At 38.4% G+C, this 144179-nt stretch overlaps 1 protein-coding gene across 7 annotated transcripts; it reads right to left on the bottom strand.

Moving 5' to 3' along the window:
• Nucleotides 1-44818: 44818 nt before the first annotated feature.
• Nucleotides 44819-127316, bottom strand: MSR1 (macrophage scavenger receptor 1). Of its 7 annotated transcripts, none has more exons than XM_044225517.1 (11): nucleotides 127167-127316; nucleotides 118068-118188; nucleotides 114526-114632; nucleotides 112124-112237; nucleotides 104675-105087; nucleotides 99231-99417; nucleotides 90490-90570; nucleotides 84839-84928; nucleotides 75710-75763; nucleotides 56037-56225; nucleotides 44819-45360 (listed from the first exon to the last, which is right to left on the bottom strand). In XM_044225517.1, exons 3-11 carry the CDS (start codon nucleotides 114626-114628, stop codon nucleotides 45227-45229), a joined length of 1365 nt encoding a protein of 454 aa, XP_044081452.1. In that variant the 5' UTR covers nucleotides 114629-114632; nucleotides 118068-118188; nucleotides 127167-127316; the 3' UTR covers nucleotides 44819-45226. The 7 variants fall into 7 exon arrangements, with proteins under 7 accessions (XP_044081452.1, XP_044081454.1, XP_044081451.1 ...); XM_044225519.1 differs by lacking the exon at nucleotides 127167-127316 and adding an exon at nucleotides 119845-119879; XM_044225516.1 differs by lacking the exon at nucleotides 118068-118188.
• Nucleotides 127317-144179: the final 16863 nt, after the last annotated feature.

Here is a 144179-nt window from a genome sequence, read left to right as displayed (position 1 = left end):
TCCTGTCCCTCTCTATAAAATAAATAAAATCTTAAAAATATAAATTACAACCCATGAACAGCCAACTAGAAGAAACACAGAGGGTGGCATCCAGACAGAGGGATGGACAGAGCTACTAAACCTTCTCAGTGTGGAATCCGGCCATGTCACCTGCCCAGCACAATGTGTTCACCAAAGTGGAAACTCCACTGAGCCTTGATGCCCAGTTTTATGTAGGGCTTTATTATATAAGCATGGGTGTCTAAGTCTTTGCTCATTGAAGATTAAATTAAATATACAGGTCCTCTCCCGTACATGGAGGTGGTAGTTGGGACCAATACTTTCAGCTCTCTAACCATGCTTTTTGTCTTTCTGGTGAGGACTCCCATCCTAAAGCTATCTTGCAACCCACCATGAGTTTCCTAATAAGTATAGACTCAGGTATGGGTTAAAAGAGGCTAGTTCTGAGTAACAAAAGATACATTTCTATCACTCAGGAAATTTCAAGGTTTTTTTTTTTTTTTAAAGATTTTATTTATTTTATTTGACAGACAGAGATCACAAGTAGGCAGAGGCAGGCACAGAGAGAGGAAAGGAAACAGGCTCCCTGCTGAGCAGAGCCTGATGTGGGGCTCGATCCCAGGACACTGGGATCATGACCTAAGCTGAAGGCGGAGGCTTTAACCCACTGGGCCACCCAGGTGCCCCAATTTCAAGGGTTTTTGAAGCTTGGTGTCAGGGACCAGAGACAAAGACCAAATACACTTTCTCTTATTATTACAATTAATCATCTCCTGGCTACAGAGCCTAGCCAGCTGATCTAGGTGAGCTCAGTTGGGCAGTTTCTCTCCTAGGAGGTTGCACAGGTCAAAAGGATCTATTTGGGATTTCATGTCTTTCCTTCAGAAGCTGCTTCACCCCTCCAGATACACACCAGGAAGGAAACTGAGTCTCACTCTGTCCTCAGTCTTTCTTTTGAGTACCTTATTGGATCCATGGAGAAGCACCTACAAACAGGTATGATTTCTGTTTCTGAGGCTGGTCCTCAGTTGGTCTCCTTGAGTATGTCCTGCCTTTCCTTAGATTTCAGGCAATTTGACGGTTATGCAATCTCAGCTCTCTTTAAGTTTCAAGAAAAGTTAGATTTTTGTGGTTTATACCTCTATGCTAATCTTTCAAGTTGTAATTTACAAAGTGTATTCCCACTTTTTTTTTTTTTTCATTTGATTCTAACAATGATACTGTAAGACTGGCAAAGAAAGGCTACTGGTGCAGAGTTGTTCTCTTTAATCTGAAAGTAGTGTTCTTTCTGCGTATTATGTTTCTCGAAGATCCTAAATGAATTGTGTATGCTTTATTCCTCATGTCTCAGGTTCCCTATGACCCAGGGTTCATTAGCAGAAAATAAAAAGACTCACTCAACAGGTTAAAAGAGAGAGCGAGAGAGCGAGCGAGCCCAGGAAGCACATGTTTCTTTACCCTACAAATAAGATACCTTACTTTCCTCCATGTCCAATATTAGTAATCATCCCATTCTAACCTGAGTATGCTTTATTCTGTTCAAGTACCAAGAAAGAAGTCATCAAACTTCCAAATACCTAATAAATACCCGAAGAATATTAAAAATGAAAATCCCAGGAAGCAACTACAGATTTTTTGATTCATTGGTGAGCCGAAGGAACTATAAGAAACACTTCCTTGAAGAAGTAATATTTGAGATGGGCCCTAAAAGAGAACTATACGTACTGACTACATAAAGGGAGTAGCATAAAAACAAAACAAAACAAAACTGCTAGTAAAGAAAAAGGATGTTCTAGGGCCCTATAATGGGATAAAGAATGTGATGTTTAAGAAACTGACAAAAGCTCATTTTGACTAGAAAGTAGTGAGCAGAGGAAAGAGAACAGTACCAGAAAATATCAAGGAAAGAATTAGGGTGGTGTTAGGCATAGTCTTTGGGACAAAATTAACACTACAATCTTTGGGGTGCCTGGGTGGCTCAGTCAGTTAAGCGTCCAACTCTTGGCTTCTGCTCAGGTCATGATCTCAGGTCATAAGCTCAAGGTCTCAAGATTGAGCCCCACTTTGGGCTCCATGGTCAACAGGGAGTCTGCTGGAGATTCTCTCTCTCCCTCTCCCACTGCCCTTCCCCTCCCTCACTCTCTCTCAAATAAAATAAAATGCTTAAAAAAAAAAAAAACCACAACACGGAAGTACAATCTTTAACTAGGAGGCAGAAATATTAAATTTTTAAGCAGAGAAAAAACACATAGTTTCATTTCAGAATCTCTCACAAATATACCCCACAATTATAAATATTCTAAATACTTTGTGTTGATAATTTGAGAATGTAAATAAGGTGGATAAACTCCTTGAAAACTACAAATTACAATTGGTCACAAAAGAAATCGAAAACTGAACATTTCTGTCTACTCAAGAAATTGAATATATTACTTAAAACACTTTTCACAGTGGAAACTCCAAACCTAATGGCTTTACTGATGAATTCTTCCAAACATATGAGAAAGTATTGAAGTAATATCACACAAACTTTCCTAGAGAACAGGAAAAAATAATAATTCCTAATTATTTTATATGAGATCCACATAACCTTAATTAAAGAATTTAGCAGGCTAACATTTAAAACATATAAAGAACTCATACAACTCAACAGCAAAAAAGTCCAATTATGAAAAATGGGCAGGAGATCAGAACAGACATTTTTTAAAAGAAGATAAATATATAACAAATAGGCATATATGAAAAGACAAAAAGGTGCTCAATATCACTAATCATCAGGGAAATGCAAATCAAAACACACCTGTGAGGCATATCTGCATCTGTATATTATATAATTTTCTCCATATAATAGAATATTACTCATTTATAAAACAACTGAAATACTGTAGCAGCAACAACAACATGGATGGCTCTGAGGGTATTCTGCTAAGTGAAATAAGTCAGACAAAGAAAAACAAAAACCATATGATTTCACTTATATGTGGCATCTAAAAAACAAAACAAATGATGGCCAACAAACTCATGAATATATGCTCAACATCACTCATCATCAAGGAAATCCAAATCAAAACTACAACGATACACCACCACACACCTGTCAGAATGGCTAAAATCAACAACACAAAAAACAAGTGCTGGCAAGGACATGGAGAAAAAGGAACACTCATGCACGGTTGATGGGAATGCAAACTGGTACAGCTCCTGTGGAAAACAGTATGGACATTCCACAAGAAGTTAAAATTAGAACTACCCAATGATCCAGTAATTGTACTACTGAGTATTTAGCCCCACAATACAAAAACTTTAATTCAGTGGGATATAGCCACCCTTATCTTTATTGCAGAATTATTTTTAATAGCCAAATTATGGAAGTAGCCCATGTCCATCGAAAGATGAATGAATAAAAAAGATACGATGTGTGTATATGTATACACAATGGGATATTATTCAGTCATACGAATGAAATCTTGCCATTTGCAACAACGTGGATTGAGCTAAAAAATATAAGGCTAAGTAAAATAAGTCAGAGAAAGACAAATACCATATGATTTCACTCATATGTGGAATTTAAGAAACAAAACAAATGAACAAAGTGATAAAAAAAAAAGTGGGGGAGGAGGAAAACCAAGGAACAGATTCCTAACTACACAGAACAAATTGATAGTTACAAGAGTGGAGCTGGGTGGGGGATGGATAAAATAGGTGAAGGGGATTAAGGGTACACTTATGATGAGCACTGTGTGTTGGTCAGAATGGTGAATCACTACATTGTACACCCAAAACTAACATAACACTGTATTTTTTTTAAAAGATTTTATTTATTTATTTGACAGAGAGAGATGACAAGTAGGCAGAGAGGGAGGCAGAGAGAGAGAGGAGGAAGCAGGCTCCCTGCTGAGCAGAGAGCCCGATGCGGGGCTGGATCCCAGGACCCTGAGATCATGGCCTGAGCTGAAGGCAGTGGCTTAACCCACTGAGCCACCCAGGCGCCCACATAACACTGTATTTTAAGAATACTGGAATTAGAATTTAAAACTTATTTTTAAAAAATGAAAATACGCCAAAAAAAAGAATAAACAAAACAAAAACCAGATTCATAGATACAGAGAACAGACTGATGGTTGCCAGCAGTGGGGGCAGGTTGGAAGGTGGGCTAAATGAGTGAAGGGTATCGAGAGGTACAGACTTTTAGTTTTAACATAAACAAGTCATGGGGATATGATTGACAGCAGGAGGACTTTAGACAATATTACTGTATTCACTTTTTGTGGTAAGAAATGTACAGTGATAATTTCATAGCTTAAATAACTGTCAAATCACTATGTCATATACCTGAAATTAACATAAAAATAATATTGTAGGTCAATTATACTTCGATTTTAAAAAGAATTTAATGTGGTACCTGGGTGGCTCAGTCATTTAAGACTTCAACTTTTTTTTTTTAAAGATCTTTTATTTATTTATTTGACAGAAAGAGAGAGTTCAAAGGTGGGGGGCAGGCAGAAGGAGAAGGAGAAGCAGACTCTCCACTGAGCAGGGAGACTGACATGGGACTCGATCCCTGGACCCTGAGATCATGATCCAAGCTGAAGACAGACACTTAACAGCCTGAGACACTTGGGCACTGTAAGCCTCCACCTTTTGACTTCAGGTCAGGTCATGATTTCAGGATTATGAGATTGAGCCACGTATAGGGTTGAGCCTCTCTAAAAACAAATAAATAATAATTAAAAAAAGAGTTTGGCAAAGGCACCTTATATCAAATCCATAAAAAAGTATTAGCCATCTGAATCTAGCAATATTGAAAGGATAGTAAATACATCAAGGGCAAGAGGGATTTATTTTGAATATGCAAGAGCCATGAAAGATTAAAAAATTAATCAATGTAATTAATCAAATTTACATAAGAAAAAATCAAATATCTTGATCAATATAGAAAATACATTCAATAAAATTCACAATCAATTCATGATAAAAACAAATTTGAAATAGAAAAGAAAATCTTTAATTTAATAATACTACAAAGTACTTCAGTGGGCAACGTAACTAGTGGTGAAACATTAAAAACTTTTCACTGAGATAAGGAATGAGAAAGAATGTCCTTGGTCACCACTTCTACTAAATGTTACACTGGAGATCTCAGTGCTATATGGCAAGAAAATGAAATAATAGGCATTAGAATTAGAAAAGAAGAAATTTGTCTGTCACTATTTACAGATGACATGACAGAGCACTTGAAAATGCCAAAAGAATATACAGACACAGTATTATAATAAATGAATTTAGCAAGGTTATAGCATATGTCAATACATTAAAAAATGTATTTCTATATGTCAGCTACAAAGAGAAAATTATAAAATAAAACTGTTAATGGTAACATTTTTATTTTTATTTTTTTAAAAGATTTTACTTATGTATTTGACAGAGAAATACAATGAGAGAGGGAACACAAGCAGAGGGAGTGGGAGGCGGAGAAGTAAGCTTTCCGTGGAGCAGGGAGTACAATGCGGGGCTTGATTCCAGGACCAAGACCAGAGCCGAAGACAGACACTTAACGACTGAGCCACCTAGGTGTCCCAATGTAACATTAAAAAAAATCATATACATAGGGATAAATTGAGCAGAGGATGTGCAACTCATTTTTACTTAACTCTACAAAACACTATGGAGAAAATTTAAAGTAGCAAAAATAAATGAAGGAATATACCATGTTTCTATGGGGGAAATTCAGTATTACTTCTCCAAAAAGTACTCGATGGAGTCAATGCAGTCCCAATAAAAATTCCAGGTCTTTGTCCTAAAGAAATTGATGGATCACTTCTAAAATTCATTTAAAAATACAAAGGACCAAAATTGAAGAATTAATAGCTGGAGTACATATAGTATCAAGTATCAAGAATCAAACCTATCATAAAGCATGATGATTAAGACAATGTAGTATTAGATCAAAGACAGATAAGCCAGCTGTGGAAAACAAACAGACCCACACATAGATGGTGATCTAATTTATAACAAAATATCTTTTCCTTCAGGGAAGGAAAGTCTGTCTTTTCAATAAATGGTGCTGAATAATTTGATATCCATATGGAAAATTTATCTTGACCCTTACCTCATACCAAATGCAAAAGCCAATTATAGATAATTCTGTAGATCTAAATATAACAGGTAACCTAGATCATCTGTAGATCTAAATGTACTAGGTAAAACAATGAAACATTCACAGGGGGAAAAAACGTGATTTTGGAGCAGATCAATATTTCTTTTAAAGGATACATAAAATACTTGGCATAAAAATGATACAATGGACTACATTAAAATTTTAAAAACATTTTTAAAAGAATCACACCTAAGAGATTGAAAAGGCAATGGATAGAGTGAGTGCAGACATTTTCAATACATATGCCTGACAAAGAATTCATATTCATAACATCACAAAAGTATTTGCTCTTTGGGGTAGGCTAGTGATGACTGGACGAGAGAACAAGTCAAGCTTCTGTGTGCCAACGACATTCTGTTTCTTGACTGGTAATGAATAATTACCTGGGAGTTTTCAGTGGGTGAAAATTTATGAAGTTGCACATTTATGATATGTGGACTTTTGTCCATGTATGTACTTTAATAAAGTTAAAAGAAAAACCCACAAAAACTAAAGCTTACTCTGGCTATTCATGGAGAGTTATTTGTGAAGAACAAGAGTCCCATTGGGAAGACAGGTTAGGAGGTCGTAGTCCTGGATGATGGTAGCCCAGTTGGAAAAGAAAATTATAGGAAGTTTTCTAAGTGTCATAGCAGGGAGCATGAAATTGAGTTAGCTAAAGAAATATAGTAAGCAGTTTTGAGAGCCAACAATTCTACATTTAGGATGGTATCCACTCATCTTGTATAATGTTCCTAGCTGTGTTTAGCTACCCAGGTATGGGGATGAAAAGATCAGTATGAATAAAGGACGAAGTATCAGGGGACTTTAGAGTAATGACAAGAAAGGACTCATATTTGTCAATAAAGATTTAATTCTGTGGAAATGATAAATTCCACCAGCAACTCTGTTAGCTGTTCATCTTCTCCAGCCTGGAGGTTTGCCACCAGATGCATGGGTGATAAGTAGTTAATATATATATTGCTATATATATATTTTATATATTAATATATACATTATATTTTCATATATAATGAAATATATGTGAAATAATAGGATGTGAAAGAAAAAGCAGAATCTAAGATAATTCCAAGGTTGGAATTATCTTAGATTGGAATTATCTTAGATTCTGCTTTTTCTTTCACATCCTATTTTTAATCTATTATCTTGGGTTGATATCTTGAAATTCCCCTTACTGGCTATTCTCAAAGGAAAAATATGATCGCAAAGTAACTGTGTCTTAAAACTTAGGATTTTAACACTAGACAATATTACCTCCTCTCTAAAAGCTGAGTTTATGACTTACATTTTCTGGGCTCAATGTGTGGTGAGGTTATGTTTTAGAACATAAAGAAAACAGAGTATAGCTCTCAAGCATTGCAGTGAAGGAGGCTCACACTACATTTCTTCTTTGGGCTTTTAAAACTAATGAAATAGAGATAATTCAAGGTATAATATCCATGGAAACATTTCATTCAGACACCACAGGATAGAGAGAATATCTTTCTCATATGCAAAATAATCTAGATGGCATGAATTTCCATAGTCCTGTCCTTATACAAAAGCTATCCTTCTGAATTTCAGTTACGCTGAAAAGGTCCATTAAATTAAACAACTTAGTTGGTACACTTACTAGGCTCAAAGCACTTTGGCATATATTTGGAAAAACATAATAATCAATTGTAAACGGTCTCCATTTTCAAGAATCCTATGTGTACAAATTATTTATAATAGAGAGATGCGATGAAGGCTAGAGGTTTTCAAATATATGTTCTACCATGATTCCAGGATAAACACTATGAAGTTCATCGTAAATGGTACAGAGTCATGGGAAGAGATGAAGGTCCACTATAGGATAAAATGGTCCACTATAGGATAAAATCTGCAGATATCACAGAACCAAGAGAATATTGGCTTGATCCCAGACCCTAACATTTAAACTGCAAGATAAAACTAAGCATCTAGATAGTGATTGAGTCCTGATGTAAGTTCAGGAAGTAATGGTCTGGGTAGAAAGGAATGGGTGCCAAGTAGAACCCATTGGCAGCTCTTTGGATGGTGCCCTGGTTGGATCATTTATTGTTCCAGCAATATTGGGAGGCAGAAGAACATCAGGAGCAGTTTGGTGCTGACTCGAGTCACTGGGGTGGCATCAAGGACATGTTGGCTAATGAGTGGGTTATAAGAGTTTTATATTGTGTTAATGGGCTGAACACCACGGATCCTTCCTCATCTACCACATCTGGATAAATAAACCCAGGGTAGTTCTTTGCAAAAAACAGTGCTTAAAATGGAAGTATTAAGAGATTTCCTCGAAAGATAGGATTGGTCAGTGGGAGGGAAGGTGTGATGGAGAAGCGACAGAACTCTACTGAGGGTCAGCAACTCTCTGCCCTCCAGCAAATGCTACCCTAACCTTTCAACAGGCAGAAAGGGTAGATGTTACCAGATGTAGTTTCACTGACCCCGTGTCCTCCTGCCCACTTCCAACAACACATCGTGAGCTTCTTCTAAGGGAACCTTAGTTCAAGGGGCTAAATATCTACATATCTGAGAAACATGAAGTACCATAAAACAAAGACCCCCATACCAAACTAATAAATGATTTAAAAGTAAATGTAAAAAGAAATATCACATCCCTACATTCCAACTGCCCGTCCTCTCACTGGGGAGCTCCTGGACACCCTGACACAGGGATGACACCCAGGACCCTGTCCTAGTACCCTGGATGATGTTTGTCCCAATTCCTTGGGGTCCCTATAAATATAAGTGGACATTTTTGTGAAAAGCAGATACACAAAAATAAGCTATGGTAGCTATTTTAATAGTCCTAAGGCAGACTGGAGGTGTGGAAAGGTAAAAGAACATAGAAGAAAGTTATACACAGATAGAAGTGATATTCCTTCATGGGGAAAAAAAAAAAAAGATCATAAACCTTTCTGCCAGGAAGATCGACTCTTTTAATATAAAACACCTGAGAGAATTCCAGAGGGAAATAAACAAATCAAAATGTATTTTGAGATTTTTAACTTGTGTTTTTCAGAAATTGCTAACTTTTTAGTTGTTTACACTTTTCAGTATTTCTATTCAAATACAGAAAAATATGAAGATATGCACACAAATGCTAATTTCCTTCACAGTCTTACATTAAAGTCATATACCATACAGTTCTTCCCTGTGAATTTTTACTCAGCAATATAGACTTATCAGTATAGGACTGGCAGTATGTAGATCTCTTTCAAAACTTTTTTCAAATATTTGCTTTATTAGGGGACAAGGTAAGATGGTAAGATTAAGACATAAAATTAGATTTTGTGTGTGTGTATTTTTTTTTAAGATGTTATTTATTTATTTGACAGACAGAGATCACAAGTAGGCAGAGAGGCAGGCAGAGAGAGAGGAGAAAGCCAACTCCCCGCTGAGCAGAGAGCCTGACGTGGGGCTTGATCCCAGGACCCTGGGATCATGACCTGAGCTGAAGGCAGAGGTTTTAACCTGCTGAGCCACCCAGGGGTCCCTGTGTGTGTATTTTTTAAAACACTTTTTACTTTGTAGATACCCATTCAAAAGTAGGTATTTTTTAAATAGATTTAATTAATTTATTTGAGAGAGAGAGAGAGGGCATGAGCAGAGGGAGGGGAAGAGGGAGAGGGAGAAACAGATTCCCCACTGAGCGGTGAGCCCAACATAGGGTTCCATCCCAGGACCCTGAGATCACAACCTGAGAAAGTCAGACACTTCACTGATTGAGCCACCTGTGCGCCCCAAAACTCAGTATTTTTTTAAATTAAAAAAGTCTGAGGCCTTCCAAATCATCCACCTCAGATGCAATGGGAAGTAGAGTCCAGATTTTGATGTTCTCTACTAAGAGGTTTAGCTTAGCTCTGAGACCCAGAGTCTGGAGGACCTACGTGTGAGCATTAATGCAGCAAGTGGAGGCTAGTTCATGATCATAGATGCGATAAGAGGTCTGAGACTTGAATCAGCTTTGAGGGTAAGGATAGAGAGAAGACCCATAGCTAGACTAGGTCCAGGGCAGGACCCAAAAATTACTTGTCAAGGATTTGCTGAGAGTTTAGAGCCCATTTAATGTTTGGCTTCAAAGACAAGAGAGGAGGAAAATGAGACACATGTCTCAGAACTGTGAGATATTGGTGCATCAGGCAATTTCTAAGAGACCTGTATGCAAATTAGGAGCAGGTGAGTATGTTCCAAAGCTGGTTTTACCAGGGCTTTAATACGGTTCCATTAAGTACCCAACCAATTGGGCACCTGGGTGGCTCAGTGGGTTAAAGCCTCTGTCATCAGCTTAGGTCATGATCTCAGGGTCCTGCGATCGAGTCCTGCATTGGGCTCTCTGCTCAGCAGGGAACCTGCTTCCTCCTCTGCCTGCTTCTCTGTCTACTTGTGATCCTTGTCTGTCAAATAAATAAATACAATCTTTGGGGGGAAAAAAGTACCCAACCAATCAGCTGGTCTAGTAGGCATAACATAAATGAAAGGACCATGAAGAGAAGAGTGTATATATATATATTCTTACACCAGCAGGTCTTGAGTCAAAAGGTACATTTGTTCTCATTCTAATAGTAATAAGTAAGTTTAAAAAGTGCTTTCACATTCATTAAGTCATGTGAAGCTCAGGATTAACTTGTTCATTAGCCAGAACTCATATTGCTGTTACCATTTCTTAGATGAGAAAACTGATACTCAATTAAATCACATGGAACACTCATATTCATATAACCAGTTAGAGGCTGTGCAAAGATTGAATACAATTCTGACTCTTGCTCACTGCTTCCCAGTCCTTAATTGATCCATTTATCACTAATTTTGAATACTGAATATGCCAGGCACTCACCAACAGTAAGTTTTTTTCCCTTGAGCAGCTCACCATGTTCTTTCCACTAATGCTGTAGGCAAATGGGATTTCCTTCTCCATGTCTTTAACTGTGTCACTGCCAAGAAGAAATATGCAATAAAAATGATTTTTTAAGATTTTATTCATTTGTCTACTTAAGAAAGAGCTAGGGTGAGACAACACAAGCAAGGAGGGAAGCAGAGGGAGAAGGAAAAGTAGACTCCGAGCTGAGCAGGGAGCCTGACACGGGGCTCAATCCCAGGATCACGACCTGAGCTAACGGCAGACGCTTAACCAACTGGGCCACCCAGGCACTGCAATGCAATAAAAGCTTTAAATTCAATTCCAGAAAGTTCCAAGACCTCAGTGGGAGGTCAGAAAACCCAATTATTCAGGGTCTCATTACCCAGTTCTGTGGCTTGAGAAGATTCCCTCACCTAGAGCACCATCTCTTACAGACCCTTTCACTGTGTATTAGCAGCAGCAACATGGAGACAATAGAGAAATAAAAATGAGAGAATTCCAGTCTATCATATTTTTTTATTTGTAAGTAGGCCATGAATGGGATTGGTAAAGGCAGTTGGGATTATTGACAAAATGAGGTGCTTAGATTATTTGAAGATATAAATTATTCAGCCTAACCCTTCCCTCCTTTCCCTCATTGGGATGGATTCTGAAGTTGGAGCTTTTCGTAGGCTCATGATAATCTGCCTTGGATCTTATGTTTTTATATTCTCTTCTGTTAAAATGGTAAAGGTTTTCTCAAATATATGAATTGTTTCCACGTTAAAATTATTTGCTTGTTTGTTTCCTTTAAAGTTGACGGGGGAGTGAGTGATACAGACAAGTACTTCAGATAGAATTAATTTATAGATGTGCATATATTCAGGTTAAGTATCTTTGCTTTTTTCTTCCTCTCTTTTTCATACCATATTATTATCACTGTTATCACTCTAATCTGCCAGTAAATTCTAAAAAATATCAAGCTTGGAAAAATGTCACTAGTCCTTTCATGATGGTCGTAGATAGAAGTTGTTCGGATGTTTCCAAAAATATTTATTTCAGGATCAGATAAACTGATGTTTTATCATCACCTCTAGGTGATGACAGCTGCCTGATTTTCATTTGTGATTCCATTAAAAGTAGGTCAGTGTTGACAAAGGCTTAACTAGTCAGTCCCTTTGACTACAGGACAATTTGGAATGAAATTTCATAGATTCCATTTCGTACTCATTGGTTAAGTTTCACCTATCAATCTTTCTTATAGATATCTACTACTTTCTGATTATCACACTTCATAAATGAACACATTTTGAATTTTATTTTTCATTAGTGACATAATTAGTTTACTCAGATGGTTGGAGACTTTTTTTTTTTTTTGAAAGTAGGCTTACTTACTTGCTTACTCCAATGAGGAGCCCATACACATCTTGAACCCACGACCCTGAGATCAAGACCCAAGCTGAGATCGAGTCAGATGTCCAACTGACTGAGCCACCCAGGTGCCCCAAGACTTATTTTCTAATTATGCAATTCCCCCATCCCCTCTTCTTTCACTTCCCTCTGTTTCTTTCTTCTTTCACCCCTTCTATCCTAATTTCTCTATCTGCTATTCTGTCTTCCATGACCCTTCTTTTGAATTATTTTTTCCTCTAATTATTTGATGACTTCCTCCTCTATGGAAGGTTCCAATGCTTGGTTCCAGTGATACAAGCACAGTCCCTGTCCTTGAGGAGATGAAACTAAAATAGTGTTGCTGTGATAATGCCACAGGGAACAAGTACAAGGTACTGCAGGAAAACCCAGAGAAAGAAAGGGGCAGTTCCTTGGGAGGGGAGGAATAGTAGGGGGCAGGACACACAAAAGGTAGAATGGGAGGGTTGGGGAAGTTTTCAATTCTTAAGTTTTTAGGAGTCCATCAGTGGAAGGAAGAAGACATTTTACGCAGAGGGAAAAATAAACAGATGTACAGAGCTATGGAAATGCTCACAGTACTAGTAGAATTGTGAGTAGCTAGCATAACCTCAAACCAGACAGGAAGTGGAATTGTTTAGGCAGGCGAAGCATTAGGTTTAGAGACAAGAGTTTAAAGGGCCATTTGAAGATACAAATTATTCCCAGTACGTACAGTGGATCTTGTAGACAGCACTATGGTCAATGGTGATGAAGACTTAACTAGTTAGTCCATTTGACTATAGGACAATTTGGAATGAAATTTCATAGACTCCATCTTAAGGGTTTTCAAGATAGTAAATGGAGTGACTTATTCTACTTTAAAAAATCATTTCACATGTAAGTGGATTAAAGACCTTGAGGGAAATTTTTATAAGCAAAACAAAACTCTCTTGTCTGTGATATGTTAGCAGATAATTTAGGAGCAAAGAGTCTGAAACTCTGAGCCCAAGAATATCTCCTTCAGTGGACCTTGACCTGTCAAGCTATTATGTCAGCACTGTTCAGGGGATGTGTGGTCTGCACAGTCACTCATTTTACCAAGGACTTTCTCAAAACTCAAGTGCACCCTTTTAGCATACATCCTGAGTACATCCAATTCGTGGCGTCAAAATCTAAAATGGTGGTGGGGGGTGGCGATCCACAAGAGTGTCAGAATAAAGGTGCTCTATCAGCGCATTCTCCCTTCACCCACGATGCCTAATGGTAGCATATTGCTTCTTGGGAAAAATTCCAGTTATTTTGTTGTGATTGTGATCTATTTTCAAGTGGATGTGGGGGCAGCTCAAAATATTTGCCATTGAGTTTTAATCAATGCCATGAGAAAATTGCAGAACATCTCATACACAATTGCAGTCATCTTTTTTGACAGCTTTAGCAGAAAAAGTGGAAAATTGCAGAAAATTGAAGCTAAAATGGTTTACACTTACTGACAACCTTTATCTTAAACTTTGCTATTTTATCATTTATTTAATATAATCTATGATTTTAGCTACTGGCTTAAATTTCATTTTCAGTTTTCTTGCTTGTGTTAAGACGGTCTTCCCTGTGCATCTGGTGTCCCAACAGTGAGCATTTATTCATTCCTTATTATCTGGCATCTGAACAGTTAGGTATTCTGTTCTGCAGCTCTAAATGGTGATGAATGCTTATTAAAGACTGCCATTTTATGCATATATTTCATGATTATTCTGTCTCTAATTAAATTGCAAACATTTCAAACATTTTATTGCAGACATTCCACACTCCTTTTTAAATACCACAGATGTTTGATTTCCAATAATCAATAAGAGCTACTGACTTCAAAATTTAGATACAAAAAAATATTTTTAAACTTACAGAAAAGTTTGCACTCTTGTTTATCAGAGAGTCTTAAAAAATAATGCAAAAGTATCAAGCTTTGATTTTTATAATAAAACCCTGTTCTCCTCTCTGGACTTAGAACTATGATGGTTTAATCCACTTACTTTCCTCAATTAAATATGAGACCTCGCTTTACCTCTTAGTCTCTTGTGCAATTATCTTTGTTGTAGGTTTTCTCATGAGTAAACCACAAACTACCAAAAAGCTTGGAAGGCATGCCCTTCTTTTCTAGCTCCCCAAGCCCTAACCCTCATGTACTACTCAGCATATGCTATATTAAAAATTTTCTGGGGCACCTGGGTGGCTCAGTCAGTAAAGCGAATGACTTCAGCTCAGGTCATGAATCTTGGGGTCCTGGAATCAGCCTACTTTGGGGCTCTTTGCTTAGTTGGGGGGTCTGCTTGTCCCTCTGCCCCTCCTCCTGCTCATCCTCTCAAATAAATAAATAAATAAATAATCTCTAAAAAAAGTTTCCATCACCATTAATTATTTTGATAAGAAATTTGCTTCTACACTTAATATACAACTCAGGAAAGTAGATTTGCTTATAGAGTTACCAGTTTATCTATTTCCTTTCTTTCTCCTGTAGTTTATATTTTCATTTGCTATAAGACTTTTCACCTCTGTATAATGGAAGAGGAGCCATATTGCTCCCCTGGATAATGGGAAAGTAGATGGGGAGATAAATTATATTTTCCAGTACTTAAATGGGGATGATCTGCCCCAGTGAAGTGGCTGTAACATATATCTTAATTAATCTCTATCAGGCCATAGGAAAATAGGCAGAAACATAGGCAAGTGAAAGATGACTTGAAGGATGATATTTAAAAAACTGAGCAGAAGAACCTAGAAAGAGAAAAGCCACTCATTCTGGCAAGAAATTTGAGAAAGTTCTGGATTGACTTTTAAAGGAAAGGAGTAAAGTTCAGAAACAAATTAGAGGAAATTTAAAAGTGAGCTTTGATTATTTAGAGATAATGAAAGGGTTCTTTCTAAAGGAACTGACCATAGTAAAACAAACAAACAAACAAGCAAAAAAACCCCTTTAACCCTAAAACTAAAACAAAGGAAAACAAAACAAAAAACAAAAAACTAGACTGTGTAAATTATACATAACACCTTATAAATCAGTCAAGGATACTAGGGTAATAAGAAAACCAATAAGAAAAGATATATATATATATATATATATATATATATATATATGAAAAGGAGCTGATGACTCATAAAAAAATCTAAGAAAACATTAAATAATGGCAAGATTTTTCAATTATAAGAGTTAAGGAAACATGTTTTCCAACTTATAGAGGGAGGAAAGTGATTCCATACCATTCAAACCAGTCAGGTAAACATCAGTGCTTTCAGTAGCCACTTTAAAGAAAAAGAAAGCATTTGGGCGCCTGGGTGGCTCAGTGGGTTAAGCTGCTGCCTTCGGCTCAGGTCATGGTCTCAGGGTCCTGGGATCGAGTCCCGCATTGGGCTCTCTGCTCAGCAGGGAGCCTGCTTCTCTCTCTCTTTCTGCCTGCCTCTCCATCTACTTGTGATTTTTCTCTGTCAAATAAATAAATAAAATCTTAAAAAAGAAAAAGATAGCATTCTCAAATCTCATAAAATTTGCAGGTTGTGGGCTGTTACTCTGAATCTTACCTCCAAGTAAAATATTAGCATAACTAAAGGGAAAAAAAATTAAGTTTTCAAGACTCAAACAGCATTTCAGGAAACAATAGGCTTCCCAAATTCCCATCCCACTTACTACCAGAGAGCTCTCTAGGCCCAACAGTCCCTTGGGAGCTGCTGTTGTATCAGAGGCTCAGTCCTGTTGGTGTCTGTGCCTTGCAAGGATCAGGATCAGCCAAGCCTCCCACCCCCACCTCCTCACTTCTTTGTTGTTGTGGTTGTGTTGGTTGGTCACCATACACTTCATCATTAGTTTCTGCTAGAGTGTTCCATGAGTCATCGTTTGCGTATAACACTCAGTGCTCCATGCAATCCGTGCCCCCCTTAATACCATCACCAGGCTCACCCATTCCACCACCCCCTTCCCTTCTAAAACCCTTGATTTGTTTCCTGGAGTCCATAGTCTCTCATGGTTCGTCACTTCTAACAGTCTAGACTAAACAAGTTTTACCTGAGCCCCTCTAGGTATAATATAAACAATACTTCCCCATTGCTTGGGAACAATATCAAACTTCACAGGTTCAGTGAAATCATTTTAGGGCATCCATCACCTCTCCACACTCTCCTGGTACCTAAGTTGATCAGTGACAGTATTGATTGTAACGGGGATGCCTGTCATACTCAAGTTTTTCTCCCATCAAACTCAGACGGGGTACCCAGAGATCAAATTCAAATCCTTTTTTTCTTTTTTCATTTTAGTTGTTTATACTCACTTATACCCTCTTTCATCCATTTAATTTTCTGCCATACTATCATGAATCCAAGCTAACATTCCCTTCAATGGTCAATTTGCTTTTAGTTCAGAGCAAAGGTTTCCCTATCCAGTGTCAGTGATGGATCTATCTACACTTTTTTTTCCCCATTAAAAAGCCTTGTCTAGGGTGGCTCAGTGGGTTAAGCCTCTGCCTTCGGCTCAGTAATGATCCCAGGGTCCTGGAATCGAGCCCCACATCGGACTCTCTGCTCAGCAGGGAGCCTCCTTCCCCCTCTCTCTCTCTTCCTGCCTCTCGGCCTACTTGTAATCTCTCTCTCTCTGTCAGATAAATAAATAAAATCTTAAAAAAAAAAAAAAGCCATGTCCACATATTTTTCTACTTTTGTCCAAATCTTGTAAGAGGCTAAATTTCTTGACAACCAGAGCTTTTAGGAGTTTTTTTTTCATCAATGTAGGAGTTGGGAATCAAACATTCAGGGTGATCTGTGGAAGATTATTGGAGTTTTAACGAATAACTCATTAACTCTATTCACACCCATCTTAAATGTGTATGGAAAGTAGGTGGAAAGGAAATGATCTTACTTATTCCGATCTCTGGGAAGGTCTTCCAGAATTTATTACACTGTTCCCTCATAATTTAGAATGATACTACATTTTTAAGATGTATTCCTCATAACATAACTTGGGGTTCCCCTTGTCAAAGGTGCAATTTTGGACATTATGAATGCTATTATAAAAATAAGAGAGAGATAAAAAATATCAATAAATGCTTAAGTGTCCTGGAAACAGGGGTTGCTAACAAGAAGATATTGAAAGTAAATCCAGCAAGAGCAGGGTTAGAACTAAACAAATTAGGGGCGCCTGGGTGGCTCAGTGGGTTAAGCCGCTGCCTTCGGCTCAGGTCATGATCTCAGGGTCCTGGGATCGAGTCCTGCATCGGGCTCTCTGCTCAGCAGGGAGCCTGCTTCCTCCTCTCTTTCTGCCTGCCTCTCTGCCTACTTGTAATCTCTCTCTGTCAAACAAATAAATAAAATCTTTAAAAAAAAAAAAGAACTAAACAAATTAATGAAAGCTTGGTGTAAAAGATATAATTCTGAAATTATATATATGCTTAAGAATATTTCAACATGTGGGAAGAGTATTTTAATGGTGTTCCTTTTTATAATTAGATGCATTTACATTCAGTTCTGCACAGGAATGAAATGAGAAGCCCCATAATTTTGTAGCATCTAAAGTTCACAAAACATTCAAGAGTACCATAAATAGAAACCTATTATTTTTGTCATACAAAAATGTTTATAGAAGAAAGGTACTCTGAAGTGAGGCAAAAAAAAAAAAAAAATACAGTGCCTGTGAAATTATTTTAGCTGAAATATTTATATGCTTTAATACAAAATCATTGAGAATCGATGATATTTTCTATCTAGCAAAATTTGCCCCCTGCTGAGAGAATAATTTAATTAGAAATAGGATCTACAGAGAAAGTCCATGGAAAGCTGGCCACCATTTCAAAGCTTTTTTTAACTATAAACTGCCTCTTGGAAGAAAACTGATGACAGTATTATAGAAAATAGCTATTGCTGTCTGCGGAGGCGGGTTGCTCTACGGAGTAAGGTTTGCTATGGCCGCTGAAGTCACCACGGTTGGCTACTCCTGTTCTCCTGTACCTTCTGTTAAACAATTGATGTGGTACAGCTCTCGCTAAAAGCTATGGATCCCACCTTTGCTCTGGGGAGCAGAGAATCCGAGCCTGTTTGTTAGTGTTCTCATGTCCATTCTACCCAGCAGAGTCCGGGAAATCCTCGAGTGGTCGAACCCACAGAAGCCATCTCACACAGCTTGCTGCCCCGCAGCTTGTTGGCGGCCAGGAGGCAATGTAAGGGGGAACCACACCGAAGATGGTGTCTGCAGAGAAGGACCCTCCTCCACCGCGTTCGCATTATCATATCTGTAATGTGACACAACCTATGCTTCATCCTGTGTCTTTATTTTTAGTCTAATTCTAGAACTCAAAAAATGTCCTTTTTTGGTCCATATTTGTTCTAAATTTTGAATTCTATTTAAATTTTAATTTTTTTTCTTTTCAGTGTTCCAGAATTCATTGTTTATGCACCACATCCAGTGCTCCATGCAATACGTGCCCTCCCTAATACTCACCACCAGGCTCACCCAACTTCGCCCCCCGTTCCCCGCTCCTCCAAAACCCTGTTAGGTTATTTTTCAGAGTCCACAGTCTCTTGTTAAGTTTTCTGACAACAAAACTTAATTTTGTGCTGTTTTCCTAAGAATGACCCTAAAGCAAAAACAGAAGCCTTCCACAAAGATGTTATTCTTCCCTCTTCTCTTTCCACCAACTTTTACCTGCAGAACAGAAAGGGGCTAGAAAGGGAAGAAGAAGAAAAAGGCTTTTTGATTGCTCTTGGGTGACAAAAGATGGGTTTCTCCATGGATTACAGCTGGGTCCAAGAATTTTTCTGACCAGTAGCAGATGAAAGATAGGAGATCTTAGGAAATATTGATGTGGAAGTGGTCTGAGAGGCTGATTTATCTCAGGGGACCTGATTAAAATTCCATCCATTCATTTGAAGGAGCAGTGATGAAAGAGATGATTGCTTGAAGCCTGCTCTATCAGTCCCAGCTGTCAGACCATCCTTGCCGCCAAATCTCTGGGAGGAATATTCATACCCATCTCCTCAGTATCCTATGCCCCATGCTGTGACAAATGACTCTACCACAGTATTAAGTGTAACTTTTTCTCCTGCCGCTATATAGCTTACCACAGCCTATCTTAGACTTTTACAGAGATGAACTGAAGCTATCAGTTCATAATATAATATCCTATCATATAATATCATATTAATATATATATTATATATATAATATCATAATATCAATGCAAGAATAGAAACTTAGAGGTTTACAGAATTTCTTAAAGGGGAGTAGAGGTATTGTAAGTTAAATTCTGGGTAGGAAAGGGGGTATTGCTGGGGTGGGAGTAAAGTTCCAGAGAGCATGAAGGTATTCCCTGTTTGGGACAAATGGGTGAGGAAAGAGGTCCTTAGAAGGGGATAAATGGAAAGAAGAAGATGCACCCATGCTAAAACAAGAGGATAAAGGCATTTTAACCTCAGGTTAGGATAGTTGGATAGTGACAGAGGAGAATGATCATTCTACTCAGAGAGGAAGGTGGGCTGAGAGTGTGGCTCTCCGTGGACATCAAAATCGTGTTCACAGAAATAGGGGAGTGAAATTCAGAGAAGTATGTACTGAAACTTCTTTGGCTTCTTCTGTGTTTTGATCCCAGATAACTTCAAATTGGTTTTAACGAATAGTCACATCACTGAGGTTAAGTATACTATAATAATTAAAAAAAAAAAAGAATAGATACAAGTAAGCTAATTTCCCAAATTTCATAATATCTTTGCCTAAGGTAGTAGCAACAGAGTGTCACTGTCATTAGAAACTTGTTTATACCATAAATGAAAACAAGGAAATGGATCAAACCCAGTGAAGAAGAGGAATAGATAAGAAGCTAGAGATAGAATGTTCTAAGACCCCCGCAGAAAGTGAAGACATAAGACACAGTAGCAACATTAAATGAGACTACATCAGCCTCCCACCAGGACCTGTCCCCCTTAATGTAGTGCACTGGCTACACAGCAATCCATCCACTCACTGTGTAGACACACACACAACCATGTCATGGGCTGAGTCGGTGAAGCAGTTATGCTTGCCTGAGGTCAGGGCTCTCCTTGAAACTTCAGATCTGGGAAAATTCTGCTATAGAGGTAGAAAGAGTATAGAAGAATAGGGGATCTGGGGTGTGCAATGTAGGGATATAAAGTAGCTCAACGTGCTTGCTTCACAGAGAGAGGAATTACAAGATCTCCTGAAGTTGAGCTTAGGATAAGCTCGTACAGGATTGCACTTTTACTTTGTAGATGCAAAAAAAAAAAAAAAAATCTACTTTTTGAAGTAAAAGGGTTAAATGCTGGTAAACATTGTAAAAAGCAGTGTGGTCTAAGACAGAATAACTTGGAGTCAGTTTTCCTGGATTCCAGTTTTAGTTTTTCTACATTTTATATTACTTAAACCCTCTGTTTACTTATTTTTCTTGCTAAATTAGAGATAACATGAGATTTTTACCAAATTACAAAATCGAAAGTCTCAGTTCAAATGTTTCCAAATATCCAATCCTTGGCACTTGTCATGCAAACTTTAAAAATTGCAATAAATAATTGTGATCTTTCTGAACTATTACAAGAAAAAAAATCTCATTTCTGAAATAAACAAAAGAACCACCTTTAGATTAGGAAGAGAAATAATCTCCCCCAAGTGTTGTATTGGGTAGCTCTTTCTTCTCCCTTCATCCCACTGTCTTTTTTATTATTATTATCAATTGATCAATTGATATGTTGCACAAATTTATAACAGTTGGTATCCAAAGAACTGGTCCTCGTTTAAAAGTCTTTTGTTTATTCATTTATTTGTTTGGCACACATGTTTCCAACTGACCCATCCACTGTTATCTGGATTTTGATGTTACCTTCCCAGTAATATGCCATGTGTTTTTAGAATTTAGAATAAAAGAAGTATAGGATCATTTTTTTTTTTTTCCTGGTAGCTTTGCATGTGAGATCATCCTGGATATTCCAGTTTGGGTCCCAATCCAATAACGAATGATGGTAAAGAATAACGCACAAAGGGAAAGGAGACACAGGAAGGAGCCAATGGCATCTTGGAGACAGAGACACAAGTGATGCACCTGCAAGTCCTGGAATGCTGACACACTGGTTGCTACTTGAAGCCCAAAGAATACCACTTTAGCACAAACTCAGTGGGTTACAACAACATGATTATTACTTCCCAGCACTGTAGTCAAAAGTCTATCATGAGTCTCACTGTGTTCAAATCAAGGTGTTGATAGGAGGCTTTCCTTTTTGCAAAGCTCTGCAGGAAAACCCATTTCTTTGCCTTTCCCAGCTTCCAGAGGCTGCCAGCATTCCTTAGTGAAGGGCTCCCTTCCCCCATCTTCAAAGGTAGCAATGGCAGACTGAGTTCCTACACTGCCTCCCTCTGACCTCCTCATCTGTGATAGTCACCCCACCCCTGTGATCTGCTGGGTCACATGGATAATCTCCTTTTTTAAGGTCAGCTGATCAGCAATCTTCTTTCCATCTGCAACGTTAATTCCCCTTTGCCGTGTAATACCACATAGTCACAGCTTTGGGGAATGAAGACAGGGACATCTTTGGCCATCTTTACTTATGTAACATTCTCAAATTGTTCCACATTTTTTAATGTTCTTTTTTAGGTTTTTTAGGTTCCACATTTCGGTTCTCAGTCACCCAGGTAGGCCTGAACACATCCTTTCCTACTCCCTAGTTTCGATAGATATTCTTCTCGTGTCATTCTGTAATAATCGCTGATGCCCTTAACCCCTGCACATATCAGACTACATTTAAGTCAGTTCTGTGTACTTTCCTATTACCTGGAAAATACCTCCCTTCTAACTCTTAAATATGAAACTCTTCCAGAAAGTCATCCTAGTGTGATTCCATTTGCCTATTTTCATTTCAATAACTCCAATAATTATTTTCTCTCTTCTTCTAATTTTCCATGACACTTCATTCTTTTATAAGATATTAGTTTTGTATTCCTAACATCTGAGTTGAGTTCACATATACTTATTGTCATTCACCTTGACTTACCTATTAGCTTTTAATCTTTAAGAAATAAGCAATTCTAGGGGCGCCTGGGTGGCTCAGTAGTTAAGCCGCTGCCTTTGGCTCAGGTCGTAATCTCAGAGTCCTGGGATCAAGTCCCGCATGGGGCTCTCTGCTCAGCAGGGAGCCTGCTTCCCTCTCTCTCTCTCTCTGCCTGCCTCTCTGTCTACTTGTAATTTCTCTCTGTCAAATAAATAAATAAAATCTTAAAAAAAAAAAAAGAAATAAACAATTCTAAATTCTTACTCTATAGAAGTGTATGAGAGATGCTCCTTACTTATTAGCCACCAAATGCAGAAGTGTGTCAGCATTGAAAGAGATCACATTTTACAAACAGAGTAAGGCCATTAATAGGCTAAAGACTTCTGAGAAGTCTTGAAAAAAATGGTTTCTGGACATGAACAGGAAAAAAATATATGGTGCCAGTGCATCATAAACAGACTTCACATGTACTGATTGGACAGTAAGAAAATAGGTTAGTACCTTTTCTGTACCCATCATTTTCAATGTTATCACTAAATTGCTATTCTTCACACTTATTTTTAATACATTTTTAACCAGATTGTTTATATAAGCAGACATCCAGGAAAAAACACCCTAGGGTGTCCCCGACTAATTAGGTCAGTTTCCTCTTACCTCACACACGTAATTATATTTGACACTCTTTGTTTTACTTTATTTATATAGATTTTGCTGCTCATGATGATTTTAATAAAGTATCCCTTTCAACTGTAGTCTTCCATCCTAAATCTAATGGGAGGAAGACACACTCTAGGAGACAGCAATTTATCCTTTCTCCTTCTAGTCAGCCAGTGTCTCCTCCTGATCCACCAACAACATACTGGCTTTCTGTCTTCACCCAAGATTATATGTTATATTCATGGTCATAGTGAAAATATAGAGGAGTATGTCAGCTGGATTGCTGTGGCACAGAAGAGAGAGTATGATTCTCACCTCTGCAGATTATATCTTCCAAATACAGAATGAAAGAGCCAATGAGACAACAGAAAAAAGGGATCATCTCAAAGTATTCCTCACCTCAAGATCCCATTGTTTTATTTCATATTTTCTATATGTCTCTTCTGGGTGGTTAGTTTAAAGCTCATGCTAGGGGCATCTGGGTGGCTCAGATGCTAAGCAGCCAACTCTTGGTTTCAGCTCAGTTCGTGCGTGATCTCAGGGTTGTGAGATCGAACCCCACTTCTGGCTCCATGCTCAGCGCAGAACCCGCTTCAGATTCTCTCTCCCAAATAAATTAATAAATCTTAAAAAAAAATAAAGCTCATGTTAAATGATTATATATATATATATATATATATATATATATATATATATTAAGGAAACACTAGTTGCCATAACAGAAAAACCGCAAAATATTGGTGGTTTAACACAATAAATTTTACTTCTCAGGGCGCCTGGGTGGCTCAGTCAGTTAAGCATCTGCCTTCAGCTCAGGTCATGACCCCGGAGACCTGGGATCGAGTCCTGCATTGGGCTCCTTGCTCAGCAGGGAGCCTCCCTTTCCTTGCTCATGTTCTCTCTCTCTCTCCAATAAATTAAATCTTTAAAAATTTTTTTTTACTTCTTGGAGCGCCTGAGTGGCTCAGTGGGTTAAGCTTCTGCCTTCAGCTCAGGTCATGATCCCAAGGTCCTGGGATCGAGCCCCACATCGGGCTCTCTGTTCAGCAGGGAGCATGCTCCCCCCCCCCGACCCCCTGCCTGCCTCTCTGCCTACTTGTGATTGCTCTCTCTCTCTCTCTCTGTCAAATAAATAAATCTTTAAAGGAATTTTTTTTTTTTTTTTTTTACTTCTCACCCACATAAGGGTCTCTGATATGGTGTTGTTGGTTGGTAGCTCTCCTATCATCCAGTAGGACTCAAGTTGGTAGAAGCTGTCGTTCCTATAATATGGCTTCTAAGGTTATCGTTAGTGGTATCTTCCAGATTGATAGTGGAAGAGGAAGAGGGGGGCACAGAGAAAGACGGCTGAGGACCAGGCCTGTGAATGATGTAGATCATTTCTTCTCATGTTCCTTTATAGTGAGAGCTTGGGAGTGTAGCCATACTCTCCACAACTTCATTCCCAGGAGGAAGACAGATAGGTTTGATAAAGGCTAATGTTCTTTGCCACAATGGGAAAGGTAAGAGAGATTTTATCTGATACTCACACTTGAGTTCTAAATAATGTATCATATAAAAGCTAACAGAGAGGTAGGGGTTGTAAGAAAGTAGGCCTGAAGATATAAGTGTGGTAGGATATTTGGAGAAGTGATATCTGCTTAGGAAGTTTCTATCCCTGTCCTCCTATGACACCTCTGATAGGGGACAACATAAAGGTACTGGGCAGCTGTGACAGGAAGAGGAGGGCAAACTGGACAAGGAAGATGGGAACAGGCACTGGGAGGTTTCTAAGAACATTCAGACCCTACTTTGCTAGGTACTCCCCCTCTACAGGAAAGGTGTGAGGAATTCCAAATGATTGCAATGTCCATATAACAGAAATCAGTGCTGCCTGAAACAGGACAGAAGGAATCAGCTTTGACTTCCCACTGATAAGAACTGTCATGAGTACTCAGAACGAGCAAGGTACTTTGCTAAATGCATTGCTTGCATTAGTACTTTTAGCTTTCACAAAAGCCTTATGAGGTAATTCTAATTAGATCACTGATGCAAAAATGAAAATTAAAATTCAGAATTCAGGTTTATAAGATCACCCAGCAGGAAGCAGTGGATCGAGGGCTAGTCCCGTGGTAGTTTTACTGCAAAGCCCTTTGCTTCATCTTCTGATGCTACTGAGAAGATCAAAGATATCCAATTTCAATATAATCAATAATGTGGGAATACACCTCACTTGGAAAAGAGTAGAATGCTGTTTCTCTTTTTTTTTTTTTTTTTTTTTTTATTTTTATTTTTTTTTAAAGATTTTATTTATTTATTTGAGAGAGAGAGACAGTGAGAGAGAGCATGAGCGAGGAGAAGGTCAGAGAGCGAAGCAGACTCCCCATGGAGCTGGGAGCCTGATGTGGGACTCGATCCCGGGACTCCAGGATCACGCCCTGAGCCGAAGGCAGTCGTCCAACCAACCGCGCCACCCAGGCGTCCCAGAATGCTGTTTCTCTTAAGAAAGATTATTTACCTGAAGAAAGAACCTTTAAAATGTATATAGGTTGTATTCAGTACAAATCAAGTTGCAAGTAGTTTATTTCATAGGAAATAGACTTGAGTACAATAATAAAATAAGGAAAGTTTTAAGAAAATCCAATATATTGAAACATCTTCATACAACAAAGAAAAACTTCACATATACTAAAAATTTACCAAGAGAAATTTATCACTCTGGAATAAATAATTTCTATCCTTATTTACATATATATCCTTAAGCCACAATATTAAGTGATGAAACCTATTTGGAGTGATGAGGTCCTTAAAAATGGGTATCTTGACTCTGTTTTACTGGACCTTAGCTTACAAAGAGGGATTGATGGAAATTGGTACATAAATTCATATGAGCTACTTTTGAAAAATTAATCTTTATTAATGTATTTAACCATGTCTACTTCCCAGAGCAGATTCAAAATAATTATTTTAATTTTAAAAATTGTTTGTTTTGGGTAAGATAACACTGCTTTCTTCTTAAATGAAAACAATGGTGGTATACTATACAGTATTTTTCTTAATTTAAAGCTTTTTCTTCTTTCTTTCCTCCCTCCCTCCTTCCCTCCTTTCTTTCTTTCTTTCTTTCTTTCTTTCTTTCTTCCAAGACAGAGAGAGAAATTCTCTGTCCTTAAAGCCTGGGTGGCTCAGTGGGTTAAAGCCTCTGCCTTCAGCTCAGGTCATGATCTCAGGGTCCTGGGATCGAGCCCTGCATCAGGCTCTCTGCTCAGCAGGGAGCCTGCTTCTCCCCCTCTCTCTTGCCTGCCTCTCTGCCTGCTTGTGATCTGTCTGTCAAATAAATAAATAAAATCTTAAAAAAAAAAATAAAGACAGAGAGAGAGAAAGGGAGAACAAGAACGAGCATAATCCTGAGCACAGGGGAATGGCAGAAGCCGGGGAATCCGATTCAGGGCTTGATCCTGGGACCCGGGGGTCACAACCCCAGCCGAAGGCAGTTCTCCAACCCACTGAGCCACCCAGGTGCCTCTTATATGGTGGTTTTCAACTGCATTTACTCAAAGGCCAAAATTTCAACAGCAACAGCAAACACTACTTCAAATAGGTCACTTTGGCATGAGGATTGTTTTAGACTGAAGGCAATTCAGAAGTAGATATAAGAACTTTGTGCCCTCCCCATATTTGCCTAAAAGCAGGGCATAGATTTGTGCCCCGCCCCGCCCCCGCCCCCGGCCACCAGCCCCCTACAGAAGACAGAAGTTAATCACCTAAAGACAACTGGAGACCTCGTCTGCCCACAGATGGCACCAGAGGAATCTATTGACCAACTTGACTAATCCATACCCTCCATTAATTTCCCCATATGTTTAGTTTTCAACAGTTTGTCACCCTCAAGAACAGTGAGTCCTTTTCTTTTGTCTTACCACTGCCTGCAGATGTACCGCTCCTTTAAAATGCTGGGTAAGTCCAGGGTCTAACCAGCCCTTTGAGGTAGTCATCACGGGGCACTCCTGTGTGTCTGGGCTGTGTGTGCATGAAAAAACTCCTGTTTGTTTTTCTGTTGTTAACTTTTCTTTTGTCTCTCATTTGTAGTGTCCCAGCCAGTGAACCTAAAGATTGGTAGAGGAAAAACATACTTGTTTTCCTCCCCTTCAATTCAAAGACATAAAATCCAGGACCAGGTCTTCTGAACAAAATTAATTTTGGAGGACTAGCATGCTAATGAACTTTATTACCAGATACATCAAATAAAGCACGACTAGATAATTCCGAGAAGGTCATGAGTAAAGCCATTAGTCTCAAGTAGAAGATCTTGGAGAAATGAAACCTTATTTAGTTTGTTACTTCACAGAAAGAAGTACAATGCAGGAAAACCAGAAAGATAGGACGGGGAAATTGGAAATGGAATCAAGGGTGAGAAAGAGAAAGAACATAAATGTTTAATTCAGATTAGAAAGCCAGTGGGAACATCTACAAACTAGGGCTGCCAGATAAAATATAGAAAGCTCAGTTAAACTGGAAGTTTATGGAATCCAGAAATTATGATTTTAATGTATGTCCTAAATATTGCATGGCACATACTTACACTTCAAAAATACATTGGTTGTTTATTTGAAATTCAAATTCAACTAGCCACTCTGTATTACTACTTGTTAAACCCAGCAACTCCAGTAAGAGTAAATCAACAACTGTATTTCACTTTATTACTATTAAATGCTTACTTGCCACCTTTATATTTTAGTATGATGTTGCAATTTAACCTTCATTTGTGATAATTTATTTCTGACTTCACTTGGTGTACAGAACTTTCCAGACATTGTTGTCCCAGGATTAACATTTTTGTAAGCGTTTGGTTAAATACTTCAGCTTGGCTGCTTCAAGAAGAGAGTGAATAGTTTTACAATGTGTTATGCACAGATAATGTGTTTTTAATTGTGAATGTATTTATTGAAGGCAAAGGAAGTATTAAATGTGCTCTCATGGGTCAGTAATTGCAAATTGAGGAAGGCTTTTCCTAATCCTCACTTCTCATACTATTTTATTTCTCCTGCTTTTCTCTCCTCTCTTCCTGATTCCTGGATCTATCCCTCTCTGGGCTCCCCTTGGCCTCCTATCCCCAAACAGCTAAGTCAACAACTGGAAATTCTTAAGTAAATTTACTCCACTGTAACCACCCTGTTGACCTTTTTTTGGCTCTTTCTCATTTATGTAAAGTGGCCTGTAGTCAAAGCAATTAAGGTCTCTAAAAATGCAAAACACTCGACTACAGATACTTGTGCTCTCAGTAGAGGGGCCGACTGACTACCTTGTCTGTTGGTTTGAAGTGTGGCAGTGTACACAGAGAAGAGCAGACATGATAAACCACTTCATGGTAGGTTTGCTTTTGAACTGTGCCCAGACCATCTTACAACAGAATAAAGTTGGAGTGAAATAGATCTTTCCTAAAAGTTGTCTCTATTGTTAAAAAGCAAACCAGAGGGGCACCTGGGTGGCTGAGTCAGTTGAACGTCTGCCTTCTGCTCAGGCCATGATCCTGGAGTCCCAGTAGAGTCCCTGCTCAGCAGGGAGTCTGCTTCCCGCTCTGCCCCTCACCCTGCTGGTGCTCTCTCTTGCTCTTTCTCAAATAAATAAACAAATAAAAATCTTTAAAAAAAAAAAAAAAAGAAAGAAAGAAAGAAAGAAGGAATTAATGAATGGCAAGGAAAGAAAACCGCCCAAAATGGAGTCACTCAGGTTCGGGTCCCATCGCAGTAAAGCAAGGTTTAATGCCTAATCTATCTTCAGTTTCCAACCACCCCTCCTACCCCCATAGGAATACAACTTTGAAAGGGCCAAACTGCGATTTCCCGGTCAAGGCCAGGAGATAATCCACCCCCTTCTGTTTCCCTTAGGAGGGCAACCTCGCCTAAAACGATACTGTTCTTTGCTAATAAATTCCTTTTTTTTTCTTCCAGCTCCCTTTCTGACTTTAAAAACCTCTCCTTTTCTACAGCGCGGTAGAGCTCCCCCTACTGGCCAGATGGGATGCTGCCTGATTTGTGAGTCACTCTAAAAGCCAGTTAGATCCTCAAATTTACTCAGTTGAATTTCGTTTTTTAAAGCCATTCCCTGTTTCTACTTCCACAGTTTTCAATCTCTTCTCACCCTCCATCTTTCCCACTCCCCTGCCAGCTTTTTAAAAAAAATTAATTTATTATGTATATTAGAGAGAGACAGAGAACAGATATTTGGGGGGGGGGAGTGGAGAGGGAGAAGGAGTGAATCTCCCATCCAAGTACTAACCAGGCCCGACCCTGCTTAGCTTCCGAGATCAGACGAGATCGGGCGCGTTCAGGGTGGTATGGCGGTAGACGAGAAGGAGTGAATCTTAGCAGGCTCCATACCCAGCATAGAGCCCAATGTGGGACTCCATCTCACAAACCTGTTCATGACCTGAGCCAAAATCAAGAGTCAGATGCTTAACCAACGGAGCCACCCAGGCACCCCAACCACTGTTATCATATTGACCAGAATTTACTGGATCTCCAAAGGATGCTTTTTACTTTTTTTTTTTTTTAAGATTTTATTTATTTACCGGACAGACAGAGATCACAAGTAGGCAGAGAGACAGGCAAAGAGAGAGGAGGAAGCAGGCTCCCTGCTGAGCAGAAAGCCTGATGCAGGGCTTGATCCCAGGACTCTGAGATCATGACCTGAGCAGAAGGCAGTGGCTTAACCCACTGAGCCACCCAGGTGCCCCGGATGCTTTTTACTTTTTATATAAATGATATACTATCGTTCCCTCTTTCTGCAATTACCTCCAAATATCATAACCTAACAATACCTTTCCTTTAAAAGTTATGAAAGAATTAAAATTGCAAAAGAGGCTTAAATAATAATGAGATGCAGTCCTAGGAGGCCACCACTTATCTTGGGAGTTCAAACATGCCGAATACAGTTAAAACTTTCTGTACATTTCCTGACTACAATCCCATCTCTCTCATTCCCCCAATCCCGACTTTGGTGTATAGTATCTGTATTTGGCCAACTTTGATCACATTTGTATGTATGCTTAAATAAATCTTCCTTTGGATTTACATTTATTTAAATTATATATATCTGGAGCTAAACTATTTCTCTATGGCAACTTCTGCTTTATTGAATTATTTTTAAGTCAATAGTATGTGACATTTATTCATATTGGTACATACATCTCTAAAAACTTTCTTTTTATAGCATATTCATTGTTTGAATATCCTACTGTTGACTGCCCCCAAAGCCCACCCCACAAATTTATTGATCAAGAAAAATTAAGTTTATTGGACTTATTTCAGTAAAGGAAGGTGCAAGATTGGCATCGTTTTAAAAGCGTTTCAGAAAGGCAAGGAAAGAAAAGTGTCTACAGTTTTGGTGGGCCTTGGAAGGCAGAGAAGTTTGAGACTGGACAGGGTTTATCATTATGTCTTTGGCCTTGGGGGTACAGAGTAAGGGTCTTAAAGAGAATCCTGATGAGTCTGATCCTGTTGAAATGATAGAATCCTAAGTTTTAAAAGCAGATTACTTTTGATGATTCACAGTCTTATTTCCAGGAGGAGTATTTCTCGGGGCAGGCTAACTTACTTTGTTTGTTCTCAATATCACTTAACAAGGCTATCGTTAATATAGCTCACTTTTATTTAACTGTAGGGCAGGAAAGTATTGTTTAACTCGCCATGATGGGATTCTAAATTCTCACCACAACTTTTTAAAAGTTTTAAGAACTTTAAAACTTTATCAGTTGATTTTTTTCCAACGCTAGTATGAACAATTCTGTGAAGCCATTGTCTACATGATTAAAACCTGTAAGTATAGTAGCTAGTTATAAGGAATGTGCATTTTAAAATTTACTAGATAATGAAAATTTGCTCAATAAATTGATTGTTATAATTTAAATTCCCATTGGAAATAGGAGAATTCTCTTTTCTCCACCCTTGCAACTGTTAGACTTTTTAAAATTTCCCCAAAGTGAACGGGTATCTTATTGTGATTTAGTTTGCTTTCTTAGTTACCACTTGGTTTGTTCCCTGTCATGTCTTTCATCCACTTTCCTCCTGAGTCATTTGTTCTCCCCAGACTGATTTTACATGCTCTGTAGTTTCCTGGAAACCAATTACTGTCTTATTATATGCACTCCAATATTTGACCTGCTTTTTCTTTCTTTTCTTAATATATTTAGATACCTATATTTTTTAATGCAGTAAAATTTATCAATCTTTTCATTATAATCTGTATTTTTTGGTTCCATTCAAGAAGTATTTACCTACAAGGAAGTTATAAAGATATCCTTCTGCATTATTTTTTCTTCTCTTTTTACAGGCTGGTTTTAATATTTCAATCTTTAATTGACCAGGAATTGATTTTTGTGTTCGGTATAAATCAGGAAGTGATTTCATTTTTTGTTCCCATATATAGATGACTGTTTTTTTTTTTAGCATAATAATCAAGAACATCCTTTATAACTTTCTATCATATATCAAACTTCTATATATGTGCTGCTCTACTTCAGGCTCTAAATTCTATCCCACTGTTCTGTTCATCTATTCCAGAACTGTTACTACCTTTTCTTCATTATTATAGTCCTATAATATTTTCATATTTGGAGAAGCAAATTTCCCACCCTTTCTTTCTTCTTCAAGGGTGTTTTTTGTTTTTCTTTTCCATATAATCCCAGAGTCAGCCTAAGTTCTACAAAAACAAAGACAAAAGCCAACAACACATGGATTTTAAAATCCCGTTGCCATTTTCGTTGGAATTATGGGATGCTAGATCAGTTTGAGAAGAATGGAGATTTTTTAAAAATAAAATCCAATCTCTATTCATGAAGATGAAATCTCTTCCTCCTTTATTGTGGCTGTATGTGGTAGGGACCATGAACATGCACTTCTCACTTTTTTACTGTAAAGAACTCAGTGGATTGATGAAGGCCCCAGTTGCTGTCTCTCTGAATCTACACAACCTTTAGGAAGATGATGTTGCCCTTGCCCCAGACTCACAGAGGCGTCCTAAAACAGGCCATTCTGGCTTAATTCAGGTCTCCTCTGACAGGGAACTTTGGTTCAGAGACTCCCCATTGGTCTGGAAGAAACTTCTTGGCATTGCTTTATTGTCCAAGACTATTCCTACCCAACCCTCCCTCTTTCCACTCTCCCTCCATGGTTACCAGTCCCGTGTCACAGTCTACCCCCTCCTACTTTCTTTCCTCTTTATCCCTTAGACATTCCCCTTATCTGTTCCACAGCAAGTGCATTTTGATATTTTGATGTCTGCCTCATAGAGCACCCAAACAAAACACACACAAAAACAATGCCTTTCAAAGAGGTTTGTAATTTTCTTCAGAAAGTTATCAGATTTTTATGAGATTTTTCATAAATACTTAAGGTTAAAAAAAATCATCATACTTCTGATTCTTATTGAGATAGAGAGGTTAAACATAGGGACCAGCATGTATCTTTGAGGACTTGCTTAAGTCATGCTATTTTCTCCCTAAAAAGTGTGAAAAGTAGCACAAAGAGTGACAGTCACAACCATGCTAGGCCAGAACCTTTGAGGATCTATCGAAGCAGAAGCATACTTCTGGTCTCCCACCACCTGCACTTGGTGCAGATTTAGGTTGTGGGGAAATTAAGGGAAAATAGCAGGATTCCAGAATCCTTCCGGCAGAGGGGGGCGGAGGAAGAAGTGGGGTAGAATCACACGGCAGCTGAGCTCAGGAATGGCGTACAGACCTGGTTGTGTAGAAATGCAATCGAAAATATACTTTTAGGCCTGTTCTCTTGGCTTTTCAACATATCAGCCTGTGTTTGGGGATGCTATTACAGTGCGGTACATCCCACGGAACCTTCTCTGAGATTCTGGAAATGTCACTTCAGCATACCAAGCTGCCTAGACAAGAAATTCTTGCAGGAAACACAACCTAGGAGAAACTGCCTAGCAACTGACCCTGAAGTAGTGAAGACCATTTTCTAAGGGCTCGGTGGAGAAATATTGGAGGAGTTTATTCATAAATCTATAAGGGAAGTCAAGAGGGAGTCATCTCTTTTTGCTGACAAAACGGCATTTGGTTTGAATACCAGTCTCACCTTGAAATAGGCTCTTCTGGAACAACCTCCAGGCAGAAGAATAGAAAATCTCTTAGAATGTAATTGCTGCCTTGGTTAGGTTAGGCTAGGACACAGCAACCGTGCCAACCCGTTGGCTCCCATGGGGAGCTGTGCTCACAATCCTTCCTGCAGAGCTCAGCAGCTCACCATGTCCGAAGGTGAATGTTAAAACCCCAATTGCTCACCATAGTTGGGGTCATCTAGCTCATCCCACTTGGGTTCTCCCCCAACTTTGCAGGCTCCGAGGTGGCCCAGAGTGATTTGTTTCATTGCCTTGTTAATATGAGTTTGAGTTTTCAGAGGCCTTGTTCCCTTGCTAGGGCCCTCCCTGCTCCATCTTTGGTCTAGAAGCCTCAATTCTAGTCCTTAGGACCAAACAGGCTGACATCTGGTTTGCTCTTCCAAGCCCTGAACCAGACTACAACACACCACTCTCAGTGAAGAGTCCAAGGAGGCAGAAGAATACCATCGTTCTCAAATATTATGACATTAATAGGAGTGATAAGACCAGTGAGTCTAAGGAAGGTTGAATGATTTGGCTCAGACTACCTGAGTTGTCAACTCGTGAAATGCCGAGTCTGGATTTGAAGCCAGGTTTCCTGTACTTTGGATGCTGTGTTCCTGCTGTTGTGCCTTTTCACCTCTCAGGGTAGGCACTTCAATTCCCCATTTCTGTGTTCCCCCTGCAGGCTGGGCCAGCCATTGCATCATTTCAGCTATCTAAGTGCGAAGCCTGTGCCTGAACCTTGGACAAAGCTGGCTCAGCAACCAAGCCCACCTTAGGGTCTCATTCTTTTCCAGCTGGAATGGGGGGGTCATCCTTCACCTCCTTCTGCAACTCTGCCTTCCTGACAAATGCTCAGAAATTGCAAATGCTGGGAAATCAACCGTTTTCTCTCTTTTGCATTTCTATTTATTTCCAGTGTCTTCTAGCCATTTCCATTCTGCGAAAGCTATTGATCGAGATGCCACTATTATTATTTGAGAGAACACTCAGCTAGAGCAAAAGTTTTATAACTAAGTTGTTATATTTATTTGTAGTCGTCTCATTTTTAAGTTGTAAATTGTTTTCCATTAGCTTTAATTTGTGCAAATGTGCTGTGAGAAGTCACCGAGTGTTCAGAGAGCCCAGTTAATAGGGTCTGGCACCCACACTCAGGAAAGGTTCTGGCTCCTCAGCTAAGCAGATGCTGGAGTCATTTAAAGACTTATCTTAAAGTTCAAAAATGAAATTATTACCGCATAGAGACATTAACACAGTGCTTAGATAAAGGGTATGATAGGAAAGCAATGAGTGATACTTTATATGAACAAATACCTTTTTATGGTCTATTAACAATTCTGTGCTTGAACTAGTAGTTACTCACATTATCTTGTAAATGGAGCATTGTTCAGAAGCACTGGGCTGTAATATTATGCATTACATTGCCAGTAGAACAAAGTGATAAAGGAGTTGAACTACTTTCCAATGATAGCTGGAGAGATACTGCAGGATCAAGGAGTTTGGGGTGGGTGACCAGAGCTCCGTCCCTTCAGAATGCTAAGATAAAGAGAACAGATGTTCCGCTGGGGTCCAGATAATAAGTTCCGATACCAGAGATGACGATAGAGGAGGTTGATTCAACAAGGGAACATTCAGGTTGACTGGCCCAGAAGCTCCCGCTGGACTGAAACAGAGATATTGCTGGCAGGAACTACCTGGGATCATATACCCCCACCAAGGTCCTGGGAAGCCTTCGGACCAGGATTATGGTAATTTGAAATCATACCTACTTGATGGAGATTGGGTTTCTAACAGGAGTTCAGCCTTCTTTCAACAACTACCCACACTGAGTCATAAGCAACAGAGCGTATCTATTTGCTAAAGCCTCTGCAGATTATGAACAATGAAGTCCTAGATCTAGAACAATGGTGACTCTTCCTGCCCATCTCTTGTTTTAAGAGTTTTATTTTACTCATTTTTGTTTTCCTCACAGAACCTAGATAAATGTTTGCTCATTTTGAGCTCTTAATAAATGTTTGGTGGTGGTGTCTCTTCAAAACTAACCCATATGATTAATAGCTCATAACAGATCTTCTCAGAGAATAACTCTATTGGGTCAATGCTTGTCAGATTTCAAGAAAAGGAAGACTCCTTGGCCAGGGATATAGTGAAAGAAAAATGACATAAAATGATCTGTGATGCACAAATGATTAATAGGCATCAGGCAACATGTCAGAGCCCGAGAGGAGAGAGCAAGACATAGGTATTTGAGAAGCAAAGGGGCAGTAAGGTCAACCAAGGAGACATTCCCAATGGTAGGAAACTTCAGCAGCAGGGAAGTCTATTATTTGGGTTTGAGTTGTTTGCCATCAGGAATCTTTCCTGTTTCTTTAAAATATCAGGCTCTGTGTTTGTGAGGTTTTGGGCATGATGACATTCAAATGGTGTCCATAATGAGTCAAGGAAGAAAAAGAAATGGACTCTTGGAACACAAAGATGAATCCTAAATTAATGAACTCAGAGAAAGTAGGACAGGGAACCCTGGGTTGAACAGGTAAAGCCTTAGTTCTGATTTTTCACTCCAGTAAAATTCCTGGAGAGACTGGGAGGGATGGACCTAGGTCTCCCTCTGCTGGTAGAGAGGGAAACCAATCCATTGTATGTAAATTTAAAGCATTTAATTTTAAAAAGACTTCCCAGTTCCAAGAACATTAGAGCAAAGAGAAATTGTCTACAAGCAGTATCTTCCCACTTTGTAATTCAGTATGGACCTTGGAATGAAAATAATATATATCCAGATCATAAAGAACTTCTGATAACCATAAAAACACATTTGTAATCCTTCAAAATAAGTTCCTTAAATTACCACCCTATTACATACTTTCCTGTCCTAAAAGTGTATTTTTTTAAGACTCTAGAGCAGGGAAGCCGAATTTCAAAACCTATGAATTAAAGTGGATATATAGTATAAAACTGTCCATCAGCCTAATCATTAAAGGTTTTAATAAAGTCCCCCTCACTATTTGATGTCGAGAAACCCTTCTAAGTGATTTCTTACCTAATATCAACCATTAAAGATTACTCTCAAGTGCTCTCACATTATTTTATGGATTTTAGCCAGAAGTCTGTAAGTACTTTTATTATCCACATATATACAGGTTAGAGAATTGATGTTCACGGATTGAAGTTTATAGAGTTGAAATCCCTATCTGGGGGCAACAGCCCCAAACTCACATCTGACCAGGAGACCTAGACAACAGAGGTACTGGTAAGTTGAGAGAGGAATCAGCAATCACGGTCTGTGCCAAAAATTCTTTCCCTAAAACTTCCCACACAGAACTGTGCCTATAATAGGCCAAGGTGGGTCTTACTTAAGCCTTTTAAGAAAAATATGGAAATTAAAGCAGTGTCTCTGTTACTAACGAGGCCAGCACCTGGTAATCTTGTAACATGAATTATACAATAAAGCAAGGTAATTATGCCACAGTGATTAATCAGAACCATGAAGAAACTTATATTATCATATATTAAGATTTTTTCCTATACGCATAATTCTATACTCAGAATTATACCAAGCTAGACTCATGCCTTGGGTATGAAATAGAGACCAGTTTTCTCTGCCTCTCACTTTCTGATCCTGGACAGCAATAATAATAATACTGCTAATTTAAATGTTAGCCTGTGGGACACCTGGGTGGCTCAGCCTGGTAATTGTCTGCCTTCAGCTCAGGTCATGACCCCAGGGTCCTGGAAGCCAGCCTGGCAATGGACTCCCTGCTCAGCGGGGAGTCTGCTTCTCCCTCTGCCTGCTGCCCCCCTGCTTGTTGCTGTCTCTCGCTCTATCAAATAAATAAATTCTTTAAAAAAAAAAAAATGTTAGGCTGCACAGCTTCCACAGATTTTCGTATCAGATTCTAATTTTATCGTCACAGTGACACCGAAGTCGGAATCAAGGTGTAAATGCATTGTTTTGGAGAAAAAAAAATGTTGAGCATAGAAAGTGCCATACGCTTAATTTCATGCTAATTAATCAACAAGGGCATTGAGAGGTTCCAATCCAGATTTAGTGACCTGCTTTAAATCTCTGGAGCAATAGAGAGGATTATCATTTTCAGCTTAAATAAACCCATAGCCGAGCTAACGGATGTCCGTTTTGTACCACCAGGCCCTCAAGTCTGCAGATAACCAGCTTTTCTTCTAGCCACGATGGTCATTAGATACCCCTTCCCTTTCCATGACTCTGCTGTGGTTCCCAGATGCCTCTTCAATGCAATTAAAATCTTCTGAGTTGGGGTTTTTGTTCTTGGAGCAATTGGTTTGTTTGTTTCAGCTCTTCCTGTTTCCTTTAGGTTGGTCAAATTGTATCCTTCTGTGGCCCTGCTGATAAAATCTCCTCTGTGGCAAACCACATTTTTCTCCGTCAGATCATAACCTCTTTCTTAAGCAGGGCTCAAGTTTCTTCCCTTCTGCTCTCTGGTTTGTTACTTCTCTGTAACTTTCCACAGCCCGCCCCTGGGGTGAGCTGTGTTTGTGGGATGCTGGCGGACCCACAGCGAGTAAGTGGTTTGGATTAAGACCTTGGCAGGCGATCAGGAGGACCGGCCGGTTTCAGTCTAACAGCTTTAAATTAAACCCCAAGCCTTTTCTGGAGTGAGAGGGGGAAAGTAAAGAAATGGGAGATGGGAAAGAACTACATAAAAAAAAAGGGATTACTCAGGAAAGGGCTTAAATCTTTGGAAGGCAGAGGAAGCAGATTCATCTGGGAGTATTTTGGCCAATGCTTCTTGATCTGGGATTTCTGCTAGGGCTCAGCTTAGGATCAGTCTCTGAAAATTCCTCTTTTTCTCCCCTTTCTTTTTCTTGGCCTATGGATGTCAAGAGCTGAGGGTCTCCACCAGGCAAGCCATGTACCCCCAGGAGGCCTCGGAAATATCCCCTTGTTGTTTTATAGGTTTTTCCCTTTATAAAATAATTCCTTCACTAAATTAAACTAAGCCGATTCACACAGCAATTCTTCCTTCCTAAATGTCTGAGTAAATGAAAAGTTCTAGATACATAGTGAACTATTTACAGAGTATTCTCATAGCTCTAATGCTAATGAAGCCCTCATGTGGAAGGGTCTCAGAGTTGCATCAAAATGTAAAGGAAACAGCCTTCAAAACAAAACCAACTTCAAGGTAACTCAATTTCTTTACTTTTTTTTTTTTTTTAAACACTACCGAACATGGGGAGGCTGAGGACTGCCTGAAAATGAGTCACTTCTGACCTGTCAGTAATTCTCGTTCACACCCGGTCCGTGCAAGCACATCCTGAGTTAGCAAAATCACAAGGAATCGTTCCCCCCTTCCTGTGCTCGCCTGCAAGGACTAGAGGCTCGGTGACTTCCCTAAAGAATGTGCTGGCAGCACAAGGCAGAGCCTGGACAGAAAAAGGGGTCATCACCCTCCTGCCCACTACATTGACCACATCCTAGGACTTCCTAATAAATATCAGCTTTTTTTCCCTGAAGATACCGCTCTCCTTATGCATGTAGAGGGCGTCTGGCAAACAATAACGGATTATTTAAGTTCATTGCTCTACAAGAAAAAGTAAAAAGGCACAGAGAGTGTCATGCCTTTGTGCTTTATCTTAATGTGACACAGTTTTTCTCAGTATCAAAGAAAATAATATTGTAATTCTATTTTAAAACAAAAACAACAATAAGAAATGCTTTTCTGGTGTCTCTAGGTAAGCATACATCAAGTTTATGGGTGGATATCTTTCCCCAAATATAATTTGAGTACACAGCCACTGGTAGGAAATTTTTATGATAAATTTGTTCCCTTAAAGTTCTTGATTCCCTCACGACGGCGATGTGGAATGAAGCTGTTTTGAGTAGGAATTCAGTTTAGAATTTGAATGCTAAGATAAAAATAATTATCCACTACTGCAGTTCCACACCTTTCCCCCCACAAATCATTTGTTACCTCATTTCTTTAGCGTAAGATGTTTAAAAATATCACAAACTGACCTACCTTCTCGTTCAAAAGTTTCAGCATAGAATGAAGAGATGATTAACAAATTTGTTGCTGTTCAGATCTCTCCTTTCCTCCTTCTCCCTGACCTTCCTTCTTTCCCTCTTTTCTTGTTTTGAACCTTCTCAGGTTATCCTTTTAATCCCCAATCACTCTGGCAGCTGACGTGGATAGAGGACATATTAAGTCTCCAAAAGATAGCAGGGGCTTACTCAGAATAGTGGCTGTTTTCAATTTATTCTGCCTTAGGATCCTTAGAATGGAACAATGCTATGCGATTTGATAAAAGAAAATAAATGAACAATTTATGTCAGTAATTCTATCAGCCTGTTTAGGGTAGTGTCGCAAGCATGAAGCATCAGAGATGTTTTCAAAAAAAAAAAAAACTGCGAAGTTTTACAGGTTTGAGTGAACTTGTTTGGCCCCAGGGAGATTCTTAATGGGCAATTAGCAAACGTATTTCAGTCTTGTTTTTCTCCCTCACCTAAAATTCCTCCAGGCATGGAAATCTAAGGTTTTGTATTCAAGGAACCCCAAAGAGCTTTGAGGGTCAGTTTCAATTTCACAGTTATTAAAGTAATATAGTAAATCCCGTTTTTAAAATTCTTGGTGCAGTTCACATTTTTGTAGAAAAACCTACAGCACAGAAGTTGGATACTTTATGCAACTGTTAAAACCTGCGTTACTGTGTTTGTCTCAAAGATGGTTGCCTTTAGAAAGCACTGTTCAGCAGCCAAAGTAATTAAAAATAATTCCAGTTTTCACTCGTATGCTTGGCAAAACAGAAGAGACTCTAAATAGCAAGCCCATGACTACGATTATTAGATACCCCTATTCTTCTGTCCATGTTTCTGACCAAAGCCACTGGCTCAAAATCTAGAGCTACAGTTCCTCGTCTCCCTATAAGGGGTTTGATCTGACACACAGTGGATGGGGGCCGCTGGCTGAGTAGTCTGTGTCCCGTGCTGTGTGCTCTGAAGTCAGCAGGGTCAGCCCGTGAGAAGGGCAGCTGGACGCAAACGGAGATCAAGGGCAAACTGAAACCCACGCGGATGAGCTGGAAACCTGCCTTTCTCCCTGCCTTCGACTTGATGGTGCAGGGGGCCTGCCGGGGAAGGTGACGAGTTCCTCAAGAAGCTAACCACGTATGGGCTCAAGATTGAGAGGAACCCAGGCAGGCTCCAGAGGGAACTCTAGCAGCTCCAGGTTCTGCTGTCCTGCAAAGCTGGTGAACCAGCAGAGCAGTGATGCGCAGGGTCGACATGCATCAGACCCTGCTGTCCCCGAAGTGACTTTCTGAATGTGAACCGTAACTGCGGCTAAACTCCCATGCAAAATGTCTTGTGTGGCCCACGATGAGCCAGAACAATGTAGGAAAGAGAATTCTGGAAAATGTAGTCCCATATAGATGCTTTTCCTCTTCCTCCTCTCTCTCTCTCTGTGTGTCTGTGAGTGTGTGTCTGTACACACAACAGACACACAGATACATATTTATTTATTTATTTCTGGGACTACACAATGCATGGTTCCGTCCAGTGGACAACGACCCACAGGTACCTTAGGTTCTTTTTACTTTTCCTCATTTTTTTTTCTTTCTGCTTCTCAGATTCAAGAGGTTCAATTGTCCTATCTTTAAATTAGCAGTTCTTTCCTTCTGCTTATTCATAACTGCTGCTAAACTCTTCTAGTGATTTTTTCACATTGCTAATTGTACATTTTAGATCCAAAATTTGTTTGACTTTTTTCTTGTTTTCTAATTTCTATCTTTTCATTGATATTCTCATTTTAATTCATTATTCCTGATTGCCTTTAGTTCTTTGTGTTTTTTAAAAAATCATATTTTAGCAGTTGTTTTACTTTGTTGAGTATGTCCAACCCTGGACTTCCTCAGGGGTCATTTTCTGTCAATCTGTTTTGTCCTTTTGGGGGGGCAGGTAACTTTCCTATTTCTTTGTATGACTTATTGAAAACTGAACCTTAGACTATCATGTGGTAACCCCAAAAGGCAAATTCACCCCCTTCCCTATGGTTTGTTCTGTTTTTCTTCCTTGAAGGCTGTAGTAGTCTACTTGCTTAGTTACTTCCCCAAACTGATTTTTGCAAAGACGGTGTTCCTTGTTGTGGGAGGTCACTGCAGTCTCTGTTGCTTGGCTTCTGTTCCACTAGTGTCTTTGAACACCAGGAACTAGAAACCAAAAACAAGGCTCCCTTCCCCCCAAGGAACCCATAACCAAACAAAAAACACTAACAACAGCAACAACAAAAGCCACCTGTCCCAGTCTTTGAGGTTGCGTGTGTATCTTGCCCTGGGCACGTGCAGTTTTCTGCAGTCCTCTGTACATGTGGCTTTTTTAAAAATGTCCTTAGAAGCTCTGCTGGGCTTTTGCTTGCATGTATTGTGCGATCTATCATATGTCTCAATTGTAACCTTTGGCCCCCGGCATGTAAGGGTTGTTATTGAAGTCTGTAGAGTTTTTGAGCAAGGCACGCTGCTTTTCCAGCTTGAGTTCCAAGTTGGGCACAACAGGGTTGAATGTAAGTTTGCACCCGTTCTTCAGGGAGCCCTCACGGGAGTTCACCCTGACACACACAAGCATTTGTGAAGAAGGCTTGCCCTGTGTCCTCTGGAATCATGGGCCAGGGTTCCAAATGAGGAACCTCTGCGGTGGCTGTCTCATGACCAAATTGGGAGTGGTTAGGACAAGGGTGAGTAAAAATGCCACAGAACTTCCCTGTTGTCTGGAAGTTGCCTTTCTCTTGACTCAGCATTTGCTTAGTTGCTGTAAAATTTTGACGGTTTTCCAGAGGACTGAGGAGGTTGGTTCTGACGGCTTGTACTTGTTTCTCAATGTTTCTGTGGGGGATGAGCACGTGGAGCTGCCCATTCCACCATTTTGCTGATGTCATGCTTCCTAATTTTCCTTTTTGTTTAGGTAAATATTCTAAATAATAACCCACACCTGAAACAAGTTTTTTGTTAACAAATAATACAAGTGTAAAAATAAGTTTACATGTTACAATAAAATTCAAAAACTAGAGTACTCTGTAGTAAACAAGAGCTAATAAATATCAGAAAGGAATAGTGTTCCATTTTGTGATGTGACAAGAATATTGATTCGATTAAAGAAAACCCTGTGAAAATCTGTCACCTAACATTCACTAAGGAAAAAGCAGAGTTAGAAAAAAGTCAGGCTACATTGCGGTTATATGCTTGATAAAAAGCTGTATCTAGTGCCAAACACATATTCCTAAAATCCCTGCATTCCATTCGAATGTATTGAAAAAGTATCTCAACAGAAGCATCTCCTAATGGTACTCTCTGTGGAAACAGTTAACTGTCACCTGACGGTCATTCACTTGTTCCCATTCTCTGCCAGAATCTTGATTTCATTTAGTGAACATGGTCCCTTGACCTTTCATGAACCTTGAGCTTTTCCAACACTGGAGAATGAATAATTGTTATTATTCTAATCTGGTGACAGTAAGTTTGTATCTCTTGCCAATGACTGGGTTAAGCATGAGCATCCTAGCAATCCTGATCACGTATACATTACTGAGGCCGCAAATATTCCATTTCCCTCTTAATCACAAGCATTACTATATGATTTGTAAGAGGTATGTGCCCCAAGTGCACATTTTGAGCACAGACTACCATAGTTCATAATTTATGGAAAAACTGAAAGTTTTTACTTGAAATTATTTGTTCAGCTAACTGAGGGGAAGTATGTTTGGTTCTTAAATATCAACTGATATTCTTATTTTCTACTTCCCTATTCTTTTAAAAAATTATTTTAATGCACACTGCATTTATGTTGATGCATGGTTAGATAAATGGAATGCAATGATTCTGGTCAGATGGTCTTTCCTTTTTTGCTTCCCTCTTTTCCTCCTTCCCTCCCTCTGTCCCACCCCCCTTCCACTCTCTCTACCATCCGTCCTCCCTCAAATCACCACTTCCTGAAGGAGGTAATGCAATTCACCATTCCAAAGGAAAGGTCCCAAATATAGTGGCAAAGTTAAGCTCTTTTCTAGACCAGATTGAGTTGAGTAACCCAATTACAAAAAGGGCTTTCTTGGTTTTAAGGACACAAATGTCTATATAGGTGGAAAGTCAGTATCCATATACCTTACATCAAGATAGCATGTGGTACCCATAAGCACTGATCCCAGACATCTCATATAGGCTGCTATGTAAAGGATTCTCTTTATTTATTTATTTTTAAGATTTTATTTATTTGGCAGAGAGAGAGGGAGAGATAGAGAGAGAGAGCACAAACACAAGCAGGGGGATAGCAGGCAAAGGGAGAAGCAGGCTCCCTACTGAGCAAGGAGCCCAATGCAGGACTCCATCCCATGACCCTGCGATCATGACCTGAGCTGAAAGCAGATGCTTAACCGACTGAGCCACCCAGGGGTCCCTGCAAAGGATTCCTTTTAATACTATCTTGTTTGCCGTCTGAAGGAAACACCCAGACAGTGCAGTTGAGCCCAAGGACCTAATAACCCGCGGAATGTAGAGCCAGGGTTTAGAGACAGTTTGTCTAGGTTGAGAGCCCATTCTCTTAGCCACAAAATTACATTGGAGAAAATAACTCGTGTTTAACAAGTAGAAGAATGTAACATGATAAAAGGGCATTTTCAGCAGGCCATTTCCAGTACTTCCAGTTCCATGAGAATTTTTGCCTTTGCAAGCGAGAAGCAGGGAATCTACTCTGGCTACTATTTGTGAAGTGAGACTTCAGGAGTGGAAAGAATGCATCAGCGCATGGTTTTGCTTATCACCGTTCAAGAGAGAAGAGTGGAGCCATTCCAGACTAGTACTACTTCCTCATCACACGTCCCTTGGGGTGGCACTTAGGAAACTTGAAAAGTATATTCTTCTCTGGGCTAGATTATACTCGATTGGGCTTCAAGAGCAATCCCTGGTCTTTCTTCCTATATACCTAGACAGCTGGGGACAGGCACTGGGTTCCAGGTGACCTTCCACATTCTAACATGTACCCTCGTGATGGGCTGACCATTGGTAAGGTACTGTTTGGCATGCGTAGGGTCACTGATCCTTGAGAGCCTCAGATATCTCTCTCTGTCTCTCTGTCTCTCTCTCTTTCTGGTTGCAATTGTTAACGGACTCCATGAAAGGCTTCAAAGAAGGATAGTTGAAACTAGGTTCTGTGCTCAAGACATTTGCATGCTGTTGTTTAAAGTGGAGCCACTTAGATTGGAAAGTGTGTTTATATTTTAAACACAGCATTCTGGAATGATAAAAACTATTCAACTTAATTTAAAATGCACATCAAATTGAGCTCCGTGTTGAAATGACATTTTTGATCCACCAATTATCGAGACACATATAGTGATGGGGAGCCTGTGCCTTTTCTCAGAAGCCCTTTTTCTAACACATGGGTCAGTAAAAACAAACAAAAACTGTCAATACATGATCATGTAAAATAATCATGTTGGTTTTCTTAATCATCATGTTATTATTGACCATGTGAAATCTGCTAAGTTTTTCATCATGCCCAGAATATATCATGAACAATGCTACCTAACAGCCAAGTTATTTACTGCACATGCAGAAATCATAATGGCCAGATAAAACGTTTCCTCAAAAAATGTGTAAGGTTAGAGATTTCACAAACTTGGCACAAAAGAACTCTTCCAATCTTCTCATTAAGAAACTGATTAAAGTCAATTAAATAGATTACAAAGAAGACAAAAATGACAAAAATTGTCATCCTGTGAAGAGATCAGTTAAAGTCAATGGCTGGAAGGTGTTTCCATTATCATTGGCATTTGTAATTGAGAAGCCTTAAACTTCAGTATATTCCATTCAATATATGTCATTATTAGAAATTCCATTTAGAAACCTAAAGAAATTGAAATGGTTCAAATGCAGATCTATAGCAAGCATGAAGGTGTCCAGTATGTTTATCCAGTGATTTTAAAATATTTCTTTTCTTTAGACAATATTCCTAATCTCTTAAATAGTCACTGAACTGATATTAATGGAGCAAGATAATAAAAGTATTTTTGCCACAATGATTTCACAAAGGTGAAAGAAAGTACGATACATTATAAAGTGCAAGTGACTCCAGCATCTTCAGCGTGTGAACAGCCTCTCACCCCCCACTGGCTAATTTTACAGTCTTCGATAGATGATTCTCTCCCAAAACAAAATACTTCATTCAGCCAAATTGGACCAGTACCTGCAAAAGTCAGATACAAATGCGTTGGTAAGTATGGTTTTCGGGTTTCTATCTAAGTAGGAAAAAACCATTATTTTATACACGAATTTAACAACAAAGGGTCAAATATCATCTATATACAAGTTCTCCGCTTTTTCTTAGGATTCAAAAATTAATATCCTGCCCCTGAAAACTTACATGTTCTGTCAGTGAATAAACTACTTAAGTACAAAGTAGTAAGAGCTGTAACAAAGGTACATACACAGCTCAGTGAAATCATAAATAAAACACTGAATGGTTTGAACAGACTGGTTTTGTTGTTAGAAATAAGAAAGGAAATAAGCTTTACAGATCATAGGCTTATGCCGTGACCTGATGGTCTGAGGGCATCTGTATGAGGCATTCTCTGAAATGTTACCATATACTAGAGTTCTTTTCTTGGTTTCCAGGGTTTTGCCATTTACATGCGTGGTTTACCAAATATATTATCTATTTTTATTTAAACTAAGACTAATAAAATGAGCAAAGGACTTACAAATTATCCTGAAAGAAGACCATAGATTATTAATTGCAGGCAAAGGTAGACAAAAACAAAATGGCAGAGCTAATGCTCTCTTTATCTTGAACTCTTCCACAGACACGTTAGAAGGGAAAATGGCTGTCAGCAGCAGGCTACCAGGGAGATACCAAGCTAACTAAATATGCAAACTTAACTGCCACTCTGAAGATAAGGACATTATTTTATCAATGAATACAAAAACAAGGGCATTTTGAAAGGCATCCAAGCATGCCCAAAAAAGTTCACTTTAAAAATAATGTTTGGAAGTATTTTTTCTGGTATTCTCTAATGATTTTCTGCATGTATCATATATAATAGTTCCCTTTTCTTTTACACTTAAGACAGTTAGAAATGGAACCTTTGAAAAACCTCTAAATGAAAGGGTGTATTGGGTTTTGTTAAATATATATCATGCAAACTTCCTGATGAGTTTTCGAGAATATTTCATGCCATCAAGAAACATGATTTAGCAGCTAAACTTCAAGAAACCCCTTAGCAAGACTGGTGGATGGTAAAGAAATATCTTAATCCTGTCAGCATAATCGATAATACATTTCTTCAATCTGGATCAATATGATGTTGAAAGGTTCTCTTTCGGTCACAGAGCTGTAGGAAACCTATTTAGAAATAACTTCAGCTCAGAAACAGACTTGTGTAGCTATGACACAATGCTAGATGAAGACTTTTTTTCCAAAGAGGCATGTATAACGGCACATATAATGACATTACTCTTGCTGAATTTTCAAGTATTCTGTGGATTCAGTAAGCAAGAATTTATGTACATGGCTGACAGTTGCATAATTATACAGTAGTATGTGCAGATATGAAAAAATTACAAATATTTTTATAACCACTATGTGGATAACATTTGGCCTAATCTTAAAAAAATGGACAGAGCTTTTCCATGTGTAAAAAAGAAGTTATTCCATATAGTGGGGGCAGCCTGAAAAGGCTTGATATATTACAAGAGTCAATGGTATCCTGGCATCTAGAACACAAAGTACATTCATGAGGGACAAGGACTCATAGGGAAGGCTGGCTAGAAAGCCAGGGCCGTGTTTTACAATATTCAGAATTTTATAATAAGTCACCAAAAGAAATTATGTCATCAGAGCTATATTTTAGAAATGTATGTCTGACAGAAATGTGGAAGTTGGATTAAAGAAAAAAAAATCTGTGAACTAGAAGGACATTTAACAGGATGCCTGTGGAGAGATTTCCTCTGAAGTCTCACGTTTTTATTTACTCTTAGAATTAGATAGGAAATTTGTAGTTCCACCTCTAAAATAAATTGTGCATTCACTTAATCTTTAGTAATTTGTTCCTTTACTAGAAAGATCCAAACATGGGACAAAATTATATTGAGGTTTATGCTACCAAAGTAATTAGGAACTTTGTATTGTTCATTTTATATAATGGTAATTAAATCACTCGTGTCCAAACAATGCTTCTACTAGAAAAGAAAGGTTTTCCCGGGCTTATTAATTATAAAAGTAGTAACCTGGACAGTGCAAGTATTTTTTGAAATGTTTATAATGGAGTGAGCCCTTTCTGGCTTGAAATTTTAAGGCAGATAAAAAGGAAAAGATCCGGGAAATATAATCTCAAAATCAGAAACCTTACAGGAATGCTGCTTTTATTAGGTATAGTAGCTTTTAGTAGGTATAACCCAGTCTCTTTTGTGTTTGTGTGTCTGTATGTGTTGAGTATATTTGTGCATGTGCTTCTCTTTAAATACATAAAGTCTATATAAAATTTTTGGGAGTCCCAAACAGTGACTCAAATTATAGCCAAATAATAATAATTGCACAAATGGTGACGCTCCTCCCACGTGGATGTAGAAGAGAGCACAGTGGGACATCTATAGACTGTACTTATTAGATGTACAAACATTTATAAATTGTACAAATAAACATAAGTAAAACTTTTGGTCAAAGAGGGGCTCGGTCATAACGGGGGACAAGAACAGTCAGGCTCTCTGGCAGGACACAGTGATGTTTTCACTCATTTTGTAGATCAAGTCATGGGATTTAGATCTCAGCAGCACAGAAGTCTTACAACTCAGGAACAGCGAATTAAGAACGAGAATCCTCCCAGGGGCCGTAGCACCAGCCGGGGCATCCCCATAGGGGCAGCAGAAGATAGATATTATTTAGTTGATCATTGTGCTGATGGGTGAACACAAATTTTTAGAAACAGCAGTAAAGGAATTTCTGAATGTCAGAATACCAAAGCTGTCGTCATAATAATGAGCATTTAAGCCCACTCTTTGAAGAATTAATGATGAGGCTGAAAACATTCAAAGTAACTTTTGATATGTTCTCTCATTGAATCCTCAAATCATCAAATCCTCAAATGACCTTCAAAACTTAAGGGCTTTCGGGGCGCCTGGGTGGCTCAGTGGGTTAAAGCCTCTGCCTTCGGCTCAGGTCATGATCTCACAGTCCTGGGATCGAGCCCCACATCGGGTTCTCTACTCAGCAGGGAGCCTGCTTCCTCCTCTCCCTCTCTCTGTGCCTGCCTCTCTGCCTACTTGTGATCTCTCTCTGTCAAATAAATAAATAAAATCTTAAAAAAAAAAAAAAAAATAAGGGCTTTCAAAGTGCCATTTTACTGTTGAGGAAAGGGAATCCCAGGGAGGATAAGTAATGGGCGGAGGGTCATGCAGCTAATACGGGATGGAGCCACCAGCCCCACCCCACGTCTGCCCTGAGCCAGTGCCTTTCATCAAGGATTCACACAATCCCCCTCCTTCTTAGATTCAATCATTCACCCAATCTGTTTTGGGCGAACAAAATCAAAATAAAAATCCATTCATCCTTGAACTGTGAAAGCTTCTGTTGGAGGTAGAGACAGCAACTGAGGTCACAGAGGTACTTAGCAGCAGAATTGCTACTTGGATCTAGAACCCCAGTGCCTTTTCCACCAAGAAACACCTGGATAAGATCAATACGCTGTGCGATTCTCCAAGTCTGGTCCTCAGCTGTGTGCAAAAGATTCCCAGGGAACACCCTAGGCCTTTTCACATATGATCTTTAAAATTTACATCTTCTAACGACCCTGTGAAATAATGGCAATTATCTCCACGTCACAGGTAAATAGTTAAACTGAGACTTGGGAAAAAAAAAATGTGTGCTTTTCTCCAAATAACAGAGAAAACAACCAAGAAACAGAACATGACGACATTTTAAAACTTGGTGCTATTCACTGACTACATAGAAGCCCGAACAGAGTTATAAAAATAATTTTCCAAGATTTGTTTTTATTTTTACATTAATACATTCAGGACTATTGAGCCTAAGGGAAAAATTTATTTAACATGCATTTTCCATCTCATTCCAAATTGTTTTCTGCGTTAAAAATTAATTCAAAGGTAGCCTAGTATTCATAAAATTTTACCTTCATGTAAACCTCAAAGATTAAAAAACAAGTTTGTTTTTATTTCTTTACATAATAACGATCTCTCAAGGATGTTAGGTATTGCTGCTTTCATTGTTATTTGCCTCTGAACTATCTTTCCAGTTTGTGGGAAACTATGCAAAATTGACGTGTACAGTTTAGATTTTTTTTTAAATTTTCTAATCCTATTTATGTATCATCCATGTGTTTATGTACCTGACCATGTACACATCTACAATTCTTTTTACAATTTGGAGGCTGGAGGGAGGGCACATTGACTGATTTTGTATTTCCAAAAGCACATAGCTATCAGTGTGTTGTCCACGACTCCTGGAATTTCACGAGGCTGGTTTGAGATGTCTGAGAATATGCTTGACCTGTGATACCATTTCCTCTTAATCTCTTTAAAAACAAACAAACAAACAAACAAAAGATACTGGTATCTATTTCAAGGATTTGAGTTTTTTTTTTTTTTTTTTTTAAGGATTTGAGATTTTTAAATCTGATCTTGAATAACACCACTTTTCTGGAGAAAAAAAAGTCATCATATTTTATACATTAGCCAGAAGGATGGTACAGTGATGAGATTTGAGATTAGCTGCTGAGTAGATAACATGAAGAGGCAGAAACCACTGTTGGTTAGAAGTCTGAATGAATTTTAATTAAATCTAGTCATGGCTTGGTGATTTGAATCTGTGTTACTTTTAAGATTTCTAGTTGGGAAGTGCTTTGTCATCAGCTTCCTCTTTGAGAGAAAAAAAGCTTTTTTTTTTTGTGAGTTTTTATTTTATTTTATTTTATTTTTTTTCAAAGATTTTATTTATTTATTTGACAGAGAGAGATCACAAGCAGGCAGAGAGGCAGGCAGAGAGAGAGGAGGAAGCAGGCTCCCTGCTGAGCAGAGAGCCCGATGCGGGCCTCGATCCCAGGACCCTGAGATCATGACCTGAGCCGAAGGCAGCGGCTTAACCCACTGAGCCACCTAGGCGCCCTTTTGTGAGTTTTTAAAACCAAAGGTAGAAACAATGGGAATCAGAATCGAGAATGGGTAAACTATAGTTCTATGTTCTAGTGTAGCAGTTCTTAGGAAGACATTGATTTTCCCTGTTTTAGCAATGAGGCAGAAGGAGGAGATGGGGTTGAAACAGCTATGAGATTTCATTTACCTTTAAAATTCTATAATTCTAAGATTTTAAAGAAGCAAGCTCTGTAGAAATCAAATTCTTAAGGATAAAGAACTTAGAAGGACATTCTGTTGAATGGAAAGACATAGGTTAAGGTGAGCATCTTGACCCCTCCCCCAAAACCACCATGATAGTTATCTAAATTTGGACAGGTCTTGGGACAGCTGTGTCAAGTTTACTTACAGAAATTTATCTGTGTAAATTGGGGCTATCATGTCTAGTTTCACAGGCACTGCGAACACAAAATGAGATCATATAGTATGCACTTGATTAACAATACTATTACATACTTAGTATTGTGTTTGTTACCATAAGTAACAAAACAGGTCCATAGAGTTTTTAAACATAAAACTTTTTAACCTAAAATTCACAAAAAAGTTAAAAACTCTATGGACTCCAAACCAGGTTCCTTAACACCCGACGCCTGAACATCTACATTTTAAATCTTTCGGTGTACAGGGAGCAGTCTGTAAGAATTTGAGTTCTGACCCATTCATATATTTTATATCTGACATTGCTTTTACTCCCATTCTCTGGAGGATAAGTTTGGAGGGACAGTTATATTTTTGATCTCCTTCTGTTTATTCTTGTATTTTTAAAACTTCCACTTTAGAAAATGGATTATGAAAGGGGTACCAATAGAAGGTGATGCTTGTGCTTAGAATTTTTTTTCTTTTTTTTCTTTTAAGATGTTATTTATTTATTTGACACAGATCACAAGTAGGCAGAGAGGCAGGCAGAGAGAGAGGAAGGGAAGCAGGCTGACTGCCAAGCAGAGAGCCCAATGTGGAGCTCGACCCCAGGACCCTGGGATCATAACCTTAGCCGAAGGCAGAGGCTTTAACCCACTGAGCCACCCAGGTGCCCTAGAATTTTCTTTTGTTTCTGCTTTCAAGTTTGGAGCTGCAGCACAACCTCCTGTAAACTCAGAAGATGAGCTCATCGCTCTGGGTCCAACTCCAACTTCCTGCCTCAGTGCGCAGTCTCTGACACAGCTGGAGGACACTGCTGTCCGATAGAGTTCACACAAGTTTGCTACCCAAGAGGTCACGGGGTCCAGAGACTAGAAAGCCTGCACAGGGAAAGAAACGACTCACTCTCCCTACCCTGACCCACCCCATGCCCTGACAAGCACCAGCAACCTCTCTGTGCTTCCTTAATTTTTAACCTTTTTTGTCTACTCAGGAAAAAGAAAGATTACATTCCACTGTATGCAAAAGGTGCATCCAAAGGAAAGAACCTATTTATAGGAGTGGGCTCTAAGCTTTATTCCTATAAATCATTTTGCTTGCAGCTGCAAAGTAATTGTTCTTAAAGCTCACAAGGATTATCTTTGGTAAGTCAGGTTTGCTATTTTAAAACCAGAAAGAGAAAGAGTAAGGGGGGGTTGGGGGAGGGATGGAGAAAACTATGTTCAGAAAATTGTGTTTTTTTCTTTAAGGGGAGAATAACACAAAGGGTATAAATTTAAACTTTTTCCCTCTTGTTTCAGTTCCAGTAATAACGTATATAATACAGTGTCAAACCGATTCTTCTTACTTTCCCAAGAGAACGACAAATAATTAAAACCTGAATGCAACTCTGTCATCCTTCCCCTACCCCTCCATTCATATTTCTAAGTTTCCTTTCTGGTCGCCATCCTGCGTTCAGAATTATCTTTTCTTTTCCTCCTGAGTGAAACTATAAATTAAGGTGGAGGAGTGAAAAAACAAGGAGGAGTTGAAACAGGTTCACATAAAAAGGTTGTTTGCCGTGACTAATCCCAAATCAGCTTGCAATAGAAGCCTGTTTCTGAAAATACAACATACAATGAAGCAGACAATGAAATTTATTTCTCAGGTTCTTTTACTTGTGAACAAATAGCCTCAGTTCTATTATGTCTCCCAGCTCATCTTGCCTTATTTATTATTTTAAAATTCTCATCATCATTCTTTAATTGTTTTGGGGTGGAACTCTACACAGAATTGACATCAGAGCAGGTCTGTCTTGAGTAGAGTAAGGACACTGTTGGGAGTCCCCATATGGGGCCCTTCTTCTGTTACACTTCTATAGAGTAGAAAATCACATTCACCTCTGTGACCATTGGAACATCACTGATGTCATAGACAACCTGACACTAATCTGACTATTTGACCTTTCAAAGAGGATGGCAAATACCCTTGGAGTTATATAGCAGGAGCTGTTGCCAGCAGTGATCTGTGCCCCATATCGAGCAGTGCTATGAGTCAGGCTTTGTGCTGGGTGCTTTCTATATGCCAACTCATTTAAGATTCAGAGTAAATCTTAGGTGGGTGTTATTATTCTTATTTTTTTGGGACCAAAATGGAACCTCTGAGACATAAATAGCAGAGCTAAGGTTTCATCTCATATCTCCTTAGTTTCAAAATTCTTAGGCTTTCCAATTCATTCCAGTAGGCACTTAAAAATGTGAAAGGAAAAACCAAATTCAGACATACCTGGTGGTTTCACTGTAATAAAACTCTAGTATAATGTATAGAATCACCAACTACCACAAATACCCAGTCTCACTAAAAATGGCCCCTCATCTTAGAGAAGCAGTCAGTTATCTAAAGAAAACTCGAGAGAACTGTCTTCACACAGCCAAATAAATAATTTCACATAAGATTAAACTCTACTGTTTCATTAATTATTTAAGTGGAAAACATTTTCTTCCAATAGTTCAGAATACTTTTTTTCCACCTCTTCTTATCAGTACTTGAGAACTGAAATCCCTAGAGATACAAACAGAAATGAATGAAGGCTGTGGGGAAAAAGATATTTTACTTCTGAGATGAGGCCTTAATGTTAATGCAAGCTTAAGCCAATCATCTCCATTTTGTGTACCACCTACGTTTGGAACTCAAGAGAAAACAGTTTGTGCACCCCCAATGTTTACAGCAGCATCATCAACAATAGCCAAATTATGGAAAGAGCTCAAATGTCCATCAACTGATGAATGGATAAAGAAGATGTGGGATATATATATATATATATATATATATATATATATATATATATATAGTGGAATATTATCAACCATCAGAAGGAATGAAATTTTGCCATTTGCAATGATGTGGATGGACTAGAGAGTATTATGCTAAGTGAAATAAGTCAGCCAGAGAAAGACATATACCATATAATTTCATTCATATGCAGAATGAAAGAAACCAAACAGATGAACACAGGAAAGGGGAAAAAAAAAGAGAGGGAGGCAAGCCATAAAAGACTCTTAACTATAGAGAAAAAACTGAGAATTGTTTGGAGGGAGGCATGTGGGGGATGGGCTAGATAAGTATGGGCATTAAGGAGGGCACTTTTTGGGATGAGCACTGGAGTGTTACATGTAAGTGATGAGTCACTAAATCCTACTCCTGAAACCAGTATCACACTATATGTTAACTAACTAGAATTTAAATAAAATTTTGAAACAACAGTAACAACAATGAAAAGAAAACAGCTTTGAAATCTAAGGCACTAAGCTTCATATTCAGTGAAGAAATGAAACTGGGGAACATCTTGTTTGCCATTCTTCCATAGATCATATTTTGCCAAACCTTATTAGTTTCCCCTTAATTAAGGTACATACGCTCTGATTTTGGTTTTTCCTTTTTAATAGATGAACGGTTTACTTCAAGATATAAGAGATTAATAAACAGCAATATGGGGCTTGTTTTGTAAAGATACAAAATTAAATGTCAACTCTTTGGATAAAGTAAGCTATAAAACTAGTCATCTTGATGAAAGTTTTTTTTAGGATAGTTTTCTTTTTTTGGATTGAGCTATTTAGCTCATGCTGATTACATTATCTGAACAAATGGCAAACAATATTTCACTTTGTCTACATAGGTACATCCTAATAACTCATCCACATGTTGTTATTCCTAAAACTGAAGAATTTTAGCCATCTACCAGGAGAGTAAGTCAGCATCGATGAAAATTGTATGTCATCTATTTGCAACATGGCTCTTCACTTCATAGATGCTAATAGTCATTTGAGACGTTTTAGATGATTAAGTATTTGAAATAAAAATTCCAAACATCTATTTAGTTGTAGCAAATAACAGATCTTTTCTATTTCCTTTGTTTCTTCTATTCAAACCTATAAGGGACAAATAAAAAACTGGGCCAGGGGCTGAAATTCTCACCATCACTACTCTCTTTTGTCTTATCTCACTTCTTCATAGGAGGCTAAATGATATTTCTGACTTCCAAAGACTTTGGAACCGGGATCTTTGCTTTAATTTACCTTTTAAATCTGATACAGTGAGTTCATTTAGGTAAAGGAACAAAGATATAACTGTGAACTTTCATTAGTACTATTCACCTGTTTAGCACAATGCTGACCCATAGTCATAGCTTAACATTACTTAATATCTTTTATGGGTTTAAGAAATCTGTCTTATACTGTTTCAGTTTTTTGATATGATTTGACACATTGCCCTATTTTATCACTATAGACAAAATAGCAGCAACACCAGATAATCTTATCTCTATAATTTTGCACACAATTTCTTCTTGCCCATATCTGTCTAAAACAACACTTATAAAATCAACAGGGCCAATTTTTTTTTTTTTTTTTGGTCAACATCAACTTCAGAGAAGCCAATTATTTATTTATCAGATTTGGACAGTGGAACAAATAAGTAAAAAATATTGACTTTAAAAGTCTAATTTATACGGTTACTTTTTCTAATCTCTTTGTCATTTAGGATTGAAGCACTTGTATGTTTAATTATGCATAAAGCCTATATTGTAAGGTACCTGTTTAGAAAAAAAAATTAGACAAAAAAATGTCACGAGTATACATTCAAATCTGTCCTCTGCAAATTTTCTTCCCAGCTCTCTAATACATTTATAGGTTATTGAGCCATCCAGGTAAAAATACACAAATGCATGCAACAAAAGGATTATTCAATGTTTTATCAACCTCAAATAGAGGGGAAAGTAACTTTTCTCTTCCCGTATTTCTCACCATGTCTTAAAGGATTTGGAGAAATCATAAATAGTAGGTATGCAGAACCATGTAATGGCTTCCTTCTCTTTCATGGTTCCTCACGGTCCTTTCAGAACACAGGTGCTCCACCAGGCACCAAGGATAGCTCTCATTGCTGTGAGATACAATCAGGAGATAAAAGAACAAGCTGATGCCCTCCTCTCCAGTCACACAGAAGAGAGAACGTGAGTGAGCACATGGGATTGCTCAGATGCCCACAAAACCCAGATGTGTCCAGTGAGATTCCCAGGATTGTCTGTGGTTCACTTGTCACTATTTCTCCTGTTCTACTTTACCAGTCTTTCTGTTTTCCTCATGTTAGTGTTCTCCACCTAACCAGATGAGTCTAAATAAAATTTAAACATTAAAGATTGCCTGATAGCATATGTCATTTAAAAAATATCTTTCTTTTCATTTCTGCCTTCTAGGAAAAGCCATTCAAAAAACTCCTATGTAGGATTTTTCTTCCTATTTTGTATGTTGCTGCTGCTACTTTATTCTATATATTAGAGAATGCCTACATTTCATTTAAATATGTGTGTGTGTGTGTCTTTTTAATTACCTTGTCCAAAGTGAGCTCCTTTATGCACAGTTTGAACACCTTGGTATCCCAAACTCCTACAGATGACCTGTCCACCTCGCAGTTCCCAGTGGTCGTCACAAACTGTGCCCCACTGGCCATTGTGGAAAATCTCCACTCTGCCCTCATGAGGGACTCTACCGTCAACCAGTCGTACTGTCTTAAATGGAGCTGTAACATAAACAAGTGGTGGTTAATTATATATAAATATTGTTTTATAATATTTTAAAAAATTAACATTTTTTCCAGTAAGTTGAACTATGGAAATAAATATTAAACTTTCTAGCACCACCTGTTGGTAAAGAGTTTAATTACAAGTATTGCATTAGTCAAAACTGAAGAATAAAATCTATTCTCTGTTTCAACATTTATGAGTTACATATAAAATTTATATAAGTTATAGATAGGAGAAAACATCAAATATTACATTCCAATGACTTTAAACTTCAATAGCTACACGTTTGTTAATATCCTGTAGACTTTTCATACTATTTTGGAAAATTTATATAACGAATTGATTTATTTTCTTCCACACTAACACACAAACTGGAACACGAAATCCAGGGACTTTTTGATATAGGAGGTTGAGGAGAAGATATTTTATAATACTATAAACACAAAAATAGATAACCAAACATCCTATCTTTTACCAAGAGAATCAAGATAACCATAGTGACGATATTTATTACTTTGGATATTTTGAGAAATCACTAAAGCAATAAATGCTGTGAAGAAATATACCAAGTTTGTAATTATAAAAATAATTTTGTTCTTCAATGTTTAGTCAATCTGCTGTATACAATAAACTTTTATACAATTTTGATCATGTGCAATTTTAAATATGAAATGACTCCTATTTTAAAAAATATATATGAACCTAGAGACAGAAGAATAAAAGTGTGTAATTAATATCAAAAAACTTGGAGAATCAAGCTTTCTTTCTTTTTTTAAAAAATATTTTATTTATTTATTTGACAGACAGAGATCCCAAGTAGTCAGAGAGGCAGGCAGAGAGAGGGAGGAAGCAAGCTCCCTGCTGAGCAGAGAGCCCAATGCCGGGCTAGATCCCAGAACCCTGAGATCATGACCTGAGCTGAAGGCAGAGGCTTACCCACTGAGCCACCCAGGCACCCCGAGAATCAAGCTTTCTTTAAAGAATTTTTTATTCTAGTAAGTATTTGTTTAAAAATCATTTGGCTGAAGAACAGAATGAAAGGTAGAAACAAAATGTTTTTTAAAAATTAAGATAGTGCCAAATAAAAATAACAGTATTCTCACATAATCATAAAAAGCCAATGAATAAGTGCAGTTCTATTTATATCTTTCCAAATAGAAGTTTGAGAAACACTGTAGTATAAAAAAACAAGCTATAACTATCAACAAAAATATCCCTCCAATGTGAAAATGGAGCATTAGAAAATGAGTTTACAAAGTTCAATTAATTCAAGACATATCCAGTAACTTTTTTTTTCTAACTGGAATAAATTTTGTTAAAACCGTAATCTAGTAACAAGAAAAGAAAATCAGCCATTTCCTATGACAAAACTGACTGAACCATACAGAAACATAAAAAGCTAACATGTTAATATGTAGTATTACAATTATAATTATTTTCTTGATTCTTCCAAAATAGAATTCAGTGCAAAATACTGAACTAATGTAATCATGCCTAAGTGCATAAGCCATTCCTTACTTAATAAAATGAGTATAAAACATTCTTAAAAGGAAAATAATTTGTTATTACAGTACTCAAACTTTCAATTACCAGGTAAAATACCCATGTGACCCAATCATTCACTATAATTGGCTAAGAAAGTAGGAAACAATTACCCAGGAGTGGATTGTTTGAAGTTTTAAAATATTATAGTCATGTAGTATTAACTAGTGCTACCCCCAAACGTTTGTTTCTACAAAAGTCAAATATAGCCAAGCATATGTTTATCATGACGCTGTGACAAAACACACATCATATTCAAACATTTGATTATATGAGATTGATGGTCTTATCAACCAAATAACTCAGTGAAAGCGTTCTCAGTGTGCATTCCTTATCTCTCAAAATGTTATTAAGAAGCCTGGCATCTCCTGGGACAGTAGGTCTCAAACTTTGTTATCTGTCTCAGTCTGTTTACGCTTTAACAGAATACCACAGGCTGGTTGGCTTGGCTTGAACAACAGACATTTATTTCTCACAGTTCTAGAGCCTGGAAGTCCAAAACCAAGATGGTGGCATATTTGGTGGCCAGCTTCTTGGACTGTAGACAGTTAACACATTTCTAGAGTAAGAGTGGGGAGTCATTTCCTTGTTGAAGGTGAATTTTGAGCAAAGACAGTAAGTCTAGACCATAAAAGATATTTTAGTAATCTTAGTGTATTTATGCAATACTAATTATAAATGTGTTTAGATCTTTGTTCTTTTCTAGATCTGTGACTTCAGAGAATATCAAAAGCAAAAAACCAAGAGTCGAATAATCTGGATTTTAGTTCAGATTTCTGTGACCTTATTAAACCATGTAACCACCCTAAGACCAAATTTTCAACTGTTAAAAAGAGAAAATGATTATTTGCCGTTAGTTATGTGTTCTTAGTTAATGCACAAAACTCTGTGCCAGGTATTTTCCTGGGTTCCAGGAATTATATGAATAAAACATGTATCCTGCCTTTAGGATTTTTGAGGTCATTGTGGAAATTAGAAGAAACAGTACATTTTAAATTTTTTATTTATTAATTTTAAAAGTTTATTTAAGGAATCTCTGCAACCAACATGGGACTTGAACTCACCACCCTGAGATCAAGATTACCTGCTTTTCTGACTAAGCCGCCAGGCACCCTGAAATAGTTCATTCTTTAAAATGGCTTATGAATATATGTTCTTAATTTTACAAGTTAAAAACATTTTGAGGTTTATGTTTTGTGATGAAAGCACTGGCATAAATATTATCTGTGATATTAATTACTTAATTCATGAAAAAAATTTGTTTTACTAATTTCCTTTCTAATGCTTATCCTTCTCAAAAAGTTCTCAACCAACTGGGATAATTTTCTGCAGATAGACAAAACATACTCTCTAATTTTAGATGTGCGTTTGAGCTTTATTTCTAAACATGAGTTTGTTTATTATTTTGAAGATACCCTCCTATACCAGTAATGAGTCAACTAGGGTCCAGGGGCCAATTACAGCCTTCTGTTTTGTAAATAAGGCTTCTGCACAGCAAAGGAAACAGTCAACAAAACAAAGAGGCCACCCACAGAATGGGAGAAGATATTTGCAAATGACAGTACAGACAAAAGCTTGATATCCAGGATCTATAAAGAACTTCTTAAACTCAACACGCACAAAACAGATAATCATGTCCAAAAATGGGCAGAAGACATGAACAGACACTTCTCCAATGAAGACATACAAATGGCTATCAGACACATGAAAAAATGTTCATCATCATTAGCCATCAGGGAAATTTAAATTAAAATCACATTGAGATACCACCTTACACCAGTTAGAATGGCCAAAATTAGCAAGACAGGAAACAACGTGTGTTGGAGAGGATGTGGAGAAAGGGGAACCCTCTTCCACTGTTGGTGGGAATGCAAGTTGGTGCAGCCACTTTGGAGAACAGTGTGGAGATTCCTCAAGAAATTAAAAATAGAGCTTCCCTATGACCCTGCAATTGCACTACTGGCTATTTACCCCAAAGATACGGATGGAGTGAAAAGAAGGGCCATCTGTACCCCAATGTTTATAGCAGCAATGGCCATGGTCGCCAAACTGTGGAAAGAACCAAGATGCCCTTCAACGGAGGAATGGATAAGGAAGATGTGGTCCATATACACTATGGAGTATTATGCCTCCATCAGAAAGTATGAATACCCAACTTTTGTAGCAGCATGGACGGTACTGGAAGAGATTATGCTGAGTCAAATAAGTCAAGCAGAGAGAGTTAATTATCATTATCAACTGGTTTCACTTATTTGTGGAGCATAACAAATAACATGGAGGACATGGGGAGATGGAGAGGAGAAGGGAGTTGGGGGAAAATGGAAGGGGAGATGAAGCATGAGAGACTATAGACTCTGAAAAACAATCTGAGGGTTTTGAAAGGGCAGGGGCTGGGAGGTTGGGGGAGCCTGGTGGTGGATATTATGATTGCATGGAGCACTGGGTGTGGTGCATAAACAATGAATTCTGTTACACCGAAAAGAAATAAATAATTTTTAAAAAAGATTTTATTGGAATGCAGCCATGCCCATTAGTTTACATAGTGCCTAATGCTGCTATTAGGCTACAAGAGGAGAGGTGAATAGTTGTGACTGAGACCTTCTGGCATGAACAACAGAAATATCTACTGTCTTGTATGCAGAAAAAGCTGGCCAACCCCTGTTATAGGGGAACATACAATATGCAGGCTAGAATGACAGAGGACTTTTTTTTTTTTTTTTAAAGATTTTTTATTTATCTGACAGACAGAGATCACAAGTAGGCAGAGAGGCAGACAGAGAGAGAGGGAGGAAGCAGGCTCCCTGCCAAGCAGAAAGCCCGATGTGGGGCTCCATCCCAGGACCCTGGGACCATGATCTGAGCCAAAGGCAGGGGCTTTAACCCACTGAGACACCCAGGCATCCCTGACAGAGGATTTCTGTAGGGATACTCCTGCCAGGGATCCTGGAGCAAAGTATATCATGACTCATCGCTGCTTTCCTCTCCAGTCTGACTGTGAACCCCTCCATCCCTGCACTTCTTGCTCCTTTTATTTCGGTTATATAACTGATTATATTTCCCAGATAACCCTATTCTCCCATATTTCTGGGGCTTTGATCCCCCTCTGGAATGCTCACCTACCTTCCCAGGGTTTGGATAGGGTTCCCTCTTCCAACTTCCATAGCACTCCTGACCCACCAGAGTGCTGTACACTTGTTAATTTCCTCCACAAAATTAAGATCTTTACAGTTAACATTTCAGCACCTGACAGAACACAGGTTTTCGCTTAGGAATCCATGAAGAGTTATGGTATGGTATGTATGTATGTATGAATGTATGAAAGAAAGAGAAAAAGAAAGAAAGAGAAAGAAAAGAAAGAAAAGGAAAAAAAGAAAGGAAGAAAGAAAGAAAGAAAGAAAGAATGAATGAATGAATGAATGAATCACTGTGAGCTCTTCCTGATATGTAAACTGCATTGCCTGAGTGGATTAAGTTGGTAAACATTTAAAATATCAAACAACAGAAAACAGAGAATCCAGTATTTCACAAGTCTCTACAAGGAATACTGTTTCTATGTAGAGAAGCAATAAGGGAGAATCATAAAGGAAAAACTGGTTTAACAGAGCTAAACATGAATCCCATTATGGGGGAAAAACCAATGTGACTACTGAGAGCACCCCCCAGGAGGAGGGATGATCAGAAGCCTTATACATTCTAAAATGGTTTTGCAGGTTCAGAGGATTTATTTCTTATTGGCAGACTAATGTTAAATAGAATCTTGGGACTAAATGTCAATTCAATTTACAATGAGAAATGTAATTGCCTCAAAAACTGAAATATTTGTATCTGTTTGACAAGGCCATTTTCTCCCCATGGGCAATCTGCATAGGAAGTCACATTTCAATCAGTGAATTATTGGCTTAATTAATTTATTAATTTACAGTGAGACACAGCAGTGAGGTTTTGCCTCTGGGACCGACCAACACTGTTTGGTTAACACATTTTTCCTTATATATGTTAATACATTCAATCAGGTGAGGTGATTTGACATATCTCTACTCTGATTCACTATAGTTTCATTTTCTACAAGCAATCTCACTCGTCTTATATCCCAGCTCTGAAGGGAAGATAGGTACTGATCATTGCTGTGTATTCTTAAAAGTCTGTATATAAAATGAAAACTATATAAAATATTTATTATAGTAATAGTTTATTCATATTTCTATGAATTTAAGATACCAAAAGAAAAATATGTAACAGAGCAGATAATTTACAAAAGGTTTTGTAATTTAATCTGAAGAAAAAATTCCAAATATAAAAGTTAACAATTTTGGAGGTTATTTTTGCTTTGTTTACTGTAAGCTTATTTTTTAAAATATTTATTTATTTATTTACTTGACAGAGGGAGAGAGAGAGAGAGAGAGAGAGAGCACAAGCTAGGGAAGCAGTAGGCAGAGGGAAAAGAGACTCCCCGCTGGGCAGGGCTCAGGACTTGATCCCAGGACCTTAGAATCACAATCTGAGACAAAGGCAGATGCTTAATTCACCAAGCCACCCAGGTGCCCCTAAAAATAACCCTTGAGGAGTTTAGTTATTTCAACTATTATCATATCATTTACCTCATGGTCATGGTTTCTTTTTTCTTATCATTTATTGGAATTAGGATTTAGGGTTAAAGTTATTACAGTGGTATTTATTATATTTGTGTTCCAACTGTTAATACATTATAAAAAAAATCTGATTGTGGTTTAACCTGGAAGTCCTCACAATGTGGCTAAATTCCTCTAGAAAGGGAGGTATTTAGGTATGAAAGAAAGGCACAACCCTGGGTATCAGATGTTTGGAGAAGTGGAGTTAAATTTCTCTGGAAAATTATCGTAACAGATTTTGAATCTTACTCCAGAAGTCAAAGGAGACAAATGTTTTGGAAATCCCTTGAGAGAGCAGAAAACAAGGTAGATGGAGAGAGTCTCAGTGGAGAGCCAGTAGGCAGTGGAGAGAATGAAAATGTCCAGTGAGGAAATTTGAGGTCTAAGCTGGCTGGGAATTTCAAGACAGTGAAGTCGGAGGTTGAACTTTACACTGTAGACTGTTCTGCTTACATTTTTCCATTACAACTAAACCTTCAGTAAAATCCTCTTAGATCCCCAGGTAGAGGGGCTAGGGTACTTCCTCAACTGAAGGGAGAGATGTGGAGCTCATTGTATAATGAGTGGTGTGGAAAGAAAGCAACCACCAAAGATCCTAGGTTATTAGGTTTCTAAGGCAACTGTAACAAATGATCACATTGTGTGACTGAAAGCAGCAAATTTAGGGGTGCATGGGTGGGCTCAGGTCATGATCTCAAGGTCCTGGGATAGAACCCTGCATCGGGCTCCCTGCTCACTAAGGATCTGCTTCTCCCTTTCCCTCTTCTTCCCCGCCTCTCAGGTGTATTTTCTTTCTCTTTCAAAAAAATAAAAAAAATATTAAAAACTAATGATAAAAATTCCCTCACAGTTCTGGAGGCCAGAAGTCTGAAATCAAGACATCCACTGGACCATGTTCCTTTTGAGGGACCAGGGAGAAATCCTTTCTACCATTTTCCTAGCTCCTCGTAGCTCCTGGCTTTTAGTGACATTTCTTGGCTTGTAACTACATCAGTCCAATCTCTGCCTCAGTCTTCTTCCTGTATCTGTGTGTCCTTCTCTTCTTGGAAGGACACTAGTCATTTGATTGAGGGCCCACCTGAATCCAATATGACCTCTTCTTAGCTTAATCGCACCTGCAAAGATGCTACTTCCAACTAAGGTCACATTCTGAGATTTCACATGGATATGAAATTTCCTGTATTTTCATCAGACTATTTTACACAGGAGGCACTTGAATTTGCCTTAGAACACGAGTTTGGCGCTCAGTTGTATTTCATTATTAAAGAATAAACTGAACCTCAAGATTTGGGGACTACAGAATAGCTGGGTAGTAAATATTTTGGCTAGACTGGAAACGAACAAAGTCCCTCATGATTACACTGAACACCCATAGTTGAACTGCTGAATAACTAAAATAAAGATTTAGAATCTGTTGCTTCAAAACACATGGTGCTAAACTCAGATGGTACTGGGTACATCTAACTTAATTATGAATATGAGTAAATTACTTCCATTGTATGAAAATTAGAAAGTAGCAGAAGGCTATTATTTCCTATATTTTATTTGTCAGTTCTTGAGGTGAATTATCAAATAAAACTTTAAGAGAATCTTGCTCAAAAAAAGTGGTAAATACTTAAGATGAACGAAGAACTTTGTGTTTAAAAGGAATACCTCCCTAGTTGTGCGGATCCCCACAAAGCAGTCATGGTGAAGGATAAGTTCATGTGGGGGAAAAAACAAACAAAAGGGAAAGGCTGAGTAAGCCAAGAGAAGCTGGCATGGTTGGGAGTGTAAGCTGTCCTCGGAGTATCCAGAGCCATAATGTTGCCTCTACTACTGGATTTCCAGACTGCCAATTAAACAGACATGTCTGCCTTTCAAAGACCAGACTGTGTTCTTCAAAGGACCGTGTGCATATATTAGGGTATTTATTATCATTTTAGAATAATTTTGTTATTAATACTTTATTTCTATGTAAGTCTTAGTTTTCAGAGTTACTTAGGAGAACTGTAAAAGCATTGACAAAGGGCAATTTTACTTACCTATTTTTAGACTGTTTACAGTTTTGTTCTTCACTTAAAACCATACAGCACAAAAATAAGCAATCCAGGAAGATACTGAACAGAGCTAATTTAGAACATGCACATCACTAATTGGCATAAATTACATTATCATTCTTTCTGAGTTCTGAAAAGGTAGGCCTCAGCCAGACCCTGGAAAGTTCCTGTGTCCCTCTTTATAATCTGTTATATCTGTTTTAATCTGACATTGATAGTAATTTATCCCACTTGATCCTTCACTTGCCTATTCATAAAATACTATAATAATACCTACCTCTGATGACTGACATTTCGAAAAATGTATTTTAGGCTAGAAAGTACTATAGAAAAATAGTGCCAGAATTATTAATTATATTTCATTCTGAATGTTATTCTCGGAAACCAAAATCATAGATTGTAGGGACTTTGAGGTGTGGATTTTGTAGAGAAAAATGTCTTAAATTCAGCCCAAGAAAAGTTAATCTGTCCAGTTGTTGGCAAGACTGACGACTCAGAACAGGTTCTTTGACTTTTCATGAGGAGAAAATTATTTTCTAAAATAATTTTGCCCCTTGAATTGGATCCGGAGGTAAATTAAAAGAAAATATACATTCTCCTTGGCCTTGGGTGCTGTATTTTGTTTACACTTGTAACTGTTCAGAGCTCTGAGATGTTATCAGGACAGCGTCACTGGGATCCATGGGAGACATTAGTGTATAAAGTCTCCACTCCACCGTCATTTGACAGGAAAGGCCTTAATTTCTGTCCAACAGCTGTGTCCACAGGTATTTAAACACAGACCACTTGATGCTTCAAAAAACCCAAAAATGGGTGGCTTCGCTCTCCTTCAGGAAACATTACTTCCATTTGCTTAGCTTATATTTTGGCTGTGTTAGTGTCATCAAAGTAGAAGAAGAAAAAATTATGGGATAGCAAATTTTATTTGGATAATAACAGAAAGAAAAGCAGAAAAAAAAAAAAACCCACTGTGAAGTGTGGGTTCTCAGGCTGAGGTACGAAGAGAGGGTCCCAGTGCTTATTCCCCAGAGAAGGGGCGTGGTCTGTACAGGAAACAGGATGCCAGGAGACCAGGGCCCTAGACTCAGTTGTGCTACAAACTTCCTTTATGACCTTAGACGATTTGTATTTCTTCATATGTTATGACATCTTTTGTAATCACCTTAGAACTTTTGTGTGAACTGTTTTGGTCCATGAATGTACTTTGAAGAGGTTTGAGAAAGAAAGTCAAGTTACAGGGCGTCTGGGTGGCTCAGCTGGTTGGGCGACTAGCTTCGGCTGAGGTCATGATCTTGGGAGTCCCAGGTTCTAGTCCCACATCAGGCTCCCTGCTCAGTGGGGAGTCTGCTTCTCCACCTGACCTTCCTCCGTTTTGTGCTCCCCCCCCCTCACTCTTGTCCTCTCAAATAAAAATCTTTTTATAAAAAAAGATGCAATATAATGTGATAGAGTTTAAAAATGAGATAAACCAAGATTCAGATTCCTCCCCATAAACACTAGCTGTGTGATTTTGCACAGATTACTTCATGTTCTAAATCCTCAGGGGGAAAAACAGCAGAGCGATGGGTTTCTTGTGAGGATGAAGTGAAGGAGACCACACAAAGTGCCCTGCAGAGCACCGGGCCCAAAAGGGTCACTCTTTGCACTGCAGACATTAGTGTTATTAGTGTTACTATTTCTTAAAAATTCAGATTTCTGGCCTACTGACTGGGAAAGGGTGATGGTAGCCCTAAAGTATCTCTCTAGTATTAAAGAAGAAATTTTCAACAACTTGTGCTTCGGAATTCCAAGGAGAGTTTTTGGAAATCACAACATACCGGTCCAAACCCAAGGCCCTGAAATAAGCATCTGTGTGTGTTGGGTCCAGCCATCGTATATGATAGAAGCCTTAGAGGTCGTTCTGATGCTCACCAGAGCCTGAGAACTACTGGGGGAATGATACAAGAACACAGTGCGGTTACTGAAGACAGTTCTAAACCTCTCGCATTATGGAGGAATTGACCTAATACGTTGCTGTCCGATAGGCACTCAGCACTTAACAAGAGTGCTATTGAACAGTATGTAATAGCAAAGTTAGGTTGGTCCACGTTTTCAGGACCTTTTCCCCTATACTCTGAGATTCTGAAGGGGGATCCTGTCCAAGCCATCACTTGCTATTGGCCCTACTTGGTTGGGTAGTGAGTGTGCCCCACTCTCTGAATACTTTGGCGTTTTCAAGGGAAAATTCAGTATCCAAACAGAGGCAACAAGAGTTCTTCTGAAGGAAAGAAGGTGGCATTCTTTCTTAGATGTGGCTAGATGTGAAGATTACACACTAGAGCAAAAGCCTAATCAACGATGAATTTATATATATATATATGTATATATATGTGTGTGTATATATGTATATATGTATATATGTATATATGTATATGTATACGTATATACATATATACACACACATACACACATATATACACAGAGGGAAAGAGAGAAAGAGAGAGAAAGGGAGAGAGATACTGAGTCTAAATGACTTAGTTTGAACTCCTGGATCCCACCATGCCTGAAGCAAAACCATCTCTTGGAATTCTTAATTACGTGAATCAATAGATTCTATGTCTTGACTAAGCAGGTTTTCATTTCTTTCTACTTAAAAAATTCTTACAGATACACAGATGGTAATTATTTGACAATAAATATTGAAGTGGGGCACCTGGGTGACTCAGTTAGTTGAGTGTCTGCCTTTGGGTCAGGTCATGATCCCAGGGTCCTGGGATAGAGCTCAGTGATGGGCTCTCTGCTCAGGGGGGAGCCTGCTTTTCCCTCTCCTACTCCCTAGCTTGTGCTCTGTCAAATAAATAAATGAAATCTTTAAATATAAATAAATAGGGGCGCCTGGGTGGCTCAGTGGGTTAAGCCTCTGTCTTCCGCTCAGGTCATGATCTCAGGGTCCTGAGATTGAGCCCTGCATCGGGCTCTCTGCTCAGCAAGGAGCCTGCTTCCTCCTCTCCCTCTGCCTGCTGCTCTGCCTACTTGTGATCTCTGTCTCTGTCAAATAAACAAATAAATAAAATCTTAAAAATATAAATAAATAAATGAATGAACATTAGAAGTAGCTTCCCAGGTCATTCGATTTCTCATTAATCTAATCACCATTGGTTAGTGTCTACTTAAACAGCATTAGCCTCACATTTTTTATAATTTTTTGGATTCCATAATGTAAAAGAACATCCCTGAAATGTGAAAACAAAATACTGACAACAAACAAACAAAAGTCAAATTGCTTTCATAACTACAAAAACAGCACAATGTCTCAAATTTATTTATGATACAATTTAGGCCTGGAGAACTGGTTGGCAGAAAGAGAGGCAGAGATGCCTGAAGCAGATCTTCCTCATTCTGAAAGTTCCAGGCCTGCGAAGCAAAGATTCCGACAGGACACTCCCCACAGACAGGGAGGCATAGCGGTTCTGGATCCTTCCTGTTACAGGCTGAATTATATCCCCCAAAATGCATCTGTGGAAGTCCTAATACCCAGGGCGACTGTATCTAGAGATAGCGCCTCTAAGGAAGTATGTTAAGGTTCCCTGAGGCCATTTGGGCGGGGCCCTAATCCAACAGGGCTAGTGTCCTGAGGGCACCTGGATCTTGGATTTCAACGTTCTGAACTCCTAGGGAATAGACTTGTGTTGTTTATGTCACCCAGTCTTTGGTCTGGCAGCCCCTAGCAGGCAAACACTCTTGTCTTTTTTTTTTAACTCTGTTTTGTATTTTTGACTAGTAGCAAACAAAATAAGAAATAGAGTACCTCAATGGGTATAAATTTGAAAGTACAGCTTTTTCTTTAATTCATAAATGAGAAACAAGCTTCCATCCCTGTTATGTCAGGATCTGAACATGGTAAAAAAAAAACAAAAAAAAAACAAAGAAAAACCAAAAAACCAAAAACAAAACCCAGAAAACTTCCTTTAACAAAAATATTCACTTTGTCACTGCAATGCCTACTTCAATGGCTTAGAAGTTCTAATTCTTATTTTTAAGATTTTATTTGACACAGAGAGAGAGAGAGAGAATGCACATTAGCAGGGGGGGAAGCAGACTCTCTGCTGAGAAGAGAGCCCGATGTGGAGTTCTGTCCCAGGACCCTGGGATCATGACCTGAGCAGAAGGCAGGGGCTTAACCAACTGAGCCACCCAGGCACCTTACAAGTTCTAATTCTTATTTTAAAAACTACAAAAGTGTTTACTGAGGACCTACTAGATGTCTCAATATAGTAATAATTATTCATTTGGCTACCTTTTGAGATTAATATAATACATTTTTTTGGTATAGAAAGTGTTTCTAGGTATAGGTGATAGAATAGGTAAGAGATTATAACAGGAGAACCTGTAACAACAGGACAGTTTGGTGTGGAAGATGTTTTGGAATAGAACAGACAATCATTTTATAGGGAACAAATGAATTATGCCCATAAGCCATGCAGAGTTTGGTAAACATATTGTGTACAGAAACTGAACACTGGTGTTCAGGTAAAAGAATTTATCTTTGACTATTTCTGGGAATGAGAAATCAGAATCACACAAAACTTCATTAGGTTGAGGGGTGTTTTCCATTTTGGTAAAGAATTAGCATTAGGATTCCTTTAACCAGTTCCCTTAAGAGCATCTGAAAGGCTGCTGGGAGTCAGATGTTCCACTTGGCAGTGAGTGGATCAAAGAGACATGACTAATTCAGGGGAAGTTGGGAAAGGAAGTAACTAGAGAGCCCCAGGAAAGGGGCAAGTTTGTAGGGTACGCCACAAAGGAAGATAGTTCTTGGACACTTCATGTGCGAGTAACTGGTTCTGGTGACTTTGGTGTTGAGATGCTCACTGCAGGACAATGAATTTCCAAAGAAGCAAGGGTAAGGGTGGGGCAGGGGCGAGTATTGGTTGTGAACCCCTACTGGGACAGTGCTTGTGTTGGTTAACACTACCTTGGCCGCAGAGTGGGAAGCCAGGACCCAGTTCTCTGAAGAGCAACAGGAAAGCCATTTCACCCTCTGAGGTTGTAGATGGTGGGAAGGGCCATGTCGGGTCTATTTCACCTGCATTCCAGCCTATAATGGGATGAATTTCAAATTCTGCTGGTGCAAAAGACCGGGCAGGAGCTGTACTGATTTTTTTTTTTTTTCTTTCCTTCTGATTGGTTCCGGTAGGAGTCGGGCTGTGTGAGTCAGCTGGGATAGGGACTCATCAGGGCAAAATGCTGACTGCGGGATCCATTCCTCATTTAAAGCTCTATTTCAGTTTATAAGACGTATGAGTTATTCCCATCTATTGCGCTGATGGAACGTGCTGTGTTCTAGCAACAATACGCGTGCTCACATAAAGCTTTAAACAGCGTGCACTGTCCAAAACCAGCAGCACTTAGCTAAGTCACTGGCAGCCAAGGGCTCTGGGATACTCTAGGACACTCCGCTCGGTCCTGACGTGGGCTGCCGAGAAGCACAGGGTGAGGAGTTAAAACAAGATGCAGTAACAGAAGAGGAACATCAAAGCAGCCAAACCTCATTCCCAATGGTTAAAATTGAACCAGGCTCTGAAAACCAGAACCAATGTGAAGGGGTAGCTCCTGCCCCTGGTGTCACGTGTAAATGACTCCTACTACTGATACCCCTGTTCTGTGAGTATTCTAGGGAGACTATGTTTCTGAATAATAGATCAGGGGCAGAGACTGGACACAAGAGCTGACGTAGCACGTGAAGGTGGAAACAGCAACAAATACGCACTGAGAACACTTTTTTCGGAATTTGAAATCCCAGAAGTCACACTGTAAGAATTTTCTTCTCCTTAGTGTCTTGAAATTATAGGCCCATTCTAGAAAATCAAATTGCTTATTATAAATCTCTTTCTCGGGGCACCTGGGTGGCTCAGTTGGTTAAGGGTCTGCCTTTGGCGGAGGTCATGATCCCAGGCTCCTGGGATCCAGTCCTGCATGGGACTCCCTGCTTCTCCCTCTGCCTGCTGCTCCCCCTGCTTGTGCTCTCTCTCAAACAAAATCTTTAAAAAAAACCAACTCTTTCTCTTCCTTCTTTTTGCACACGCTTCATGCTATGTATTTGTGGCATTTACATATAAAAAGACATAAAACTAGTGGGGGGGGTGTTCAATGGAGCCCGCGTTACAAACAGGGCCTTTGGAAATGCACGCATCTAGCTTTGAATTTCTGCTCTTCCATTTATCAACAAGGCTTCAGTTTCCAACCTATAAAATACGAATAAACATAGTACCTACCTCGAAGTCTCTTCTGAAGTTTAAATAAGAGAATACGTCAAAAGCCCCGGGTGCACGGCCAGTGTTCTCTAAGCCTCCACTCTTGTAATTATTTAGTGTTTGGAGGAGAAGGTATGACTTTGGCCAATTGAATGCTTTGAGGAAGACCAGAAATCACTTAAGATTGTGTGGAGTCCTCAGTAGAACTCAATTGGAAGACAAACTGATACTTCATATCACTGTATGAGTTTCAAAATAAGACACTTTAAATTCACACCCTCATTATCGGCATGAACACAGCACAGGAAGACATACTAACCAATGACACATTGCGAATTGGTATGTGTGGGACAGAGCCTCACACACAGTGTTGAACTGCACAGCAGGAATTGTTTCTGCTTGACTGAAACACCTTCCCTTCCAAGTTGGGTGACAACAGATGAACCCTTGTGACACGCATGTGAGCTTGGGGCACACTTCTCTCCACTGCACATTACTCACGTTGGTCTAACTTGTGCATTTGAACTGGGCATTCAGCATCTGTTTTTGTCTAGAGAGAGAAGAGAAGCCCTTCTCCTGTCTTCTGTGGTCTGGGGTATCAGACACCTTGTGAACCGAATCCCCTGGAATTGCCTCTCACGATCTCTGTGATTAGGGTCACGGTCAATGTCAACAAAGGCCTGCTGGCAAGAGAAAAGGCTCCCTGGGTTTAAGCTGTTCCCCCAGTGCAGAGCAGGGTGAGAAGTCACACCTGACTAAACCATGGACAAAGAGATTCAACTCTTCTCCACATGTTTGCATTCACAGGCCAGTCAACATTGCTGGTTTTCTAATAATGACCATCTGAAGACTGGCTGATTCTTCTACTTCCTTTTTTTTTTTTTTAATTAATTTATTTTTTTTTCTTGGAGACTCTGTTGTCTTGGAGATACAGACCCAGAGTACCCCTGAAACTAATTCATTTCAACCTTTGTTGGAGTTTTCTCAGCACAGTCTTGGGCTCCTGCTTCATTCTTCAGAGCCTGGACTCCTCTGTTTTATGAGGCTGACATTTTGTTCTGACCTCTGGTGACAGCTTCTGGCCTCTGGCACGCACTCTGTTGAGTCACTTCTTTATTTATAACTTACGTTCTCCGGCGCGGCTCCGACAAACTCACTGATTTGCGATCTGGTCACACTGGCGTTGCTCTATCTAAGGTAAAATCTTATCTTATTCTCTAGCATCTCTCTTTTTGTCCGTGACATTTATTTGGCTTCTCGCATTTTCATTTTGCTTTCCCTCCTGCTCTGATTACAGATTTTACATGTCTGCACGATGCCAGCAGGGAAGAGCGGTTCCAGTTCAGAGGGACCATTGTGAAAATTACCTTATGTGTTTAAAGCACTTTATAAATGGTTTTACAGAGCATCTCTGCCCACACAATACCTTCTGTGATCCTCACAACAACCCTGTGAGGTAGGTGTTACTATGTCCATTTTCCAGGAGAGGGGATGGAAGGGCTGAGAGACACACAGACACACGACTTAGAATTTACTAGTAACTCAAGACTGTGAAGCTCGGGACTGTTTGTAAACCTTGAGAGAAAGGAGAGGTGTGAAAATGTGATCTGTGAATTAATTATGCAGAGACCTACACACATAGCACACTACACTATATCTTCCCTGTTCTTTTTTGGCGGAGGGTGGGGGGGGCTGTCTTTTCTTACCTTTTCCCCTTTCTCATTTTTATCCCTTTCTTCACCCACACAAAATATCTCCAGGTCTACTGAAATATTTCTTCATCTTCAGGATCTATAATTAATATTTAAAGTGTAGTCGTACAAGAGGCTTTTCAGAACAAAACATTTCAGCATTATTTTTTCATGACCAAAATATTCTTGCTTGAGATAGCCAGGTCATTTAAGGAAACAAGTTCTGGGTTTGTGTTTTTGTTTTTTTTTTTTTGGTCTAAATGTGTTCAATAAACTGTCTAAGCTCCACTTTACTTCACTATAAACTCGAAAAAAAAAAAGCTGTAATTTGTAGAAGAAGAAGACAAGAAAGTAAACTAAGCTAATCAAAATCAATTTACTTTTTGATATTTTAAGGAATTAATAATCTCGATCTCCTCTGAACACCTGTAGAGCCCTATTCCTCCCCTCAAATAGTCCTGCTGTATTGTAGAATTGCCCGTTTACATGTCTAGGGCTTTCAGGGACACTTAGCTCTGTAAGATGAGAAGCTACGGTCATCTTATTAGCTCCTATGTCCAGCTCCAGGAAGTATGCGATGAACATACATGAATGAATGAGTGAATTAACAAATGCTTTTTCTTTTATGTATCCCTATCACTTACTGAGAGTACTGTTTTTGAATTTCAAAAGCCCACATACAATCAGTAGCCATGTCTCCTAGAACCCAATGGGTTAAATTGGGTTGAGAAACACATGAAGTGAGTGAATGGCAGAGGGCTTCTGGCCTGGCTCGGAGAACTAGCTTGAGCAGCCCGCCAGTCAGTACATGCGAGGCATCCCAGCTAAGGGCGCTACGAGATAGTGGTGATGGTGGCGTGCTGTAGTGGGGAGAGGTAGGAACATGGGAACAGAGACCCAAAGAGCACAAAGGACCAGAGAAAGCCATGTGGAAGTTGCACACCACACCGGAACCAGAGTCATTTGGAGGAGCCACAAAGGGATCTTGGATTCGGTTGTGCTGATGACTTGTCCGAAGGTGAAGGGTCTTTTAATGAGATGGTAGCAGAGGGTGTCTTGCCCAACCCACCTGATCTTAAAAGGGCCCTGCCCACATACGATCAGGGAGTTGTACCGGTCCTGACACAGATGTAAAAGAGGAAATCAGTGATTATTCTTTTTATATTTAAATCATGCCTGAAAAATAAATGTATATTAAAATAACTCCATATAAATCATTTATCAGAACTAACTGAAGATGGGGAGAGTCAGGCACTTTCATGCACAATGCATTGGTAGAGCCTTTCTGGAGCCATTCACAAGAAACCATCAACTTGTGAAATGCACATCGCCTTTGAACTATTGATTTGTTCTACTCCTAGCAAATTTTCTATTATAAAATGGTTCCACAAGGTCATGTATGAGACTGCTGAATGGAGCACTGCTTATTAAAGCCAAACCACGGCCAACAAAAATCAAGTGTTCATGACTAGGGAACAGAATGATGCATTACGGGATAGCGATATGATGGAGTCCTGCAGAGTCACTGAGGGGGAAGGGCTAGAGCCACATGTCCCGACATGGGCAAGTGACTGACACGTTAACCTCAGTGAGGTAAAAGCAGAACATACTGTACAGATGTTGGTACCTATGATTCTTTCTCTTTGAAACATAATGGAGTTATAGCTACTCTATGGGGGCAGTGCACAGAGGGAAATCTGGAGGCCATAAACACATTTATACACAGAAATATATTGTTGCTTTCACAAAGTGTGAGCTTAAAGTTCAAAAGAGCCATGAAAATAGCTATAACTGAAACCAATTCTGAACAGATTAAAAAAAAAAAAGTGTTCAAAGCATTTGATAACCTCAGGTACCAGAAGACTGGGTGGGTGTTTGGTTTTAAAGACTGTGAAACAGAGAAGTTCTTTACCTGCCAAACTTACCCAGAGTCAAGGTTAAGTAGCTCAGGAAAGTCTCAGCAAAAAGAGAAAAAGATAAAAACCGCTCCAAAGATAAAGATAAAGGCAGAGATAAAGACAGATAGACAGGAAGCTAGGGAAAAGAGTTACACAAGGAGCTCAAGTGAAAATAACTAGAGTGACAAGGAGAAAGGAGTCGAGGGAGGGCAGAAAGTATTACACTAGACAAAAGTGATCACAGTAAAGAAGAAATGGACACAGAGGATGAAAGGTCTACTAATGTTTCCATTATCTTACTATAATAGTAACAACACTAATAATCACGGAATGACGCTAAAGCATGGTGAGGAGGCACACAATATTCAATGTTGTCAATTCAGGGGGAAGCGACATCAACAATGTAACGATTGTGAAAAGCATCAGGTAGTTACATTATATACCTGAATGGCTGGGATTCACGGTGGTGATCCCAAGTTGTCTAAGGGCCCTACCCATACACAGCACAGGTAAAAATAATTCCTTCTGTTCTAAGAGAGAGAAATTGGTACTCTATTTTTAAAATAATAACTACAACTAAAAAATGCTAGAGTTTTGGTACATTAAAGATTTAGCTATAATCTATCTAAAGCAGACCCTGTTTGGGTAGAGATTATCATCACGGGGGGGGGGGGGTGTAGCGGCTGCTATCCCCACAGACACAGACACACACACACACACAGACACACACACACACACATCATACACAGCTCCTACTGGGAACACGGGAGGGGGGATTTCTCAGTTCCTTTTCATAATCCTTACCCTTGATCTGTGTGGATTCAGCCTAGACACACAACAACTGACTTAGAGTGTGGCATGGTGAAGTCATCTCATCTAATATTTTGTTGTTAAGGGCCAGTTTATGAGGTCAGCATCCGATCAACAGAGGTCCCTGTGTCAAATCTATTCTGTTGCAATTTTGAAGGTCTAGGATATAGAACACAACTTTTCAAGTTTTTAGTATAACAAAGCAAAACACAAAAACCCCAGGCATCAGAGAATTGGTTGGCCAGGGTTCTTCAGATCGTCCAAATTCCTAGTTGGAGCCTTTTAGTTCCTCAGTCAGTAGGTAAGGAGGATATAATTGTTTCTATTTAGAAACTTAATTTTCCTTCAGCAGACTGAAAGTAGTTTGAAAATTGAACAATTTTCTATGTGGAATTTTTAGAAAACTGTGCTCATCATGAAAACAAAATACAAATGGGTCATGAGACTCAGAGTTGTATAATTTAATCTATTTGTTTTACTCCAATTAGCATGCTTTTTTGGAGAAAACTGTGGCTGACTTCCACAGAAACTCTCTGGGTCGATGCTGAAGTTCCCCACATTCACCTTGAGCCCAGACCACTATGATGGCAAGCTTGTTGATGATAAGGCTCACATAAAAACAAGGACCCGTAAACTTACTTAGTATGCTTCCACTCCCTTTGTCCCCCTTCTGGCCTTTTGGTCCAGGATATCCTTGAAAACAAACAAACAAAAAAGCAACGATTTTGTTTTTTTTTTTGTAATTAGGACAATTTAATTATTTAAAAAATTAATTGCTGTAAAAAAATGAATTGCTTTAAATGTAGACAGAGCATCAATCACAAGTTAACCTAGAATCCACTTACCACACACAACCTATAAATATTCAAGTGTAATAATATTGATGTTGATCATAATGGCTATCACCTTATTTTCACTATTAAAAAAACTTTTTTAACTTATTTAAATTCACTTTAACAGTGAATTTTACAGATAGTGTATCCTTAGTTTCAGATGTGACAGCTATCAATTTAAAGTCCTATGAGAAACCTGTCGCTGTTCTGGGTAGGTCCCTTACATCCATTAGCTCAAATTATTTGTGAGGGCATTAGATATCCCATTTTCCTAAAGCAGACAAAACTGAGGTAGGCACTGTTTGGGCTTATTCATCCTGTTTTTCTTCTTCCTTTGACTTTGTTCTTCTCCCTCCTCCAGGAAGCTTCGTTTCCTGCATCTCATCTGAAACCTTGATTCCGTATTTCCCATTATACTTTATCTGGTTTTCCATTTCTTTAGAAGGGAGAATCCCAAAGATGGGCTGTGAATGAATTTCTGGAATGCTAAGATCTTGATAACCTCATCCTGGGGGAAGCTGGGAAGGTCTCAAGGGTACCTAAGCCTATAGGCTACATTCTTTGGCTTTGATAACCCCATCTGTTATCAAAAGGCTGTGGTACAAATGCGCTCCTTTATTTATTTATCTTTTTAAAAGACTTTATTTATTTGACAGAGAAACGGAGAGCACAAGCAGGGAGAGCAACAGGCAGAGGGAAAGGGAAAAGCAGGCTCCCCTCTGAGCAGGGGGAAACATGCGGGGCTGAATCCCAGACCCTGAGCCGAAAGCAGACGCTTAACCAACTGAGCCAACTCAGTTAACCAACTTAACCAACTGAGCCAGGTGCCCCCAAATGCTATCCTTTTATATGAGAGTCAGGACTTCAGATAGGTACTGGAAACACTGTAAAGACCTTGATCTTTGCTATTGGTGACGATTTATCCACAGCTCCACTTTCAAAGGTACACCCAGAAGATCATGTTTTAGTACCAACAAGAGATTTTAATGGTAAAGATGTCATCTCCTGAAAGTGGGGCTGTTCTTGTGTATTGATTCTTCTAACATTCCTCAAATATTTACCTTGCAAGTAATCACCTTCTTGGTATACACGTGGGGCTGATCCAAGTACCTCGTAAGCCAGAATCTTTGTTAATGTTTTTGACTTCCCCCAACCAAATTAAGACCCTCTGCCTTTTCATCCAAGAGCTAAGAGGACATAGTTTGAAACCCATGGCTTTGTAAAAGCATGATGACAGCAATTTTAGAAATCTCTATTTAAATTATTTTGCTCTGCTACTTATGAAGTATGTGGCTCAAAACAAGTTTTCAAACCTTTCTGAACTAAAAGCTTATTTTTCCATCAAATGAGAAAACAACACCCTCGATTGGAGAGTTCTCTTAAATTAGCAACAATATTTATAAAGCATCTTGCCCGTGAAGAGATGACTAGAAGAGATGGTAGCTCTTCCAGTTTTACATCTCCCAAAGCTTAGTTAGAATGGTCTCTCTGTGGTTTTAGTCTCGGTGAATGAGAGAGGACTTTGTCATCTCTGTTCACTTTATATGGCACAATTACTTTTAATTTTACTATAAAGTTTTAATCTTTATTTGGATTTTGTTTTTATTTCTTTCTCTAATTTAGTTTACTCTTTCTTTGGGAACATTTATTCTTATTTACTATTTAAAGATTTTTTGATCCCCAATTATCAAATTAAAAATATAAAATTAGGCTGATAAGTAACATGAGAACTGAGATTGAGCACTTAAAAATCGTGAGTTTTTTCCAATTAAAATTTTATTGTGAAGATTTCATGAAATGCCAACCATTCCTTATCAGAGTATGATGGAGAGAAAGCCTCTGATCGTTTTGCATATATGATTACACTGTACATCATTGTATTCACTTTTTAATTGTGGTTCAGTCGTTGCAGGTAATGCGAAATTGGCAAAAAAGTCATAAATTGACAAAAGTACTCAAAACCTTTCCTATTTTTTTGATGATATTCTTTTATGAAATATAGTACCTAAGTTTCAGATTCCCAAGAGGAAAGAGTCTAAACAAAAATTGGAAGGGGGTATTTAAAAGGGTGTAATGAGCAGTTCTAATTCTTCTCAGAAAAGATAAAATAATAAATGTGCTTATTTGAACATTTTTTAATCATTGAGTAAAAAGGAAGAAGTTGTACATTATTCTTGGGAGTCTTTTTGTACCACAACTGGTTTGGGATAGTTTCAGAATAGAAATGCTTGCTCAAGCCAGGGTACTGAGTGAATGACTCACTTAAATCCTGATAGCTCTAGGATCCTATGACAAATAAAAAAATTGTTTGTTTTTTTTTTTAAATTTTGCTCTTTTATCTTATACCACTTTTTAAAAAATAATAAAATGAAACTTTTCTTCTTATCAATAAATACAAATGTTTTATGTCACTCTAGCCAGATTCAGAGATCTCCTCACAGAGGACACTTGGAAATCTTTTCTTGCAGGTGAACACATCAAAAACATCCTTGCTAAAGAATAGCTTCCTTTAGAATGATACCTTTGGCTAAAAATGGAGCTCAAGGGCTTTGCCAAAACCTGGAGTTAATCCTCCCTTCATAAACGACACTCTTCAATCAAAAATAAGGAACGTGGGGACACCTGGGTGGCTCAGTTGGTTGGACCGGAGTCCTGGGATCAAGTCCCGCATCGGGCTCCCAGTTCCATGGGGAGTCTGCTTCGCTCTCTGACCTTCTCCTCGCTCATGCTCTCTCTCACTGTCTCTCTCTCAAATAAATAAATAAAATCTTTAAAAAAAAAAAAGGAATGTGTATTTCTGAAAGCCATTGAAAAATAAGAAGTAAATAGTATGCAATAAATTGACATTCTAACTTTAAATATAAGGGGAAGTGTTTTCAATAACATCATTATAATTTCAAGCCTTTTTAATGCCCCTTCTATGAGCTAGACGTGAGTTTAGTTATTTTTACAGACATGTCATAATTAGCCCAGCCGTTTGGCTATTTCAATTTTACGTGTGACCATCCTCCATCCTAAGCCTGCAACTGTTTCCTGTTTCCTGAAGTTTCTACCTTCAACCTTCTCACTAACCTTACCCTCTTTCCTCTATCTCTTCAACCATACATTTATCTTATCATCAGTATGTAAATAGTATTCAAATCTCTTTTCACAGAAAAAAAAAATCAAATGAGCGAACACACCAAACAAAAACCAGACTTCTTTCTTCTCTGAGAGTCTGATTACTTAAGACTTGGCTCCATGTCCTTGCCTGACCCTCATCCACAGTTCAGCTCTGAGTATTCCCCATCTGGTTTCCACTCACCCACTGAAACCTCTCTCAATAAGGCATGGTCCTCATAGCAACAATGCAAAGAGCTTTCTGTAGAGTTCACCTTACCTGACCACCTTTTATTTTATTTTATTTTTTTAAGATTTTGTTTATTTAACAGAGAGAGACAGCACAAGGAGAGGGAGCAGCAGACAGAAGGAGAAGCAGGCTCCCTCTGAGGTGGGATCCAGATGTGGGACTTGAACCCAGGATCCTGGCATCATGACCTGAGCTGAAGGGAGATGCTTAATGAATGGACTGAGCACCCAGGAGACACACTTGACCATCTTTTAAAACTTCCTCCTCGCCTTTGACTTTTTCATCACTCTTTCCCCAGATGTCTTTCCTCACTCTGGCTCCTTCTGTTCAATCTACTGCTTTATTTTTACTGCTCAGCCTGTACCTTCACTACTTAAGGCTTCATTCTTGGCTGCTTCTCTTCTATCTACTCACAAAATAGTTTTAAAACCAATGATGCCAGTAAACATTCATATAATCATAGCTACAACTTTGTCTTTCTATCTCTGGGCTCTCTTCTGAACTCCAAACCCATATATTCACTGATCTGAATATTTCCATGAAGGACACAGAGAAAATATTCAGTAATTATTTGTTAGATAAATAAATGAATCATTTTTGGTCTATAGTTTTAGATACTCCTAAACTTTTTGAAGTGGGTAGGTCAGATTGTCACTGCTCTACCCTATAGATCAAGACACCAGAAAGTCGTCCCCTTCGGTTAAGGAAAGTTAACCACTGGGTCTTATTTCCCTCTCATTTCCTGGTGCTAGCATTGCACCTTGTGTACACAGTAAGTGTGCATTATACGTAGAAGGGCAGGCGCAGAGTGGGGAGGAGGAGAGCAGAAAATAGGGTGCTCTTTCTCTAAGTTTTTCCTTTGAAATCTGCCAATGCTTTCAATATTATTCAGATGGTCCAGGCTGTGTCATTAGTTAGACTATGACAATTATTGGATTTTATTTCTAATTTTACTACCTTCTTTGGACTCTTTTGGAGGAGAGACTCTATTATTCATTGTTTTAATATACAGTATAACTAAAGTGGTACCAGACACTGTTGCTCGCATTTCTACCAAATTTGTGTTATTTTTAAAATTTTGTTTATTTATTTTTAAAGATTTTATTCATTCATTTGACAGAGAGAGACCTAGAGAGCACAAGCAGGGGCAGCAGCAGAGGGAGAAGCAGGGCTGGGAGCCTAATGTGGGGCTTGATTCCAGGACTCTGGGATCATGACCTAAGCCAAAGGCAGATGCTTAATGGACTGAGCCACCCAGGTGCCCCCAAATTTGAGTTTTTAAATAAGGCAGTGATGTCTTAAGACTATCTTCTGTCAAACAAATTCCTGCCTCTGCCCAGGCATGCATGCATTCATTTATTCATTCATTCATTCATTTTTGCAGTGTTCTCTTTCTCCACTCCTTTTTCTTTACCTGAAGATACGGTTCTCAAAGTGTGGTCCCTGGAACAGCATCATCACTATCACCTGGAAACTTGTGAGGACTGAACATTTGAGCCCTAGTCCCCAAACTACTGAATCAGAAACTCTGGGGGTAGAGCATAGTGCACTGTTTTAACAGGCCCTACAGGTGATTCTTTTTTTTTTTTTTTAATCTTTTTTAAAAGATTTTATTCACTTACTTGAGAGAGAGAGTACAGAACTAGATAGAGATAGAGAGAGAGAGAGAGAGAGAGAGAGAGCACATGCAGCAGGGAGGGGCAGAGGCAGAGGGAGAAGGAGAAGCAGGGACCCTCTCCACCCCCATAATGTAGGGCTGGATTCCAGGATACTGGGATCATGACCTGAGCTGAAGGCAAACACTTAACTTGCTAAGCTACCCAGATGGGCCTCCTACAGGTGCTTCTAATGCCTGGTCACGTTTGAGGACTAAAGAAATAGTACCTTTTTTAAAAAATTGAAGTCTAGTGGCTTAAAGCAGTTTCAGGTGCACTGCCTATTGTGTGTCTTCTAGGACAGCACTAACAGGACTTCCTCTGTAACACACGACCTTGCTGTGCCTCTACTTTCTGCTCCCAGAGTGTTTTGTCCTAATTCATGAATGTTTATTGCTTACCACGCTGCACTACAGCTAACTGCTTCTGCATTTTTCTGTCCCTGCTCCTTAAGGGCTGTGCTATATTCATGCAGGGCACCCAGTGAACTCTCATAAAATTGTGTTGGCTTGGTGAATGAATCAATAAATGCTCTCTCCAACACTTTGATTGGAGGACAAGTGTTGAACTGTAGGAATCTGACAGTAGAAAAAAAGTCCTGCTTGTGTAGGCAGTAGCTACATGTATACAGAACTTGCTTTGTGACAGAACTATCTGAAGCACTTTAAGACATCTATTTATTTAAATTTTGCAGAAATTCTAAAATATGGGTCCTCTTAATAGTCCTAGTTTTTTAGATAAGAAAACTGAGGCACAGGGGGCACCTGGGTGGCTCAGTAGGTTAAAGCCTCTGCCTTTGGCTCAGGTCATGATCCCAGGATCCTGGGATCGAGCCCCACATCAGGCTCTCTGCTCCGCAGGGAGCCTGCTTCCCCCTCTCTGCTGGCCTCTCTGCCTACTTGTGATCTCTGTCTGTCAAATAAATAAATAAATAAATAAATAAAATCTTAAAACAAAACAAAACTGAGGCATAGAGAGGGTGAATGGGTGGGGAGGTAGGATATACTATGCTATTTCTTTCAAGTACCAAACATACTCTCCTATTCCTGTGTGTCCTAGGAGGGTCAATAACAGACATGGAAGAACAATGTGCCGACGTGAAATTCAAAGTCAAACCACTGTGACAAACTTGACTCTTCCCAAATGAACCACCTAAGGTCAGAGAGTGCACAGAAGTGTTACCAAATGATCTTGTTGATTAAACTTGAGAAGAGGGGTCACTGTGAGAAATTTCTGGGAGAAAACTCTGGGATGGGGATCTGGCTCATCTTGTATCCTCCGCTCCAAGCACAATGTATGAGAAAACATAGACCTTCAAACAAAGGGAAGTTACTTCTCATCAAATCCGCTAGATAGTGCTATTTAGTCTCTTCTGTGGGTTATTCTTTTTTTTTTTTTTTTTTTTTTAGTTTTTTATTTTATTTTATTTTATTTGACAGAGAGAGATCCCAAGTAGTCAGAGAGACAGGCAAAGAGAGAGAGGGGGAGGAAGCAGGCTCCCTGCTGAACAGAGAGCCCAATTCGGGGCTTGATCCCAGGACCCTGGGATCATGACCTGAGCTGAAGGCAGAGGCTTCATCCACTGAGCCACCCAGCCACCCAGGTGCCCCTCTGTGGGTTATTCTTAACGTTGTCAGAGACCACGTAGGAAGGTTGTATTTAACAGACAGATGGTTGTGAGGAGTGAGGCCTTCTTAACATTCTTAAATTTTTTGCCATGTTTCCACTTCTTAGGTAGACTTTCCAGAAAGACAGACTAGTAACTCTGACTTACTCAGAGTGCCTCATGATATTCATTTATGAAGATACCCCTTATGATTTAATGTAAATAGAAAGTTACAAATAGACTGTACTAGAAAGAGTCCTGAACAAAATCTTACCATGATTTTGCAAGAGATAATAAATGACTACCTATATGAGAGAGATAGCAGACAGATATACCATTTTAGCTTTAAACTTAGAATACAGATAAAATATGTTTTCTCACTTCATGGAATTATTTTGAATTATCTTGGAAACTATAAATAGCTTTGCAATTTTGTCAAATTCAGGGTTTTTAAATATATTTATCTATTGCACACAAATTGCCCATTTAGGAAATTCAGCAATTCGTGAAGGATGTAGATAATTTCAAACAAATTAACAAATGAACGCTTCTTCCCATTTTGCCAAAAAAAAAAGCCTGATTAAAGCTAGTCAGTTTTAGAGATGGTTGGTTTATAAATTTACCATTCAGTTCAGGTAATTGGGTCTGATGGTAGCTTGCTTATTTGTGGCTAGCTGATTTTTCTCCAAGCCCAACTGCCATTGACAGAGTCCATAAACACAGATACTATCAAAAATACCTCAACACACCTATTGAAATTGCTAAAATCCAAAACACTGATGGATGTGTGACAATATGAACTTTCATTCACTGCTGGGGGGAATGCAAAATGGCACATGCACTTGGGAAGACGCTCTGATGGCTTCTTACAAAATTAAACACAGGTTTACCATGAGACCCAGCAATGAAACTTATAGGTCAACTCATGTCGCCAGCTTTATTCATGATTGCCCAAACCTGGAAGTACCAAGAGGTCCTTCAAATAGGTGAGTGGATAAACAAACTGTGGTATATCCATACATTACAATATATGGACCATTATAAATAAATGAGCTATCAGGCCACCAAAAGATATGAAGAAGCCTAAATGCATACTGCTCAATGGAATAAGCCAATCTGAAACCATTACATTCAGTAGGATTTCAACTACATGACATTCTAGAAAAGGCAAAACTATGGAGAGCATCAAAACATTAGTGGTTGGGCGCCTGGGTGGCTCAGTGGGTTAAGCCGCTGCCTTCGGCTCAGGTCATGATCTCAGGGTCCTGGGATCGAGTCCCGCATCGGGCTCTCTGCTCAGCAGGGAGCCTGCTTCCTCCTCTCTCTCTCTCTGCCTGCCTCTCTGCCTACTTGTAATCTCTCTCTGTCAAATAAATAAATAAAATCTTTAAAAAAAAAAAAACATTAGTGGTTGTGCCAAGTTGAGAAGGAGTGTGGTGGTGATGAGTAGGTAGACTACAGGGAATCTTTAGGGAAGTGAAAGTTCTCCGTATAGTACTCCACTGGTGGCTACATGTTGTTACACAGTTGTTAAAACCCACAGAATGTATAAAACCAAATGTGAATTCTACACTGGGGACTTAAATTACTTATAATGTATCAATACTGGTTCATCAATTATTACAAATATACCATGTTAATGACATTAACAGGGAAACTGGATGTGGGTTTATGAGAACACTGTATTTTCTGTACAATTTTTCTCTAAACCTAAAATTAGTCTAAAAAACAAAAACTATTTTTAAAAAACACCTCAACGTCATCATTTACTTTGAAATTAGGAAACTAAGCTTGTCTGTTTCTAAAATTTCTATGCAAATTTTACAGTTCAAGTGTAGGCTACTTCCTTTTCCTGAGGAGTAGAAAAAATGTCATCACATATAAATTTTAAAGAGCTTGAACAATGTAGTTTATTAAGAACTAATACGTAATAGCAGTTAGTTTATCTTGCACAGAATAGGATTTCTGACCTATCTGTAGATTGCTAACTATAACTTTTCCAGGGTTTGGCCAGTTAGGGTTAAAAGGGTATTTATGCTTTGCTTGTTTTTCTTTGCTAGGCTTTCCATTCTCTTTGTTCTAAGATAGACACCATTCTTCATGTGATTTATGGCTGGGTAGAGTTTATAAATCCTCTGTAGTCTTTTTTTTTTTTTTTCTTTCTTAAAGACTATTTTCCTTTAGGGCATAGAAACTTTCCTCAGGTAGAGAAAAATTAGTTTCAAAATGTTTCATACCACAAAATAAACTTCATGTGAGTCTACTGTTCCTACTAGGATGGCCATTGCTTTTGGTATACAAATTAAATATATGTTATTGCAATACCTGTCCTTCCAGTCTTCCCTGGTGGTCCTGGGAATCCTCGAGGTCCAGAAAAGCCAATTGCTCCCCGATCACCTTTAAGACCTGGAGGACCTACATGGTTAATGAAGAAAAACACAGCAGTGATAATTCATTTTTCATATAAATTTGTGAGTATAATGAAACAATTTAGCTTTGAATATGCAATAGGCAAGTCTCCAAATGAAGGGACAGTATTCCCTCCCAAAATTTCATGTGTGATATTGACAAATAATACAAGCAATTGTTAGAAACATTAGTGCACTTAATACAGAGTAGATATTTAATAATCAATATATTGCTCTTACAAATAAGTATGAGAAAAGAAAAATCTTGGGAGTTTTGTGTTTTGTTTTGTTTTGTTTTTTAAATCTTGGGAGTTTTGACTGGAAGGCTTATGCAGTCCAATTGGGAATCCTCAAATGGCAGGATTTCGCTGTAGCTGAAATGGTAACTTCAAAATGTACAAGGCAGAAACTGAACTCTTAAAATTTATTCCCAAGAAAGCAAAACTCAAGCAATGAGAAATACAAGAAATATATATGTATATGTGTGTGTGTGTATGTACATATATATACATACACACATACAAAAATAAAATTTGGGTCCAAATTCTGGAATATATTAATCTTTCTTCTATGCATGTGATTTTACGTATTCTCCTATAATCACAAACAATAATGTAACCATATATATATACATGTGTGTATATAGTACATATAGTATATAAAGACTCATTTATGGGTATATATTATATAAATATACAAACACAGGTTTTATGTGCTAAAACGAAAGCAGCCTTTCTCCCCCTCCCCCAATTACTGTGGTGACCATGAAAACTGCATATAAAAGTGTTATTTTCCCTAGAATAAAATATTTCATCCTGAAGCCCAGCAGTTTGAAATAAACTATTGTAAAAAAAAATCTCATTTTAGGTGTTACTGTCAGTTCACAGAGACCCCATTAATTCAATTTTCAGTTAATTCCTTGGGAGGCACTTTATGAAAAATTTAAAAATTATACATCTTTTTCTAATATCAATCTTTTAATATATTGTCATTAGTTTATAAGTTCCAGGAGGCAGGGCTTATACATATTAATTGAAAAAAAAAAAGAAAAAATCTTTTCTTGAGGTATATTCATATAGACAAGTAAAATTGTGCTAACTATTCTCTAAGAAATGTTAGGTATATTTTAAATTGTTAAGAAATATTATTCAACCCAGTCTAAATTTTGATTCCAACAGATATTAAGCAGAGATCCAAAGCAATAAAATGATAAATTATATTTAGAAATATTAGTAATATTAGGCTATCTCAATTGAATTTAATTTTTCAATGCATATTACTTTATATGTATATATATATATTCCTGAACCACATATATGTATTAAAATACAAATGTATATATCTACATATGTATAACAATGTATCTGTATATCATCCATAGATAGATTCATATACTGAACACACATACACACACGCACACACACACACATACACACACACTCCCCCTTGTTATATCTATTAGCTTGACTTCACAGCATACAACCTAAGAAAGAACCAACATCACTTCTCGAGACAGGCTGAATGATTGTAATAATTCTATCTTTCTTCATTATCCAAGCAAGATAGTCAGACCTCTATACTTGAAGTTATCAAGATCTGTCACTCAAATTTACATATAAAAACATCATTTTTACATTCTCTTATTTTTTTTAAAGATTTTATTTATTTATTTCACAGACAGAGATCACAAGTAGGTGGAGAGGCGGCAGAGAGAGAGGAAGAAGCAGGCTCTGCTAAGCAGAGAGCCTGATGCGGGGCTTGATCCCAGGACCCTGAGATCATGACCTGGGCAGAAGGCAGAGGCTTTAACCCACTGAGCCACCCAGGTGCCCCTCTCTTATTTTTTTTTTAATCTTTGAACAGTCCCCACTCTTTACAGAGTGTCACTCATGGTGACATCCATTTTAACCATTTGTTCCACTAATTCAACAAAAATGCACTGAGCACACCTATGCCAGTCCCTGTTCGTTCCTAGAATGACAAATGTCCTTATCTGAACAGATCTTCCAGTGTGGAGACACACAGCGAGAAAGTGAACAAATAAAGAAGGACGGTAATTTTGGAGATGATAATTTTAGAAAAAAGGAGAGAAATGCAATAGAGGATGCCTTGCTTAAGAGAGAGGGATCAGGAAGAACCCCTCCTGCCCCCCGCCAAAGATGGCTTCCTGAGTACATCACAGGGATACTCGGGATACAGCTGCTCAGCTAGGAATTATGTCACATCGTCAGTGGGCAAACAAATGAGTCTGTAAATGAGGTACATGTGACACTTTCACAGAAATCACTTGCTCTCTAGACATCTGTTATGGGAGATGTTTAGGCAGGCTCTGTATGGCTTACGGAGGTGTATGACCAGTTTAGTCATGTTGGAAAATATGACCCCTAAATGTTAAGTACCATGACTGAACTTTATTCCCAGAGACCAGATTCTCTGAACCTTTCCAGTGACAATTAGCTAATGTTCTACAATAACCTGTGGCAAGGGGAAAGGGTCTGACACCTGCTGCTAACCCAGAGGCAACCTGAGTACACAGAATCCCAGTCATGGAAGGTTAGTGTTTCCAGGAACCTGACACATCATCTGTCATTTTGTAGAGGTAGAAATAGAAGACCGGAGAGAGTCAACCATTTATGGAAAGCTGATCTGATAATCAGTTCCGTATCCTGGGTTTGTAGGCTTCTCTATTCAGGCTCCTTTCTGTGGTCCAGCAGACTGGGGAAGGGCAGGCACTCTGAAGTCATGCCTTCTGGGTTCAAAGACTTGCTCTGCCACTTACAGCTACTGATTATCTTGGGCAAGTCATTTAACTTCCCTGTGCTTCTCTAAAAAAAGGTGCATTGTGGGGTGCCTGGGTGGCTCAGTGGGTTAAGCCTCTGCCTTCAGCTGAGGTCATGACCTCAGGGTCCTGGGATTGAGCCCCACATCGGGCTCTCTGCTCAGCAGGAAGCCTGCTTCCCTCTCTCTCTGCCTCTCTGCCTTTTTGTGATCTTTGTCAAGTAAATAAATAAAATCTTAAAAAAAAAAAAGGTGTATTTTTTATCCCTAATCGTAAGTCTGATGTGACGGTGAAGAGAGTTAATAAGTATGAAACATTTGAAAAGTGCCTGCTGTACGGTAAGTGATTTCCTCCCCCTCTAATTATTCCCCTTCTCCTTATTCTTCATGATACAATCATTACTTTCACCAGCTTTTTGTCAAGGCTGCTAAATTTAATTTTATTTAATGATATGTACATAGTTTGTGGGCATTGTTGGATTCTTGGGCACAAAGGCAGAGGCTTTAACCCACTGAGCCACCCAGGCACCCCTCGATTATGTTATTTTTTATTTTATTTTATGTTTTTAAAAGATTTTATTTATTTATTTGACATACAGAGATCACAAGTAGGCAGAGAGGCAGGCAGAGAGAGAGGAGGAAGCAGATTCTCTGTTAAGCAGAGAGCCTGATGCAGAGCTCCATCCCAGGACTCTGGGATCATGACCCGAGCCAAAGGCAGAGGCTTTATCCCACTGAGCCACCCAGGCGCCCTGATTATGTTATTTTTGAGATAAAGCAAATTTTAACAGAATGTCTAGCCCAGTACCTGAGTAACTGCTATAGTATGTTTAATGCATTAATCATTTAGGATCACTAGAACTTTAAAAACTTTAAAAGTTTCTCAGGTTTACATAACATGGTTGTGAATCTAGGGGACTCTGAGTTGGTCAAACTGAGTTTAATGAGCTCAGCTAGAAGGACAGGTGGGATTTGAATGAACTCTCTGTAATCAGGAAGTAGAAATATGGCTGCCCATCGTATACTCTTGACTTCCTGATTCCGGTACTTCTAGTGGGCAATTAGGCAATCTGGCGGAGAACAAAAACAGAATGCAGCAATTAAGCAGGGAAGACTCCGCGAGGAGAGATGCCTGGTAACCTGGGTACTTCTGCTGCAGTGCCCGACTCCAAATGGCAACTTTGTCATCTAAGAGTCCATTTATTCCCCCAAAACGAAATCTAACACTTATATGAGAAACCGCATAACGCCGATTTGTGCCAACGAGCAGCACCAACGGCCAGAGACTAACCCCTCACTAAAAGGGATACAAGCAGCTTTGCAATGGGATCTCTTTAGGGTATTAACAAACACTGGAACTTTTAAATCCCTCTTTCTGTTTTACACATCCATAGTTCAGAAGCAGTTGCAAAAGCTGCTCCCAAGATGAAACTTTGTGCAGCAAATTGGCGCCTAGACTGAACTTCCGTGGTTGAGTTAGAAAGCTCTGACAACTGCGGTCGGTAATGGAGGAGTTGACAGACCTCTGACAGTATTAGCTCTGACAGCTGATGGAATGCGGGTTACTTCCCCTGCTATGACACGACTGCGCCTTGCAAGGATCTCCTGAGTGCTAGGCAAGTGGAAAGACTTTTCTGAATAAAGATTCTTCCCTGGCGATATTTTCAAAGGCATACCAATAACCCACCTGCTATACATATATATGCACACACACACACACACACGATTATATATGTCATCTATAATCATATAAATAGATAAATAGATATTATGTCAAATAATTTTAGAATCTTTTTAAATGTGAACTATGTATTGGGTTTTTAAGCATAATGTTGTCAAGGTCAGAGAGGTGTCAAATTTGAGCCTTTCATTTTTAAATACTATTTTTCTATATAAGCTGGGCTGGTCGATGTATTGACCAGAAAGAACATTTTATATAACCAAAAGACAGACTAATAGGGTGAAGTACATGGTATTTACACATAGTTCTGGCAGCACGAACCATTCTAGTTACACTTAAGGCACGCAGTATACTCCCCACTTTTAAAGTGCATGTGGGTATTTGATTTCTAGCCAAGAATAACATGACAACCATGTTGTTGCTATTGTCTCCTCTATTTTGGGGAGAGCAGGGAAAGTTCATGCTCCTTCTCCTTTTCTGTCTTCTATTATCTTCTCTCAAAATATTGCTTTCAAGATTACAACATCAACTGAGGAAAATAATTTAAGACAATTTTGCTCTAAATAAGATACAGAGAGTAGCTGACAGCAAAGGTAAAAGTCATCTGTATTCAGTCAATATTTACATTTAGATTTTGTGGGTTTAAGCAGGGAGAGTCCAGTTAAGGTCTATGTAAGGAATGCAATCCAATTTCCTTCGACACACGCGCACACACACATATGTGTGCATCTGTGTGTGTGTGTTATGCATATATATTCACTGTGAAAATGATCTTCATATTCTCCTTCTCATGTGACCTAAAGCTAGAGCTGCCATATACTGTCACAATCAGTAACACAGACAGCACTCCCCAGACATATGAAAAATCCCCATGTGGTGGCTTTGGCTAAAGCATTTAACTTTCTTCAAAAAGCAAAAGTCAGTTACATTCGGTACATGATAATGCTTAGGCCACTGGAAAACACTTACTATTCCCTTTGCACATGCACATACACAAACACACATGTACTCCACAGGAGACAAATCAGATAGGGATTCCCCTACATGCGTATGCACATGTATATTACCGGGTCCTGGAGGATATGATGAAGTAGTTATTATTTCCATACCTACTGGACCTGGAATGCCTCGTGGACCACTTTCTCCAGTGGGACCTCTGTCTCCTTTTTCACCGGGGGGTCCAGGAGGACCTTTAAAAGATAAATGACAATTTCCGATCACAGTTTTAAAACAATGGTAAAATGCATATGTCATGTTTCAAGATCGTTCTTTAAGTCTTCTGTTTGTTGTGCTGTAGCATAGAATGAGTAAGACTGACCCTCTTGACTGGAAGGTCACCAGAAATATACAACGTAGCTAACTAGTACATACTTACATGTGCCCAGTACTTTTTTAGGTTCTTGGAACCCAGGAGCAGAGAAAAGACCTGACATCAATGATGCCATAAACTCACCTTAGTATTGGGTACATACTAGGCAGATTCCACTGTATGGACGTAGACGCTCTGTGGAACATGTGTGAGGATGTATACACCATGTGTGATGCACACATAGTTGACAACCAAAAACCATGTTGTTGGTAATGACTAACTCACATCTCTGAGAGACACGCAGATCCGTGGGAGTAGCAATGGTTGAGATGCCTTTGAGAGACTAGGAACCATAATTTGAACGAGGAAGAGAATGAGATGAAAGAGAATTCTGAGGGGCACCTGGGTGGCTCAGTGGGTTAAAGCCTCTGTCTTCAGCTCAGGTCATGATCCCAGAGTCCTGGGATGGCGCCCCACATCCGGCTCTCTGCTCAGCAGGGAGACTGCTTCCCCCACCCCGCTGCCTGCCTCTCTGCCTACTTGTGATCTCTGTCTGTCAAATAAATAAATAAAATCTTAAAAGAAAGAAAGAAAGAAAGAAAAGAAAGAAAGAAAGAAAGAAAATTCGGAGTAAGAGGCAGAGACTTGGGGAAAGGTAGGAAGGTGAAAATGAGTAAAAGAACACTTTTCAAAAAAAAAACGAACAACATGGGTTTGGATGGTGGGTCCTCTCATATACAGATTTTTTTCCCCGATAAATACAATACAGTACTGCAAATATATTTTCTCTTGCTTATGATTTTCTTAATAATATTTCTTTTTTATAGCTTTATTTAAGAATATTTTGTATGTTAAATGTCCTACATACTGTATTCTTAACCGTGGTAACCAACTATTACAGTTAAGGCTTCCAGGCAACAGTAAGCTATTAGTGAGGTGTTGGGGGACTCAGAAGTTATACACTCATTTTCAAGGGCACAAGGGATCAGCACCCCAATGTCTGCATTGTTTATAACTAGAGTTGTATTAAGTAGTTGTATTAAGTAGAATCCCTAAATAGATATAGATATGGTAAAATCAGCTGGAGAGGTTGCAGGGACAATTTTGACTACCTGGCCCCACAATTTCCCGAGTGTCCCCTGAGTACTAAATTCAATCAATACTGATTTAGTCGTTTGAATTTTCTGTGCCCAGCAAAATGGAGATCAAGTGATCGCCTCTTGAGAATGATGGCGCTTTGGAATTTTTTTTTTAATTTTTATTTATTTATTTGAGAGAACAAACAAGAGAGAAAGCACGAGTGGGCTGAGGGGGAGAGGAAGAAGCAGACTTCTCACTGAGCAGGGAGCCCAACATGGGCCTCTATTCCAGGACCCTGAGAGCATGACCTGAGCCACCCAGGCACCCCTGGCAGTTTGGAACTTAAAAGTTACCCTGCTACTATTCCCTCTTCCACACGGAACTGCACAGGACAAGTATTAATCCCTTCCCTTCAAGCAGAACAATTTGCAATTTTCTTTTCAACTCCAAAAGGAAGAAATGAACTTGGCCATACCACGTAATAATAAACAGCAACGTATTAAAAGAGGTATTTTCAGTCGCTGTGGTTTGGCCAAATGCATAGCCCAAACATGACACACAACTCTCTTGAGCATCACGGGCTACAGAGCACTTCCTTACACATTTTAATTAGGTGCGGGAATAAAATATCTGAAGAATTTGAAGAGAGGGCCACGTGAATAGATAAAGATTATCTCATGAAAAAGTGTATTCTGTTCATGTTCTAAGTCCTGTCGCTGCTTCTCTCCATTTTTCTGATCGGTTCCATTTTTTCAAGGTCCAACTTGGATTGTAGAACCTTCCTTCCCTGGTTACTCAGTTTTTAACATATCATTGTTATTCTCAATGGCACATTTCCCCTTTCTCTTCATATGCATCGTGCGGCATTAATATTTTATTATACTTTCACTACAAAAGCAACTCTACTTATTACAGGAAATACAAAAGCCTAGAAAAATATAATTCATAATTTGATTTTAAGAGACTAACCATTAACATTTATTTCTTTTGTGTGTACTTTTTATTTTGTTTGACTGCCTTTTTTTTTTTTTTTTTTTTTTGGGTAACATAATCACGTGCAAACAAATTCCCCGAAGCTATAGCTTCATGTTGGAGACACATATTTAGATGTTGCCCAAGAAATGACAGGTTCTACATCAGGGAGGAGTTGCACCCCCACAACCATGAACATGGCTGCTGTTCATTCATCTCTACACAGTGACAAAGTTAAGGGCAAGCAGGACAGACAGACTCAATTTGCAGCCGGCATTTTGCTGAGCAAATTGAAAGGAAGCAAATCCACTCTTTCTTGGGGGGAAAGGAGAAAAGGTGTACTAGGAGAGATTTTGATTTAGTAATTAGAGCTCTAAAGCAAGACACAGACATTTCAGGAAAAAGTAGAATGTGTAAGATAAGAAACAAGTCCCTGATAGACTAGATTTCGGCTCTTAGCCTCTGTGGTTAAGAGTTTTCACCATTTATTCAGCCAGTAAGAGATGGAACTCTTTTAGAAACACTTCCATTTCAATTATTTTGCAGATAACTCTGTAGAGTAACTGCATACAGCTCTCACTTTGGAGAGTTAATCCAATCATAGCAGATACATGGGCTATTTTATATAACTCTGAGTCAAAGCTCCCTCTCTGTATTTTTTTTAAAAGACTTTATTTATTTAAAAAAAAAGACTTAAAAAAAAAGATTTTATTCATTTACTTGACAGATAGCAATCACAAGTAGGCAGAGAGGCAGGCAGAGAGAGAGGGGGAAGCAGGCTCCCTGCCGAGCAGAGAGCCTGATGTGGGGCTTGATCCCAGGACTCTGGGATCATGACCTGAGCCGAAGGCAGAAGCTTTCACCTACTGAGCCACTCAGGCGCCCCTGTGTCTAGAACTTTTGAGAACATAGTCAACACAACACTATCACGCAACCTTCCAAAAGTGGTCTCTCCATCCCTGCTGTAGCTCACATCCTAATCATCCTGCACTTGGACTAGTCTAGAGATTTTTATCTGGTCTGAATGTATTGTGTCTATTTTACCCTCATACTTCCTTCAGTTCCAGCTTAAAAAAAAAAAAAAAAGTACCTCTATCAACTATATATAGAAATACAGCTATCTATTCTGCCATGTTATGGAAGAAAGAAGGAAGAACTTAAAAGTCAGGAGACTTGGTGTCTTTGCAGTCACCTTTGTTCTGAATTACTATCAAGCCCTAAGAATTCACACTATTTTTCTTCAAATTTAATACCATCTAACTGCGGAGTTCCAGGGATAATTCGTAAATGCTGCAGCTGTAATTTGCCATGGACAACTTCCTCTATAAAACACACATACAAAATCTACTACTTAGCTCCCTATAATTTTTTTTTTTAAAGGAAAACTAAGATTTCTACATTGCCACAAAAAGAACTGATTCAGAATACTCAGTAACCATAAATATCAGAGATCAAAATTACACAGTTCACGAGAAAAGCAAACCCAGGCATATCCTAGCATTTAAAGTCCTCAGATGATACCAAAGAACTAATAATGTCTGCCTAAATTTCCAGAGCTATGTGTCTCTGTGTCCTATTCATTATGATTACACATTTTCTACTTTATTCTTAATCTTTCCTTGTCATCCTAGAAATCTACCACATCTTCTAGGCTATTGCTACTCATAGCTAGGCTATTATTACTTAAATGTGGCTCTTTCTTTCCTTTTAGTTTTCATGCATATTGACTTAGATATCTTTAATTTGGAAGAGGCCTTGAAGATTTCTTAGACAAACACACATATAGGGAGGTCAGAGAGAGTAAGACCCTAAAGTCCAAAAGTCCAAGGTCTTAAAGCTCATTGGATAAAACCGGAAATAGACCACTTCCTTCCTGATCTTCTAGGCTATCCTATTCCCAGCATAATGGACTCCATTCCTGGCATCTGTTTTTCCATTATTCCTGGGAAGAATTTTTCTATTACATAGTGGTTAAAGCCACAGCCATTTTTTATTTTTAAAATCATGGAAATTGGTTGCATAAATCTCCAAATTTAAATTCTATCGATTGTTTCTTCTTCCTTGACATGAATATGTTTATGTCTGAATATAAATATGCTTTTAGATCCTGGCAAGAAAATTAGTTCAAAATTTCTTTTCAAAAAACATCACATTATCTTTTCCCACACTGAACCATACTGTATTTTATTTCTCTTAACTCCTCTCCTCAAATGTTCACCAACTTTGTTTCTTTAAATCATGCTATGTCTCACCCCCTACCAAACTACTTCACTATTGCAGTAATGAAATTCCATTTAATCCTTTAGATTCTAATGACTATAATTACTTGAAAATGTGTTCAAATATTTTTGTCTCTTTTATCTTCATGATTACTTAGCAACTGTTAATATCAAAAAGGGGGACACAAAGATGCTAATCTGACAACCAACAAATGATAGGGCACTCATTAATTTGTACAATTTGGTTTTTTTGGGTTATAGTTTCATAAGTATTTATTAAAAATTTCTTTTATGCCTAGATGTGGTAGAGAATATAAAAAAAATAGCCCTTAATTTTAAGGAATGTATTAATTCCAAGAAGAGTCAACACTGCTCTAGAAGGCAATGCAAGGTACTTTTCTAGATGACTATCATGTGACGATTTCTCTGATGAAAAAATAACTATGCTTAGTATAAAGGAAGATACAGATGTCAGGAAGAGTGTTACTCTGATGGAACTAGAGAAAGCTTTACATATCAGATGGACATTGAATGAGAGATATGGTATTTTCAGATAGAAATAGAAGGTAAGGTATTAAAGGGAAGGCAAAGGCATAAAGCAGGATATAAAAAGTACTGGGTATGTTAGAATCACAGTTAAATCACTGGAAGTATTTGGTATCAAAAAGGGAGGTGGGTGGGAATCAGGTATTCAAAAGTGGTTAAAAGACACATTATAGAAGATCCTGAGTCTCTGAGTGCCACAGAGAGAAATGTATAAGGAGGAAGTGGTAGGCTTATAATCTAGGGTTTCTCTTCAGAAAGACTGCATTTTAACAGTAGTGTAGACAGGATTACAGTCTGAAAAGAAAGAAATGAGGAAGGAAATGCTTGGGAGACTATTTCAATAGTCTGGTAGAGTGGTGGTAAAAAAAAGTCTACACAAGAAAATAAAGAAGCAACCAGGGGATAGAGGATATAGAACCTAAGAACTGATGGCAGTTTCAGAAGAAAGAATAAAAACAAAATTGCTATGCTGGAAATCTGGAAAAATGACACTGTCATTACAAAGTGTGACTCAGTAAGAAGGAAGTGCTAGTTTCACTTATTTATTCAATACATATATATATACATTTGCTCATCCACTATACAGCAGGGCCCTCTCATGGGTGCTGGGTAGGGAGAGATTGACCAGAGACGCGAAATTCAACCTCACGGAACTCACATGCTATTAGGGGAAAATGAATGCGAAACAAATAAGCCAATGTGTATGTTCAACAACTTCATGAGTGGCAAGTACTGTGAGGAAGTTAAAGCAAGTGATGACACAGAGGGACGGGGGAGGAAAAAAATGACCTCCAAAAAGGTGTTTTTGAATAGATCCAAAAAGGAGTGGAGTTCTAAGAGAGGAACATTTTGAGAGAGTAGGAGTCTAGAGCACATTAAGGACAGCAAGAAGTGAAACTAATACTTCCTCCTTCGTTACTTACTTACACTTTTAAGTAGCACTTTCATTTTTCCAGATTTCCAAGCCAGACAGAAGGAGTGCCAGAGGGGAAGTGGGAAAATGAGGGCAGATAAGTAGATGAGTTCCAGACCAAGTAAGAATTTAGATTTATTCCAAGTCAATGGGAAGAATATGGAAGGGGCTCAAGCATGAGAGTTAAACATCTACTAACTTTTTAAAATACCACTCTCTTGCTCTACGTAATACAGAATGAATTAGAAGTTGAATCAGGAGGAACAACTGAGAAGTTGATGTAGTGCATCAGAGAAGCATAGTTGCTTGAATTAGTGTGGAAGCAGACGAGATAGCGAGAAGTAGTTTTATTTAAATGTGTGCAAGAAGAGTTAATAGGACTCCTTAATGGGGGGAAGTGGCAGAAAGACATCAATAACAGCTTCCGAGATCTTGGAGTGTATAACTAGCTGGATAATGGATAGGGCTGATAAGGCCTAGGAAGCAACAGATCTGGATGGGGTAGGATGCTCAAGAAACAAGGGTTTGGTTTTGGATTTCTAAAATTTTGGATATTTATTTGAAATCCGAAGTGGAGCTTGTCTAACTACTAAAGGGATTGCTGGTTAATTCAATTTTTTCTTCGTCATCTATGTTAATACAATAATTAAAGAATGCATGCAATGCATTCCATGTAAGTAAGCTATAAAGCACAATAAAACAGAGAATACCCCCATGATGTCACAAATCAAGAACTAGATCTCTATTTAGGTGCTCCCCAATCGCATTCATCTTCTTCTTTTTCAGAGTTAAACATAAACCTGAATCTTGTGTTTCTTCACTGGCTTTCCTGTACTTTATAAGCCAGCATTCTTATTAGATATGTATGCATCTATAAATCCACATTATTTGCTTTTGCTAAATTATAAGCATTTGAAACAAAACAGTACTATATATAGTTTTCTGGGACTTGCTTTACATTTTTAACAAACAATTGGTGTTACTTTACACTTCAGTAAACACTTGGGTATTAGATTTAAAGGATTTTTTCCCCTAAATTAGTGTTATATAACAAAAATCTCATAGATTTCTGTTTATTACTCATACAATAAGTATTTTAAAATTATAAATCAGAGTTTAACAGACTTGGAAGCTGGAATAAGAGGATCTAACATGAATTTAATTAGAATGACAAAAGAAAGGACAAAGAGGGCTGTGACAAGAAGCAATAGTCAGAGACTGAAGCTGGTAACTCTCCCGAATTTATGCTAGATTTAAATCCATAAATATAAGAACTAAAAATAAATGCAAAATGAATAAATTATCAGTATAAAAACACAACTAGTAAAATTGCTGGTAATAAAGACAAGGAGGATGACAAGCAGATTGGCAGTCATATTTAAAACAGCAAGGAAAGCCAAAAGCCAGAGAGATATCCTCAAAATATGAATCAAAATAACCAGAATAGGTGTCAACCTAAGAAATATGGATGCAAAAAAAAAAAGAAAAGAAAAGAAATATGGATGCAGTTGAACAATTTTAAAGATCAAGGACAAAATAGAGAAAATGGAATCAAAAGCTCTCACCTTTTAGACTTTCACTAAATGAACCTCCAAAAGATATACTTTAGGAAGAAGGAAAATGATCCCAGACGTGATGTTTGAGACACATTTAGAAGAAGGGAAAATTGGCAAACTCATGTGCAAATTTTAATGTTGTCTATATAATGTAAGAAAAAGAATACTGACTGAATTCCTGCTTTTTTAAAACAATACATAAAATAGGAATAAAGTATACTCAAAAACAGCAGAAAAGAAGAGAAAGGGGCCATCAGACAAAGTTTTTAAAGTTCCCTGTATATTTAGGATCAAGGTGAAGATATCGATCAATGTTAGACTTTGTTAAGATCAAGTTCAAGGACAACCACCAACCAAACAGAAATAGATTAGAAAGTCTCCAAAAATTTTGGTGCCTTTGGTGGAAAGAAAAATTCAATGAGAAAAATCTCAATCCATCTGAAAGTAGACAAGAAAGGAAAGCAAACAGAGCATAGAACTGGACAAAAACTGTACAAAATAAGATGGTAAAAATAAGTACAGTGAAAAAAAACGATTAGGTTGCACATTTTTAAAAAAGTGTTCTTGGGATGCCTGGCTGGCTCAGTTGGTAAAGCCTGCGACTCAAGATCTCAGGGTTGTGAGTTTGAGCCTCTGTTAGGTATAGAGACTACTTATGAATAAAATCTTTTAAAAAAGATTCTTTGTGTAAAAGAAACCCAAAGCAAAGTAAAATATGAGAAAAATATTTAAGATGTAAATAAAAGCTAGAGTAAAAATATATATGGTGTGTATATTAATTTAAAAGTGGGTAAGATTCAATTTACTATGGTTTACCAAAAGCAACCAAAGTAGAAATTGACAAACTTATTGTTATTTTGTTATTTTACAGAGTTCAAAGGCCTTTCTAATTTATAACACAGTCAGGTAAGAAGTAAAAAAGACTCTGGAGGTTTTGAAAAACAGAATTAACAAGATCAATTTGTGGACAGGTAGAGAATTTGGTGCCTTAAAGAAAACTCGTATTCATCTTCATTAATATGGTATAGTTTGAACAATGATTCATTAGAACTGAAAGACTTTTTTTATCACTTTCAATTAAAGAATATTAAGATACTATTATCTCACTGTGTCTTGATATTTACTTTCTCTGGACATCTGTAGTAAACATACGCTTAAAAACTATTTTGCACCATAGGATTTCAAACACCAAATCTCTGCATATAACAGTGTATTTTAACATAGTCTTTTCTGGAGAAATGAGAAAATATTTTACCTTGAATTAAAGTGATATTTTTCAATGTCTGAGAGTGTTCCCAATCTTTCAGTCTGAGATCATTAGTGATGTTATTCAGTACTTTCACTTCTCCTTTTATTTCCTCTTCCAAATTCACTTGTTTTTCTTTCATAGACATAATTTCTGCTGATGCATTGTACACACGCTCTTCTAATCTACTCATGTCCTGTGAAATACAAGCAAGCATCCACAAATCTGTAAGGTTAAGAAGCCCTGAAAGCCAGGTACTTTTTTCTTTTAAATTATTATAGAACATTATGGAATAAGAATATGGAAATTCGAGAACTGTCTTAAAGTACTGATTTTTGGTTTTCGAGCATGTCCTCTTTGAACTGAATGGCTGAATTATTGCACCTTCTGTCCCCATAAAATCAGTTGAATATACCCAAGGTACGCTTTGGTTCCCAAACACAGAGATGTCAAAATGCTAAAAATGACACAAAAATCTTGTATAATTTTTAATTTAGCAGAAGTGAAATTTCTTTGCACTGTACTTAGAATAGCTAACATATTCCAATTCTGTGAATTTGGTAGAATTTGCATATTAAAATATTTTATAGCAATAATAAACTTTAACATAATTCTCATAGTTTTTCCACATTCAGTAAAATCTCAATTAGAATTTTAATAATCTCTTACTTCCATTTTTTTTTTTTTTTTTAGATTTTATTTATCTATTTGAGAGAGAGAGAGAGAAAGCACAAGCAGGGGAAGAGGCAGAGGCACAGGGAGAAGCAGACTCCTCAATGAGCAGGGAGCCTGATGGGGGAGCAAATCCCAGGACCCTGGGATTATGTCCTGAGCTGAAGGCAGATGGTTAACTGACTGAACCACCCAGGTGTCCCTCTTACTTTTAATTTTTATTATATCTGTGAGGTTTCATTCCTATTTTATATTTTCAAATATATATATATTTTGTGTATATTTATATACTTACATGCATATACAGATTGTGAATAGGAGAGATCACATCTCATTCTAGAACCTGCTTTCATTTGTCACTCAATAATATACTAAGGATACTTACCTATGCAAGTATTTAGAGACTGTCTTATGTTCAATAATTTAGTAGAATTATATTAATGTATTTGTGCATAATTTAAGATTGCTAGAGAGCAAGTTTTGAGCTGCATATTTTTTTTATTTTTACATCTTTAAGCAATGCTGCAATAAACAACATTTTATATATATACATACTTACATACTTGTACAAGTGCTTCCATAGGACAGATTCTGGGAAGTAGAGCTGATCAGAGGAACTAAATGTTAAACTCTCTGTTCAGTACTGCCGTGGTGCCCCCAAATATATGGCACTATTTTTTCAATCTTACTAATCACGTAAGAGTGCCTACTTTTGCACCCAAATGCCAGGTACCTTCAACATCCTTCAGTTTGCAGAGTTAAGAGTAAATACATAATGAATCACTCTACATACTCTGCTTTTCAAATTATGATGAGGTTACATACACAGTCCTAATAAAGCTTTCAACAATATTTGTCTTTATTTTCCTTTCAAGATTTTGGCTTGGTTTTCCTCTGGGTGTTGGGCTGTTTCTGATGTAGCAAACCTTCTCATCCATTCTGGTGACATTTTCTGTCTCTCTATTCTACTTTTGTTGCATCCTCTGTCTTCGTGGTACACTCCATACATTTTCTAAGGACATCTCTGCTTACCTGCGGATGTATTCTCATTGCCCACTGGCACAGAGAAATAAGCAAGGGATATATTGCTCCCTAATCCAGGTACAAGGAGAAAATTATACTTGCCTTGACTGGACTAGACAAACTGAAGTGCGGGGTGGAGAATCAAGGCAGTCAGGGTGCAAAGCCTTTGAAAGGAAATGAAAGATAACCTAGATTGGTCTCTTTGGTAACCCTACACTGAAGTATAGAAGCTTATCGGTTTTCACTGCTCTAACTGTGCCCCCTGCCCAAACCCTATTCTTTGTCTCTACTCTCTTTCTCCTCCTTTCCTGACTATTTGGCATTTCCCATATCATATGGTGTAAGTCATGATCATGGAAAGTGCAGCACTGGGCATGTAGTCAATAATTCTGTGATAATGTATGGGCATGAATGGGGACTACACATTTTGTGGTACTGAGTAATGTATAGAACTGTCAAGTCACTACTGTATACCTGAAACTCATGTAACATTTAAAATAAATACAATTTTGGGATGCCTGAGGGGCTCAGCGGGTTAAGCATCTGCCTTCAGCTCAGGTCTAGTCCCGCATCGGGGCTCCTGGCTCAGCAGGGAGCCTGTTTCTCCCTCTGCCTGCCATTTCTAAATAAAACCTTTACTAAAAATAAGGGTGACTCAGTGGGTTAAAGCCTCTGCCTTCGGCTCGGGTCATGATCCCGGGGTCCTGGGATCGAGCCCCGCATCGGGCTCTCTGCTGAGCAGGGAGCCTGCTTCCTCCTCTCTCTCTGCCTGCCTCTCTGCCTACTTGTGATCTCTGCCAAATAAATAAATAAAATCTTTAAATAAATAAATAAATAAATACAATTTGGAAAAACACTTTTAAAGCGTGGATGTGAGCATGGATGCTTGGAAAGCAGAGCAACATGAAAAATACACTCACTTCACTTGGGGGGCTCCAGATAGTCACGGAGCAGAGGGTGGGGGCTGGCAGTTGATTTTGCTACCAAAAAACTGGGACTTGCCCATGTTTTTCATACATAAAGCTGAAGCTGCCTTTTTGTTCCCTTTTTTTGAAAACTGCCTATGGTGTTCGTATTAGCCAGATTTCACTTGAAATCATTTTTACTGGGAAGAGGGAAAGTGCATTTTATTATTTTTTTAAAAGCCTATTCAACAGCCATACACACCTTCCATACTGTACCATCAGTGGCCCCGCTGGAAACTGGCATTTAATTTTGCATTCTTGCAGTTCTTTCTATCAACAATGGACATGATGAATTCCCACCTCTCTCTTTTCTTTTGCGCTAGTGTACTTTTTTCCCTCAAGCTGATGTTTGGTCTGTCCTTGATAGGCACCATGCTGGTATCGCTCCTAAGTCTTTCCTTCAAGCAGCACTTACTGATTCAGGCATTCATTTAATTTACTTATTCCTGCATTGGGCTAAAGATTCGAAGATGAATACAATTGTTTAAGCAGTGGGGATGGGAGTCTGAAATTGTTTTCAGTGAACACATGTGTGCACACATACACACATCCATATACACACACTGGCCCTGACCCAGTTTCTAAATCTCTACAAGTGATCACTGCGTGAGGCGGGGGCAGGGGGCAGCTTTGGAAGTCCCTCCATCCCCTCCACCTTCATTTCTTTTCTTTCTTTGTTTCTTTTTTCAGTTGCACAAATTGATTTGTCGTAAGATTCTACCTTCATTTCTAATGCCAAGACCCCCTCAAAAACATAACTGTGATCTATCTATCTGAACTCAAAGAGTTCACTGATCACTACATTTTGATTGTTACCAGTAATTATCACTTCAAAATACATTCAAGAATTCTACTCTCTTCCAGTTTCTGATTTGGTTTCAACTCTTGATGTGAGTTCATAGATATCCTATAGTCTCTACTGAAATCTGGGGCATTAGCAATAGCAAATACTATCTTGTCTGTCCATGTGGTCCATTTTCTTTCTCTTCCCCCTGTTTCACTGCTCTTCTGCTTTTACATAAAGTAATATTTCTTCTTCTCTCCTCTTTCCCTCCAGCTTAATCAGTTATTACTCTCATAACTGAAATTTTATGTCTCCCATATTCTTCTGTCCTGTAGACAGTTAACTACCTTGTGACTCTCTCTACCCTTCCATAGCCTAAGTCCTTGATACTTTTTAGAAATTTTGTTTACTTACTTAATTTATTTATTTGAAAGAGAGAGAGAGAGAGAGAGAGCATGAGCACAAGCAGGGGAAGGAGCGGGCAGAAGGAGGGGGAGGAGGCTCCCCACTGAGCAGGGAGCCCAAAGTGGGGCTCAATCCCAGGACCCCAGGATCACGATCTGAGCCAAAGGCAGACACGCAACTGACTGAGCCACCCAGCTGCCTGGATGTCCTTGGTATTTCAACAGTAACTGATATACTTAGATGCTTATTAACAGTGTGAGAAACACAGTCAGATTTTGGAAGAGGTGACATGGACTATCAAGGCTGGTGTTGGCCATGCCCTTGTCTTCTGACATCTTAAAACCAGGATCACATGAAATTCAAAAGTCCTGAGTGATTGTAACTTATAAAGAAAGATGTAAACTATTCCTTTTGTAACCGGTTCTGTCTGTTCCCTAGGCCATAATTTAGTTGGTTTTCATCTGATGTTATGACTTTAGAGGTTTGCTGTTCCTCGATAAGTGACAGCCGTTTTTAAAAAACCACTACTGTTAATACTGTCTCTATACAGAAAACAACTTCATTAATAAAAAATGGGTCTATTCAAATAAAATCTTCTACCAAGAAGCCAACGTTGTTTAGCTAATGGTGGAAACTTTATAGGCTTCACATTAATTACAATCTTATCTCTTAGATATTTGATAATACAAAGATTTCTTTCTCAGAGCAGTAGTTCAATTTTAGTCATATGCTTATTTTTCATGGAATGGAACAATTATAATTATTTAGAAACCAAAAAACCCCATAATTTTGAAATAAGGGGCTTGCTTTTTAGTTTCTTTCTCATCAATACAAAGCAATTTGGTAGGTGGGCCACAGGACAGTCTATAACAGAGGTGAGAAAATTATGATCTATGGGCTGAAGTCTGTTTTTGTAAACAAAGATTAACTGGATCCCAACTCCCCTCCTGTGTCTACATACTGTTTCTGGCTGCTTGTGTACTACGATGGTACAGCTGAATAGTCACAGGGGAGACCTTACAGTCCCCAAAGACTAAACTTTCACATCTGGCCCTTTACAGTGAAAGTTTTGCTCACAAGCTGGTTTAAACATGGCTTACTCTCTTATCTTGTATATTTGGCCCTATTATAAAAATTAAATGTTGCAAGTATTATTCAAAATTTAACTCTTTAGTTATAGTTATCTTTACACATTAAAACTTATGTCTACTTCTTGGGAATGACAAACTACTTACGAATGTAGAGTATATGCTGTTCATGTAAATGAGGTTTCCATTTCTTTAATGATGAAGAAATTTAGGTCTAAGATAATCTAAAAATTATAATTGGCTTAGACAGTCTCAAGTATAACAAGATTTATAGAATTAAAATAGCTTAAGAGAGTCTATATCCAGTGTAAAAATAGCCCTCATTTTGTTGAGAACCTGGAGAAGACAGTAGGTAAATTCACGTACAACCTTCTGGTAAGATTGCCAGAGAAATCAGGGTAAGTCAGATGATGTTGAAATGGGGTTTGCAAATTTTGTTTGCTTGAAATATCTACGGAGATAGGATCTAGATGGATTCAATCCCAGCATGTGACGTTCTAATACAAAAGCTCTTACCTCTTGCTGTTTAAGTGTACTGTCTTGGACTTTGCCGTTCAGTGTTTCGATATTGAGCTGCAAATCAAGCAGTGTGGTATTCAGACTTATTAATGACTTGGAGATTTCATCTATCACGTTCCCGTGTCTCTGAACCGAGGAAACCAAGGTACTCAGCTGGAGAAGAACTTCATTAAATCTCTGATCAGTCACCAGACTAAAATTTTGGAAACGCTCTGAATCTATGAGATTGGCTTCTGTATCTGAAATATATTGGATTCTGTTCTCCATGTTGTTAATTTGTTCCGTAACAGCTTCTCGAAATCTCATCTCATCTTCACTGTTATTTCCTTTTCCTGTGAGACTTTGAGATATTTCGTTTGCATTCATTGAGCCAACTGTGCAATTCTGCATTTCCCTCTTCAGGAGCTGTGCTGTATATTTAAGTAAAAATAAACAGAGTCATGGCCTGTATCCTCTAATGCATACACCACTCCATTCTGTATCATTCCATTCCATTCTAACATTTTGAATGCTACCCTAAACTGGGTATTTACTTTAAATATACAATGCGTGAACCACACTACACATATTGTTGAAAGGAAGACAGCCAGCCTCCTTGTCCTACTTTACATCAGAATTTATTCCAGGATCAAGTCATTCTTTCTGAATTGCTGCTTATACGCATCTTCTGGGCCACTGCATTTGGCTTTGACAGTGAGATTATGAAGTGCATTGTATCCTACTCCTCAGGTCTCTTAGGATAAAATGAGATAATGCTTAACACAGTATCTGAAGCAAGCATGTTGAATACGTTAGCTGTTATGAAGATAAATGATGTGACAGAAACAATACGTAGTAAAAATAGAAGTATTAGTGTTATCCACTTACGAATAAACTGTTGTCTCATCTTCCTCATCCAGTCACTTAAGCTGGCAGAGAATTGTCATTTTCAGTTTATGTGGGACTATTTATTATTGGTGGGACAAGAAATTGAGCAAATAATTTTTTCACTTTAAAAAATATTATTTTAGGGGCGCCTGGGTGGCTCAGTGGGTTAAGCCTCTGCCTTCGGCTCAGGTCATGATCTCAGGGTCCTGGGATCGAGCCCCGCATCGGGCTCTCTGCTCAGCAGGGAGCCTGCTTCCTCCTCTCTCTCTCTGCCTGCCTCTCTGCCTACTTGTGATCTCTCACTGTCAAATAAATAAATAAAATCTTTAAAAATATATATATATATATATTATTTTATAAGATTCCCCCTTACCTATTGAATATTACCTATTCTGTTATGAAAATACATATTCATAACATAAAACTTTTTAAAGATAGGTAATAAAGAAAAATAAGTTATTCATAATCTTACCATTGTGAGTTAAATTCTAATATTTCAATGTATGTTTATCAAATTTTATCAAATCTGTCTCTTTTTTTCACTAGCATATTACTATTACAAAATTAATTTTAATACTACATTGTATTATCTGTATGGATCTACTAAATTTAACAAAACTCCTACACTTATTTGCTCTATTTTTACTAATATGTCCAATGCTTTGAGAAAAAAATCTTTTAAGTAATTATTTCCTAAACAAACAAACAAACAAAAATCTATTAAGTTGTATTTGGGGGATATACAGAGTTGCCAATATGTACGTTCAAATGGGCACATGTTCTCTAAACAAGGTAAATATCCTTCAGAAAAGATCTAGAGCGGTATGTCTGGAGTTTCGAATCATGAAAAGCATAAGCTCTGCAGATAAAAATAGGGAGACAAACCATAAGTGACTCTTAATCTCACGAAACAAACTGTGGGTTGCTGGGGGGAGGGGGGTTGGGAGAAGGTGGGTAGGGTTATGGACATTGGGGAGGGTATGTGCTTTTGGGTAAATTGGAAGGGGAGATGAACCATGAGAGACTATGGACTCTGAAAAACAATCTGAGGGGTTTAAAGTGGTGGTGGGGGGAGGTTGGGGTACCAGGTGGTGGGTATTATAGAGGGCACGGCTTGCATGGAGCACTGGGTGTGGTGAAAAAATAATGAATACTGTTTTTCTGAAAATAAATAAATTGGAAAAAAAAATAATACATAATTACAAACAACAAAAAAATGTTCAGTACCATTTTACCACTAATCAGGGATAAGATTGTTTTTCCTATTTCCCTCTATTTCTATCTATATTACTGTTTTATCTACATATATATTAGTTTTTTATTCATTTATTTTGAATGCATAAGATTTTTCACATTCACCATTACTGAGCAATAAAAAGAGTAACTATATATGCTTTAAAAATATATCTACATAAACAGCTATACCTGATACATCGGTTTTCTTAATAAAAATGATATGGCAATAGTATCAGCCTTATGGATTTTTAAGAATTAAGTGAAATAACACATAAAAGATAATTAGTTCCACCCCAAGCTCAAGATTACCTGTTATATAAATGAGAGGCTGGTATTTACTCAGGAATAAACTGCCTGATGCTATTTTTTTTTATTACTGCATAATGTATTTTTTGTTTCAGGGGTACAGGTCTGTGATTCATCATCCTACACAGCACCCAGCACTCACCACAACACACACCCTCCACAATGCCCATCCCCCCGCCACCGCATCCCACCCATCTTCTCCTCCAGCAGCCCTCAGTTTGTTTCCTAAGATTAAGAGCATCTTATGGTTTATCTCCATCTCTGGTTTCGTCTTGTTTCATTTTTCCCTCCCTTCCCCTATGATCCTCTGTCTTATTTCTCAAATTCCTCATATCAGTGAGATCATGTGATAATTGTCTTTCTCTGATTGACTTATTTTGCTTAGCATAATGCCCTCTAGTTCCATCCACATCATTGTAAATGGCAAGATTTGGGGGAGGGGTTGATGGCTGCATAGTATTCCATTATATATATAAAATAACATCTTTTTTATCCATTCATCTGTTGATGGGCATTTAGGCTCTTTCCATAGTTTGGCTATTGTGGACATTACTGCTATAAACACTGGGGTGCACGTGCCCCTTTGGATCATTACCTTTGTATCTTTAGGATAAATACCCAATAGCATGATTGCTGGGTCGTAGGGTGGCTCTATTTTCAACTTTTTGAAGAACCTCCGTGCTGTTTTCCAGAGTGACTGCACCAGACCAGCTGCCTAACTCCATTCCTCAATTACTAGCTAGGGTACTCTGGGAAAGTTCGCTTCTTAAATTCTTCAAAGATGGAAAAGTAGTAACTGTTTCCAACAGTGGTTTTGAGGATTCATGAGGTAAGGCATACAAATCCCATAGCACACACCTGACCCTTAGGACAATTATGTTCAAACTAAAGTGCTTTATCCATGAAAGATATCTTAGATAGGTTACAGTCTTCACCATCTTTACTTAAAGAAGCTGGTTGATGATGACTGCTATTACAGCTATTATTATATTAGGAACAAGTACAAAATGATATATGCAATTAAATCCTAATTTTAAAAAGCCAAATTATATCATGTTTTCCTAGTGAGATTCTTTAAAATTAATTTATTGGAGTAAAATGTTTGACAACATTTTTATATAATCCAGCGTGTGTAGTGTTTTACACTTCTTAATTTATTATGGAAGTAGACAAAAACAAGTTTTAGTTGGATCTCATCACATTTATTAAGTGTGGGGAGAAAGTTCTGGACTTATAGCCTCATTCAGGCACTTAATTCTATGATTTATTTATTAAGCACCTACCACGTATAGAGCACTGCTTGAGGAATTCTGGGGATGTAAAACTGGGAATGGATTTTGACTCTAATAGGAACCCAAACTAACAATTTTTACAAAACTATTTCAAAGATGTCCCTTAAAAATGTTCCTTTCATGATGATTATTGCCTTTTCTAAGTAGCAGTTAAAAAATCCAGGTTCTAAAGTGGAACTGCCTGGTTTAGCAACTCTTGTTCTTTCCTTTTTAATCTGTGATCTCAGGCAAATTATTCTGTCAGTGCTTCTATTTACTATATCATAGATACTAACAGTCAGTGTTCAAATAATTAAATGAGCGAATATATGTAAAGTGTTTATACTGTTTACTGGCATATGATAAGCATTTGATAGCTTTTAGCTTTTTTGTTACTAATATTTTAGATTCAAATTCTGTGACTTATGTGTCTGTATGCACAATATTTGAAAATACTGATGGGAAACTAATACTGTTTAATAAAAAAAAAATCTAGGGGGAGGTTGGGCATTGAGATGACCACCGTAGTTTCTGCACATTATTTTACTAAGCATAGTGATCTAATAATTGCTCAAACCATGTAATTTTTCTTTCCTTGGAAATGATTTCTATGTCACATGGATAAAGCAAATCTTTTTCATAGTATGGAAAGGGAAGACTTGAAATGACAAAATATCACATTGACCAAAGGTTTCTATCTGACATGGACTTCAGCATAAAGTTGACAAAAAGACTATATTTTTGCTTACAGATTTACAAACACAACACTGCTTGTTTTCCCAAATCCTATATAAAAACTAATCCTAACTTTTCAAAAAAACTGGTTAACACTGTATCATAAATCTAGATAAAGAATGAAAGACTTCAGACCTTCAAATGTTCATTTCTTTCATTAAGATGGCATTTTGTGACTTTTCTATTTCACATCTGAAGGAGACAAACTTTTATGGCTTGCGCAAACCCCCAGGGAGAGAGTGGTATTTGATTTCACAGATCTACATTTACTCCTTCATGTTGCTAATATCTTCTCCTGCTAAAAATTTGTATTATTTTGAGCTAAAGAATCTTCAGTATTTCAGCAACAATTACATATGCATTAATCTTAGATTGTATTTTATTGCCAGAGACGTTCTGTTGTAGTACGATAGGGATCTAGGAGTCTCATTAAGAAATGATGGCATATAAAGCAGCCTTCATCATTAAGAAGGATCTTCCATCGTATAAGACACTTGAACTTTAAATAGAGTCTTTGTGCACAAAATTTTATTTCATCTATCAATTCATATTTGCCAAAACAGAGTAATTTCTATCTTTTAGAGATACAGTTTGTCTTTATTTATAATTTTTATATCAAATAGAGATATGTATTGCATTTATTTTGTTTTGGTTTTGGAAAATATTCTGATCCGTAACTTCATTAAAGTTGAAAACGGATTGTCAATAGTTTATTCAAGTGTGGCAGAAACAGTGAGATCTATTCCAAGTTGTGGTGAATTTGAGTGCTAATGTGAACGTATAAGATTTGAACATTTTTAGCTTCTTGTCAGTCTTAGTAGGTGGCTGCTATAGTTTTAGGGAACCAAATTCTTTCTTTCTCTTTCTTTCATTCTCTCATTCTTTCATTCTTTTTTCTAACAAAACTACTTTGGATCAGTCATTTCAAACCAACAATGAATGTGGAAACTTGGTAGTATTTTCTAATAGCCCCCAAATTTTGAACTTGCTTCAAACCCTAAACTCTTTCCAGACTTCACTGGCCCATTCTGCCTATGACTATTTTTTTTTCCTCTCTTTTTTTCCAATTTATTTATTTTCAGAAAAACAGTATTCATTATTTTTTCACCACTCCCAGTGCTCCATGCAAGCTGTGCCCTCTATAATACCCACCACCTGGTACCCCAACCTCCCACCCCCCCGCCACTTCAAACCCCTCAGATTGTTTTTCAGAGTCCATAGTCTCTCATGGTTCATCTCCCCTTCCAATTTACCCAAAAGCACATACCCTCCCCAATGTCCATAACCCTACCCCCCCTTCTCCCAACCCCCCTCCCCCCAGCAACCCACAGTTTGTTTCGTGAGATTAAGAGTCACTTATGGTTTGTCTCCCTCCCTTCTGCCCATGACTATTAGATAGACGTTCGAACTCCCTGGCATTCACTCTGTAGGCCACGGTTTCTATAAAAGCGATGGAACGTACCTAGATTCTTACTAGCTTATACCTAATGATCCCAAGCAATGAAGTGTCTTTCAACTGAGCATTTCAAATCAACATAAGCATATACATAAGCAGCATATAGATGATCTCAATTCATCAGGAAGTCAGCTGTGTAACAATAGGTCCTTTTCCACAGATGGTTGTGGTTGGTTTGCTTGGTTGGTCAGTTTCATTTGTTGTGGTTGGTTTTTGTTTTTATTTATTTTTTAACTTATTTTTAATTTAATTTATTTATTTCTAAATTTTTATTTTTAATGGCCAAAACAGGAATTAATTTTTACCTGTGGAAACATTTTTTTGGCTAAAATTACGGAAATTGTTTTGCTGTGTGTGTGTGTGGGTTTAATTGGCCAATCCCATTTTTTTCTAAAAATTCAATTACATCGGGAGAGAGCAGACCATAGACTTTAAGGAATCAAGACTCATGGTGGCAACTGCAGCTCTACCACTGAGCAGTCTTAGTATCTTTTCGTGGATAATGAGAATGCGTATATGCCTGCTCGAGGGTAATTGTAAAGGAATCTTAAGATAATCTGTGGAATATTTATAAGGCCAGTGTCTGGACACAGCAAATACCCAAAAGGGACACTACTGTCAGAGATGTTGTGGTTTTATTATCATTTCTTAGCAAATTCTGGCTCTGTCTTCGAATATTCCTTTAGGTTGCCTTATCACAGAGGAGGTTTGGCCTCGTGTTTAGGGTTAGGCTGACTCGTATGCACATAAAAATGTATCCTACTCCCTGCCTGGGAGAGCCTACGTCCAGACATTTTGCCCGTCAGAAACAGGAGAGCCACAAGGCACATAAATTCAAACCCCAATCAAATCCATCAAAAAGACAAAATATTATTTACAGATCTGACTGCAAGCCACCCACCGCTGTGGAAACCCTCAAATTCATCCCTACCTCAGGTTAGACTTGCCAAAGATGTAGTGCCTTTAAAGTGTTCTAGTTTTTTTAGATTGAGGGGATGCCATCAGGCTATTTTTAGAAACGTTAAATACTAGCCTAAGATATTCTTGAAATAAAGGTCATTATTGTGCAAGATCTCCTCTCCGTGAGGACTTGCAGGAATCTTTCTCCTCTCAGGCCAGGAGCAGAAGAGCTTCTTCTTTTTTTTTTTTCCAAACAACTGGCTTGTTTTCTTGTTGCTGTCTTGCTTTGTTTTAGGCATTGTGCGTGTAAGTGGTCCTGCTCATATCTTCACATTGGCGGCTGGAATACTTATCATAAAATTCATCATCCACCACAAGAAGTACATAGGACTCCAGGGGATAACATATTTTTTGGAACTGTCTAATCCATTCCATCGCACCTCTACACAGCTGTATTTGTATCTCAATCTTCTATTCTCTATTCTATTTTTTTTAACCTATTAACTCTAAAGAACCTATTTTTTTTTTTAATTTATGAGTTTGAGTAACACTTTACGATAAGGATGTTTTCCTAGTGAACCTCCCCTGTACAAAAGACCGAATGCTTCTTTTTGTTTCTACAACAACGAATTCACAGGATGAGTTGCTGAGTTTCAAAACTCTAGAATATTGTACCTGCCATTATTCCGACGATGGGTGCGAGCACTACAAACACAAGAAGATAAAGGGCAATCAGTGCAGCTTTGAGGGACTTCAGTTTCTCTTGAAGGGTAGGGCCATTTTTAGGATCTGAAAAAATGAAAGCCCAACCTGCTGTTAGAAAACTTACTTTTCTTACTTAATTAACATTTTGGTAATATCCAATTCTATCATTATGACCAAGCCTATTGGAATAAAAGGGGAACAAAAAATTTGTCCCCGTTTATTCAGTAGGAAGCAAAAGGAACAATCACAAGAAAAGCCAATACAGGGATGATTATGAACATCTGATTTACTTTCCATTAACTAAACATCCACGACAAAGTTATTGTCTTCTACAACTTGTACTTGTCTCATTTGAGGGCATTTGTTAGTTGACAAATTTTAGTTGACAAATTTTAGAATTTAGTATTCATTAGTTGACAAATTTTAATTTTTCTGATACTTTTTAATATTGATACCAATATATTCAAACATAAATTTTATTCTGTTTCATGTGGGAATATATTCTGAGTAAAAACCACATTCCTCAAGTAACTCTATAATGATGATTTTTTTTTTCAGAGTCTAAATCAGATAAAAGAGACATCTGTTTTCAATGATAATTATGCAAATCTTCTTTTCTAATTTCATCTCAATAATTCTGTATTTGGATACCTCTTATGATTTGAATGCATTAAAAAATGAGAGAAAACTATTCACATTTTTACTAAGCTTCAGAATGGATCAATGAAACCCATCCTCTGGGTATTTCAGAAAATATTAATATTTTCATATTATCCACTTACTTGGAATAGTGATTCACATAATGGGATACTAACTGTGGAAAAGTTAACTCAATGTGGAGGGGAATCTTCGTAGAGGAAGAAGACATTTTCTCTGATTAGGTGAATAAAACATCCATTAAAAATGACTTTCCTATGGCCATTGCTTTCATTGCATAATAAAAAGGATTTTGTTTTCAGGTTTTAAGTTCCCACATTAAAAATAAAAGTCTAGATATTATTCACTAATGTTCTATGAGGCATTGAAAGGGAAAGGAGAGAAAATTCAGTAAAGATAAGACCAAAAAAAAAAGAGAAAGAACTAAAAAAATAAAAAGAACCACCCACAAAGCAAGCAAGATGGGCTACCCTTTGCCAGGCTGAATGTGCCTGAGACTCATGGGTGATCTCCCTTATCTTTAATTTGTAATCAAATCCTCTGCATTCTGCCTTTTAAGAAGCTCTTCAAAGTTCCTGCTGCTTTTTCTCTGTCCCCAGTGCTTCTGGGCTCCCTCCTCAATCTCTCAACATCTCTGCCTCACACAGATTTTACTAGGCTCTTGATCCCTTTTGTCTCATCATGCCACATTCTCCCACCCATGGATTGCGTAGTGCATAAAACCTATCATTCCTTGGGGTTATGGACTGTATTTCAGCTTTGTCTGTGTAGGAATGCGTCCTTCTTGTCCCTCACGTATGCTGCTTCCTCCAACTGAAATTTCTATGGGTCCTTCTTCACCCACCCTACTCTTTCGGTGGAATCTATTCAGCCTTTAAAGCTTGGCAGAATTGAACTCTGTCTTGTAGCCTTAATAGAACCTGTCTACACATAACCGAATACTGATTCTTTTGAGCTCTTGTGATCGTGCAAACCTCTGTTTCAGCACTGCTGAAAAGATAGTGTTGATGTCTTAACACCAACTGCCTGTGAATGTGACCTTACTTGGAAACAGGGGGTCTCTGCAGGTATAATCAAGTGAAAATGAGATCATACTGGATTCATGTGGGCCCTTGTCCCACGATGGCGTCCTTACAAGAATAGAGTAGAGCACACAGAAGCACAGGAAGAAGACCCTATGAAGACGGAAGCAGAGACAGGAGTGATGCAGTTACAAGCCAAGGAAAAATACGAATTGGCAGGAGCAACTAGAGCTGGGGAGAGGCCAGCAAGAGCCTTGAAAGGGAGCACAGGCTTGCTGACACTTTGACTTCAGATTTCTGGCCTTCAGAGCTGTGAGGGAACAAGTGTTGTTGGAAGCCACCCAATTTCTGGTGATATGTGACAGCAGCTCTAGGAGACTAATTCAAGTACATACCACCCATGATTTTCAAATATTAATTAATGGTGTCAGGGGTATAGTTATTTCCAGGACCTCGTCTAGTGGCTGAGAGGTCAGAGGAATCACTCAACACTGTGGACCAATTTAACCTATAACAAAGCTTCCTCCGTCCAACCTAAGCTGATTTTCTATTCTGTCTCAAAAGAGAAGAAGACCTACTCGTCCACTAAGTCTTAACATTCATACACAGGTAAGGTAAGTCCCACGACTGTAATTTTACATTGTGTCACTGACCATAAGGACACGCTCCACAGGCACCCCCTCTCATACTTACACAGAGGGAGCAGGGCTGTCATGGAGTGGGCATCAAACTTCACAGATTCTGAGCGGTTATCAGTGTCATCCTGCTGATCCACAGAGCTATTCCACAGTTCCATACTTCTGTCAGACACGTGGAAAAACACTTTAGTTACACACGAAGGGTCTAAGGCCTTTGGCATAATGTCTCAAGTGGCAATTTAAAATTAAAATTCAATTTTAGGGATGCCTGGGTGGCTCAGTCAGTTGAGCATCTGCCATTGGCTCAGATCATGATCCCAGAGTCCTGGGATAGAGTCCCTCATGGGGCACCCTGCTCAGCGGGAACTCGGCTTCTCCCTACGCCCCTCCCCCCTCTCACTGTCTCTCGCTGTCTCTCTCTCTCTCAAAGAAATAAATAACATCTTAAAAAACAAAACAAATTCAGTTTTAGCAAGGGAACAAGTACAATTAATTAAATTTACCTATCTGCCATATCTAGCAATATATCGTATCTACCCATAAGTTTTAATTTTCACACTGAAAGACCTGCATGAAATCTACTCATGTATCTTTCTATGGACAACTGCACATCTGTATTTACAGATCTGTATTTACATCTGTGTGTTTTTTGAGAGTGAGAGATAACATTTCTTCCTTATCTAAAAACAAAAACAAAAACAAACAAACAAACAAAAAACACAACCTTTTCCCAAGTGCCAGAAAACAACTGTTGAGCTGAAATGAAAAAGAATTTCCCTGAGAACAAATAGTTGGGCAAAATTTGGAGCAAATATTTCCTGTGATCTTTCATCAAAGGTTTTGGATAAAACAAACAGTTATGCAAAATTTGAAGCAAATATTTCCTGTGATCTTTTATCAGAGCTTCATGAGCCAGTTTTTCTTTTGCCAAGGCATCTGTTTATCGTGTGAGAAAGATAAAGTCTAGCCACTGGATTAAAACCACTGCAAAACTTCATTTCCCTGTTCCCTTCTTCTTTGTGTTGTTTACTTTCAGGACTTCCCTCATACAATGGTAGCATCACAGAGAAGTCTTTGTAGCTTTTTAAGCACAGTTTTATTCTATGACATCATCTATGCCTGTATCTCTTTAAGATGCATCAGAATCCTTTGAGAGGCCTGACTGATGGGGCTCACCCCAGAATTTCTGATATTTAAGGTTGGGGGCGTCAAGAATGCAATTCTAACAAGTTTTCTCTCTCTCTCTCTATTTTTTTTTTAAGATTATTTATTTATTTATATGAGAGAGAGAGCAGAATGAGCCAGAGCACAAAAATGGGGAAGGGCGGAGAAAGGGGAGAAGCAGACTCCTCACTGGGCACGGAGTCGGGCTTGGGGCTCCATCTCAGGTCCCTGGGATCATGACCTGTGCCAAAGGCAGAGGCTTAACTGACTGAGCCACCCAGGTGCACCTTCCCCCATTAAATTTTCTTAATGATGCAGACTGCCACCAGTCAAAATACCACATTTTATTTTTCAATGGAAAAAATTGTATGATTTTTTCTTGGAAACAGTTCAGTTCACTTGATTGATAAATTTAGCATAAAGTCAACATCTTCTGATCATTTCTTATTTTCTCTAATGCTGAGTTAGGGATTTAGTACAGCTGAGGTTTTAACTGAGTGCACAGGCAGCTCTGGGACACCAGACTCACATCCTGTCCAGGAAATGGAGGCCAATCGTTCAAATGCAAACATTCATCCTGCTTTGGAGAGAGGTATTGACGAGTAAGGATGTGACTAAACTCTCAATATATATATATATGTTTTTAAATATTACAAAGGCGATTCTTTATTTTGCGGTTTGCAATGACAATCTTTGTATATACATCATTCTGTGGACTGGCTGAAATTTCTATAAACCCACTGAGCCACCCAGGCACCCCAGGCCAAAGACTATCTTTAAATGATTTGGCTACTGTGGAGAAAGGAGACATAAGGGAAGGGACTTAGATCCTCTTTTCTTACGCAGAGACAAAGTGAAAGAAAGAAACATCTGGGAAAATTGATCATTATAGGAAACCAAATTGGATAATTCAGATGCAGACTCTCCTGCTATTTCCCCCTTTTAAATTTATTCTATTATTTGATTTGGATGATAGCTTTACTTGCCAAGCAAAACAAACAAATAATTTTAAAAACTGAAGTGACAAGAAAGCTTAGCTGAATTCATTTTAAAACTATAGTTCAAAGCAATTGGGACTATGAAGCAAAGCTGTTTATCTTTTAACTCAGTTTATAAAGAATGGGCTCACACCTATGTTGGGGGAAGGGGACAGAGGGGAGAACCTTAAGAGACTCTTAATGATAGAGAACAGACTAAGGGTTGATGGAGGGAGTTGGGTTGGGGATGGGCTAAGTGGGTGATGGGGATTAAGGAGGGCACTGGTGTTGAGCACTGGGTGTTGTATGTAAGTGATGGACCCCTGAATTCTACTCCAGAATCTAATATTGCACTGTATGTTAACTAACTAGAATTTAAATAAAAATGTTTAAAAATGGGCTCATAAAGTATACATTTATATACACCTGCTATTAACCAGCAGTCTTTTCCTTTTAGGCTGCTCACTGGCCCTTTCTCCTTGGGCAGGACCATGGCTTTTGTGTGATAGTGTAACTCCAGTCTCACTTAAATGCAAAGGAAAGATCTCATATGTTACTCAGTCTTCTAGATGGGAATATTTTCGTAAAAAAGATGAAACCTTTTGAATATGATAAATTTCTCTAGACCTTGAGTGACATTAAGAGGATGGCCCATGTCTGTTTTCATTTGACATTCAATTAGCAGACCCTAAAGCAACCTATAATATTCTTTATTACAGGTTATAATATAGAATATACTTAATACATATTTACTGAATGAAGGGACTAGATATTTTTTGGTAAGATATTAGTCATATATAAGTTTTGTTTTTGTTTTTTAAACAAGATGGATGTTTGGACATCCATGTGACCAAAATGATGTGTTTTTTTCTGATAAAGAACTTCCCGGCAAATGAGTGGTGTCCGTGATTCAGATCTATCCATCCTTCCTTCCTCCTTCCTTCCTTCTCCCCTCCCTTTCTCTCCCTCCTCCCTTCCCCCCCCTCCTCCTTCTTTCTATTCTATATTCTTACTTTTCTGGTAGATTCCTTGAGCTGAACCAAATCTTAGGGCTGGGTGACTATGTCATGCTGTTGAGACACTGCCACTCACTCTAGCTTTTTCCTCACTAGCCTCCATTTTCACTTTGCCAGGTCCATTCAGCAGCTAGCGATGGCCACCTCCCATTGTAGTTCTCAGAGGAGCATCAGTAGCATTGTGGTTCGGACAACTCTTTTTTGTGAAGGACTATCTTTATTGTGGTTGCCACCCTCTAAGTGTCAATAATGTTTCCTCGTCCTTCTGTTACTTATGTTACAGTTCCCTGACAAATATATAAATAAATAAATAAAACCCGAAAACTTTATCCCCACACGTTTCCAAATACCTATTTCTCCTTGAGAACCACTCTTCAACATAAATCCCGGATATGGATGGACAGTTGGGAGCTTTATCTCTCTCTCTCTGTCATACTTGCCTTGAGCAATCTGATTGTTAGCACGCTTTTCATAGTTGTTTTCATGAAAAAAAGATCTTCATGAATTTCAGCAACAATACAGGTTCCTCAAGTTGTCTTTGAAGATCTCTCGAATCACTGCCTGTGTGTTTATGTATACATATTTGACAACTGTTAGAGTCTATAGGGATGCTCCTTAGAGAAAACTTACATTTCGTTATTTTAAGGAGGAAAGAAAGTGGCAAATTCAGAATGATAATCTACGGATCTAATCTTGGCCTCAAGAAAGCAGGATGAATGTTATGTTTATCCATATTCTTGTTTAGAAGCTTCACATGTTCTTTCAACTAAATTTGTAATTTTTTTCTTTAAATTCAATTAACTAATGTGCTGGTTTCAGAGGCAGAGGTCAGTTCAGAGGTCAGAGGTAGAGAGCTATCAGTCGTTCCACGCTCGTTCCATCACTTTCCATCACGTGTCCTCCCTAATGTCCATCAGCCAGTTACCCCATCCCCTCATCCGTCTCCTCTCCAGCAACCCTCAGTTTGTTTCCTATAAGCCACAGAGTTAAAGGAGTTTTCTTGGGAGAAAGAAAGAATTCTACTTTTTTTTTTTTTTAAGTTGGCTCTAGAATGCTAGATGCCTTACCATGAAAACAAATAAAAAACTGATGGTATTAGGATATTTCCAATCAATGACTTTAAGATAGAAATACCTATCCCTTCCTGCAGACCCTTCCAACAAATTCTTATTATGTGTCATTATATCAAGTACAGAGCAAGTCACCAGGAGGCCAAGATCAAGGTGCATAGAATATTCACAACCCCCAATGATCTTATGCATTAATAGGGAGGAATAAAATCCTTATAATCATCTGACAGTGGACACCTGGGTGGCTCAGTCGGTGAAACATCTGCCTTCAGCCCAGGTCATGATCCCAGGGTCCTGGGATCAAGTCCTACATCAGGCTCCTTGCTCAGTGGGGACTCTGCCTCTCCCTCTGCCTGCTGCTCCCCCTGCTTGTGCTCTCTCTCTCTCTGACAAATATATAAATAAAATCTTTAAAAAAAAAATCACCTGACAGTGATCTCACTACTATTGTATGTATGTATGTATGTGTGTACACACACAAACACAAACACACACACAAATACACACATACACACACAGCACAGACATAGTCCAAAAGTGAGTGATTAATTCTTTGAGCGAGCAGGTGGTCAAGGCTGGAACACAGAACAGATAATACCTTTATCAAAGTTTTGAAGAGTGAGCAGGAATTAGGATGAGAAGACTACCCAAGGGATGGAAAACTCTATTAAAGGGCAGGAGGACATGGACAGCATGGGGACTAGAGTGGATCAGTATCACAGAAGCAGCAACTTGGGGCAGAAGGCCCAGCAGACGAGGTCAGACAAGCATGCAGCTGGGGGCATTCTATTCATCAATCTCTTCTTTTCTTTTTCTGATTGCATGAACTTACCTGGCTTTCACAACCTACCCAAAATACATTGAGGAAATAACCTATACAAATTACGTAAAAAAATTATCCTTTGCTTTGGCAGTAGTGACCTGGTCTATATTACTAGTGATAAAATATACACTGTTCATTAAATATTTTATTTATTTCCCTTTCAACCTGAACTAGAGACGAGGCTCAGTTTTGTTTTTGTTTTAGGCCTCTAAGCATTGATCTGTCTTCTATGGCCTTATGCAGATGATAAACATGGTGCAAGTTATTGGATTTCAAACTACAGTTTCTTTGGGTAGATTTATTAAAAATGAAAAAGAGGGGTACCTGGATGGCTCAGTGGGTTAAGCCTCTGCCTTCGGTTCAGGTCGTGGTCTCAGGGTCCTGGGATCCAGCCCCGCATCGGGCTGTCGGCTCAGCAGGGAGCCTGCTTCCTCCTCTCTCCCTGCCTGCCTCTCTGCCTACTTGTGATCTCTCTCTCTCTCTGTCAAATAAATAAATAAAATCGTTAAAACAACAACAACAACAAAAAACTTTGGAAAAAAAAAAACCCTCTAATAGATGTCTACAAATGGACTAGCCCAACTGACCATATCTGCACTATATAAAACCCAAGAGGTACAGAGGGCTGGAAGGGAGATGAACACTAAAATCTGTTGAGTGGAATGATGAGTGAAAAACATTCCAATCTGGCTACTCTGGTACATCAGGGGAAGTCTTGTTTGTTTTCCGGGCAGTGATTATAGAGGCTGATGAAGCATCAACTGTAAGAAACACTGATATATGCTTTTCCATAAAAATGTGTTTTTTTTGTTGTTGTTGTTTTTGGGGTTTTTTTTTTTTTTGGTGGCTCAGTCTTTTATTTATTTTTTTAATTTATTTTTTATTTATTTTCAGCATAACAGTATTCATTATTTTTGCACCACAGCCAGTGCTCCATGCAATCCGTGCCCGCTATAATACCCACCATCTGGTACCCCGACCTCCCACCCTCCTGCCACTTCAAACCCCTCAGATTGTTTTTCAGAGTCCATAGTCTCTCATGATTCACCTCCCCTTCCAATTTTCCCTCAACTCCCTTCTCCTCTCTAACTCCCCATGTCTTCCATGCTATTTGTTATGCTCCACAAATAAGTGAAACCATATGATAACTGACTCTCTCCTAGACTTATTTCACTCAGCATAATCTCTTCCAGTCCCGTCCATGTTGCTACAAAAGTTGAGTATTCATCCTTTCTGATGGAGGCATAATACTCCATAGTGTATATGGACCACATCTTCCTTATCCATTTGTCCATTGAAGGGCATCTTGGTTCTCTCCACAGTTTGGCGACCGTGGCCATTGCTGCTATAAACATTGGGGTACAGATGGCCCTTCTTTTCACGACATCTGTATCTTTGGGGTAAATACCCAGGAGTGCAATTGCAGGGTCATAGGGAAGTTCTATTTTTAATTTCTTTCTTTTTTTTTAAATTAAATTAATTTATTTATTTTCAGAAAAACAGTATTCATTATTTTTGCACTACACCCAGTGCTCCATGCAATCCGTGCCCTCTCTAATACCCACCACCTGGTACCCCAACCTCCCACACCCCCCCGCCACTTCAAACCCCTCAGATTGTTTTTCAGAGTCCACAGTCTCTCATGATTCACCTCCCCCTCCAATTTACCCCAACTCCCTTCTCCTCTCTAAAACCCCTTGTCCTCCATGATATTTTTTAAAAATGTTTTTAAAAAGCTGTTCAGGTTAATCACAGATGGTGCGTCCTAAGACTGCTGCTATTTTCTGTTATTATTTTCTTTTGTTCTTAGATGCCGTCCTCTTTCCAAGACTCTCATCTACTTCTATGGCTCAGGGTGTTAACTTCGTACTGACCAAGCCAGTGTTTCCAGCTCAGATCTCAAGTTGCACAATCAGACTTTTTAAATAATATCACTAGTTATAATGGCGTATTTTCCACACTGACCTAACTTTTCTTTTTCTAGAATTTGTGATGTTGGTGTATCATCCATTCATATTAACTGATTGTTATTATAATTATTTATTAGTACCTTCTATCTGTTGTGTATTTGGGCATACAGGATGCGGTCAGACAAACATAAGGCCATATATTGGTAAGACAGAGAGGCAATGCATCAGCAGCCAAACCTGAAGTCAGAGCTTTATTCTAGATTACTCTCACCCCACAAGGACCCATAGCTGACTGCAAAACAGCTCCTGACTTCCCGGAAGCCTTTCCTCCCTCTCTACACCTCGATTTTTGGATTTCAGCTCATTTTTTATCTACCCCGCATCTTGGTCAGTAGCATAAGGTTGGCAGTTAAGGGGAGAACCCATGGGCATTGGGAAAGAGGAAGAAATAAAAGAACTGATGAATCAGCTCAAAAATATAGCACTTTAACAAAGACTAGGACATGGGGCGCCTGGGTGGCTCAGTGAGTTAAGCCGCTGCCTTCGGCTCAGGTCATGATCTCAGGGTCCTGGAATCGAGTCCCGCATCGGGCTCTCTGCTCAGCAGGGAGCCTGCTTCTCTCTCTCTCTCTGCCTGCCTCTCCATCTACTTGTGATTTCTCTCTGTCAAATAAATACATAAAATCTTAAAAAAAAAAAAAACAAAAAAAAACCCCAAAAAACAAAGAGTAGGACAAAAAAATCAGAATAGAAAGTATTTAAAAAAAAAAAAAAAGAAATACGAGGACATAAACTTGATGGGCAAGTAGAGGAAGAAGAACTAGTACTAAAGGCAAGAAAGAACCTTTGAGATCATGATAGAAAAACAAGTCAGGGTCATAGAAAGGAAACAAGAAGTTCAATATGTACAAAAACATACATAACCTGCCACATGGAATTTGAGCTGTTTTGTTGTACGGTAGAGACAGAAGATGACTCAGAAGGCCCAGAAGTAGTAAAAGGATAAAGATGAAAGGCATTGAATGTATACCAGAAATGTGGTCCTGTTCATGATTTTCTGCTGAGATGGGACTGGAGATTGCACTAAGATAGTTCCTTCAGGGGAGTTTTACTTTCCCCTGCTAATTCCTCCTCTCCCAAACCATCCCATCTTTATCTCCTGCCCAGACCTCTCCTGCCTGTATATGCAACTCCTAATAACTTCACTACTTGGATGTCTAGTTTGGCCCCAACCTAGGGGTCTTCCTTTCCCCCACACCTTCTCTCATTCTTCTGTCATCATCTTGTTGGTTTGTTTTCAAATCCTCTGGAGAAACTGACTGCTTCTCATCACCTCTGCTATAACCATCTTTGCTTGAGCCGCATGATCTTGCTCACCTGGACTATTTTAATAGTTCTCTTACTGGTCATGTCACTCCTCTGGTCAAAACTCATGAACACATTCCCATCTCACTCAGGTCCCGCCTAAACCTCACCGTTTCAGACCTTTCTCGAGTAGCAGATTTAAAATGATAACCTATCTCTTTCACTTCCTCTTCTCATTCCTTGTTGGATTTATTCCCTCCATATTTATCACCAAGTAACATGAAATACTCTTTCCTTATTTATCTTGTCTGTTATCTGTCCCTTTTCACCCCAGTTAGATCCAGGATTCTGGAGCTTTTCTCTCTTTGGTTCAATAAGCAGAAAGTTCCTGGCACTTACCAGGTGTTTATCATATACACAAATGCATCATAAAAATTACATAAATAGGGGTGCCTGGGTGGCTCAGTGGGTTAAGCATCTACCTTCAGCTCAGGTCATGATCTCAGGGTCCTGGGATCGAGCCCCGCATCGGGCTCTCTGCTCAGCGGGAAGCCTGCTTCCTCCTACCCCTCTGCCTGCCTCTCTGCCTACTTGTGATCTCTCTCTCTCTGTCAAATAAATAAAATCTTAAAAAAAAGAAATCACATAAATAAATGAAAAGCAATTATGACTATTTTTCATATTGAAGTTTATGCCTCAAGAAAAGTATATATTTCTCTCATGTGAAATTTTCAAAAGTCCTTTGTTATACATCATGAAATAAAACGTTTTTCTCAAAAAAATGTTTTTCTTTGAATTGTGCATAACTAAATTGAAACAAAAAATTTCACCCCAAGTATTCTCACTTTACCTCAAAGTCCTTTATTAGACTTACCAGATTACTTCAGTTCTTTACAATGATTATTATTATTGTAATTTTTAGTCACGTTAGAGAACACACACATGCGAAGTTTTGTCAGCACCCAGTGAACAATTCAAACAATTCAAATGTGTCTGTAAATGTCATTTCCAAAGAGAAAAAGTAACCTCACATTTAGTTACAATTCCTACGAAGTGTCAATGCACGGGAAAAGGGTTGTGAAATCTTTTGAGTTGTATAATCTATTAAAAGCATGTTCTCATGAGAAGTGAAACACATTTCTGCAATATCAGCCTTTTACGAAGTGGGTGAAAAGTTTACAGAAGCTACAACAGGAAAACCATAATGAAAGCGTTGCAGTGTTAACCTGTTTGGAAATATACCCTTCAGTGTTTCCTGTTTTGATTATAAAAATATTGTAACAATATGAAAGATAAGTTGGGTCAGATGGGGGAAGATATTTGCAAATCATATTATCCAATAAGGCATTGATATTCAAAGTATATAAAGAACTCACACAACTCAACACCAAAAAACCCCCCAAAACACACAACACAACAAAACAACAACAAAAACCCCGCCCGCACAAACAAAAACCAGCTGGATTTAAAAAAGCAGGGGGCAGGGGAGCTGAATAAACATTTTCCCACAGAAGTCATTCAGATCAGCAACACCCACATGAAAACAATCTCAACATCACTAATTATTAGGAAAATGCAAATTAAAACCACAGTGAGATATCACTTCATACTTTGGGATGACTAGTTATTAAAAAGGTAAGAAAAGAAAGAACAAGTGTTGGCAAGGATGTGGAGTAAAAGGAACACTTCGTGGGAGTGTAAAGTGTTGCAAGCCCTGTGGAAAGCAGTATGGAGGTTCCTCAAAAAATTAAGAAAAGAAATATGATATATGCCAGCATTTCCACTTCCGGGTATTTATCTGAAGAAAATAAAAACACTAATTTGGAAAAATATACGCACCACTTTGCTCACTGTAATGTTATGTACAATAGCAGAGATATGGAAGCAACCTAAGTGTCTATCAATAGGTAAATGGATAAAGATGTACTTCATAAGATCTCTATATATTACTCAGCCATAAAAAATGAAATATTACCATTGGTGGCAGTACGTGATGGACCTAAAGGATATTATGCTAAGTGAAATACGTCAGACAGAGAAAGACAAATATCGTTAAGTTCACAAAACAAATAAACAAGCAGAACAAAAGACAAACAGACTCATCACTACAGAGAACAAGCCAGTGGTTGCCAGAGGCAAAGGGAATTGGGGGGTGGGCAAACTGGGCAAAGGGGATTCAGAGGTATAAACTTCCAGTGTCAAATAAGTAAGTCACTAGAGATGTGACGTTCAGCACAGTGAACACAGTCAATACTGAAATAATTTGTATGGTGACAGATGGTAACTAGACTTATCATGCTGATGATTTTGTAATGTATATAAATGTGGAATCATCATATTTTACACCTGAAACCAATGTAATGTTGTATGTCAGCTGTACCTATACTCCAATAAAAAAAAAAATTCTTTCGTCCCATCACTTTATATAAGAAAAAAATACCCTCATTTTTCAGATGAAATTTGAATCTTGTACATACATATCCACATTACACGGTTGATACCATGGGGATACAATTCCAGCTGGTCTTATGTATTTCCCTTAAAAGCTTATCAATATTTGCATACTTCAAATTATTTTTTTTTCAACTATAAACTGATGGGCCAAATAGTAATGCATCAAATGTATCTATCCTGTTTACGTAGTCTTGGCCATTTTAAGCCGAATTTACCATTATTCAGTAATAATATTTATTTTAGAATCATTTAGATTTTGATAGGAACTAAATGATATCTCAAAGTGGCTTTTATCTTATTTAGTATTAGTGTGGAAGAGATAGTTCATGCAATTATTATTTCTTATTATATATTTATTTGTCTTCTTATGTTTTTGTTTATTCATATCAATTGCTTGTCAAGCCCCAGTGGAATTTCCTTAATATAGATACGAATAAAGTCTTTACATATAATATATATTTAAGGTACATTCTTTCTTCTAAGACTGTTCCAAATCAGATTTACCAACAAACCCTTAATTTCACCTTTAAGATTTGGGGTAAATAAGAACTCTGTTACCTTTCTTATTATTTAAAAACAAAAACTCTGATTTTGTACAAACAGTCAAAAATATATATGAATGGGAATAGAATTAATGTATTTGTAAAACCAACAGCTTTATACCTAAGGAATATATCCATAAAAGGGATTAAGGTGAGAATGGAAATATCCTGATGCCACTGATGCTCATCCTTGGTAGTGAATTCATCCTTGAACTGGAAGTCTAGGTCTGAATCCTCGCTGTGCCATTTCCTAGCTCTGTGACCTTTATCAAATACTTTAATTGATTTGATTGCAACTTCCTTTATATATGTAAAATAAGATTATAATATCGGTTTAAGAATTATTATGAAACCTTAAAATAATTTTCATACATTGACTGGTACACAGGTACCATCAGTAAATAATGATTTTTAAGTACCTTTTTTTTTTTTTAAATATATGGACTTTTCTTCTTTTTACCCTCACAGACTCTCCATGAGGTATATAGCAGTATTTTCTCCATTTTACAAGCTTAGGAAACTAAGACCCAGAATGTTTAAGTAACTAGTTAATGTTCTACAACTAGGAAGTAGGGAGGATGGATTTAAATATAGGTACTGTACTTGCAGAATATTAGCTCCTAAATACTGCACAATACACAATCTCAGTTCTGTGACTTTTCTATCACTATTCTTACATGGCCAATGAGAATGCTAACCCCCATTTTATGCTGTGTAAATCTCATCCATTCCTCAAAATGAACCTAGATTTAAATATCTTCATGAAGACTTTCTCAAATCCTTCCCCCCAAGTAATGTTGGCCTCTCCTACATTCCCACAGTGGTTATCTATAGCACCCTTACAAATACTTAAGGTGTTCAGATTATAGTACGCTTATTTGCCTTAGTTCATGAACTTCTTGAAGACAGACTATGTTCTACTTTTTTGATCCTTTCTCTATGTCTAGTTCAGCAAAGTGCCTATAGTAAATATCTAACCAGTATTTGTTATATAAGCAAATACAGGTAATAATAGGTATTGTATGATAAGTAAGAAAATGAGACTAATTAAAAGAGCCTCAATCATATCTTGAATAAGGTCAATAATTTTTTTAAAATATGGATGATTATATGTCAAAAATTTCTTGCTAGTTTAACCTATGAAGTACTTAGCATGCTTCATATATATTTATGCACACACATACATTTTTCACTCACAGAAAACCTAGCAGAAATCTCTATTTTTTTAAATCATTGAAACAACCAGACCAGATTATTGGTGATAGATAAAAAATGCTACCAAAAGTTATTGATTATATATATAAACATATATGTATATATAGATCTTACCATCACACAAACACAAAACACACAGAGACAGAGACACAGAGACAGAGTAGACCCATATAACCAATGGAAGCAATTTTGGAAAAACATTAAAGTAAACTTCTTTTACCGTTTGTCCTAAAGACAGCAGCACTGATTTATCCACTTCCCTCTCTTTACAATTGAGTCCTAAAATCTTTATCACATAGTATTTCAGCATCTGGTTCATGAAGAAAGGAAATGACACATTTGTGCCCTGAAAATTTTTCTTAACAATGCATTTTAATAGTACTCTCATCAGTGCACAAGTTTGCAAAATCTAAATTTGTAAGATAACTCATTCCTCTTCCCATTTAGGATATTACAAAAGAGGAGAAGTAAAATGAAAAAGAAACAAAGGCTTATTGTAACAGGGTCAATGATGTGCAGCAGATTAATTTTTCCCTTTTTATAAAATCCGTATGCCTTCTATAACGTTCTCATTTTCTATTATTGTTTAATCTTTTTATCTTCTATTAATTCTAATTACCTTCTCTTTCATATTCTACACTGAGAGAAGACTCAGTGTATATCCCTCATATCTAGCTTCAAACACAAAACACATGAAGGAAGGAGATGGATCCCTACTAAAATAATCCAATAATGTTCACTTCTCCAGCTCTGTCTATACTGATGTTAACATTACTTAGATGTTAACATTACTTCTGAACACCTAACAATTCATTGATTTCCCCAGGAGTGTAGTGAAGGAAAGAGGTCCCAGGCATGGGGTTCGAGGAAAGAAAGTTCTTTCACTTTCTACCAGCTTGTCAGAATTTACACTTTGCATCTCATTTGATCACATTCAAATTCCAGTAGGACACATACACAAAACATACAACGTTATATTAATGAGCTCATTTTTAGATTTAATTGTTGTGAGGGAGAATGTTGACTGTTTCCTAGAAACTTCTTGGTGCTTCTAACAGGGAAGGATCATCCTTCCTACAAAGGGACCACCAGAACAGTCTTGCCATGATGCCCACAGACACCACAGAACTTGATCTCAGAAGACAACAGGTCTGGTAGAAAGACTGCAGATACAGGAACAATGCACCCAGTGATAATTAACAGTATCATACAGCCACTCTTAAAGGGTAACAGTAATAGTACCAGAAGCATTTAAGCAAGCAGAAGAGCCATTTAGGCAGGCAGCTCCAGACAAGAAGTTAGGATCATAGTCATGGGTGCAGACTGAATCAGCATGAGGGCCATTAGGCTATTCCTTAATCACATTAGTTTAAATTTATCACCAAATTCTTAGAGAAAAGGAACTGGAGACGCACTTCAGAACTCACTCTATTTCCTTTGTAATCCTTTGTAAATACATCGTATTATAGAATATGGTCCTTTTGGCATCCTCAAATATTGTCAGTTTAAGAACCCCTTCATATATTGTTAAATTTATGTGCCCCTGTCAACACTATGTGATTAGAAAAGTCAGACTCTGGGAAAAAGATGCAAAGACACCAACTTTCCAAAATTCTCTCCTAATGAGATTTATTTCTGTCCAAGTGGACTGTATTTCTAGGATGTCTCTGTAATATTGTATGTATATATTTTTACTTCCATAATGTGAACCACTTCTTTCTCTATTTGATTACTTCCACAATCCTCAACCACACGATCTCTGTGTATTTGTATACACACACACACACACACACACACACACACATTACAGATGACCCTTGAACAAAATGGGTTTGAACAATACGGGTCTCCTCACACACGGATTTTTCTCAGTAAATATAGTATAGTACCATAAGTGTATTTTTCTTCCTTATGACTTTAATAATACTTTCTTAGTTCTAGTGTACTTTGTTATAAGAATATAGTGTGTAATACACAAAACATAAAAAACATGTGTTAATCCACTGTTTACATTATTGTTAAGGCTTCCAGTCAATAGTAAGCTATTAGTAGTTAAATGTTAGGGGAGTCAAAACCTAATGTATATCTTAAGGTTTGTTGGGGGGGGTTGGAAAGTCAACACCCCTAACCCTCATGTGTTGTTCAAGAGTCAACTACATATATGTATATGTTACTATTATACTACATAACAATGATATTAGCTGTTACATCTTACTATATGGAGGATGCCTTACATAACTTACATAACTGGGTGGAAAATGTTCAGGTCAAACGGATGATTAACTGAAAGAACACAAGGAATGTCAAGAAGTTGCGGCTTTACATTCATCATTCCACTGGATTTCACAGCAACTTTGTTAGGTCATTTTCCCAATTAAGAAACTGAGCCTTAGAGGCATTAAGTATCTTGGTCAAGATCACAGAAGTATGAGTCATCAGAGCTGGTTCACAAATCTAATAAAGTCTGATTTCCAAACAAGGTGAAAGACATTTTTTTTTTCCTCAGTCTGTAATCAGGGTATGTATTCTCAGGGGTCTTGGAAAGCGAACCACAAACATGGGGACTTATCAGACCATCTACATAGTGACTTTACTATCAGTTACTGCCCTGCGATTCCAGTGGCTTCCTTTAGGTTCCTTGTGAACATATGTGTCTAGCATGAAGGCTATGTAACATTATGCCAATGTGCAAATAAAGTTTTACAGTAAAAAATTGACTTCAGGGGCACCTGGGTAGCTCAGTGTGTTAAAGCCTCTGCCTTTGGCTCATGTCATGATCTCAGGGTCCTGGGATCAAGCCCCGCATGGGGCTCTCTGCTCAGCAGGGAGCCTCCTTCCCCCTCTCTCTCTGCCTGCCTCTCTGCCTACTTGTGATTGCTCTATCTCTCTGGCAAATAAATAAATAAATAAATCAAAAAAAAATTAACTTCGGTTTCATGAGGCTCATTGTGGTAGAGATAGGTGCATGCTGAACTAAATATATATATATATATATATATACACACACACACATTTAAACTCATTAAGAGATACTTTTATGTATCTAAAATTGCAACAGGTCATTAGTGATAAGGTAAGCTATACTTATATTTATGCGATAAATTTGAAAGATAACATTTTTTATACTCTGAACCCAAAGCAGTGATTTAAATACAGTTTTTCATAATGTTGCAATGGACACATCTCTCCATGTGAATATAGTGCACTTAAAGAACCACCAAAATCTGCTTCATTAAAACTGATATTAAAAAATTCCATTCTAGGGCACCTGGGTGGCTCAGTCGGTTAAGCAGCTGCCTTTGGCTCAGTTCATAATCCTAGGGTCCTGGGATTGAACCCTGGCATCGGGCTACTTGCTTAGCGGGGAGCCTGCTTCTCCCTCTCCCTCTGCCTGTTCATGTTCTCTCTTGCTATTTCGCTTGCTCTCTCAAATAAATAAGTAAAATCTTAAAAAAAGAAAAGAAAAAGAAAAACTGCATTCTAGCAGAACTTTGTTTGATGATTATATGTAGGAAAAAAGCAAAGCTGTGATGCTATGAGTAACATTTTATATAACTTTACATAAACAAAAGTTTCCTACTGAAGTATTCACTGAAGTTAAGAGTCTGAAGTGTGGTATCAGAACCAAGCACAACCTTCTTTTTATAAAATCTAATAGAAATGCTTTGGCTTGGGACGCCTGTGTGGCTCAGTCAGTTAAGTGTCTGCCTTCTTCTCAGAGTATGAACTCATGGTCCTGGGACTGAGCATCCCCAGGTCAGGCTTCCTGCTCAGTGGGGAGTTTGCTTCTCCCTCTGCCCCCTCCCCCTTGTGTGCTCTCTCTGTCTCATTCTCTCAAATAAATACAAATAAAATCCTTAAACATTTTTTTTGCTTCAACCACACAATCTTAAAGTGATATTGTTGATTCAAGTTTCAGTATTTTTGTAGGATTTTTAATTTAATTTACAAATGCATCGTATTTCAAAGGTACTTAGAACTAAATTCTATGGAATTTAGATCTAAATTTCTGTTTCTGTTTTAACATAAAATAAGGAGGACACGTATTGCATGGAGCACTGGGTGTGGTGCAGAAACAATGAATACTGTTACGCTGAAAGGATATTAAAAAAAAAAAAAAAAGTTCATGGGGTGCCTGGGTAGCTCAGTGGATTAACGCCTCTGTCTTAGGTTCAGGTCGTGATCCCAGAGTCCTGGGATGGAGCCCTACATCTGCTTGGCAGGGAGGCTGCTTCTTCCTGTCTCTCTGCCTGCCTCCCTGCCTACTTGTGATCTTTGTCTGCCAAATAAATAAATTAAAATCTTTTAAAATAAATAAATAAATAAAAATAAAAGAAAGTGCAGTAAAGACTTCTAGGTCCCCCTCAACATGTGAAGAGCTTGAAAGTATGTCATCATGCCTGTCCCAGTGCCAAGAAAAAAGCTGAAAACAAAACAAAACAAACCCTAAAATTTGGAAAACAAAACAAGAAAAAAAACTGAACATACTGAAAACGAATGTCTTCTTTGAGGAGCCATCAGAGAAACTGAGCTCCTGGGGCCAAGGGCCACCCACATTTTAGACCCACATTTTTTTTTTTTAAAGATTTTTATTTATTTATTTGACAGAGATCACAGGTAGGCAGAGAGGCAGGCAGAGAGAGAGAGGGAAGCAGGCCCCCCGCTGAGCAGAGAGCCGGATGTGGGACTCGATCCCAGGACCCTGGGATCATGACCTGAGCTAAAGGCAGAGGTTTTAACCCACTGAGCCACTCAGGTGCCCCCTGAGACCCACATTTTAAGTACAAAGTCACATAGCTGAGATCAGCTTACCTGGAACAGAAGCTGCTGAAGCCACAAAGGAGTGAAAACACTGAACTGGCAATTTTGACAAACTGTTGGAGGACTAGCGGGGACTACCGTCAGAGACTTCTGGGGCCGCAGCCCTAGTGAACCCTCACACTTTTCTGGGCTTTACCTCCAGGGACCCCACCAAGTTTTCATAGGGAAGAGCCCAGGGAAATCACTGAGTGCCTCCGGCGGAGGGAGGGGTAAAGTAACCATTTTTAAACACACCCAGAGCATTGTCCACAACGAAGACTTCGCCAGAGCCTTATCTCACTTGGGCAGGGGGAGGGTAATCACCCAACTCCAGCTTCCAGAGGGGGAGGAGCTAAGGAACAGGTGTGAGGGGCACAGTCCTGGGGTAGGCGCAGGGATTAAGTCCCAGATTATGGAGCCCTTCCCTTCCCAAATATCTTACCACCCTGGTCATGGGGCTCCAGGGTAAGAACAGTGAATTAGGGCTCAAAGAACTTCAAGGTTCTTTTTTTTTTTTTTTTTTTAAGATTTTATTTATTTGACAGAAAGATCACAAGTAGGCAGAGAGGCAGGCAGGGGCGGGGGGAAGCAGGGGCTCCCTGCTGAGCAGAGAGCCAGATGATGCCCGGGGCTGGATCCCAGGACCCTGAGATCATGACCTGAGCCGGAAGCAGAGGCTTAACCCACTGAACCACTCAGGCGCACCTTCAAGGTTCTTTTTTAAGGGAAGTGTGTAGGGAAACCAAAGTTAGCAGAGGAGAAAAAAACTAGGAGAGCAGAGGGATTTTGCGCCCCAGACCAACTACAGATACAGCAAATACTAAGCACAACTGAATTCCTAGCCAGGTCATCATAAAAGCTCTCACGAACAGGCCTGTTAACCTCAGTTCCTATTACCTGATCTGTTGTCTCTAACTTCCAACACAAAATTAAAACACAGGCTAAAAATGCAAGAAAGTGCATGCCAGGCCCTAAAAGTCCCGCAATCCTTGGGCCCTTAGGGAAGTGGAGGGGGTACAGTGTGCACAATATACTAGTGACTAATTTCCTCGTAAGCTCAGCTGTCTCCCCAAAGCAACGTTAACGATTCGCCCTTTCCTCGTGATTCATGTCTTAATGACACGAAAATAACCAGTTAAAAAAAAAAAAAAGTAAATGTGAGCTCATTCTTAAGTGATATTTTAAAAACCCGAATGCACACTGCCCTGAATTTAGGGAAGTGTGGCTTCAGAGTTAAAAGTGGCAGACCCATGTGGTTTCAATAAGCTTCAAGTCGGTAAAAAGTGTCGATAAACTGACGCCTGAGCAAAATTCATTAAGCGGATTCTTACCCAGAAGTCTCCCAGATTTAGGAGACTGCAGCCTAGGTGCTCAAAAAGAAAATGGGATTTGTACCATAGCCAAGGGAACGGGAGCAAGGTGGAGATTTAGGTACAACAATTTCACCTGTTCCATATCCTCTTCTCAGCGTGAAACCTTCTCAATTTGAAATGACAGAAATATTATCAGAGAACAAAGAGCTCTTCACTTGTCTTTTGCCTTTCACATCTCTTGAGAGCACCACAGACTCTAACCAGGAGCCTTTTGGGGAAGGTGGTTTTGAGCCGTGCAGTTTCTGGCGTCTCCTCTGGGGCACAGAAAAGACTGAGAATGGGAGGTTGGTGATGGGTAGGGAGGCAAAGAGCAATACCGCGTATCCAGTGATTCGGAAACGCAGAGAAGAACACATCATTGGAGGAAGGAGTGGAAGCTGAATGGCTGAAGAGAAAGAAAGAACATCCCGGGTGGGAAAAGTGCATGCAAATGCCTGAGGGACACAAGAACATGAAGAACATCAAAGACCCCAAAACCAAAACAAGACCCATGTGGCGAGGATTAAAAAAAAGCAAAAGATGGTAAACAAGATGAGGCCGAGAAGTAGGATGCCAGTGGGTTGAGTTTTTCTTTAACTTAAGAGCAGTGGAAAGACATCGGTTTTGTAGTGGGTGAGTGAGACACATTGGGATTTGGAAAGTTGCCTTTGCAACGTGGAGAAAAAATTGGAGGTGGGAAGTTCAACTGAGTGCAAGTAAAGTTAGAAAGTTACTGCAAAAGTGCAGGGGAAGTTGGAAGCAGTGTGGATGTGACTGGTGTTGGGCATGGGGAGGAGGAGATTAAGAAATATCTGAAAAGGCAAATGTAATGGGACTTGATAATGGGCTTGATGTGAGTGATGGCGGGCTTGAATTTTTCTCGTTTACTACTGCAGACCCCCTTCTTACCTTGCCCCACACTTCTATTTTCCCCAAGAGACTGAACTTCCTGTACTAAAACCGATGGCTTCCTTGACCTTGGGCTTCTGATGAGGTTTGGCAGATGGGCAGCCCAGCTGGAGATTTGTGAAAAAGAGGAGCGTTCTCCCCTCATCTGAATTGTCTAGAAATGAAATAAATATTGATTGTCTAGGAAAGCTGGGTGGCCTTTTTAGGATTTACAATGCCTTATATAAGCAGAAACATCCTAGTCTGGAGGGCAGAAACCTAGCTCTTAATACTGTGGGGATTTTTTTTTTTTTTGAAGATTTTGTTTATTTGTCAGAAAGAGAGAGAAAGCACACATGCAGGGGGAGCGGCAGGCAGAGGCAAAAGGAAAAGCAGGCTTCCCGCTGAGCAAGGAGCCTGATGCAGGATCCTGAGGTCATGGAGCCAAAGACAGGTGCTTAACCTACCGAGCCACCCAGGGGTCCCTACTGTGGGGTTTTAATGTCTTAGCTAGTTCCTGAACTTTGAGAGTTAGCAAAAGTCTACTACTTTTTAAATGATGGACTCTTTGAGGGATAACCCAGAAACATGGTCATAGGAAAGTTATCCACATCCTAATTCCCAGGACAATGTTATATTATAGGGTAAAGGGGGAATGAAGGTTGCTGAAAAGCTGACATTCAAATAAGGAGATGATTCCGGATTATCCAAGTGGGTCTAGTGTGATAACCAGGATCCCTAAAAGTAGAGAAGGGAAGGACAAGAAGAAAATCAGAGCAAGTGGTGGGTCCACGGAAGAATGGTCAGGGATGCAGAGGGTTGAAGGCTTTGATAATGGAGGTAGAAGCTCTCAAGCTAAAGACAGGGGGTGCCCTCTAGCAGCTAAAAAAGGCAAGGACATAGATTTTCCCCTAGAGTCTCCAGAAAATAAGCAGCCTTGCTGATAATGTGGTTTTTAACCCAGTAAGATCCACGTTGAACGTCCAACCTATAGAACTGTAAGAAAATCAAATCAATTTGTGTTCTTTTAATCCACTAAGTTTGTGTCTGTTTTTCCAACAGGAGAAAATGAATACAGGACTGTGTTAGTTTGCTAGGGCAGCCATAACAAAGCACCACACTGGAGGGCTTAAACAGTAGAAATTTACTTCTCACCGTTCTGGAGGCTGAAGTCTGAGATCAAGGTGTTGATTATCCCACTGGGATAAGGTGATCAAGGTTTGATTTCTCCTGAGTCTCTCTCCTTTTGGTTCCTTTTCACATGGTCACCCCTCTGTGATCACACTCCCCTGACATCTCTTTGTGTGTTCAAATATCCTCTTCTTATAAGGATACTAGTCATATTGGATTAAGGCCTTATTTTACCTTAATCACCTCTTTCAAGACTCTATCTCCAAATAGAGTCTTGAAATAGAGTCTAAATCTAAATCCAAATAGAGTCCAACAGTCCCATTGTCAGGTACTAGGAGTGAGGCCTTCAATACTTGAATTTTTGGAGAACACAATTCAGTTAAGAACAACTATATCATGAGTTTCCCTTGACACCATCTTCAGAGCATTCTGAGGCAATATACCAAGGTGACTTAGAGAAACTTATTAAATACAGGCTCAACTCATGCCACTTTTTGTGTGCATGTGGACTGTTCTGGCCCAAGTCCATCTCATTGTTGACCCTACGGGACAACAGACCCATCCTGTGGTTATTTCCCCAGACACAAAATGTGTATTGAAAATATACTTAACAGTTGGCAGAATTCACATTTATTTCTTGATCTGTGGAGTAAAAACTCTCTTGGTGGAAGGGGTCAAATAGAAGCCACAGAAACTTCTCCCTTCCCACCAGGAATCTAAAAGCCATATTGCACCCCTGGGAGAACTAGTGAGATCAGGACACAATCAAATATTAATGTTGCAAAGTGGTTATTTCAGGGGGAAGGACTTGGAAATGAAATTTTCAGAATGGGCAAGGTCACGAAAATATTCATTTCCCATGTAAATGTCCACTAGAGGGCATCCACCATGGCCGTCCAATCATCTGGTTGCCAAGTTTCTCTGGTGAAAGTCAGGTTAATACTCTAGCCACTGCAGACACAAAGTAATGTCGCAACAAGGATGGAAGTGATTCATAGGCTGAACTACACGGGCTTTCTCTCACATGGCTGATTCAGATACTTCTGCCTCTGAGTTTTTGATTTGTCGACAGCAGATGCAAACACTGAAACATCCTGATATGGCCCAACCAGTGGCCTGATGGCACCTTGATCACACTGGATCTTTTCCAAGGAGGAATGTATGATATCATTGGGGTAAATACTTGTTTAGGATGGGAAGTTGCCTCTCCTGCTTTCAATACTTCTCCCAATTCCACAGTCAGCAAATACGCTGACACCGTCTTTCAACACTGATGTAGGGCCACCTGTATGGCTCAGTCGTTTAAGCATCTATCTTAACTTCAGGTCACGATCTCAGGGTCCTGGTATCCAGCCCCACACTGTTGGGCTCCCTGCTCCTGCTCCATAGGGAGTCTGCTTCTCCCTCTGCAACCCTACCTCCCCCTCCCCACTCCTGCTCTTGGTTTCAAATACATAAATAAAAAATCTTAAAACAAAAACAAAAATACCCCTAATGTATACCATGCAATACTCCCTCTGATCAAGGAGCATATTTTATAAATGGTTCTAGGTTTAAAGGCTTCAGGAATGAGCTCTGATTGGTTAGGCTTGGTGAGGGGTTTATTACTAGACCAGTCACTTTTGTCTACAGGTGAGGTTTATAAGACTGTCTTTCACTGATGTGGCAGAGGTGGGTTCTTGTCTCATGGACTTGAAGAATGAATCTCCCAGACAAACGAGAATAAGTAAAGTGAAAGAAGTTTATTAAGCAAGGATATAGAAAAAACACTCAGGCTGAGAGTGTCCTGATAGGGTTGCCACTGAGGGCTTTTAGGAATGGTGTTTTATAGAAAGGTACCCAGGGAACTTAAATCTTTTTGACATTTCTATTGATAGCATCATTGAGTAAGGGGTAGTGATAATACCTTCAATGCCTTGCTTCTTTTTTAGGGTCTGGTAATTCTTGGTTGGTCACAAGCAGCTGTTATAACAAGACCCCAGCCTCTGAAACATAGGACAGGGTGGTCTGGTTTGTTCCCTTATGTCTGGTTTCATCGCCCCCATTTTTGAATTTTTGTGAGCCTGATTCCATGGCCCCCTACTTATCTTTCCCCACCTAGCCCCACTTGTCCCTTATTCACCACAAAAACTGGATGGGGGATACTTCTGCATTACTTTTCTGTCCTAAATTTCATATTTATCCATCATTTAACTTTTCATCTGTTTGTCCTATTTTTTAAACAGAATGATAAATAAGGGCATGCATATTCTCAATATATTTTTAAATTAGAGTGTTGATAATAATATCTCACATTTATACATTGTTTAGGACATCAATTTTTACTACTCCTTTTTTTTTTTTTTCTTCATTTTTGTCTCACACATAATAGGCCCTTCATACATCTTTTTGTTGCTGTCGTTGGGGGGAGAGGGGAGCAGAGGAAAAGGGAGAGAGAGAATCTCAAGCACGTTCCGTGTCCAGCTCAGTGCTCAGAGCTCAGTGGCTCTGAGCACTGAGCTCAGATACAGAGGCTGAATCTCACAATCCTGGGATCATGATCTGAGTAGAAATCAAGAGTTGGATGCTTAACCAACTGGGCCACCCAGGCATCCCTCAATACTTTTGTAAATGGAAGAAAAAATGATGAAAGAATGTTTACACAGTTCATCTCATTTCCTTCTTTACAATGACTTTATGTTCTGGACAGAATATTATCCCAGTTTAGAACTCAGGAAACAAAGGCTAAGAGAAGGTAATTGTCTTAGCAGAAGGTAAAAGATTCAGTTTGAATCAGAACAACTTATCCTTCTTGGACATACTGTATTACCTGTAAAGCTGATAATGATGATCCTGTGGGCCTCTGTCTCCTGATTAAAATGGCACTAGAGACCTTTTCCATATTTGGTAAATTCCCCACTGTGACTGTCTTTTTGGGGGAGGCTAGGTTCCCCAACCATGCAAACTCCAGGGTCCCTCTCCCTGTTCCTTGATAACTGGGGTGCATGCTGTGAGTCAGACTAGGCCAAGACTAAGTCCTGCTTGGGTTTTGAGTTGTTATGACCAAGTAGTTAGGATAGGTTAAAACAAAACAAAACAAAACAAAACAATCCATGGCAATGGCAGGAATGAGGGTGTAGAGCAAGATTTTTTATCAAGAATCCTGTGTTGATGGTGGTACTTCCACCATCCTTTAAGTCAAGGAGGGTTTGGACCTGTGTGCTTTGTCTTTGATTCACACCTTTTTCTCAGGCTGAGTTCTCCAGCTTTCCTGCTGATTGTGGGAGGGACCAGATAATCTTTCAGGAAAGCTGTTTGCTGCTTACATTAAACAAACGTCTTACTATTGTAGTGTTGATGATACTTAATATAACCAAATAGAAGCTGATGTAGAGAAACCAGATAGTCTCCAGAATCCTGATTACTCTTCTCTGGCTAATCACCATTGTCCAGAAGTTTCTCTCCCTTCCCCCCCCCAACTTTCTCAATTCAATTGTTGAGAGTTAAAATGCTAATAGTTTACACTATTCCAATTGTAGCTTTCTAAATGGCATGTTCTCTCTCCTGAATCATAGGCAGTTTGAATAAATAGATTCTTACATGGAAACTGATCATATTCTATTTCTTCTCATTAGATAACATAGCACAGATATGAGATATGCTTTGTGATCTTTAATAACGATCCATTTAAAAATATTCACTCAATCCCTAACAACTTAGAGGTAAACACCTTAATTTACCAAATCTAGGATAAAAAGAATAGTTAGAATTTTGTTAATTAGTTCAGGTGCCTGAACAGATCTGATGCAGTCCTGCAGCTCTCTACAGGGCACAGATGTCATCCAAAAAGCACCCAACTAAGGCGAACCATGAATATGATAATAAGGATGAAAGGAAATAGCAATTTTTTATAGTCAGCCAAAGTGAAGGATACCCCACAAAGGACAAAAAGCACCACTATCTTTTGAATAATAGTTCAAAGAGGATGATTCAGAAAAATGAAGAAATAAAACTAATGTAAATTGCTCAAGATTGCATTTTTCTTTGTAACATAAATGGCAATTGCATGCTTAATCTTGAGCCTTCTATTATTTAGATGTGAATACAAATTACCTTAGGAAAATTCCTTTGTGAGGCAAAAGTTTTTGAAATTTAAATGAGCTCTTTCCCATCTGTCATAATGCTTACAACAAATTTACACAGACTTCACATGGCATTGATCCTCACCAAAGGGAACAATCTTCCCTGGCTGCTTTTACATCATATGGAAGAGATTTTGTCTGTTTATTTATTCTTTTTTTTTTTTTTTTTTTACTATGTTAGACACTGGCATTCTAAATATTCCAGCTTGTCTTTAAAACCTATACCAAAAACATTGCATTACTTACATTTAAAAATATCAACTAGCTGAGACAGATTAAAGAGAATTGTTAGGAAATTTGTTACTGACATTATTATATTTACATTTGAAATAAATTCCTTGCATTCAAATCACTTGCTATATTCAAACAACATAGGAGAAAAGGAGGAAGGTGGGACCACTAACGACAAAATTCTATAAATCAGCTAGTAAAAACTATTCAATAAGGAAACATGGTGTTATGTATTCAAGAGACACATTATGAAATCCTCACTGTTTTCCAGGGACTAAATATTTTTATTTTCTTATGATAATTTACTCATTGTCATGCACAAGAATCTTATTTAAATAGCATGCCAGATTAAGTATGGATTCTAACCTTGGGAGCCTGGAATCCTGCCTCTGGAATTAACTAAGTGTGACATCAGGCAAGTTATTTTACTTCTGTTTTTTACCAGTAAAATGAGGATTAAAAAAACAACAACAACTTAGAATTGAATAAATTCGTATCTGTAAAGAACATACGACAGCACCTGGCATCTAGAACCTTCTCTCAGTAATGTCCATTGTTCAACTGTTAATAGCAAATTAAAAAGTTAAAATTTGAAAATGAAAAACCATAATTGAATCCTCTTTATTAGCACTAAATTTTTTTCTAAAAGAGCAATTTCTTAGGAAATATTAACTAATTAACCATATTCTTTTATCTTTAGTAGCAGATTTTTAATATTGGCCAGCCATTTTACCAAGTAACCTTCACTGAGGAGTTGGTTTTGATTGTAAATGAAATGGGTGTTGCATTTTCTTTTTTCTTATTTACTTTTTATCCCCTGACAGAATTCTTTTTGTCCTTGATAATTCAGCAATTGAAATTAATGATTTAAATCTTACAGTGGTTGAAAGGGTTCTTGTTATGTAAATCATCACAGTTTCTTTGCTTATAAAGTCAAACATTAAAACATCAGGGGAAAAACTAAAGCCAAACTGTATGGCAGCAAATTCCAGAAACACCACTTATTAGTTATATAGAACTTTACTCAATGTATTTAATCTTACTGTGCCTCAGTTTCCCTCATCTCTAAAACAAGGATAAAAGAGAAAACTATCAGGATTGTTATGAAAATTAAATGAGCTTTATAGCTGTGCTTTTGAAGTAGGGAAACTGAAGGGGCTCCATTTTTTTTTTTTAATTTATTTTTACTTTTTTAATTTTTATTATTTCAGTTTTCCAAAATTCATTGTTTATGCACCACAGCCAGTGCTCCATGCAATACGTGCCCTCCTTAATACCCACCACCAGGCTCACCTAAACCCCCAACCCTCTCCCCTCCAAAACCCTCAGTTTGTTTCTCAGAGTCCACAGTCTCTCATGGTTGTCTCCCCCTCCGATTTCCCCCATCTCATTTCTCCTCTCCATCTCCCCATGTCCTTTGTGTTATTCCTTAGGCTCCACAAGTAAGTGAAACCATATGATGATTGACTTTCTCTGTTTGACTTATTTCACTCAGGGGCTCCATTTTTTTTTTTTTTTAAGATTTTATTTATTTATTTGACAGAGATCACAAATAGGCAGAGAGGCAGGCCGAGAGAAAGGAGGAAGCAGGCTCCCTGCGGAGAGGAGAACGGATGCGGGACTCCATCCCAGGACCCTGAGATCATGACCTGAGCCGAAGGCAGAGGCTTAACCTACTGAGCCACCCACGCGCCCCTTTATTTTATTTTATTTAAAAAAAAAATTTTTTTTTAAGATTTTATTTATTTATTTGACAGAGAGAGAGAGATCACAAGTAGGCAGAGAGGCAGGCAGAGAGAGAGGAGGAAGCAGGTTCCCTGCTGAGCAGAGAGCCCGATGTGGGGCTCGATCCCAGGACTCTGGGATCATGACCTGAGCCAAAGGCAGAGCCTTTAACCCACTGAGCCACCCAGGTGCCCCCATTTTTTTTTTTTTAATTTTGTTTATTTATTTGTCAGAGAGAGAGAACGAGAGAGAGCACAAGCAGGCAGGCAGAATGACAGAGAGACGGCAGAGGGAGAAGCAGGCTCCCTGCTGAGCAAGGACGGGGCTCCATTTTTAAAAAGGTTCCTTCTCTGCCATTCTTCCCATGCTCCATATTTTGCCTCTGAATAAGCCAAAGAAGCTATGTTCCCATTTCAGGGGAGAAGCAAAAAAAGTCATTCATTCTCTGAGTTTTGTCCTTGGCCCTAAACACCTGATAACACTTAAGAAGAACAGATCCCAAACATTCTCCAGAACACTAGCTTCAAACTCAAGTAGGACTCATGCTGCCTTTGGTATGGAACAATCCATCCTTCACCTGACACTCACCTTCGACTGGACCCTACCTGGGTCCCTGGAGGGACAGGTGCCCTAGATCTTTTCCTAATATAAACCCCTTCCCTTTCCTTTCCAAGTCTCCCAGATGTTTTGTCTGCTATTCTCTACCCATCACTTACACTATTTAACAAACTCTGTTTTCACTTTTTTGGCTCACATTTGATTTCTATCTTTCATGAAGCTAAGGACTGTCTTAGTGGGTCCCGTGGGACCCTTCCCTGGGTTCTCTCACTCAGTCTGTCTGCATCACTCTTACAGAGGGAATAATCATTCAGTGTTAATTAGCATTATTGGTATTATTACAATAATTCTTGTTGTGATGTCATTATAATTTAATTTTTGGTGTTGACTTTGGGGCCTTTGAAATGTATATTTGCTATACTTTTGGGTACATATCAACTTCTGTGACATCACCTGCATTTCAAAAATATGTTTACTGAGGCTCTATTATGAGTTAGATACTTTGAAAGACTTGGGGGTAAAATAAATATAACAATAAAACACTCCTGTCTTTACATTTAAAATCTGGAAGGGAAACTTATATGTGGAAGATCTTGTTAGTACTCACCAATAGGAGGTTCTCCTTGCTTTCCTGAGTATTTGGGAGATCACAGTTTCATCTGAGTCATTTTGGGGCTAAGGCAATGAAAAGTGGAAGTTCAGGTAGGAAGGCATACTAGAATCTTGTAATTGCAAAGCTTATTCAATAATGGATTACACATTGCAAAGAAAATGGCATGACATCGTGCCATAAATATGCAAAAAATACATTTATGTTAGTATTAAAAATACTATTTCTTAGAGTAGCAACTTTACCTCTTTTAAATAAAATAGAACACTAAATCTTCAGTTTCACAAAATGTCACTAAGAATATTTTCTAAAATTTAAAATAAAATGAATTTTATAGAACTCTCAAAAATATTTTATAATATCTTTAGAATGAAATCAATTTCATTATATTTACAGAATCTGTGAAAAAGAATATCATCTTGTTCATGAAACACAGGAACTCAAAATCACATTTTCTGTTATTTATTGAAACAAAAGGAAAATTACAGAAATATGTGTATTGGGATGCCTGGGTGGCTCAGTTGGTTAAGCGACTGCCTTTGGCTCAGGTCATGATCCCAGCATCCTGGGATCGAGTCCCACATCGGGCTCCTTGCTCAGCACGGAGCCTGCTTCTCCTTCTTTTTTTTTTTTTTTTTTTTTTTAGATTTTATTTATTTATGTATCAGAGAGAGAGGGCGAGAGAACAAGCACAGGCAGACAGAATGGCAGGCAGAGGCAGAGGGAGAAGCAGGCTCCCCGCAGAGCAAGGAGCCCGATGCGGGACTCGATCCCAGGATCCTGGGATCATGACCTGAGCCGAAGGCAGCTGCTTAACCAACTGAGCCACCCAGGCGTCCCCTGCTTCTCCTTCTGCCTCTGCCTGCCATTCTGTCTGCCTATGCTCACTCTCGCTCCTCTCTCTCTCTGACAAATAAATAAATAAAATCTTAAAAAAAAAAAAAAGAAATATGTGTATCTATTTTCATAGAATTTAGTAATGTAATTTCATTTAAGAAACACGTTTATGTTTCTCAAGATACTTGACTCAAATGTTTATTATAACCTTCATGATCTTATCCTTATATATGGGTCAACGATTTATGGCCAACTGCTTGTTTTTATAAATAAAGTTTTATTGGAATACAGTCATGACAATTTATTTACATATTATTTATGGCTGCTTTTACTACAACTTCATAGGTGAATATCTGTTAGACAATGTATGTTCCAAAAAGCTAGAAGTATTTACTATGTGACCCTTAATGAGAAAAATTTGCTAAACCCTGCTTATAGAGTTATTTTTATTAATTTATCAACTTTTAAGTATTTTTAATTTAACTTAGAGTTCAATGCACTAAAACAGAAACCTATACCTTTCAGTGTATTAGGGAATTTTAAGCAGAAAAGTGTTTTTTTTTTTTTTTAAGATTTATTTATCCATTTGACATTGACAGAGAGCAAAAGCAAGAGGCAGAGAGAGCAGCAGGCAGAAGGGAGAAGGACAAGCAGACTCCCTGCTAAGAAGGGAATTCAATGGGGCTCAATCCCAGGACCCTGGGACCATGACCCTAGCCAAAGGCAGATGCTTAACTGACTGAGCCACCCAGGTGCCCTGGAAAAGTACTTTTCAAAAATAAACTCTACTCCCAGCGTGGGGCTTGAACTCATGACCCCGAGATTACAAGTCACATGCTTACCTACTGAGCTGTCTAAGCACCCCTAAGAAGAAAAGTATTTAATTCAAACAATAAGGTATCCACAAAATTGTTGAAAGAGCTGAAAGGGGCCAAATCTAGGTTGGGGCTCTTGGAATGTCTCCCACAACAATTCAGAAA

Source organism: Neovison vison, chromosome 11, assembly GCF_020171115.1.
Source record: "Neovison vison isolate M4711 chromosome 11, ASM_NN_V1, whole genome shotgun sequence".
NCBI lineage: Eukaryota > Metazoa > Chordata > Mammalia > Carnivora > Mustelidae > Neogale > Neogale vison.
This window is presented reverse-complemented; position numbering and strand designations above follow the sequence as displayed.

What these genes read in the sequence shown, in the direction of transcription:
- MSR1 (XM_044225517.1), bottom strand. Translation starts at nt 114,628, where the DNA reads ATGGAACTGTGGAATAGCTCTGTGGATCAGCAGGATGACACTGATAAC. An exon ending in AGGCATTCCAGGTCCAGTAG is followed by an intron (nt 84,929 to 90,489) that starts GTATGGAAATAA and finishes TTAACCATGTAG; the next exon opens with GTCCTCCAGGTCTTAAAGGT. An exon ending in AGGGAGTGGAAGCATACTAA is followed by an intron (nt 56,226 to 75,709) that starts GTAAGTTTACGG and finishes TTTATGTTACAG; the next exon opens with CTCCATTTAAGACAGTACGA.